This window comes from Ahaetulla prasina, chromosome 1, assembly GCF_028640845.1.
Source record: "Ahaetulla prasina isolate Xishuangbanna chromosome 1, ASM2864084v1, whole genome shotgun sequence".
NCBI classification, from domain to species: domain Eukaryota; kingdom Metazoa; phylum Chordata; class Lepidosauria; order Squamata; family Colubridae; genus Ahaetulla; species Ahaetulla prasina.
The window spans coordinates 308,637,296-308,755,117 of record NC_080539.1 but is presented as its reverse complement, the minus strand read 5'-3'; the positions used below and the strand labels follow the sequence as shown (position 1 = coordinate 308,755,117).

Below are 117,822 nucleotides of genomic sequence, written 5' to 3'. Positions count from 1 at the left end.
ACAAAAGTAAAAATAACAAAAAAGCTTCTTCCAACATGTTAAAAACAAGAAAAAGTCAAGGAAACAATTGGCCCATTGCTGGGAGAAAGTGGCAAGAAGATGACAAGCAACAGGAGAAAGCAGATCTACTTAACTCATATTTTGCATCTGTCTTTACACAAAAGGAAAAACAATCCAACCTATCAAAACAGCACTACAAAAACAGATTAGAAACACAAGTTAAAATAGGGAAGAAAATGGTAAGTGAACACCTGTCTACCCTAGACGAGTTCAAATCACCAGGACCGGATGGATTACACCCCAAGGTTCTGAAGGAACTGGCAGGCGTGATCTCAGAACCACTGAACTATATCTTTCAAAGATCCTGGAGCACAGGGAGCTGCCAGAGGACTGGAAAAGAGCTGATGTAGTTCCCATCTTCAAAAAGGAAAAACAGATCCAGGAAACTACAGACCTATCAGTCTGACCTCAATACCGGGAAGATTCTGGAAAAGATAATCAAGCAACGAATCACCAAACACCTAGAAGCAAACAAAGTAATAACCAAAAGCCAACATGGGTTTGTCAAAACAGATCATGCCAGACTAATCTTATCGCATTCTTTGACAAAAGGACAAATATAAAAAGTGGAAAGAGGGGCAAATAACTAAGGCAGAATATCAGCAAATAGCCGAGCCTGTAAAGATGAAGTGAGGAAAGCTAAGGCTCACAATGAACAAAGGCTAGCGACAAAAGTAAAAATAACAAAAAGCTTCTTCCAACATGTTAAAAACAAGAAAAAGTCAAGGAAACAATTGGCCCATTGCTGGGAGAAAGTGGCAAGAAGATGACAAGCAACAGGAGAAAGCAGATCTACTTAACTCATATTTTGCATCTGTCTTTACACAAAAGGAAAAACAATCCAACCTATCAAAACAGCACTACAAAAACAGATTAGAAACACAAGTTAAAATAGGGAAGAAAATGGTAAGTGAACACCTGTCTACCCTAGACGAGTTCAAATCACCAGGACCGGATGGATTACACCCCAAGGTTCTGAAGGAACTGGCAGGCGTGATCTCAGAACCACTGAACTATATCTTTCAAAGATCCTGGAGCACAGGGAGCTGCCAGAGGACTGGAAAAGAGCTGATGTAGTTCCCATCTTCAAAAAGGAAAAACAGATCCAGGAAACTACAGACCTATCAGTCTGACCTCAATACCGGGAAGATTCTGGAAAAGATAATCAAGCAACGAATCACCAAACACCTAGAAGCAAACAAAGTAATAACCAAAAGCCAACATGGGTTTGTCAAAACAGATCATGCCAGACTAATCTTATCGCATTCTTTGACAAAATGACAAAATTAGTAGACCAGAGGAATGCTGTCGATATAATTTACTTGGACTTCAGTAAAGCATTTGATAAAGTAGACCATAACCTACTACTAGATAAAGTAGAAAATGTGGGTTAGACAGCACCACCACCAGATGGATTCGTAACTGGCTGACCAACCGCACTCAACGTGTAGTCCTCAACGGAACTACATCCACATGGAGGAAGTATGCAGTGGAGTACCCCAAGGCTCTGTTTTAGGCCCAGTACTCTTCAACATCTTCATCAATGACTTGGACGAGGGATAGATGGGGAACTCATCAAATTTGCAGATGACACCAAGCTGGCAGGAATAGCCAACACTCCAGAAGATAGGCTCAAGTTACAGAAAGATCTTGACAGACTTGAACATTGGGCTATCTAACAAAATGAAATTCAACAGTGAAAAAGTAAGGTTCTACATTTAGGCAAAAACAAAATGCACCAGTACCGTATATGTGGTACCTTGCTCAATAGTAGTACCTGTGAGAGGGATCTTGGAGTCCTAGTGGACAACCATTTAGATATGAGCCAGCAGTGTGCAGCAGCTGCTAAAAAAGCCAACACAGTTCTGGGCTGCATAAACAGAGGGATAAAATCAAGATCACGTGAAGTGTTAGTACCACTTTATAATGCCTTGGTAAGGCCACACTTGGAATATTGCATCCAGTTTTGGTCTCCACGATGTAAAAAAGATGTTGAGACTCTGGAAAGAGTGCAGAGAAGAGCAACAAAGATGATTAGAGGACTGGAGGCTAAAACATATGAAGAACGGTTGCAGGAACTGGGTATGTCTAGTTTAATTAAAAGAAGGACTAGGGGAGACATGATAGCTGTGTTCCAATATCTCAGGGGTTGCCACAAAGAAGAGGGAGTCGGGCTGTTCTCCAAAGCACCTGAGGGTAGAACAAGAAGCAATGGGTGGAAACTGATCAAAGAAAGAAGCAACTTAGAACTAAGGAGAAATTTCCTGATAGTTAGAACAATTAATAAGTGGAACGACTTGCCTGCAGAAGTTGTGAATGCTCCAACACTGGAAATTTTTAAGAAAATGTTGGATAACCATCTGACTGAGATGGTGTAGGGTTCCTGCCTAGGCAGGGGGTTGGACTAGAAGGCCTCCAAGGTCCCTTCCAACTCTGTTGTTATGTTATGTTATGTTATTATCTGCATATCTGAGGTTGTTGATATTTCTCCTGGCAATCTTAATTCCAACTTTTGATTCATCTAGCCAAATAGATGACGTAAATAAATTTGGTTCCATTGGTACTGAGATTCAGTGCAGAAAAAGTACTGTAGTTCAAATCTGATATCTAACATTGGTTTTGGAAATGATTGGGAAACTAGGCAGAACACACTTATATCTGCAAACTTCTATCTTGAGTTGTTACAGAGCTGTTTCAAAATAGACATAGAAGAAGGAAGAGGATCCAATGTAGAAGAAATCAGATTTATCTCTGAATGTAAAGGCATCAAGTTTATCTAGTATGAAGTGTGGAAGAAGTTTGTCCATCTTTTAAAGCACAGATGTTGACACCTTTGAAACATGAAGTGAAGCATCCCTGAATAAAATTATCTTTGCCTGCAGCTAAAGGACATCAGAAAGCTCACCAGATGTTCCTTGGCAGCATGCTCCAAAGGGTATAAGAACCACCAAGAAAACCTTCATAGAGTTCTCATCAACTATTCCTCTGAGAATGATCAGGAGAAAGATCTTAAAGCCCAGATAAGCCTGGAAAAGAGAAGAGGACAAAACAGATTTGTTATATGTTATATGTTCTCACAGATTTCAACCTTTGCACTGATAATGGTGATGCTTCTCAAAGTCTACAATGAAATATTTTTGTTCTCTGCAGAACACTGCAGTTTGTCAGCTTTGGAAGCCATATTAGGTCGGAAGCTTCCATGCTGCCACTTTCTCATGTGTGGGAAAGTAGGAGGGGGGATTTAGTAGAGGGGTTGTCTTTAGACATAATAGCATTTTTCCTGTTGGTCAAGGTCAGGCCGATCCTGCATCTGGAGAAGGAGTGGATAGGAGTGCTGTCTCGAGGTGGGACGGATGGTGATTGGAGCATGTGATCGACTGAGGAATGAGGGGATGGTTTTGGGGTTTTTTGATTTACTGAGGGGAAACCCGGACCTCTCAGATTCGGGTTTTCCCAGATGTGCCAGTTTACCTATCCAAGTAAATAGAACTTTGAAAATGCTTGCTTCAGAGTTTTTACTTGGAGTTGGGGTTTTTTTCTGGAACGCTGACACAGTTCTTTGTCAAAAACCCTATTGATTTAGGAGCTCTGCTGAATTCAATTGGACTTACATCTCAGGAGACAGAAATGTGCAGAAGGGTTTTTCAGTTCTTTTAGTTTATTTCCAATAAAAGAATGGGGTACAGGGCAAAAGGCCCAAGGAAGAGATGTCTTTTCTGTGGATGAGTCACAGGAAAAGCTGAAAGAGAGCAGCATGAAGTTCAAGGGTTTTTTTAATGCTATCCTCTGGGGTCTGCGTGTTAATCGAGTAAGTCTTTTCAAAGCCACAGAGGCCATGCTTATCAGGAGAGCTTACCAAATACTCAGCTTTCAGTTAATGTTTAAAAACATAAAAAGCATGCATTAGCAAACACCTGCAGCCTTAAATATTTATTTATTTATTAAACCTGCCTTTCTGCTAATGAAAGTATTATGTGTCTCAAGCATACAAAACGTAGTTTTTGGAAATTACATGTGTCTCTCAAGCATTTACAGCTCTTATATTAATGTATGAAAATTAATGCAATTAATGATGAAATGCAGATGCCATTGAAATGTAAATTTCTTTGAAAAGAAATTAAAAGCTGTACTGGGGAGCAGCTGGCCTTTTTGAATCTCAAGACAGCCTGGTCTTCAAGGGAATCACCTGACCCTTGAAGGCCAATGAAAGAAAAAAGGGGCGGGACTTCTCAAGTTTGTGGTAGGAAGAGTTTTGGAGTTCGGTTGATGAGAAAGTTGGCTAGAATCCTGTATTGAGAAAGTGGCCTCAGGTAAGATGAAAATCATTTAGCTGTAAATACAAGAGTACTCCCAAAATTAGGAAACCTAATGACTCAGAATCTCTATTCAAAGAACAATCTCTATTCCTCAAAGAAAGAATACTTGATGCTTACCTAGGTTTTATATCTCATCCTATCTCATTTCACAAAGCATCCTCCTCCACAGATGTTCGTTTTGGGGCTGGTCAATGAAACAAGTGAACGATCTTATTAAGCCGCATCCATTTCTTAAGAGGTGACCAGTCTCCAGAATTGGGTATCCAAATTGATGGTTACACTTGTCCTAATTCCTGTAAGAATCCCAATAAAAGAGAGGCCCAAACTCTGTTCTGGGCACTCTCATCCTGAGGAAAACCATGTGTTTGACTCTTGCTTCATGAGAGACCGCCACAGGGATAAGTCACATGAAGACAACTTGACGATGCAGGTTTGACAACCCTAGGTGAAGAGAAGATGCTGACTGGGAAGAGGCAGTCTCTCAGACAACCCAGTCCCATGCTATGAAGGACTTTTCAGATTAAATCCTACAATTTGAATTGGATCCAGAAGTAAACTGGCAACCAATGCAGCGCATAGAACAGAGGTGTAACTTGCACTATTCTAGGAGCACACATAACCGGCCCTGCTACTGCATTCCATACTAGCTGAAGCTTTCAGATATTGTTCAATGTCCCATGTACAGTGTATTGCTGTTGTCATGTCCCCCTCCCCCTCCGACGACCGGGTCTGGGAAGTCTGTATCAAGCGTGGCCATGAAGCCTCTGCAGCTTTGCCAAATTCCTTTCAGATTTCTCAGGGCAGGCAGGAATCCAAGGTGTGACTTCAGCAAACCAGATGAGACTTTGCTTGACTCAAAGAATGCCAAAAAGCAGATCCTTTATATAGGCCATGGGGTGTGGTTCCATGACTCAGCACTTATCCAGGCCTGCCCCTCCCTTCCTTCTGTTGACGTTGCCTCTCAGATCTCCGGAAGCGGGGATCCCTCCACTGTGAATTCCCTTCCTCTGGATCTGCTGCCGGCAATTCTAGCACGTGGCTGGCTTCGTGTTCACACGCTGTAGGAGTGAGGTTTGTTTGTTCATTCCTGACATTCTGTCCGGGCATGGTGCCAGGGCTGGGGGCTGGAGGCATGCCAGGCCGTTCCTCTTCATTATCAGACTCTGAATCTGATAGCAGACCCGGCAGGAGGAGGGAGGGGCCCGGCTGAGGAGAGGAGGGAGGACAAGGCACAACAGCTGTAGTCCAAACTGGAGGCCAGTAGGTTATGAGTGAGTGTAAAATGGGCCTGCTGATCCAAGAAAGAGGGCCGCTTGTGCATAAGATGGAGCTATAAAAAGGTCCTCCTAGCAACTCTGCCACCTGCTTATCAAACAGGAGTTGTGAGTCTAGGAGGATCCCCAGATTGGACCCTGGATCTTTTTTTTTACGGCAGTGTAATCCCATCAAACACCAAAGATGCGTTCTCCTAGAACCAGTGGCCTCAAAATCCAGAACAACTCAGTCTTACCAGATTTTAATTGAATCCTGTTGTTCCCCATCCAGTCTCTCACAGCCTCCAATGTGAAAAGACATACATAGCATTTGTTGCAATGTCTTAGGCTGCAAAATTTTAAAGACCACTATTTTCACAAGTGGATGCAAATATTGTTTCTCCCATATAAATTACGCACATTCTGAATCAGCAATGACTCGTATTCCTATAATTAATTCAAAAGTTGTAATGGCAAAACTGGTTAATGTTTGCCGAGTAATTTTCATTTTATTTGAACATTTCTGATTCATATGCATTCCCAGCAATGACAGGAATGGATTGATTTGATGGATACTTTGCCAATCTTTTAGCATACATATTGGTATTTCCTAGTTACCACGTGGGAATAAATACAGCAAATATTATAATGTGCTTGCTAAAAAAAATTAAGGAATAAATGTTCTTTCCAGTCCTAATTCTAATTCTTAAGTGAATTTATATTTAACATTTTGACCTACTAAGTTTTGAAAACTCATTAACGGTAAGTTCTTTTTTCCCTTCTCCTTTGTGCTCATGGTCCTTTTGTTTGTTTTAAAAGGGGGAAATGCTTTTGTATATTTTGAGATCAATTAACTGCATTTGCAATAACCTGTATCCTGAGGGTAATGGGAAATACGACAGCATGAGATATGACAGTTCAGTTCCTCTGCCAACAGCAAAAGTGCCTGACTAAGACTACGTGGTGAAATAGTGCTTACCAATTTGCTATGTAAGTCCAATGTTCTCTTTCCATAGTGACTACAGTCATGTGCTTGCTGTCAATTAATCCAAGCCTTTGTTCCTCAACCGAGGCTATATTTTTACTCTTAGTTATAGAACTTATTTTATTTTGGGAGGGGGGAGTGGTGGAATTCAATTTTTTTTACTACCGGTTCTGTGGGCGTGGCTTGGTGGGCGTGACATGGTTTGGTGGGTGGTGGCTTGGTGGGCATGGCAGGGGAAAGGATACTGCAAAATCCCCATTCCCTCCCCACTCCTGGGGGAAGGATATTGCAAAATCTTCATTCCCACCCTACTCTGGGGCCAGCCAGAGGTGGTATTTGCTGGTTCTCCAATTTACTCAAAATTTCTGCTACCGGTTCTCCAGAACCTGTCAGAACCTGCTAAATAGGACCCCTGAGGGGTGGGTCCTAATAATGTTTCAAATGGAACATATATGCTTTGTTGAAATGGATGGCCTGATTACTTGGAGAAGCTAATGACAAATCTGGAACCAGTCTTTCTCAACTTGAGGACTTTCGTATGTGTTGAGATTTCAGCTCCCAGGATTCTCATCCACTGAGCCCTGTTATCTGGAAATATGGGGACTACAACTGATCGGTTGTCACCTCAAAGAAGGCTGCCTATCAGTTTTGATGGGGGTGAACATTTATTATTATTATTATTATTTATTATTATTATTTATTCGATTTTTATACCGCCCTTCTCCCGAAGGATTCAGGGCGGTGCACAGCCAAAGTAAAACAAACAGTACAATATACAAATTAAAATACGAATTAAAAAACTTATTACATAATTGGCCTAAAAACTTTGAAACATATAAAATTAAAAACCCATTAAAAATTAATAGTAAAATTTAAAACCAATAAAATTTAAGCCAGTAAATTTTAAGCCAATAAAGTTTAGTACAAAATGTCCTCATATTTATGATAGTTGCAGTATCCCAGGGTCATGTGATCACATTTTGTGAACTTCCGACAAGCAAAGCCAATGGGGAAGCCAGATTCACTTAATAAGGATGTTACTAACTTAACAACTGCAGTGATTCATTTAACAAATATGGCAAGAAATGTTGTAAAATAGGGCAAAACGTACTTAACTAATGTCTCACTTAGCAAGAGAAATTTTGGTCTCAATTATTTTGGTCGTAAGTCAAGGACAACTGTACATTTTGTTGAATTCCAAATGCTATCAATCAGTATTCAAGGATGATTTTAACTGCAGTTTAACTCTTCAGGAATAGGATCTCTGTTTACTGGCTTTGCTATTCCCATTCATTTATCTTACAAGTTCTTCTAGCATTCACAATACTTATTGCATTCACAGTTTTCGCCTCCTATTCTTTGAAAGAGAATAGCTTGTTGTCTCTGAAACATGTCCAAGTTAATGTAATAAATTATTAATAAAAAACACTGAGTGCTAATACAAGAAGTATATGGAAACTTTCTTTTCCTTTGCTTTTCCATTTAACTTTCTTCTTTCCTAGATTGTTTATATATTTCAGTAAGACTGGGAAATCATTTCTGAAACCATAGCCATTGACCAATGAGATAAGATTTATTAGCTATATAAGCATATCAGATCTATTTATTTATTTTTTTATCAAATTTTTTATTTCATATTACATATACATATCAATGCATGAACAGTGTGACACCTGGGTGCCATACATTTCAATAGAGATAGAATAATATTATTGATCATAGTTATCATATTCATCCATCTTATATATTTCTAGTAGTAATATACATTTATATCAAATTATAATATTTCATTATTTCATATTTTTTAAACATACATAATACTATTGCAATGATAAGAGGGAGTTTCTAAAGCTCCCTCTTATCATTGCACTTGTCTTATTTTATAAAAATATGTCTAATAATATTCTCCCTTTCTCTTATTTCTGTCTTTTTTTAACTTTTATTCATGTAACCATTATATTAAAAGACGTTCCCTTTGTATTACAATATTAGCCTTCATTATTTCATTGTTCAATATTTAAATACACAATTCTTATACCAATCACAATATTATTTAAACATGCAAATTAATTCTGTTCATATTCTTTACATTCTTCCAATGTAAATGATTCCACTATTAATACACCTGTTTATATTAAAATATGTTCTTTCATCATTTTATTACTCATTATTTTACTTTATTATTCCACTACAAATTATAATATTATTTAAACAAACTCAATAGTACCATTATTTAATTTCTAATTTTCCCATTTTTAATACTTAGTTCTTATTCATATTTCCCATATTTCACTCTTGAAATCTGTTTATATTAAAATACTACCCTTCATTGTTTCATTATTCAATGTTTCAATATACTATTCTAATGCCAATCACAATATTATTTAAACATACAAAATAACTCTATTCATATTCTTTGCTTTCATTCAATCCATATAATTCTAGTATTAATACTCATGTTTATATTAAAATATGTTATTTTCGTTATTTAATTGCTCAATGTTTACCAATCACAATGTTATTTAAACATACTTAGTAATTCCATCATTCAATCTCTAATTTTCCTATTGTTTATTACTTTTGTTTCATCATGCAAAGGTATATGTACAAATTATTCCTCAATCACTTATTGAACACATTCCTATCTCTGTTCTAATTTCTCTTCCTGCCACCATTATAAAAAAAGGAAAGGAAAAAAAAGATTTTTTTCTTTCTTCTTTTTCCCATCCACCTTCTATTCATCATCTCTTGCCTGCATCAATACTTCAATTCTTATTCTTTTTTTAACTTGCCTCCAATATTCTTCTCTGAAATCTTTATCTCTCTCTGTATCTGTCTCTACATCCTGCCTAGTCAATCTAAGTGTTTCTCCCATCCCTACCCTCTTCCACTGTCTAGCTTTGAAATTATCAGCCCAGACCCCCGTCTCCCTTCCCCAAGTATCTTCTTGCTCCTCCTGTTCTGTTTTCAGCAGATCTATTTATTAATAAACAACTCCTGTGGAAGTTCAAGACAATATACATAGGAATTCTAATTTTTATTTGAACAACAGTCCTATAACATAGGTCAGGCAGATATATAATTGGTCCATGGTCACCCAGGGAACTTTCATTACAAACAGATTCAAACTTACATTTTTGCTAACATGACAACCTACCCCAAAAGGCAATTTACTCTCAAAGAGAATAGGTCAGGCAATCTATGATTCAGATGTTAAAGATGTTTCAAAACCCATTTCCATGTTGACAAATACTGCTGGTGCTTACTCAGTGGTGAGTAGTCTGCATGTTTCCAGAGCACAGCTATATTTATCGAGTGAAAATACGTGTATCTCATCTTAATCTCATTCAGACATCTATGGCATCTAATTATAACAATAAATAATATAAAAACAAAATCATAAAATGTCACATAAGTAACATACCCTAGGAAACCAGGATAATCATTAAGAAAAAGCCATGCATAAAGAAACAAGGCTCACAAACATGAAACTTCATTACTGTACACCAGTGGTGGGTTGCTACTGGTTCATCCCGGATCGGGCAAAGAGGTAGCGGCAGTGCCAGGAGGCTCTGCCCACCCGCCCAGACATCTCTGTGCATGTGCAGAAGCAATGCACGTGAGCACCCACGAGCGAACCGGTAGCAACGGGATTTGAATCCCATTACTGCTGTATACTCTCTACATCAGGGGTGTCCAACCCTGGCAACTTGAAGACTTGTGGACTTCAATTCCCAGAATTTGCCATGGTTGGACAGCTCTATTCTAGATCAAGCAAAGCATCTCCTCTTCTGGTAAGCAACCTAGAGGACAACTGACATCGAGAGTAGAGCCAGTCTATCCAATGGGCTTTCATCCCTAGTGAGTTTGCCATGGAACTTACAAATGAAACTTCTGAAGAAGCAACTTCATGAATCTCAGTCTGAGCATGGCCAGACTGAGCATGGCCAGCATGGTCACGGCCATGAGATAAATTGGGGCTCTTCCTGCATGTTGGATTATTTCAATATATTCATGTCATGATTGGAAAAGTATAAGCTATGGTCGAAAACTTCAGGTCTTTCTGAAAAACTGAAAACTTTTTCTTACTTAAATAAGAAAACTGAGTTTGATCCTGTGACTTCTGACGACATTGACAGGTTGTCGGCTAAGCTGAATCCCACCACATGTTTATTGGACCCGTGTCCCTCCTGGTTGGTACTGGCCACACGGGAGGTGACACGAGGCTGGCTCCTGGGAGTTACCAACGCTTCCTTGTTGGGGGGCATTTTCCCCACCACCTTGAAAGAGGCGGTGGTGAGGCCCCTCTTCAAGAAGCCATCCCTGGACCCAGCTGTATTGGTGAACTATTGTCCAGTCTCCAACCTTCGCTTTCTGGCGAAGGTTGTTGAGAGTGTGGTGGCATATCAGCTTCCCCAATACCTGGAGGAATCTGTCTTTCTAGATCCGTTCCAGTCCAGCTTCAGACCTGGCTACAGCACTGAGACGGCTTTGGTCGGGTTGGTGGATGACCTCTGGAGGGCTCGGGACAGGAGATGTTCCTCTGTCCTGGTCCTGCTAGATCTCTCGGCGGCTTTTGATACCATCGACCATGGTATCCTGCTGCGGCAGTTGGAGGGATTGGGGGTGGGGGGCACCGTCTATCGGTGGTTCTCCTCCTATCTCTCTGACCGTTCGCAGACGGTGTTGGCAGGGGGGCAGAGATCGACCTCTAGGTGCCTCACTTGTGGGGTGCCTCAGGGGTCGGTTCTCTCACCTCTCCTGTTCAACATCTACATGAAGCCGCTGGGTGAGGTTATCCATGGCTTTGGGGTGGACTACCATCTGTACGCTGATGATACTCAGCTGTACATTTCCACCCCGAACCACCCCAGCGAAGCTGTCAAGGTGATGGACCGGTGTCTTGAGGCCGTGCGGGTCTGGATGGGGAGGAACAGGCTCCAGCTCAACCCCACCAAGACAGAGTGGCTGTGGGTTCCGGCGTCCCGGTACAGTCAGCTTACGCCTTCGCTGAGTGTTGGGGGTGAAGTTCTGACCCCCAGGGGAAGGGTGCACAACCTGGGCGTTCTCCTGGACGATCGGCTGTTCCTAGAAGAACATCTGACAGCCGTCGCCAGGGGAGCATTTTATCAGGTCTGCCTGATTCGCCAGTTGCGCCCCTTTCTTGACCGGGACTCCTTATGCACGGTCACTCATGCCCTCGTTACCTCTCGCTTGGACTATTGCAATGGTCTCTACATGGGGCTCCTCTTGAAGAGCACTAGGAGGCCCCAGCTAGTCCAGAATGTGGCTGCGCGGGTAATTGAGGGAGCACCACGTTGCTCCCACATAACACCTATCCTGCGTGGCCTGCACTGGCTGCCGGTAGCCTTCCAGGTGCAATTCAAGGTGTTAGTGATCACCTTTAAAGTGCTCCATGGCTTAGGACCGGGTTATCTACAAGACCGCCTTGTGCCACCGATAGCCTCCCAACGACCTGTGCGCTCCCACAGAGTGGGCCTGCTCCGGGTGCCATCATCCAAACAATGTCGGTTGGTGGCCTCCAGGGGGAGAGCCTTCTCTGTGGCAGCACCGGCCCTTTGGAATGAGTTACCTCCGGGGTTCCGCCAACTCCCCGACCTCCGAACCTTCAAGCGGGAATTGAAGACTTTACTATTTAATCGTGCGGGACTAGCCTAAGTGTGTTTTAGTTAATTTGTTTATGATTTTAAATTTTTAAGGGTTTTATATTGGTCTATGACCGTTTTAGTTAATTGGGCCTATTAAATATTTTGTTTTAAATTTGTTTTAAATTTGTGATTTATACTTTGTATATTCTGTGTTTTAATATGGCTGTGAACCACCCTGAGTCCTTCAGGAGAAGGGCAGTATAGAAATTAAATTATAAATAAAATAAATAAATATACACAGGTTAGGCATACATGGTGAGAATGGTTTATAGGTGGCTATATTTAATTATTTGAAGAGTGCTGGTAAAATCTGTGTATTTCTATGACATACAGACTGCTTTGCACTGTGAGAATCTGTGAATGGAGTCTTTGATGTATATGTACTTAATCCCATCTGAAACTCATATCCCCTTTAGGTTTGTTCATATATAAACAACCTCTTTTAAAATAGACATATTGATAATTTATACAAACTTCAGCATGTTTTTTGTGGTAGTATTTTATTTTTATACTTTGTACTACTTTTTTCATTGTTTATTCATAATTATGAAGTCCCAGTTTGTGGTTCGTTTATTTTTCTATCTTAATTATAAATTGCTACTTTTTTATTCAGGGGCTTCAACTTTAATCTTAAACACAGAACTGTGCCTAGGACTTTTCCCCCAAATATAACAAATTCATGCACAACAGAAGCTAAACTGAGAAGCTTTGTTCGAGCACTTTCCTCCTATAGAAAGGGATTTCTTTGTAATAAAAATACTTCAATCTCATTCCCAGGATAGTTTACCAAAAGAATAATTAAACATAAAAGGCAAAAATACAGTAAACTCAAACCGTGGAGTTCTAGAACCAGCATAAAACAGTGGGACTTTTCCTGGCATAAAGACAATACTAAAGCAAAAAAAAAAAAAAACAACAACAGGTGAATATGAGCATGATTACAACTGGAGAAAACACCACCAAGATGATTTGCTGTATCTAATTTAGACGGCAAAGCAGTTGCATTTGCAGGACTTGGAAACACTAATAAGCACAATTGTACTAATTAATCTAAGAAAGACTAAGAAAGTGTCGATCGAAAGGTTGGCAGTTCAGTGGTTCAAATCCTTAGTGCCGCGTAATGGGGGTGAGTTCCTGTTACTTGTCCTAGCTTCTCCAACCTAGCAGTTTGAAAGCATGTAAAAAATGCAAGTAGAAAAATAAGGACCACCTTTGATGGGAAGGTAATAAGTGTTCCGTGCACTTTTGGAGTTTAGTCATGCCAGCCACATGACCACGGAGACATCTTCGGACAGCGCTGGCTCTTCAGCTTTGAAACGGAGATGAGCACTGCTCCCTAGAGTCAGGAACGACTAGCACATATATGTGAGGGGAACCTTTTCTTTTACTTTTACTAATGCTTCTGGGATACCATTCTCCACAAGGTCCATTTGACCTGACTCTGCTATCCTTTAGAAGAGTTTTTTAAAATGTGGCTTTTCAAAGATCCAGAGGTTTGTGGCTTAATGTGTTTGATGCTGAATGGTTTAAATTCTCTTACTTTCATTACTTCTCCAAAGCTCTGGTATTCCTGTATTTGGTTGTAGCTAGACGCATGGGACAGTTTTTGAGGCCTTAGAAAATGGAGATAATTGAACAATTTAAATCACTTTCTTGCATACTCTGTGAATTACTAGGAAGGGCTCACACTCCTAATATTTATCTAACCCTCTTTGTCTCACTCTAACATTTGGACTGAGTTGCCTCTTACTCCTCTGGAATGCACACCCTTCCTCCTGGGAATCCACCTCCTTACTACGGTACATTCCATCATAGACATTGAACAATTGATAGTTAAACAAGATCTTATTTGGTTGGTCATTACTAGAAGATATCTCTGGAGAATATTACTCTGCATAATCCTTCAAATTTGAAGGGAAAAAAGAATTTCAAAATGCGCAGGACCGTGCAAGTAAGCTGCTATTTGTAACTACTTAAAGTAGGGGTCTCCAACCTTGGTCCCTTTAAGACTTGTGGACTTTAACTCCCAGAGTCCCTCAGCCAGCAAAGCTTATGCACGCCCCCCTACAGACCTCTTAGGAATGGGGTGAGGTCCACGGTAGACAGTTTAAGGTTAAAGTTTTACGGGTTCAAGGATGTAACAATAGAGTCAGGTAATGCATTCCAGGCATTGACCACTGTGTCGTATTTTCTGCAATCGAGGTTGGAACGGTTCACCTTGAGTTTGTATCTATTGTTTGCCCGTGTATTATTGTGGCTGAAGCTGAAGTAGTCATTGACAGGTAGGATGTTGTAGCAGACAATTTTGTGTACTACGCTTAGGTTAGAAGCAAATGACCCCTCCTTTCCCTTTCTGTTTCTTGAGATTTATTGCCTAGAGTGAAGGAGGGAGCCAAAGCCTGCTTGTCAGAACATAGTTAGATCCAAACAGAAATCCCCTCTTAATATAAAGAACTGCATTGTTTGCTAAAGCCCCTGGACTCTTAATAAGAAAGGCCTACTAAGTTATGATGTTCAGCATCCTTGCTCCAGACATTTAATATGACAATGATTTAGTAATACAGCCCTTCACAAATCTGAAAAATAACGTGTCTTTCTCCTATTTGTCCATTGGTGAGCTAATAGATAACAAGAAAGGGAATTGAAAGGGGGAAGAAAGGGGGAAAGATTTGAAGCTACTAGGAGATAAATACAGGTAGTCCTCAACATACAACAGTTCGTTTAGTGACCGTTCCAAGTTGCAATGCCACTGAAAAATGTGACTTATGGCTGTTTTTCACAGATACAACCTTTGCAGCATCCCCATGATCACGTGATCAAAATTCAGATGCTTGGCAACTGGTTCATATTTTATGAGCACTGCTGTCTCCCAAGCTCATGTGATCACCTTTTGCGACCTTCTGACAAGCTAATTTGATGGGGAAACCAGATTCACTTAACAACCAGGTTACTTAGCTTATCAACTGCAGTGATTCATTTAACAACTGTAGCAAGAAAGGTCGTACAATGGGGCAAAACTTTTAAAAAAAGTTTCACTTAACAACAGAAATTTTGGGCTCAATTGTGGTCATAAGTTGACGACTACGTGTATGAAAACATTTGAAATGGGCCAGGGGTCTCCAACCTTGGCAACTTTAAGCCTGGCGGACTTCAACTCCCAGAATTCCCCAGCCAGCTTTGCTTAAAGTCTGCCAGGCTTAAAGTTGCCAAGGTTGGAGACCCCTGGAATGGGTCACAAGTCCCAAGTTTCACAGACTCATGCTGCAACCATCAGAATTAGTTGAAGAACATTTTCCAATTCTGAAATAACAATCCTATTCCAAGTTGCACTGGAACATGTGGGTGTTCTCTTTGCAGGGAAATGAATGACCACAGTTTGAGTTTTATGTTACAGGAAACTGCAAAGGTTAGAAGGAAATCCTGATGAGTATTTCTTGCTATATAAAAAGCCTCTTGATTCATCCCCACTGAGAATTTATTTTAGCACATAATGATTCTCAATACATCATCTGAATTCAATGGAATTTAGCTTGTTCTTAATGTCCCAAAAGGAAATGTCACTCGCTATGATTAAAAAAAAAAAAATCTGTATCTAAGAAGAATCCAGCCATTGGAATTCCATTTAGTTTGGCAGAGAAGAACATTCTCAAGTTGCACAATATTGTACAACTTTTCTCTTCCCCTCCCCACTCCCAGCCCCAGTGGACTGGCTGGCCTGCAAACATAAATATGTGAGAATATTCTTCTGTTCTTTTATAGAAAATCCTTTTCATTAGGAATTTCAATGTGGCCTATCAAAGCAACATACTGCTCAGTTTATTATTTCTATCTCTTCTGTCTCCTAGACATTTAACACAGTTGTCCTGGGCAGAGGAAAATGATCAGACTGTTACCGAGTCACAATATGTAAAACAAAATCAAAATTATGTTAAAGTGATGCTTATTATAAGAGTGCTTTTCCTCCCGTGATATTTTTTTTCCTTAGTAATGATACTACTCAGTTTCTACAGGGAGAACAAAATTAAAACTAGCAGTATCCTGTAGAGAGGATGGTCACAGCTCAGTGTCAAGCATGTGCTTTGTATAAGGAGAACATTTTGTTTCAATCGTCACAAAAAATCCCTGCTTCAAACATTTGAGCAAGTGCTGTCAATCACTGAAGATAACAGAATAACAGAGTTGAAAGAGACCTTGGAGGTATTCTAGTCCAACACTCTGCCCAGGCAGGAAACCCTATACTGTTTCAGACAAATGGTTGTCCAATCTCTTCTTGAAAACTTCCAGTGTTGGAGCATTCACAACTTCTGGAGGCAAGTTGTTCCACTGGTTAATTGTTCTAACTGCCAGGAAATTTCTCCTTAGTTCTAAGTTGCTTCTCTCCTTGCTTAGTTTCCACCCATTGTTTCTTCTGTCTTCAGATGCTTTGAAGAGTAGGTTGATCCCCTTTTCTTTGTGGCAACCCCTTAGATATTGGAACCCTGCAGTAGTGGGTTTCAGATTTGGTCACTACTGGTTTGCTCGCGGGCACGGACATGCTCATGTGCGCGTGCAACGCTTCTGTGCATGTGTAGAAGCTTCTGTACATGTGCAGAGACGTCTGGGTGGGTGGGCAGAGCCTCTCACCACCTCCCTACTGGTTCTCCCGATCCTGGGCGAACTGGTAGCAACCCACTGGAACCCTGCAATCATGTCACCCCTAGTCTTTTTTTTTTCATTAAACAAGACATAGCTAATTCTGGCAACCATACTTCTGTTTAAGCCTCCAGTCCCCCAATCATCTTTCTTACTCTCCTCTGCACTCTTTCTAGAGTGCCAACATCTTTTTTACATTGTGACGATCAAAACTGGATGCAGAATTCCAAATGTGTTCTTAACCAAGGCATTATAAAGTGGTATTAACACTTCACATGTTAATAACACTGGATTCAACAGCCCGATGGTTTGATTCAGTAACGTCTTCTGTTCTGATTAGCTAATTTCTTCCTGAATACATACAAATATTTACAGCTGTATTATGCAACAACTTTTCTCTTCCCCTCCCCACTCCCAGCCCCAGTGGACTGGCTGGCCTGCAAACATAAATATGTGAGAATATTCTTCTGTTCTTTTATAGAAAATCCTTTTCATTAGGAATTTCAATGTGGCTTATCAAAGCAACATACTGCTCAGTTTATTATTTCTATCTCTTCTGTCTCCTAGACATTTAACACAGTTGTCCTGGGCAGAGGAAAATGATCAGACTGTTACCGAGTCACAATATGTAAAACAAAATCAAAATTATGTTAAAGTGATGTTTATTATAAGAGTGCTTTTCCTCCCGTGATATTTTTTTTCCTTAGTAATGATACTACTCAGTTTCTACAGGGAGAACAAAATTAAAACTAGCAGTATCCTGTAGAGAGGATGGTCACAGCTCAGTGTCAAGCATGTGCTTTGTATAAGGAGAACATTTTGTTTCAATCGTCACAAAAAATCCCTGCTTCAAACATTTGAGCAAGTGCTGTCAATCACTAAAGATAACAGAATAACAGAGTTGAAAGAGACCTTGGAGGTCTTCTAGTCCAACGCTCTGCCCAGGCAGGAAACCCTATACTGTTTCAGACAAATGGTTGTCCAATCTCTTCTTGAAAACTTCCAGTGTTGGAGCATTCACAACTTCTGGAGGCAAGTTGTTCCACTGGTTAATTGTTCTAACTGCCAGGAAATTTCTCCTTAGTTCTAAGTTGCTTCTCTCCTTGCTTAGTTTCCACCCATTGTTTCTTCTGTCTTCAGATGCTTTGAAGAGTAGGTTGATCCCCTTTTCTTTGTGGCAACCCCTTAGATATTGGAACCCTGCAGTAGTGGGTTTCAGATTTGGTCACTACTGGTTTGCTCATGGCACGGACATGCTCACAGCGCTGCAACGCTTCTGTGCATGTGTAGAAGCTTCTGTACATGTGCAGAGACGTCTGGGTGGGTGGGCAGAGCCTCTCACCACCTCCCTACTGGTTCTCCCGATCCTGGGCGAACTGGTAGCAACCCACTGGAACCCTGCAATCATGTCACCCCTAGTCTTTTTTTTTCATTAAACAAGACATAGCTAATTCTGGCAACCATACTTCTGTTTAAGCCTCCAGTCCCCCAATCATCTTTCTTACTCTCCTCTGCACTCTTTCTAGAGTGCCAACATCTTTTTTACATTGTGACGATCAAAACTGGATGCAGAATTCCAAATGTGTTCTTAACCAAGGCATTATAAAGTGGTATTAACACTTCACATGTTAATAACACTGGATTCAACAGCCCGATGGTTTGATTCAGTAACGTCTTCTGTTCTGATTAGCTAATTTCTTCCTGAATACATACAAATATTTACAGCTGTATTATGCAACAACTTTCTCCAAACTGGATACCATCTAGATGAGTCAGGATTGCAATTCGCAGAATTCCCTGCAGATTTGTGAAAAGCTAGTGCTCAAACACATGCCAGAACCAGATGGAGGAAGTTTCCTCTCCCACAGTTCAGATGAACAACCTTCACTGCCAATAGGAAAACTTGTAGCTGTATCAAGGACTACCTGTATGAGACACAGCTATAAACTTTCCTATTCTTAGGAAATTATGGACTTATGACTACAATTGAGCTCAAAATTTTCTTTGCTACGCAAGACGGTTGTTAAGTGAATTTTGTCCCATTTTATTATCTTTCTTGCCACAGTTGTTAAGTGAATCACTGCAGTTGTTAAGTTAACAACATGACTGTTAAATGACTGTCTTCATTTAATTGATTTTGCTTGTCGGAAGATTGCAAAAGGTGATCACATGACTCTGAGATGTGGCAACCTTCATAAATACATACCAAGCATCCAAATTTTGACCATGCAGAGGGTGCAATGATTGTAAGTGTGAAAAACAGTCATAGCTCACTTTTTTTTTCAGTGCCATTGTAACTTCAAATGGTTACTAAACGAATGGTTGTAAACTGAGAACTACCTGTATTGCAACATACTAAATCTCCTAAGAGCCCTGATGGGAATTGTAATCTAAAAGAATTTTTGGAAGGACAGGGGCTCAAAACTGTCTATCCCTGCACTGAACAGAATGCTGAAAAGAATGCTAATCCCCATGGAAAACCTAGTATCAAAACCAAAATAAACACAATACATTATGTGACCTATGGAGTCTATGGAGATTCTCAGTCATCCGGTTCCTGGTTGTCTCATAGGTTGCCCTTTTCCAAGAGGCAACTGGACTTTCTTGTTTTTCTTTGAAGACATTTTGCTTCTCATCCAAGAAGCTTCTTTAACTCTGACTGGTTGGTGGGAAATGGAAGGATTTATATTCCTTGTAGACAGCTGGTCATTTGCATTCTTTTAGAGAGTTGTTAAGGCCACCTGGAGCTTTAACCCTGTGACCCTGAGGCCATTTGGAGGTTTGTGCCTGTGACCCTGAGGACACAGACAAACCTCCAAGTGGCCTCAATGACTCTCTAAAAGAATACAAATGACCAGCTGTCTGCAAGGAATATAAATCATTCCATTCCCCATCATCTAGTCAGAGGTGAAGAAGCTTCTTGGATGGGAAACTAAACATTTTCAAAGAAAAACAAGAAAGTCCAATTGCCTCTTGAAAAAGCACCTTTGGGACAATACATTATTATATAACAATAATATGAATAATACTTAAAGTGCCACATAATGACCATAATAATAAACCCAAATAAAATAAGAGCAAAACCATCAGAACGTTATAGGAGAGGTTTATGACTGCCCATGCTAAAACAAACATTTTCTTTTGTATCTAATTTTTATATAAGAATTCTTTTCCCCAAGAATAAAAACAATACAAATTTTAAGTTAAAGATAAAATAAATGAGAAAAGTAATTGAAAAGTGATAAAGAAATAAAAATAGATAGAATAGGAGAAAAAAACTAAAGAATAATAAAGAACTGACTTCCAATCTACTTAACAAGAGTTATAAGTACACATATAGTTTACTCTCTCACTCAAAATTTCCTTCTTTCCATGATCTACCCTTTTGAATAATCATATCCATAATCATCAAATCTATAAATCATCAGTTCATTTTTTTTCTTTTTTCAGCAAAAATTCCTTAAGGAAGTTCCAGTCAGTAATAAGGATGGTAATTGGGCAATTAAGAAGAGAAGGATGGAATACCTAAGAAAAGGCTTTGACAGGTTAGTGTACAGAGATATCTCTTTGAATGCAGTCTCACACTTTATCTCTCCTCTATCATCATCATCATCTTTTAACAACCTCATAATCCCTTGTGGGGTGGAGTCTAGGCAATTGAATGAAGCTGGCAGAGTGTTTAATGGCCAGATGCCCTTCTTGTCGCCAATACGGAGTTTGGTTCAGCAGATATATTTTCACAGAGAGAGAAATATCTGCCTCTACCTAGGATCTAACTCACAGCCTCCTGATTGTGAAGCAAGAGCCTCACTGCACCACTCCACTTTACAGGGGTGGGTTCTACTTACCTTTACTACTGGTTTGCAATGGGAGCGCACATGCGCGCTTCTGCGCACACGCAGTTTGCCAAATATGACATCAGGGCGAAGCCTCCCGCCGCTTTTACTACCAGTTCTCAAGAACCAGACAGAACCGGGAGCAACCCACCATTGCTGCTTTACCTCTCCTCTATGCAAATACCAAAACTACACTTTCCTTCCTAACAGCAAATGATGGCCTTAGGATAGTCACCGTTCTACAGAGGACTGAACAAATTTCAAATTGTTTGATTAAATCTACCATTCTTTCCACACACCTCAAACCAACTTTGAGATAAAGTCACTCCATCGTCTATTGCTTTCCTCAGTTTGCAACATCCCACAATTTATAAGAAACCACAATGGATATTATATGGGGGTTTCCTTAAGAAATGCCAATATAAACATGCGATGTTTGGCCCCAGGAATGAATGTAAATCCTCTGAAGCATTTTCAGATTGTGGTTCTGGAAAATTCTTGTTGACAATTCCTTAAAACAGCAAGTCTTGATCTTACAAGGAATTTGCTGACATCACAGATGGGAATTCCAAAAACAATAACAGCAGCACACTTCCCCCCACCCACCCCCACCCCAAAATAAAGGCCGCAATCAACTTTGCAGGAAATTACAAAGCGTGTATCCCGAGTCAAGCCCCACTGGAAAGGGCGTTTCACATAGCTTGCTTCAAACAAAAATATTTTCTTAGCAAAACAGTTTTAAATTTACATCAGTGCTTTTTAAAATTCCCTTTCTCAGGAATCCTCCCCAAGGTTTATTTCCCTGGCAAGCAAGCCTTGCAAATCTGCCACTGTGTTGCAAAGTATGCTGGGTAGACCAGAGTGAATTTACATGGATGTAAGGTAGTCCTCGGCTTACCACAGTTCATTTAATGACCATTCAAAGTTACAATGGCACTGAAAAAAGCGACATGACTGTTTTTCACATTTGTGACCATTGCAGGATCCCCATGATCACATGATCAAAAGTCAGGTGCTTGGCAATGGACTCATATTTATGATGGTTGCAGTGTTCTGAGGTTCTTGTGATCACCTTTTGTGACCTTCTGACAAGCAAAGTCAATGGGGAAGCCAGATTCATTAAACAACCGTCTTACTTACTTAACAACTGCAGTGATTCACTTAACAACTGTGGCGAGAAAGGTCATAAAATGGGGCAAAACTCCCTTATACAAATGTTAGCAACAGAAATTTTGGGCTCAATTATGGTCGTAAGTCGAGGACTACCTGGAGATGTGATGGTACACTTGCATCACTGATATTGTGTGTCTGCACATTTCTGCTCGAGCTTCCTTTAGCTGACAGAAATTACTGATTGGAACAAAATCTGTTTTCTGGTGCTTGGAGTTACTGAAAGTGATGAAACAATTTGGATACATGAAGGATTTAAAAGAGACTGATGAATATGACTTGGAATTCACTTTCAAACTTTATGACCACAGAGAAAACAAAAACATCATGCTTTTCCATTACCACCATAGAACAATTTTGCACAGATGGAACAATTTTTTTTTTTCAGATGGCCAACAGCAGTTTTCCCCACTTCCAAATCTGTTGTTTTCAATTCCTAGAATCCTTAGAAATGGCTGCTGGTTGGCAAAGTCAGAGCTGAAGTCCATATATCTGAAAGTTGCCCAATTTGGGGATCACTAGATGAGAGATTTTGACTCAGAATATGGCCATTCAATTTTAGATTTATTGTTCAACATTTTTCAGAGTTGAAATCGCTTGTCCCAGTTTCAATATCATGATTTGTAAAGTCCAGCCAGCTTGTTTACATGTGATTTACAATCTGTACAGCAGCAGAATGTCGATCTATTTGGCAGGCTGAGACCTGTCATGTATTTGTTCAATTCTTGTCATTTCTAATTTATAAAAGGTTTTCAAGATACTGATTAGGATAAAGACACATGTCTGCAAAACATGGTGCCACCACTTCTAAAAAAGATAATGCTGGAACTAATCGCATTATATAATTTCCAGCTGGTCCTGACTAGTCCACGCTTTAGCCAAGATGCTCATCAAAAAACTGCCCTAGGAACTCTGGCTGAAGCCGTTTGCCTAACTCTATTTCAATTCAATCTCCATTCAAGCTTGGTTAGAGGTCAGAGGCACCTTTGGTTGACTTAAATTATGATATGACAAGGAATTGTAGGCAGTCAGCCATGTTACTCTTTGATAGCCAAAATTAGGAGTTCTGGTAACAGCTTTTCAGACTAACAACTTCAATTAAAAGGCATAAGTTTTCACGAGCTACAACCTCACTTCTCCAGATGCATAACCCATATGAGAAAAGGTACGCATATTTAAGATTAGGAAATCGTCAGAAGCTGGGACATGATGATGCACTTCTTTAAAGCAGTTGTTTCTTCTTTGGCAGTGGTTGTTGTTGTTGTTGTTGTTTATATTTATATACCGCCCTATCTCCCAAAGGACTCAGGGCGGTTTACAGGCATTTAAAAGCAATAAATACAATTCTAAAAACAATTAAAAAACTTATTCAAAAGCCTAATAATTAAAAATATAAAAATTAAAACCCAAGATAAAACCCACAAACTAAAATCTAACTCAGTCCTGCGCAGTTAAATAGGTATGTTTTAAGCTCGCGGCGGAAGGTCCGAAGGTCCGGAAGCTGACGAAGTCCTGGGGGCAGTTCATTCCAGAGGGTGGGAGCCCCCACAGAGAAGGCCCTTCCCCTGGGCGTCGCCAGACGACATTGCCTCGCTGACGGCACCCTGAGGAGTCCCTCTCTGTGAGAGCGCACGGGTCGGTGAGAGGTATTCGGTAGCAGTAGGCGGTCCCGTAGATAACCCGGCCCTATGCCATGGGGTTGCAGAAGATAGTATTAAGAATATTTTGATTAATAAAGTATTTTAGGGACCAGGAAAAATTTCCAACTCTTCTTCAAGAAATCTCATGAGTGGTTAAGGAATCCTCCACCTTAAATTTGATGCTAGTGACCCTGCCAAAAGCTTATGTGTGTTGATGTCAGATTTATTTTGCCGTCTGGAGGAGGAAATTCTTACAAATGAAACCATTCCCAAAAGCAGCAGTTTCAAATTACAATTATATTTTTTCCCTGGCAATGCTGCTATCTCAACTAGTTTCATTAAAAACACCATGAAGTTAGTTTTGTCTTAAGGTGATTCACTGCACATATAATATTTCATTCTCCAGAAAAGCTGTTTAAATATTTCAGTGTCAGAATAATTTCATATTACTCGAGGCTGGGGTGGGCTGCAATTCTACTTGTCCCTCTCTTGAATTATCCCACGTTGAATTGTCCCTTGATGAGTTGTCCCTTGACGAGTTGGCCTGTGGCAAATTGGCCAGAGTGAGTTGTCCAATTCTGTCTGCCAGTAAAGTGACCTGGTCAAAAGAGAACATGGAAGCTCAATGTGAAACTCAGAAATTCTTCACAATATATGGAGTTCAACATCTAGAGACTATACACCAGGCAGAAAGAGGACAGGCAGGGTCTGGTGAGTCTCAAAGCCACTATCCTGGACAAACTCACAGCATTCAGAAGTATTTAAATAAGATGGCACCAAAGATGAATTGCTGAGAGAAATGCCTGAGGCATCAGTAGACTTGATGATCAAATGATGCCAAAGCCCACTGTAACAACATCGCCAAAAAGGCATTGAGGGTTGTAAACCTAATCTTGTGTAGCTTCTTCTCTGGTAATATTACACTACTAACCAGAGCATACAAAATATTTGCTAGACCAATTCTCGCATAAGCTGGTCTGTCTGAAACCCGCACTACATATCAGACATTAATACAATTGAATGTGTCCAGAAATATTTCACAAGAAAAGTCCTCCACTACTCTGCTCACAAAATACCTTATGCCACCAGACTTGAAATTTTGAGCTTAGAAAATTTAGAACTACGCCACCTTCGGTATGACCTAAGCATAGCTCATAAAATCATCAGCTACAATGTCCTATCTGTCAATGACTACTTCAGCTTCAACCACAACAATACAACAATACACGAGCATACAATAGATACAAACTTAAGGTAAACCGCACTAAACTCAATTGCAGAAAATATGACTTCAGCAACAGAGTGGTTAATGCCTGGAATGCACTACCTGACTCTGTGATTTCATCCCCAAATCCCCAAAATTTTAACCTTAGGCTGGCTACTGTTGACCTCACCCCATTCCTAAGTGGTCTGTAAGGGGCGTGCATAAGAGCACCAGCGTGCCTACCGTCCCTGTCCTAATGTTCCCTTTAATTGTATTCATTTTATGTATTCAATTCATGCTTATACTTATATATATTAACTAATACATATTTGATTAATTAAATAAATAAAGTAAGTAAGTAAGTAAATAAGGGTCTTGAGTGGCTCAGACTGCTAAGACAGTCTGTTATTAACAGCAGCTGCTTGCAATTACTGCAGGTTCAAGTTCCACCAGGCCCAAGGTTGACTCAGCCTTCCATCCTTTATAAGGTAGGTAAAATGAGGACGCAGATTGTTGGGGGCAATAAGTTGACTTTGTATATAATATACAAATGGATGAAGACTATTGCTTGACATAGTGTAAGCCGCCTTGAGTCTTCGGAGAAGGGTGGGATATAAATGCAAATTAAAAAAAAAAAGTAAGTAAGTAAGTAGAGTTAAAGCAAAGCAAGACAAGGCTACATGCGATGTACCATTCACAGATAACTGAGATGGCTAACATTAGAAATCCTACAAATGGCTAAAAAGAACTGGATTAAGAAGCACTGAGGCACTAATCATAGCAGTACAAGAATAGGCACTAAGCAACAAATCCACAGAAGGATCTACCACACTAGATGGGATCTGAGATGCTGACTATGTAAAGAGGCCTTATTAACAGTCCACCACATAGTGGTAGGGTTTCAGATGCAGAATGGTACAGCATACACTGCACAGCCCAACCAAGTAGTTGGCATTGTTTATAGGACATTTGCACAATGTACCCTCCCAAGTTCAAATGGGAAATTCCACAGAATGTCATGGACAATAATATGGTTTAAGATCATGTGGGACTTCCAAATCCAGACAGACAGGCAAGTCCTGACCAATAAACCAATCATTTTGGAAGACGATAAGGACCAGCAGGAAGCAATGGTGATGGATGATGTGACAGCAACATCAGGAAAGAGTATGAGAAGCTGGAGAAATACCAGGGCCTGAAGGAGTAACTAGAGAGGGCATACAAAGTAAAGGCCAAAAGTCCCAGTAGTGGCAGGAACATTCAGGCCTATGGTTTCTAAGATGGGAGGGTGGCTCCATTATGTTTCAGGAACAACATCAGAGCTCTGTGTCCCTAGGACCATATAGGATGGACTTTGTAATACTTGCACATATCTAGAACCATATTAGGCCATCAGTCCAAAAGACTGAAATGCTAGGAATGGCAAAGATACTGGGCCAAACCTTCAAACTCCAGGCTCCTGGTAGAGGATCTAGGTTTGAGGGAGATACATACTACACTTAAGAGTGAGAAGGAAATTTTTGTTACATTTACATAGTTACATAATTATTGCCATTCTTTTTGCCTCAAATAGTTTCAGGATAACTAGAGCATTCCTCTGAGCCAATTGTGTTGGCCAGGTATGGGACTCTATGTCCTGATGAATGAAAGAAAACTCCCAAGTAGTTAAACCATTGACTCCCTCCAGGGTTAGGGTTAATTAACAGGTCAATTATGAATGTTAAGTGTTTTATCAAAGATTGGGGAAGATGTTTTTTTTTTTTGTTTACATTTATACCCCGCCCTTCTCCGAAGACTCAGGGCGGCTTACAATGTATAAGGCAATAGTCTCATTCTATTTGTATATTTTTTACAAAGTCAACTTATTGCCCCCCAACAATCTGGGTCCTCATTTTACCTACCTTATAAAGGGTGGAAGGCTGAGTCAACCTTGGGCCGGGCTCGAACCTGCAGTAATTGCAGGCTTTGTGTTCTAATAACAGGCTTCTCTATTGCCTGAGCTATCCCGGCCCCTATTACTAAGATGTAATTTATCACCTTTTTTTCCAATACTGAGCAAGTAATCTAAGAGCTCTTAACATTCCTACTACAGACAGTTACACAATAACCATATTGTCAGCATACAAGAAAACTGAAATGTTTCTACTGGTTAGTTTTGGATGGTGAAAGTTACTTTTATGCAGGTATTATGTAACTCAATTTATGTAAATGTTAGCAGTAATAGAGCAAGAATACATCCTTACTTTACTTCCTGTACTGTAATGATTAACTAAATTAACAGTCCTTGGGGATCACATCTTACCTTCAGGTTGCTATTAATGTACAGTTTATGCATTAATAAAAGTAATTGTTTTTCTACATTGGTAGACTGTAGATTCTTCCACAATACTTTTCTTGATATGGAACAAAGTGCAGATTTGAATCCTACAAATGCTGCACAAAGACACCTTGCAAGACAATTGTGTTGCTACTATTGCTAGTTTTTTACAGTCATTTTTATTTCTGTGTTGCTACCTATTGTGGGTTTTTTTTAAAAAAAATAACTCTGGCAGTGCATTGTTTTACATGTATTGTGCAATGTGCATTGTTGGACTTTATATCCACATATAAGGAACTACTGGTAGATCTGGGGAAAAAAGCCCCACTGAATTAGATTTGGACAGTGCCATAAGTTTATTTTTGGCAGTTCCTAGTTGGTGAGTAATTGCAGGCTCATTAGTTACTTCCATTAAATTGCATACTAAGAGAAGAGTCAGCAGGAAGAATTAGTTTCTCAATGAGTAAGGTGTCCTCACAGTGATCTTCCTCCAACTTAAATAAGAGTTGCTTAGTTCATATTTTACTCTACATATGAATAACATCATTCAGTCTAAGCCATATGTTCACAGGGATAAAACCTGCCTGTCTGTTTTTCATTCTAAATACAGAAAATGATCCAGTCAAGTCTTACTTTAATTAGTTTTCACAGAACTTTTAAATTGATATTTTAACTTTGTATACTTGCTGTTTTTATTTTTGGCTGTACACCGCCCTGAGTCCTTCGGGAGAAGGAAATTTAAATTTAAAAATTTAAATAAATAAATAAATAAATAAATACCGCCATGGTGGTTGGATAATTCAGTGGGTTGAAGTGCAGACCTCTAGACGTTGCCCATATTTGGGAAACATTGTTTTTAAAACACTTATGTGTATAAATCTGTGTTTTACTGTAAAATGAAATGTTTTTAATATAAAAAATCTAAATAGATGAATGGAGAGCATTATTGTTTTTTGTTTTTGCCAGCTGCAATTCTTGTGATCATGAGAGCTAGGGAAAAAGTGATTATTCATGGGAATTGTTGCTATCTTGGTTGTTCTCAGCAAGGGATAGCATTTAATCAATCTTGTCTGGAGATCAGAAGCCAAGCAAAGTTGAGTCAAGTTAACATGGAAGTCCTTAATGGTAGCAATTCGGACTGGAATTTCTGTCACTGAGCAATGCAGTCATAAAGTCATGTGACCATATTGCTTAGTGATGGCCATTCTGGCAGTCTCCAGTTGCTGTTGTTAAGCAAATCATCAAGAGTCATTAAACAATTTCATGCGATCATGATTTCTGACTTCCTGTTACCTTCCTCATTAACTTCGCTTGTAGAAAACTCACAGGGAAGGCTAGAAATTATGGGGATGCCGCAATAGCTGTAAATCTGGACTACTTATGTGACCACAGGAGGACTTCAAGGACAGTGCTGTATTCAGCACTGTCTTTGACAATCAGCTGTGCTGTGCGATCATCATTTTTTTTTACTTTTTTAAAGCATGTTTTTACTACCAGTTCCAGTGAATAGGTAGTAAAAATGCTTTTAAAAAGGTTCCAATTGACAAGCAGCTGTGCCTTTTTTTAATCTTTCTAAAGCATTTTTTTTACTACTGGTTCATCCGAACCGGTAGTTTTTATCACTACCAGTTTGCCCGAACTGGAGCAAACCGGTAGCATTTCACCCCTAGTCGGAATTAGCACTAAGCTGGCAGGAATAACCAACACCCTAGAAGACAAGCTCAGGATCCAAAAATAACTTGACAGACTTGAACAATGGGCCCTATCCAACAAAATTACATTTAATGAGGAGAAAAACAAGGATTTACACTTAGGCAAGAAAAACCAAACGTACAAGTTCAAATGAGGTGAAACTGGACTCAGAAACAGTTAACTGTGAGAGACCTTGAAGTCCTAATGGACAATGACTTAAATATGACTCAGCAGTGTCTGGCAGTAGCCAAAAAAGCTAATACAATCCTTGATTGTATAACAGAGGCATAGAATCAAAATAATGTGATGTATTAGTACCACTTTATAAGTAAGGTCACGCCTTGAATGCTGCATCCGGTTTTGGTCACATTACAAAAAAGATATTGAGACTTTAGAAAAAGTGCAAAGAGGAGCAACAAAAATGATTAAAGGTCTGGAGACTAAAACATATGAAGAACAGTTGAAGGATTTAGTTTTTTCTCTAGTCTAGAGAAAAGAAGGACTAGGGGGGACATGATAGCAGTATTCCAGTATTTGAGAGGTTGCCACAAAGAGGAGGGGGTCAATTTATTTTCCAAAGAACCAGAGGACAGAAAAAGAAACAATGGATGAAAACTAATCAAGGAGAGAAACAATCTGGAATTAAGGAAAAACTTCCTAACAGTGAGAACAATTAACCAGTGGAACAGCTTGCCTTCAGACATTGTGGGTGCTTCATCATTGGAGATTTTTAAGAAGAGACTGGACAGTACTTGTCTAAAATGGTATAGGGTCTCCTGCTTGAGCAGGGGGTAGGGCTAGAAGACCTCTAAGTCCCTTCCAGCTCTATTCTGATTGACTGAAGTTGTCCTATTCCAATCACAGGGTATTTGATTACTGGCAGGACATACATTTTGATGGTGTAGATTTTGTTCTTCCCATTGAGCCGGTTCTTCACGACCTGTCTTATATGTTGGTGGTACTTGGTTGTTGCTGACTGCTTGCCTTCCCACTATGATGCCCATGTGACTGTGGGATACAGAGGTACATGTATGTGTATGTGTGTGCATGCCATATGTATGCCATAAGTATATGGGTTTCAACTGGAGTTTTACACTAATCCGGAATGACAGAAGAATTTTATTTGCTTTAGCTTTTAACCAAAGTAAAGAATATTTTATTGATTTGATGCAAGTCACTCAGAGACTCACCAGAAAATTGCAGCCTACCATTTTTCTACAAAGTCTATGAATATAATATGCATACCTGATACAAATTTGAATCCAATCACTCAGCCTGATACCTGCTGATACAAGTTACAGAAAGGAAAAGGAAATGTGTTTGAATGAGAATAGGCTTGAATTGTTTCATTCTCTTGCTATTCATCTAATTTGTCTCCTAATGCTGGTCCATCAACTTGCCACTGGCCTTAAAGTGAAACTCTGGCCAAGGCATTCCATCTCTCCAGAGAGATTTGATTGGTTTAAAAATTATCTCTTTTTATAACATAGGCAATGATTTGAAGGTTTGTTTCAAGATGGAATGTGGAAGAAGGGCTTCTCAATCATGTTCTTATAACATCTTTCCCTATCTGGTGTTCTTCAAATGTAATGGACTACAGCCTCAATTATCCCTTTCTTCAGGTCTGTGCAGGGGTGAAATGTTCCGCGTTTGGACCGGATCAGCCGATCCGGTAGTGATGGCGGCGGGTGGTTTGGAGAACCTATAGCAAAAATCCCTGCCCAACCCCCGCCCATGCCCAGCTGAGCCATGCAATCATCAAGAGCCTTTTTTTTATTTTTAAAAGCATTTTTTTACAACCCTTGCGGCCAAATAGGTTGTAAAAAATGCTTTTAAAAGGTAAAAAAATGGCTCTGACGATCACCGTTGAGCTGCGCGATCATCAGAGCCTTTTTTTTTACTTTTAAAAGCATTTTTTTACAACCTCTTTGGCTAAATAAAATCGGTAAAGCACCAGGTACAGATGGTTTAACAGCTGTTTATTATAAAAATTTACAAAATGAGATGGTTGAACCACTTAAAGGGTTATTTAATAAAATTCAAATGGGAGGGGATGTTCCCCCTTCATGGAGGACAGCTTTTATTTCATTAATACCGAAGAAAGATCGAGATGGTATTAAAGCAGAGAATTATAGGCCTATATCACTTTTAATACTGATTACAAGATATGTGCCAAGATACTTGCTAATAGCCAGTGATAAATCAAATAATTCATAATGATCAATCAGGATTCATTAAGGATAGGCAGATGAGATATAATGTGAGGCAAATTGTAAATTTACTTGAATATTTGGAATGAAACAACCAAGTTTCAGCGGCACTCTTTTTTTTGGACGCTGAAAAAGCTTTTGACAGATTGGATTGGCAGTTTTTGTTTAAAGTAATAGAAAAAATGCAATTTGGGGATTATTTTATCCATGCAATTAAAGCAATATATCAAAAGCAAACAGCACAAATAATAGTAAATGGTGGGTTAACAGAAACTTTTAAAATTGGGAAAGGGACGAGACAGGGAAGCCCCTTGTCTCCATTACTTTTTATTTTAACTTTAGAAATTCTTTTGAATAAAATACGTTGTTCCGATCGAATAAAGGGAATTAGAATTAAACATCAAGATTATAGATTAAGATCCTTTGCAGATGACTTGGTTGTTACTGTATCTCAACCAATATATTCAGCTACTGGTTTAAAAGAAATAATTGGTCAGTATGGTAAAGTATCTGGATTTAAGGTGAATCAGCAAAAGACAAAGATGATAACTAAAAATATGAATATACAACAAAAAGAAGAGTTAGAAAGAACTACGGGTTTTGAAATCGTTAAAAAGGTTAAATATTTAGGAATATATATTACAGCTTCATATGTCAAATTATACAAAAATAATTATGAGGTATTGTGGCAGAAGGTATGGAAAGAAATGGAGAATTGGAAGAAGTTATAACTATCCTTGCTAGGAAGAATAGCAGCTATAAAAATGAATGTTTTGCCCAGGTTTCTATTTTTGTTTCAAATGATACCGGTACTTAAGAATGATATCAAATTACAGGAATGGCAAAAGGGGGTTAATAATTTTGTATGGATGGGCAAAAAACCAAGAATAAAATTAAAAATAATGCAGGACACAAGAGAAAGGGGTGTGTGTCTTAAAATGCCTAATTTAAAATTTTATTATGAAGCAGTTGTCTTATCATTAATTACTGATTGGATTAATTTAACTGAGGAAAGAGTTTTGAATATAGAAGGTTATGGTTTGTTATATGGGTGGCATGCCTATTTATTATATGATAAGAAAGCTGATAAGACATTTAAAAATAATATAATTAGAAATGCATTATTGAGGGTCTGGAGGAAATATCAATATAAATTAGATGGAAAGATTCCAATATGGGCAATCCCGAGACACATGATAGAAAATATAAATATATATCAAAAGATGGAGGTAGTTACCTATAAAGAACTCCTTTGTATGGAAAAGGGGGAATTACAATTAAAATCCAGAGAAAAGATGGGGGAAGAAGGGAAAAATTATACATGGTTTCAATATGGACAATTACAAGCTAGATGGAAATTAGATCAAAAAATAGGTATTAAGCAAACTGAGGATAATTTGTTAAAACAAATGAGAGATCAAGGTCAACAGCATATTAAGAGGTTGTATAATGTATTAGTAGAAATAGACTCAGAGACTGAATTGGTTAAGGATTGTATGATTAAGTGGGCACAAAATTTTCAGCAACCAATAATGTTGGAAACTTGGGAAAGAATTTGGGTGAGGAATGTTAAATTTACACAAGCGCAAAATATGAGAGAAAATTTTTATAAGATGTTTTATAGATGGCATTTAGACCCCAAAAAGTTGTCATGTATGTATCCTAATGTACAGGCTAAATGTTGGAGATGCGATTGTGAAGATGCCACTTATTACCATATATGGTGGACTGTAAAAAAGTTAAAGCATTTTGGATTAAAGTATGGTGGATTATGCAGAATATTCTGAAAAAGAAGATTAAGTTTTTACTCCACAGTTCTTTCTACTAGGAATAGTTATGGATTGTACAGCTATAGAGACTAAATTGATTTTGAACTTAATAACAGCCGCAAGACTTTTGATTGCTCAATATTGGAAGAAAGAAGAATTACCTACAACTGAAGAATGGTCACTTAAAGTATCAAATCTGGCAGAAATGGCAAAAATTTCGTCTTATTTGAAAGACTATACGCAAGAAAAATATATTTTAGAATGGAAAATGTGGATTGATTATATTCAAAATAAGTATCAGATAAAAAAATATTGAATAGCATATGAGTAAATTTAGGAAATATTTTGTATTACATATATTTTGAAGGAGAGGGGAATTGAGAGTGTGATTATGTGTGGAGTGACTAGAGATTATAATTTAAGATTTATTTTGGATTATGATTGTTAGTTTTGATACCCTGCATTTTGTTCTGGGAAGTTGGGGTGGGGGGTGGGGGTTAAGGGGGAGGGGAACCGGTGGAGGGATGAGGGTAGAGGATGGAGTGATGGTTAATGTACAGGGATTATTGAAGAATTAATGTAGGGCTGGGTCTGCCCAGCTACCATTTTAGAATGGTGGGGAGGGAGAAAGGAGGAGAGAGTAGGAGGTAGGAAAGAGAAGAAGTGGGGGAGAAGAGGGAGAAGAGGAAGGAAGAGGGGTAGAAGAGGGAGAAGGAAGGAATAGGGTGGAGGGAGGAGAGGATGTAGATAAGAGAAGGGGAGGAAGGTCTGGAAAGTAGAAGAAGGTAGAAGAGGGAAGAGAGTTAAAAGGAGGGAGTGGTGACTGGGCAAGCCTGACTAATTGTATATGACTGTACATTGGATGAGTTGTTGGATATGAATGTAAAAATAAAACTTTTTTATAAAAAAAAATGCACAGACATTTCCACCCACATTTTGGTATGGGAAGTGCATCTTATACACCGAACAATATGGTAATTCATTAGGAAGGTTGGCACATTAGGGATATTGTTGCTGAGTTTTCCCCTCCTCCTGTTAAAAATAATTCTATACTGAATGTTTACCTACACAAGAATAAAGATACAGGCATTCCTTTATTTTATTCTTAGTAAAGATAAAAACTTTGGGAAAGTTTGGAAAAATCTTTTAAAGTAGTTATAAGGAAAGTATTTCCAAAATATAATTTACTTAAATTTATGCACCATGGCTTTTTCCAAATATCAATATCAATCTATATTGATTTCAAAAATAATTTTATAGCTAATCTGTTAATTCTAGGTTACAGCAAATGATAGCATTTCCAAAATCAGTTTTATCTTTTAGCATCAATATTATTAAATTGATTTTAATCAGAGTACTGAAAATAATATACTTGTTTAGGGATAAATTAATAATTCAAATTGTTTTTTTAAAAAAAATGTTTTTAGTTTCCATCTAAAGATATGATTCTCTCCAGGGGCATTTTTATCTTAATACAAAAAATATTTTGATCTGGATAAATATTCATAACCAGTTATTTTATCATCTCTTTCATTCAGTAATATAGTAAACATATTCATGACTTCACACATATTAATATATAGAATATTGTAAGTAATGGAAAACAACTCCCATTTGCAGAATAGAAAAGTAATGCTCTATTGCTCTGGCTTGCATTCCAAAAACTATTAAACTAATCAAAGTTCAGAAGCAAAACATATCCATTAATCAATCTTGTGACAAGCCACTTTCTTGTGATAATTCAGTAAATAACACAATATAACATCATACTGTTTGTAACATTCATATACAGTACCTTAGCTTTTTGCTGTAACCTGAAAAATGGCATAGCATCTTTTAAAGTCACTCAAATAATGTCTCTTCATGTGTATTAAAAGTTTGCTTATATATAAAAAGTTCTTATATATACGGATGCATTGCTTTCAGTGAGGGTACCCAGTGTATTCAGTGGATAGATAACTGGAGTTAATTTCTACACAAAAATGTGCAGTATTGTTAACTTTCACAGAAAGTAGAAAAGAACTTCCAAAAACTTGGCACTATTTTTCCAAGATTATATAAATAATAACCACAAGTAAAATTGTTGAAATTTAAGTACATTTCAAAATAATTGAATTTGAAGCCCTCAAGTTTCAACCTTGCAGTTTCAATCCTGTTACAACCACTCGGGAAACATCAGCTTCTATTTAAACTCAAAATATAATTCTGACACAGAGATGCATAGAGCCTGGAACGCTTTCAGAATAGTGTTATGATCACTATTGATCAAACATCACAGCATGATGTTTGAAAGCACTTAAAAGGCTCCCTCCCCCCCCCAATTTTTTTTACTAATATAGAAATGTGAAATAGAATTATATGAGTGTTGAAGTGTCTAGTTGCTGCTCTGTTTTGGTTTCAAGTTACCCTGCAAGGGAATACAGTTCTGGAAAGAAATACAAAGAACATGTTAACAGTAACAGTTGGAAGAGACCTTAGAGGTCATCTAGTCCAACCCCCCTGCTCATGGATTCGAACCGCAGAACTGCCGACCTTTCTGATCAGTGGCTAAGACACTAAGCCACCTACTCAGGCTTGAGCCACCTAGTCAGAAGCATGTGATTCTGGGTTGACCTGGTTTCATGAGCACATGGATTTTTATAGAGTTTCTTCTACAGCTTTTTGTAATTTAGAGGCTTGTTTTGTGTATTTTGTTATTTGATTTTAATTAGTTTGTCTCGGCAATCAGTTGGGGTTTTTAATCTTGTTTAATAAATGTAATTAATCCTAGAATGGATGCTGGCTTCCTTGGGTTTTAATCCTGACTTGAATGGATTACCAAATCTGCTTTTCTAAAAGTTGGTCCCTTAGTTTCTACTTCATTTCATTCATTCATTTATTTGATTTTTATACCGCCCTTCTCCCGAAGGACTCAGGGCGGTGTACAGGCAAATAAAAAACAGATAAGACAATATTTTATAAAATGCAAGATTAAAAAACTTATTATAATTTGCCTAAAAAATTTAAAATATATAGAAATTAAAACCCTGTTTAAAATTAATAATAAAAACTATAAAATCCATAAAATTTAAGCCAGCCCCGCGCGAATAAAAAGATGTGTCTTCAGTTCGCGGCGAAAGGTCCGAAGGTCAGGTATTTGGCGTAAACCCGGGGGAAGTTCGTTCCAGAGTGTGGGAGCCCCCACAGAGAAGGACCTTCCCCTGGGGGCCGCCAGCCGACATTGCTTGGCGGACGGCACCCTGAGAAGTCCCTCTCTGTGAGAGCGTACTTGGGGCAGAGACCTGAGGCTCTGAGTTTCTGTCTTTAGAAACATAAAAATTATATCCCTAAAGTTTATCCTTTTACGAAGGGTTTTCAATTCTTGATGCTAAGGAATGGATCCCATATTCGTTATCTATTTTTGAAATGTCTTTGTATTGTAAAAATAAGATGAAGCAGTATGTTTCTATTTTTTTATTATTTATTTTTGTCACAACAGTACATATAAGCATAAGCATGAAAATAACTATATAATATATAAGCATATCTATAAACATAAGTATGTAATAACTATATTAATTGGATTTAATGAAAGGAAACAATAGGACAGGAACGGTAGACACGTTTGTGCTCTTATGCACAAACTTAAATTTATTATAAAATTATAAATTTATAATTTTATAATTTATATATATATAATGTATTTTATATTTTATATATTTTATATATATTATATATATTTTATATATATATATATATATATATATATATATATATATATATATATATATATATATATATATATATGTCTTGGTTATTTGGGTTTTCTCCGCGTAAAATTGGAAGTGTCTTGATGACGTTTCGACGAAGTCTCATTCGTCATCTTCAGGCTTCAGCTTCGTGCTTCTGGGAGAAATGTGTGATTGCAGCTGTTTCTTCCTTTTTAACTGCTAGTGGGGGTTTGAACTGATTGGGTGGGAGCTTGGCTGTGCTCTGATTGGATGGGGTTTTTTTGTGCTCTGATTGGATGGGGGTGTGTCCTGTTTGGGTGGGGGCTTGGTTGTGCTCAAATTAGTTTGAGTTGCAGGGGGATCTGAGCTGGTGAGCTGCACTGCTGCTGTTTGGCTTCGTGTTCGTGGTCGTGCTACATCTTCGTAGTGGGTGTCAGTCTGCTGCATGAATGGATTGGAGGGGTTTGAAATGGCTAATGTTGCAGCTGCGGTCTGGCTTCTGGTCCTTGGTCGTGCTTCCTGATCAGTGTGGGTTTGGGTGTGCTTTCTGGGAGAAATGTGTGATTGCAGCTGTTTCTTCCTTTTAACTGCTAGTGGGGTTTGAACTGATTGGGTGGGAGCTTGGCTGTGCTCTGATTGGATGGGGTTTTTGTGCTCTGATTGGATGGGGTTTTCTGTGCTCTGATTGGCTGGGGTGTGTCCTGTTTGGGTGGGGGCTTGGTTGTGCTCACTCTAGTGTGTGCTGCAGGGGGATTTGAGCTGGTGAGCTGCACTGCTGCTGTTTGGCTTCGTGTTCGTGGTCGTGCTACATCTTCATAATGGGTGTCAGTCTGCTGCATGAATGGATTGAGGGTTTGAAATGGCTAATGTTGCAGCTGCGGTCTGGCTTCTGGTCCTTGGTCGTGCTTCCTGATCAGTGTGGGTTTGGGTGTGCTTTCTGGGTGGATGTGGTGGTGACATCCTGTGTGGACCTTGTGAGTGTGGGTCTGGTGTCATTCCTTGTGTTAAGGACTCGTTTGTCAGTCAAAAACCTCAGAAAACAAATATATATATGTGGTTTTCTGAGGTTTTCACGGTGTTTGTATATAGGTCTTTGGTTGTTCGGTTTTCTCCGTGTAAGATTGGAAGTGTCTTGATGACGTTTCGACGAAGTCTCATTCGTCATCTTCAGGCTTCAGCTTGCTTCTGGGAGAAATGTGTGATTGCAGCTGTTTCTTCCTTTTAACTGCTAGTGGGGGTTTGAACTGATTGGGTGGGAGCTTGGCTGTGCTCTGATTGGATGGGGTTTTTTTGTGCTCTGATTGGATGGGGGTGTGTCCTGTTTGGGTGGGGGCTTGGTTGTGCTCAAATTAGTTTGAGTTGCAGGGGGATCTGAGCTGGTGAGCTGCACTGCTGCTGTTTGGCTTCGTGTTCGTGGTCGTGCTACATCTTCGTAGTGGGTGTCAGTCTGCTGCATGAATGGATTGGAGGGGTTTGAAATGGCTAATGTTGCAGCTGCGGTCTGGCTTCTGGTCCTTGGTCGTGCTTCCTGATCAGTGTGGGTTTGGGTGTGCTTTCTGGGTGGATGTGTGGTGGTGACATCCTGTGTGGACCTCGTGAGTGTGGGTCTGGTGTCATTCCTTGTGTTAAGGACTCGTTTGTCAATAAGGGCGGGTTTCCAAATGGCTGGTAGGCGGGAGGTATCATCTCGTTTGTTCATGCTGTGTGGGCGTTTTTCTATCTCGATGGCTTCTCTGATTATTCTGTTGTTAAAGTGTTCAGTTTTGGCGATAGTTCTGGTCTTTTTAAAGTCAATATCGTGTCCTGTGGCTTTAAGGTGTTGGACCAGGGAAGAAGTTGGTTCCTCTTTTTTGATTGAGTTCTTGTAATAAGCAAAGACCTACATACAAACACCCGCGAAAACCTCAGAAAACAAATATATATATATGTGGTTTTCTGAGGTTTTCACGGGTGTTTGTATATAGGTCTTTGGTTGTTCGGGTTTTCTCCCGTGTAAGATTGGAAGTGTCTTGGCGACGTTTCGACGAAGTCTCATTCGTCATCTTCAGGCTTCAGCTTCGTGCTTCTGGGAGCAATGTGTGATCGCAGCTGTTTCTTCCTTTTAACTGCTAGTGGGGGTTTGAACTGATTGGGTGGGAGCTTGGCTGTGCTCTGATTGGATGGGGGTTTTTCTGTGCTCTGATTGGATGGGGGTGTGTCCTGTGTTGGTGGGGGCTTGGTTGTGCTCAGTCTAGTCTGTGCTGCAGGGGGATTTGAGCTGGTGAGCTGCATAGCTGTTGTTTGGCTTTGTGGTCGTGCTACATCTTCATAATGGGTGTCAGTCTGCTGCATGAATGGATTGGAGGGGTTTGAAATGGCTAATGTTGCAGCTGCGGTCTGGCTTCTGGTCCTTGGTCGTGCTTCATGATCAGTGTGGGTTTGGGTCTGCTTTCTGGGTGGATGTGCGGTGGTGACATCCTGTGTGGACCTTGTGAGTGTGGGTCTGGTGTCATTCCTCGTGTTAGGGACTCGTTTGTCAGTCAAAAACCTCAGAAAACAAATATTATAATTTTTATATATTTTTATATATTTTTATAAAATATTTATAATAAAATTATAAATTTAATTTATAAATTAAATGTAATTTAGTCTAGATTACATGTTAAATTTAAGGATTATTTGAATCCATATTGATGCTTCTTCTGTTATTTTTGTTTTGTTTTGTTTTTGGTGCCTTTTAAGCCAGCCACTACAGTTGTTGTGACAAGATTTTTGGAAGTGGTTTACTTTTGCCTCCTTTCTAGGGCTGAAACTGTGACCAGCTCAAGGCATTGTGTCAAGGCATTGTGCACAAGTAGAACTCATAGGCTTGTGCCTTAAGCAAGTCTCCAAACTGTTGTTTGATTTATTTTAATTCCTATATATAGTGCTTTTTATATTGTGTAATCAGTAGTGTGTTCTGTAGTGGCTGCTTCTTTTTAAATTTCAACAATAAACATTTTTATTTCTTTTCATGTTCATTTACGTTCAAGTACATTTCAAAAGTAAGAAGAAATGGAGTCTATGGAGATTTTCACTCATCCAGGTCATGGTTGTCCCGAAGCTGCTTTTTCAAGAGGCAACTGGATTTTCTAGTTTTTCTTTGAAGACATTTCGCTTCTCATCCAAGAAGCTTCTTCAACTCTGACTGGTCTTCAAAGAAAAAACAGAAAGTCCAGTTGCCTCTTGAAAAAGGACCTTTGGGACAGTAAGGAGGAATCAAAATGTTTATTGTTTTATTTATTTATTTATTTTGTCACACTGTATATATGAGCGTAAGCATGAAATAACTATACAGTATATAAGTATATATATAAGTATGAGTATGTAATAACTAAATTAATTGAATATAAAGAAAGGAAACAATAGGACAGGAACGGTAGGCACTCTTGTGCTCTTATGCAAGCCCCTTATAGACCTCTTAGGAATGGGATGAGGTCAATAGTTGCTTAACATACTGTAAGTTGCCCTGAGTCTTCGGAGAAGGGCGGGATATAAATGCAAATAAAAAAAAAATAGTTGAGAGTTTTTGGTTGAAGCTTTGGGGATTTTGGGAAGAGACCACAGAGTCAGGTAATGTATTCCAGGCATTAACAACTCTGTTACTTAAGTCATATTTTCTGCAATCAAGATTGGAGTGGTTAATATTAAGCTTAAATCTATTGTGTGCTCGTGTATTGTTGCAATTGAAGCTGAAGTAGTCTTTGACTACTTCAAAATAGGGCTTCCCATCCCTATTTTTGATTCTCTTCTTCCCATGTTTTTGTTTTTGGTGCCTTTACACACAGAAGAGTTTCACATGATGGTTTACAATAAATAGGGGCAAACCATTGTCAGTTCAGCTCAAACAATTCTGAGCTCAAAGCGGATTTACTAGACGCGTCCGATGTTGATCTCAGTCTCTTAACATAAGACGCGAGGCTACAGATCCGATGGCGGCGTTATCGTTACGATTTTTCTTCCTTACCCAGGATTTATCAACTCATCCTGGCTGAGATACTCATGTAGGTTGTGTTCGTATTGGGAAACATCCTTCGCGTAGCCCTGCAATCCGAAGGCTGAAAAGCCAAGCCTGAATCTTTCCAGCCTCCCGGAAGCGAGGCGAAGCCGCTGAATGCCGAGATTGAAGAGGTTTAGCCAACGCAGCCCGGTCCGAAGATGCAGGTTGCCTTTCCGAGCGACCACAAAGACGCGGATCCGCAACCGCGTCCCTCGGACTTCGCCAGAGTCACTTTCAAGCCTCACCGGCCGTCGGACGGAGAGTTGAAACCCGCCGAAGTGAAAGCTGACTGGGAGACCTCGAGAGGTTCCCTTGATCGTTGTCCTGGCTTGAGAAAAGGGCGTGAGTAAGCGAGTACGTCCTTTCACACGATCTTCTCGTCTATGGACTCGGGTGGAAAGCGAAAGATTCGGGGGGGAAAGTTCCTTCTGGCGAAATTCACGGGAGGCGGATTTCCAACAAGGCGAGTTAGATGCTCCGTGGAGCGTTAACCCAGTGAATTTTTATTTATTATTATTATTATTATTTGAGAAAAGCCGGAACAAAGCACCGGACTCCAACAATTTCATGCGTGTTCAAGTGAGACCGGAGGGAAGGAGAGTTCAAGGGGCCGAGGAAACACAGCAACGACGCGAGGAGACACCACCATCCCTCCGACGGCGGTTCGCCAGTGCTCACGGAGTGGTGGACAAAGTACCGGAACCAAAAGGTCTGGCCCACGGAGCTCGACGAGCTCGTTTGAATGCGACACCGGGCTCTTTGTACCGGGAGGCGGGACTGAGAGCGCTGCAGTCGCGGGAATGAAGGCGCTGGCGGTATAGAGCCCAACATGGAGTGTGTGATTCTGGATGCGCTCGAGGCTTTAGGGTGAGATGGAGGAGGGTCCCCAACGCGGGCGGGGTTCTCGCTTGAACGCCGATGGCACGTTCAACCCGGCGGCTAGATAAAAGGAGCTCTCTTGGCGGCGCAGAAAGGAAGGCTCGATCGGGCTGGTTGTAAAGTCCTCGCCTCCATCCAGATCTCCCCGCTCATCGCCTCGGCTCTCCCACCGGAGAATCGAAGCGCCTCGTCGTGTTTCATTTTAAAAGCCCCGGGGATCCCCTTGCACCCATCTCTGCGCGGCCGGAGGGAGGGAGATTGTTCCCGCAGCTTTGTTGGGAGGCGTTTTGTTGTGCGCCTGCCCAAGTAGATGCAAGCATCTCTTCCCCGCCTCTGCGAATCAAAGACTGGTGGAGAAATGTTTTCAACATTCGTTCTCGTGATGAAGGCTCTTCTTTTATGTTCTGGGTTCAGTCCCTTCTCTTCGTGGATGCCCAGAGCTTTAATTTTTCTGTAGTTGCTGCTACAGGCTTGATTGATTGCTAATGTGTGTATACATGGCCTCCGAACATGCCAATGTCTGTATCTGTTCAAATGCAATATTTGCATTTTGCAAATATTTAAATTGCTAAGTCTTGAGAGAAGCGGATATTTTAAAAGAATTAACACATGTGTACTAGACCAGTGGTCACCAACCAGTGGTCTGTGGACCACTGGTGGTCCACGAGAAAATTTTGGTGGTCCGCAGAAAAATTATTTGCATTTTTTATATTGCACTAAATACTATTTATCTTTTAAAAAAAATCATATTAGTGGTCCTCAGGATTTAAAATTATGAATTTAGTGGTCCCTGAGGTCTGAAAGGTTGGTGACCCCTGTACTAGACTATTGTGGAAAATTATTTTTAAAAGTAATATGTGTTTTTACTTATTGATTGATGGTCAGTTGACAGTCTGATCCTAAGGAAATACTAAGGAAATACGGCAGGTTGGTTTCAGTTCAATAACTTCCAAATAATGTGCATTGCAATACATCATAAGAGATCCAGTTTGGAGTAGCGGCTAGGCACTATGCTAGAAACTGGGAGATTGTAAATCCAGTCCTGTTTTAGGCATAAAGCCAGATGGTGACCTTGGGCCAGTCACATACTGTCAGCCCTAGGAAGGATGCAGTGGCAAACCAATTTCAAGAATCTTGCCAAGAAAACTGCAGGGACTAATCCAGCTAGTCACCAGGAGTCAATATTTGAGTGAACATACAGATAAATAAAAATGAATAAATATATCACAACCATATTTTAAACTTTGCTGATTTTGAAAAAGTTAAGTGGGATTGGATCTCATTAGTACTTGGATAGGAAATTCCAGCCCTGTAGACTGTAAAAAAAAATAAAAATCCCAGCAGTTGCTCTATATATGGACTTGTCTGAACCTTGGCCTCCAAGGTCCCTTCCAGCTCTATTCTGATTGATTGGTCTTCAGGATTTAAGTCAAGAGAGACTTCATTTTTCGTAGGCATTAGGATGTGAAACCACATCTTCAGGTTTCTTGTATTTATATCATTCTCTTATGAGAAGTTGTAATAAGACAAAATAAACTTGCTATTGATCCCAAGAGTTGAATATGCATTTGAATATGCATCTCTCTCTCTCTCTCTCTCTCTCTCCCTCCCTCCCTCCCTCCTCTGTGTGATGTATATATTTTGAATTTTGTATTCTCTAGATACAAAGGCCCTCTTCTGGATGAAGATGCTCTTAATAAAGCAGCAGAATGTGGGCTGACTTCCCAAGATTTCTGTGAGCTTTGTGTTTGGCTAAGTTCCAGAATACAGCCATTGTGTAACCTGGAAGAAAGCATCTCCTCAACAGCTGGTATTTCTTACCTGATTTTTATTTGAAACTTTTGGAAATACATGTATGGGAAATAAAGAGTCATAAATTGAAATTAAGCCATTATAATGTTATTACACTCACTTCCATGTTTTAAAATAACTGCAATGGTTGTTTGATATTCAGCTTTACCTTTAACATGACACTGAATTGTTGAACAACCCACTTGTTCTTACAAACAAAATAATGATGGCTTCTTCGTGCAATTCTAGGAGTACTTTTTTATTGTTGCATTTACGTTCTACTGATTTGTAGATTAGTTAGCAACTTTAATTGGTTACATACGTAAATTAGTAGTAAGCCAGGAACCCATAATCCAACAATTCATTCCTATTTTTATAGTTTATTAAGTTATAGTTGCAACTAATATGTCAACTGCAAACCAGTTCCCAACTGATTTAATTAACTAAAAATAAATAATGGTTTATTCCACTAATATGATGTGATCATTATATTTAGCTCAAAGAAATATCAATATGGTTTAATAGGTAATGTGAATCCAATTAATGAGATACCAAGAAGTGAGATGATCACCTTTGTTGCTAACATCTGTAGACTTTTTTTAAGTTCAGTCTTTAACATTTCAAGTACACAAAGGAAAGGATTGTCACTTGATTATTTCCTTGTTGTTCTAAAGACTAAAATGAAGCAGCAACATGGTTGAGTAATTTCCTCCAAATGATTATCAGTTCCAAAATAGGTGATGCCTATCACTGGAACTCTCTGTTATGCAAATATAGTTTATAACTATTTACATTTTAATTATTATTGATATTCTCTAGAAATGCCCTTGTGTGATTCTCTCTAACTTTTTAGCGCTTTTTATGGTTTACAATTTGTGACTCGTTCTTTTCTCAATATTCTTAGAACTGGTCCATGAATTTAAATTACAAGATTTTCTCTTTGTTATCATGAAAGTCGCACTAAATTCAAATTGTATCAGTTATATTTATTTGTCTAGAATACAATCCAGTATAAACAAGATTGCATAAGATTAATATTATTTACGTATTTTTTGTGGATTTACTTTTTTAGAGGATGAAGGTTTAAAGCATATTAATAGGATACACATAAACATACACAAGTTGTACTTTAATACGTTCCATCGCAAATAAAGCAAATAATTCATTACTATCAAAAGGACATAGTTGCAGAACGACGCTTGCTCAAAGCCCTTAAAAAGAGTACTGATTCTGGACTTTTTTTAATAAGTGTGCCTAAAGTGTGCCAACTCAGTAAGCTCAAACTGCCCAAGGAGCTGCTGATCCAGTTCTACAGAGGAATTATTGAGTCTGTCATTTGCACCTCTATAACTGTCTGGTTCGGTTCTGCAACCCAACAAGAAAAACACAGACTTCAGAGGATAATTAGAACTGCAGAAAAAATAATTGCTACCAACTTGCCTTCCATTGAGGACCTGCATACTGCACGAATCAAGAAGAGAGCCGTGAAAATATTTGCAGATCCCTCGCATCCTGGACATAAACTGTTTCAACTCCTACCCTCAAAACGACGCTATAGAGCACTGCACACCAGAACAACTAGACACAAGAACAGTTTTTTCCCGAAGGCCATCACTCTGCTAAACAAATAATTCCCTCAACACTGTCAGACTATTTACTGAATCTGCACTACTATTAATCGTTTCATAGTTCCCATCACCAATCTCTTTCCACTTATGACTGTATGACTATAACTTGTTGCTGGCAATCCTTATGATTTATATTGATATATTGATCATCAATTGTGTTGTAAATGTTGTACCTTGATGAACGTATCTTTTCTTTTATGTACACTGAGAGCATATGCACCAAGACAAATTCCTTGTGTGTCCAATCACACTTGGCCAATAAAATTCTATTCTATTCTATTCTATTCTAAAGATAATGAAGTTGAACATGTCTAATTCTCTCTTAACTTGACTTTTTTTTTAGGTGGTGAAGATGTTGAAAGTTTACAACTAGAAATGAGTGGCTTTTTAAAAGAACTGGCTTGTCCGTATTCCACACTTGTGTCTGGAGAAATTAAAGATCGGTTAAAAAAGAAAGAAGATTGTCTTAAAGTCTTGTGTAAGTTAGTAAGTTCCTTGCTGCAATATTATATCTGCTTGCTTTGTTCCCTGAATTTTTCCAGAAAAGAAAGAACTCTACTTTATCTGAAAGTTGCTTCATAGAAGATATGACACCAAGCATACAGAATAAAGGGACTTAAGATAGGAGATAGTATTTTTGTTTACTTTTTAATTGTCTTATATAGCTGCAATCTCAACAAATGACTGTGAGCAATTCACATTATTAAAAAAGTAAAGAATAATTTAAAAAATATTTCAATACTCAGCAGTTGAGAAAAGAGTAGTGATTAGTACTTAGGATACAGCTGCTTTATACTCTTGTAGGCCTAGATCTGAACCAAGAAACAGCAGGTATGGGGCCAATCTGATCTTGGCACTATGCCAGAAAAGGTTTGTCTTCTGAATCGAGATCTGGAACATACCCATCATGGGTATGTCTGCCTACTATGTTATTAATATTTTATTAGGAGTATGTTCATTCCTATTGCTAAATTCCGCTAAGCAAGAACAGTTTGATTCATGATAACCAAGTGATGGTGGATAAGTGTATTGGTATTAATCCATTAACATTTTTTCTATAAATAATGGTTGCTCTATTATAAAATTTACTTTCAATCTAGTTTTTATTTGTTTCAAGCCTTATTTTTATTTTATTTAGGTTTATATTGATATCCCAATCTTTTTTTTTTTTTTTTTTTTGCTGAAACACAAACACCAAGTTAACATATCTCTTTTTCTTCCTCATTTTATAGTATTTTTAAGCACAGAACTTCAGGCTTTGCAGATATTACAATTTAAACAATATAAAGGTTCTCATTTGGCAAAGAATGATGAAGTTCATCAGGAAATCCAAATGATCTGTGATGCTTTAGGGGTACCAAAATCGTCAGCATCTTCTGAGATTTATTCTCTCCCTGTCTCGCTAAACAATATAGAGTCAAAGGTATAGTATATTTTGTACATTTGAATGCTTTATAATTAGCTTCAATCTAATACAAAACAAAAAATCAAGGAACCACCAAGGAGGAAACCGCACACCCACTAAAATGGCAGGACAAGTTACGGCATATAAACAGGCAGCAAACTACACACACATACACACACAGACACACAGACACAGAGAGAGAGATATGATGTTACCTAGTTAGGCAGTGAAATGTCTCTAAGCAAACAGCCAAGCTTAGAGAGAACCAAGAGCTTTACAATTCAGCCCATATTTATTTATTCATTTAATTTCTATGCTTTCCATCATGCCACAATATATGTATAAAAACAAACAATCTTGTATTGGAATTAAAGTCATTGAATGCAAATCTATAAAACTAGAAAAAGATCTAAGTGGTCAGGCACGTAACTTTTGGAAGGGTATTCCACAACGAGGGTCCCACAGCTAAAAAGGCTTTGTAGCAATTTATCCCACTTTATTTGGTAGAGAAACCCAAAGAAGATGCATAAGGGAGGTGGCATTTAACATGCAACAAGGAAAATATAGAGTTCTTTGGGTGAGCCGGTTACTTATTACTCCATATAATTTCTCCATAATTGGGAAATGGTGGAAGATACTCTCTGGGAAATTATTTATTTCTCCATCCTTGTAAAAAGGGGAGAGAAACAGATAAAAGGCATCTTGTCTGTTTTTGAAAAGAGTGTATTGGCTGCAGTAAATTCACTTGAAATCATTGCAACCAATTTCTGCTGATAGGTGTATTATGATTTAATATTAGATATTAAATCATAATACATTATGATTTAATGTATTAAATTATTAAATTACATTAAGGGACGTGCCAGCGTGCCTACCATCCCTGTCCTAATGTTCCCTTTAATTGTATTCATTTTATGTACTCAATTCATGCTTATATATATTATCTAATATGTACTCAACAAAATAAATAAATATATAGAATATTATATTTTGGAAATCATAAAGGTAAAGAGATGTCTTTTCTACTTTTTTCAGCTTAAGGATGTTTTGTCAAAAGTTCCAAAAGCATACCTGGAGAAACCTCTGCTAAAAACTCCTTTGAATACAAAGCAAATGGTAACTTTTTTAAAAAAAACTTGCATATGTAGTGGACATATTATATGCTTAGGGTTTGTCTGCATTTATTTGAATATAGCAATTTATCTTTATTGATGTTGGATTTGATTGATTGTACCATGAGTCAGTATCGACTCTTAGCAGCCACCCAGAGACAGATTTTCTCAGTGATGTATCCCCATCCTGGTGCTTCACATCTGGTTGGAGTTAAACATAAGTAAATTTCTACAAAAGGATTACTTTAAGTGATTTCTATTTGCTGTAGAAGCAGTTGGAAAAAATCAATGAGGCTCTTCTCACTGAATATGAATGCCGCAGGCGGATGTTAATGAAGCGTTTAGATGTAACTGTACAGTCCTTTGGGTGGTCTGATAGAGCTAAGGTGAGTATGTGCTATTTTTTAAGTTCTTGTTGGTCGAGTAGAATCCTGGTGTGGAAGATGTAAAGACAAGAGTTTTTCTGTTATACAGAAAAAAAGAGAATATCAGTTTTTGGTTTCTCCTTTATTCATATACATTTCAGCAGATGAAGCCCTTGGCCAAATTAGAAGAGGCGTAGAAGCTAAAAAGGGCCTTAGGTGGGAAACCATGAGGGAGCAACAGTGCTGCAAGGTTGACTCTGTAGTTGCAAATCACTCTCAAAGAAGAAATGGCAAACCCACTTCTGTGTTACAGCTAGTGAAAGTGCATGGATCTGTAACCGTAAACTTCCTTGGCTAGAGTATGCCTTCAAAGCAAACATTAAAATTTTTCAGGCAAAAAACAATGTAATCTTGCAATATGTGCAGGTAGTCCTCGACTTACAACAGTTTGCTTAGTGATCGTTCGAAGTTACAACAGCACTGAAAAAAGTGATTTATGACCATTTTTCACCCACGACAGTTGCAGCATCTGCATGGTTATGTGATTTACATTTGGATGTTTGACAACTGACTCACTTTTATGACGATTGCTGAGTCCCAGGTCATGTGATCCCCTTTTGCGACCTTCTAAACAAGTCAATGGGAAAACCAGATTCACTTAGCAACCAGGTTACAAACTTATTAACTGTTAAGTGATTCACTTAACAAATGTGGCAAGAAAAGTTATAAAATGGGGCAAAATCAACTTAACAAATTTCTCAGCACAAATTTTGGGCTCAATTGTGGTTGTAAGTTGAGGACAATCTGTATCGATACTGTAGAATTATTTTGGAGTTTTTTTCCCTGAAAAATTTCAGTATATTTACTGATTTCGAATTATATTAAAAATACTGAATATTAATTCAGTTGCATATTCAATTACTATCACACACTCACCACACACACACATATATCTAATCTTGATTTTGATAAAAGTAATTTCTGCATGAACTCTGGCATCGGAAGATGAAAGCTATGATATCAGATCAATATAAACTTTAACTTTAATTAACTATCTAACCTAGTTTATCTGCATTAAACAATCATAAAAACTGATTGTTTTTTAAACAATCAAGTGTTATTCCTAAGTCTTTTGGTAGCTTTTTCTTTGTCATTAGGAATTTACTTGAAATTAAACTGTAAAGTGGAAGCTAATAATATACATGACATAAATAACTGTAGTACATAGTACAGTAAAGTTAAACTTTCTAATGTCACTTTGTGATAGTTTTTGTAGCTATTCCAAATGTCTATCCATTTTCCTAGGTGAAAACAGATGATATTGCAAGGATTTATCAACCCAAACGTTACGGACTCACTTCTAAATCAACAATTTCAATAGCTCATCTTCTAGCTGCTCGTGAAGATTTGTCAAAGATCACAAGAACAAGCAGTGGATCTACGCGGGAGAAGACTATTTGTGCAATCAATAAGGTATACTTTTCATTAATGCAGCAGCTACTGAACCTTTAAGAATTTGTGCTAGTTCTCAGAAATTTTAATGTTTTTGGTAATTTGTAAAATCTCAGGAATCCCTTGCTCACTGTTGCACTACATAAAATATAGTAATGTATACTTAATATAGATTAGCCAATGACACTCAGTGCCTTTTAGAATCTAAAGAATGGTGTTAACTGTTTTTACTGGTATGAAATTCTTCATAATTGACTATTCAATCATAGATTATTTATACTCTTAGAAAAATGAAGTAATGGGTGAAACCCTAGTGGTTTTAACCACAGAGGTATGAACATACATAAAGAAACACGCTTTCTCTCAATAATTTGAAATTCTAAAGTCAAGGAAATATGGACTTACTGGGCTGTATATGTTTTCTGAACAGGTCTTAATGGGAAGAGTACCAGATCGCGGTGGAAGACCAACAGAAATTGATCCACCACCTCCTGAAATGCCCCCATGGCAGAAGAGACAGGATGGGGGAGGAAGGGGAGGAAGAGGAGGTTGGGGAGGAGATGGTGGACGAGGAAGGGGTGGAGGAAATAGAGGCGGCGGTGGATGGGGTGGGGACAGTGGGTGGGGTGGAGGGGGTGGATGGGGTGGGAGTGGTAGAGGAGGGGGTGGGGGTGGATGGAGGGGAGGGAGTGGATATCAAGGGAGGGGTGATTATAGTGGGAGAGGAGGATATGGTGATTCATATGGTAGAAGAGGAGGTGGCTATAGAAAATACTAACATCTTAATGTTGACTGATATGCATACTCTTGAGAGCAGGGTCTTGGAATACATTATTGCTGCTGGGCAAATGTGATGCTTGAACTGCATTAATCTTCCTTACTGATGAATCCTAGTTGTTCCATTCATTCAAAACCACCTTATACAAAATTAATTTTCACTTCAGGGATGACGTCTGTCTATCCAAGCATATGTACTCACACATTTGTCATTACCAGCAATATATACATGAATGGAAGCAATGACTGGTGGAAAACCTTCAGGTTGCAAATACACAACAACATTGTTATGAACAAGTTTGATGTACAAATTTGATGCTAAACATGCAGGGTATGTGGTGTTTTCTGTGCAGAACCCATCTCTCTCTTAAAAGCGTGTGAAGTGTCCCTAATTATTTTTGGCTTGATTTTTTTAGTTTCTTTGTTTCACATTATTGTTCATCTGTTTTTTTTATTTATTTAACAAGGCTGCTGAAAAAGATACGACCCTGAAATTGATATTTGCCCCATCCAGCCTTTCTGGCATTTGCCCCATCCAACCCTTTCATTGGCAAAATATCAAGCAAAGGAAGAAGCATTGGATTTAGCTTAGTGAAGGTACATGAGGTACTTCAATCAATATAATCTGCTAGGAGATGCACTCAGATCAGCACTGGTGTTCTGTTCAGGCGATAATACTCTAATTTTGTGCCTGAGAACACATAGAATATTTAAAGTTTCATAGAATATATTCTGCATCCTATCTCCACTAAATTTTTCTAAAAGAAAGGCCAAAGCAGGCTTTCTTAAACAAGTGTTTTCTGTAGTTCTTGGTTTGGCCAAAGATTATGGTGCATGTGTCTTTTGAAGTATATAGATCAGCAGAAACAAGAATCTTTTGACTGATTAATGGACCACAATTTTTCCTGATCTGAGTTGACTGCCATGTCTCTTACAATTCTGCCTATTAATTTTTCTTTAGGTTTCAAATTCATTGTTCTCCCGTTCCGATTATGTGTGCTTGTTTTTTAACTTTGACAACTTTAAGAAGTTGGATCTCAAATTCCATGCATACTATGGAATTCTGAGAGTTGATGTCTCTGCATCTTAAAGTTGCCAAGGTTAAGAAATACTGATGTACACTAAGGTATTATTCCAGAAAGTATATAGTATTTTAACTGACAAAAATGAAAAGCAAGACATACTGTTCTCCTGAGCCAAAAGTGAAGAGAGATTATTTTTAAATAGTTAAACCTGTAATTGTTTAACATTTCCTGACCCTCCCAAATCAGAAAACATTTCAAACTGTTAAGGATAATAATAATTTCTGGTAATTGGTTATAATTTTGACAACCTCTAACAATGCAATAAAAATCCAATACCTTTTATATGTTTAAATCTGAATAGTGTATTTTATAGAACGTAATGTTCTTATATAAATAGTTTGTATTAACAGTTATCCAGTGTTGTGTTTCTGTTCATATACATGGAACATCTATTGAAACAAAATTAATAGCTACCTAGAGAACAGTTTAAGTAATAGATCATTTACAATTGTGAACACTGAGAAATAAAATATAATAAAAGTTGTTGCTGCAGCATTCTTACACATTAGTAGAGATGTAATAGAAACTTATTCCTTCAAAAGAATCTTTCGATAAAAATGTTCAAATATCTTTTGCTACTTATATGTATTTCATATACATCTAAAAATATTTAATTTTGGAAGACATGCCCATTTTGCTGATATCAAGGTGGTATTAAGTGGCTAACATATGGTTGGATGTATGTGGCAATCTATGAACAAATGCATTTGAAAAATTGCAGGCTTTCTTAAAATAGCAAATTTTGAAATGGATATTTTTAGAATACTTTTATTAAGATTTGACCACATTCAAATGTAAAATAAATACTTTCAGTTTGGATTGCTTTGCTCACCTCTTGAAAATTGAAGTGCCTATACCTACCTTTGCTGTCATTGAAAATCAGCAGTTCATTTCCTTTTACTGACTGAGCAAAATTTGCAGAGATAATCATTTATTTTGTTAACCATTGGTTATAGAGAAGAGAGAAATATCAACTCAAAACCTAGTAGGGGTTTTACAGAGTGCAGATATGCCTTCATATTATCAGTTGTACAGTGTTTGGCACTTAGGAGAGAGGGAACAGGAGAGAGATGACAGCTTTAGTACTGGATAAGCTAACTTTGTGCTGGAATTCAGCAGATGTCCAGTTTTAATTCTGAATGTGTTTGCATGTTTGCAGCTAGTAGTCAGTAGACATTTCTGATGATTTTTTTTAACTGGCTGATATAAATACTAGCCATCACCACACGGGGGCACCTCCTTTAAGCAACATGCTCTGTTGAGTTAGGAAAATCTTGATGCAATAGTCAACACTAAAGTGACCAGATATAGTTCTACAAGCCATCACTTAACAGGATTTCTTTAATCAATGCAACCATAGTAATTCACACCATCATAGCTACTTAATTTTAATGTAAGGGAAAATTATACTTTTATCATATTCAGATATTTTAAATGACAGTTTTTGTAATAATTCTGTTTATGGGAGGTGAAGTGGACTAAAAAAGTCTTACTGTAGTTTTAAGTTCAGAACACTTGCTATATAACATGACTTGAACTATAGCAGTAAGATTTCACTGCTAGTGGTGGCAAAATTTCTTCATGGAATGTTTATAAATGTATATAATCAGCTTGGGAAGAGGAACTGCAAATGATTACTTAATCGTTTTATTAAGTTTACTAAGAAGTAAATCCTGATTGTCACAATCAACTCCCCATAAGCACAACATGGTTAAGGTAAGTGCAAAAGACAGAACTAGGCTCAGTATATGATATGCTTGGCTTAGTTTGCCAGTTCTCTCTTCCTCAGGATAAATAAATAACTTACATAGAAATGGAGTCACTAATCATCAATAAAATTTCAGTTGTATTGATAAAATACAGTATATTTTAAACTATTCCAATTTTCCTTGAAGAGGCTGACTATAATTGAGTTGGAACATAATTTAGCTAATCAAGCCTTCCTTTAATATCTGTATCTAAATGAAACTGCCAGCTGAGGTCATTCAGTGGCAAGGGGTGGAGTATCGACAGTATGATATTGATGCTAGCCATTAAATCTTTACCTTTAGCCAGGCATATGCTGCTGCTGAGGTGTTGGCCCAGCAGTTGCAGGTTGTGAGAATCTGGGTGGGGAGGAACCAGCTCCAACTCTACTTTAGAAAAAGAGTGGCTTTGGGGCTTTTGCTCCCCAAGGTCTAGCGTGTCATGAGGTTGCATTTCTCTGGACAAAGTCAATGCGCAATTTTGGAATTATAGTTAATTACAAGCTGATGGGAGACAAGGTTTTTTAAAAGATGTGTGTATATCATGGAAATTCTTCCACTACATTCCATATTTGTTAGGCCCTACTTCAATAGATGCCTAACCTAGTACTGGATGCCATGAGATGTAGAAAAAGTTAAAACAGTTGAAAGGGCGAAGAGCTTGATGAGAAAATTGAAAAATAAACCTTTGAGCCAAGGGATCTTTGATGTTTAGCCTTAAATGGTAGAACTTCACAATTGTTGACAATTGAACCATTTACTTTGGCCCTTACACTGGCTGTGTTCAAGCAGAAATCGGACAAGCCGACTTTTAATTGGAATACATCCATTAATCAGAAGGTTGGATTCAGACAGTCCAAAGACCCCTTCCGCACAGAATTCTAATACACTACATATTACTACAAAAATGCATTGTTATCCATGATTATCTAGGGAGAGAAGCACCACTAAGTCATATAAAAATTCATTCTGGAAAATATAAAAGTCTATAAATCTTATCAGTCCATCTTTCCATTTTTCTTGCAGGATGCAAATAAAACTACTCTTTTCTCAGCACGTAACAGAATCACCTTGTGTAGAGATAGTCCTTGAGTTATGACTAGTTGTTTAACAGCCATTTGAAATTATAACAGCCTTCGGAAAGGGTGTTTTACAGTCTCTAAAGCACTTTCAACCCTTATAAAATGTTGCCCCCTGCCGCCTCCCCCCCATGGTCAGAAGCACATTTGGGCACTTGGCAGTTGGCTTGCATTTGTGACCAATTACAATATTCCATGGTCACATAACTGATTTGCAATGCTTTTTCCTGGTTTCTGGCAAAAAATACCCATTCCCTTAAAATGGATTCACTTACCGACCATGTGATTTACTGAAAGACCAATAAAAATGGTAAAAAAAATCATCTCTAGTCACAGGGGTGCCATGACTTAGAATCACAATGATTTATGATCAAAATTATGTTCATAAGTTGACATGAAACATGGTACATATGAAACGTACATATGTGTGTGTGTACACACACAAAAATACTTGGACAGGCTGGGAGGAGAAAAAGGTGATTCAGTGTGAACAGATATACACATCAGAACTGTCAGCTTCCTCTTAAAGAGGTATCCTATGCTGGCTTATACATGACTGCTAAAGGTAAGCAAATATTGGAAAAGAATACAGACAACTATCAAGTGCAATCCAGTGATTTTCATTGCTTCAGTTCACGTTTAGTGTATAACTTCTAGTTTTCAGTTCAACCTTAAAAAAACATGCATTAATCATTTTTATTATACAATAATTTACATTAAATAATCAGTTACCTAACATCAATCGGAGATGTTTCTGAAAAATATTTAAATTACAAAAGCTGCTTATTTAAAGAATCTAACAGATTAAGTTGAGCCTTATAAGGAAATGTACAAATATAATAGTACCATGACATTACTCAAAAAAAGAGTAACTATATATTATACACAAAGTATAAATACCATTTTAGCTGGGGAAATACATTATTACAAAAAATAAATTACATTTGGAACCAGAGCTCTATAACAAAGTTGTAAATAAATAGAACAAAAGTTACATGAAAATCAACAGTTTGCTACACAATATTTTATAGTGTACTACTGATTTGTCAGTTCTAGAATAATTATGGACATGGAACTGTCTTGAGAAGAACTCAAGACAGTTCTATGAAAAGCAGAGCCAATGACTGGCAGTGAAGAGACAGCAACTTAACCAAGCTGTTTGCAATCCCTTTACAGACAAGAACACTTGAGATCACCCACAAGTGTTCCAGACAATTGCGTCTTGTGAGGGGACTACAAGACAGCAGTCACCAGTGGCTTTATAGCTCTGGCAGATGAGGGAATAGCCACCTTGCTCAAATCGTAGTCGGTGCCTTTAAAAGGACACTAGGTTTGCATACTTTTCTTTTGTAATCACCTTCAGAAATTGTAAAGAATGACATGGAAAGTGATGCTATGTTGAACATACAAAAGAACCCAGCTCATTTCTTAACAATTAAAGGGGATGTACAAATAACAAAACAATAAAGTGAGCTAGATAATTTTCCCATTTTGGATTTACAAAAGAGACTTGTTAAAGCTTTGAAGAATTTTGTGACGGGAGAAAAAAAGTGAAAAGAAAGCATGTTCTAGGATAGTGATGGCTAATGCGCATGTGTGCACACACCTATAATTCAATGCGCCCTGCCCCCTGCACACAACCCTCCGTGCTCCCCCCGCTTTTGGCATGCAATGGCACAGTGGGCACGGTAGGCCCATTTTTCACCCTCCCTAGGCTCCAGAAGCTTTCTAGGAGTATGAGGAGGGCAAAAATGGCCTCCCCCACCCCCCCGGGAGGCCCAATGGAGGCCGGAAACAGCCAGTTTCCCGACTTCCAGTGGGCCTGGAAGGCCCGAAAATCAGATGGCTGGCGTGTACATGCACGCTGGAGCTGAGCTAGGGCAATGCTCGTGTGCCCACAAATATGGTTCTGTGTACCACCTGTGGCACACGTGCCATAGGTTTGCCATCATGGTTCTAGGACATTATTTGAAGGGACTAAAGAGCAACATTAGAAGTAAAATGAAGGAATATAAATTTGATCTAGGTTAAAATAGATACATTATCTCTGGTAATCCCTAACTGACTTTTGCTAACACCAGGGCTTAAATGATGGGGTTTCATTTAATTGTTTCTAGATAATAGATAGAATATGGGAAGAAGATAGATATACTTATTTTTTAAGGGTAATATGTTACTAAAATTGTTTATATTTGTGTTGAACAGAGGAGTCATTTCTTTATATATTTTCTTTTTCTTTTTGTATTTTCTTTTTTTTAATTGTATTATTTTTATTGTTGCAATTTTAATTGCAATTTTTAATAAAATTACTATTAAAAAAGAAATGTAGACATGAGACATGAAAATGGCTTTTAGCATCGCTTGTGCTTATCAGGTGGTTCTCGAGTTATGGTCAGAGAGATATACACAAGGGGTGCTCTGCAGGTCGAGGGAGATACGCAGATATTTGTAAGTGGTTGGATTAGCAAAAGTGCAGAGGGGCTGGGAAATCTTGCACACTGGATTTGGCAAGTGAGAATATTTTCTTTCACAATGGTCAAAAAAGAAGTATAGCACACCTTTCACTATGAATCAAATGAATATTGTATTTATAAACATAAATACGTACTGTACATACCCAACATGCCATTTCTTTTTGCTATACCTTTTCAGTGCAAGCTAAATGTCACGCAAAGCACAGAAGTGGTGTGCAAAAAGAGAAAAGAAATCCAATTAAATCAGTTTGCACAGTCATGATTTGCTATAACTCTCCATTCTTTTCTATTCTTGCAAACCATCTTAGTTTCTACGATATTGGTACACATTGAATTTACACATTATTTCTTTTCATTTTGCTCATTTTGCAGTGTATCAATATACTGCATGTACGGCTACTTGACTTATGACTGTAATGGAGTCTGTCCATCATAGTCATAACTAATGATGGTTGTAAAAGGGTTCATCCACATGACTGACCTAATCTTATGAGCTTTTTGTGGCAGCTGTATAGCAACCATTGCGATCATAAAGCAGCCACCATGGTCACTAAACAAATGCTGAGGCTTTTAAGGAAAGCAATGGTTTGCTATAGGCTTTTTTGTGTGTGCTGAAAACATGAAGTAAATGCCAGTTTTCAGCAAAACCATTCTAAAACATGGTCAGGTGATCACAGGATGCTGCAAATATCTGTAAATACGCAGGGAGAGATGGTCATCAGAATTTTGGAACTGAGTAGTTAAGTATTCTCAGGGGAGATAAATTGTACCTTTGAACAGTCAAGTCAGCAATTACCTGTACCTTCCAGCTAGGGGAACAAAAGCAATAGGATTATGGCTAAGTTATGCTTGTAGCACATGACAATAACAGATCAAAACTGACCAGCATTGACTTTACTGTCAGCAGCTTTACTGCTGGTCTACATGGCACAGTAAAAAATGATGCTGCTAATCTGGTTCATTCCTTCTCATTAAAAGGTATTCTATGAAAGCCTGAACTGATTAAAGATTTACAAGCAAAAGGAATCTGGTCTATTGACTACAATAGAAACTTAATCAAAAGCCTTTTTCTGGGGATATTTTTAAAAAAGATATTTTTAAAGCTGGATCATGCAAATTTATAGCCATTTGAAATTGCTCGTTTTGACTTTGTTTTAGAACGTCAGTGCCAAAGTCCAGGTTGAAAATCTTTTCGCATAGTGATGACTCTAGGGTGAAGTGCCAAGAGCATCACAGTTCTGTCAGTTTGGTGTGTGTGTGTGTGTGTGTGTGTGAAAGAAAAGGAGTCCCTGTGGCTTTTACTCTACTACTTGTAGCCATCTTTGGGGTGGGGGGGAAACTCATCTCTGTTTCTTTAAGCTATTGAGCCAGTACTATCTCTAACTATTCTCAGTTATATGGCCAGCATGACATCATGCTTCAGCGCAAAGTGTTTGATGAAACACAGAATGCTGTTATCTTCCCATGAAGTGGTACCTATTTATCTACTTACATTTACATGGAACTGCTAGGCTGGCATGGTTTTGAGCTGAGGCGAGTGACAGCTCACTCTGTCACGCAGTGATAGGACTTGAACTGCTGGAATACAGACTTTCTCCAGTGTCTTTTAAGTCATTGAGCTACCATGACACAGGTTGTGTGTGTGTGTATGCAATGTACATAAAAAACAGATGAAACTTTGATTATACCTTTGTGGCTAGCATCTTTATATTTTTGCCCATATTCTGTGCACCTCTGCCAAGAGGAAGCTTTTGGAACTGCCTATCTGAAATGAGCATCCTTTGAAAGACACCAACTAATTCAAAAAGAATATGGAAACGGCTGTTTTACTCACATGCCCATTCAAGCCGCAACATTTGTGAAGTTAACTTTCAAATAAAAAAACCCTGCCCATTTTCAAGTTTGCATTGCCAAAATTAGCAACAATTAGCCCAAGGTACACATTCCTATTTGATAATGCAGTTTGGTTACTTTGGCAACAGGTGTGTTCCTTGCTCTAAAAATAACAGGAACTTCAAACGTTGTAGTTGCAGTCAAACAGAAGGCAAACTAGTTAAACTGATAGCACAAAATATATACATCCACAAGTACTAATAGCAGTCAAAATATGACAATCGTACTTTAAATTCCTGCCATGCTGCACACATTTAATTGCATTCACTTAAATACACTCAAAAAACGCACTGGCTTTATCCTTTTCCTCGCTATGTCTTTCTTCTAAGCTACAAGCAGTCTCCATGTTCCCTAGTGTCCAGTATGTGATTTCGTTGAATGCTGAGGAATTCAATCTTCTTATGAGCTTGTTTAAGGCGCAGCTTGAGAGCTTCATTCTCTGCAGTCAGAACATTTCTTTCCTAAACAAAAATATACCATCAGAACAGAATGGTTTCTGAATGTTTAGTTTTGTTAGTAGGAACACTTGCCTGAATGGCATGTTTGTTTAAGAATTATGTGACTTGAGCAGTAAATGGAGTGAAAGATACAGTTGTTTGCCCAAGAGGAGAGCAATTACCACAATTGGCTCTGAGAAAAGAGCTTGGTGAACACATGCTTTCATTTGCAAACAGCATCTTCTAAGTAACTGGAAGAAAACATTTTAAGTGATGAATCTTCTGCCTACCTGAGTTTTCCATTCCGCAGGAAAGGAGGAAAGCGGTGATGGTTAATGGCTCTCCATGTAACTCAAGTTGCATGGATTATTAAGCAGATCATGGGGTGCCTCAGAGTTGGGAAAAGACTTGGGAGGCCTGGAGCAGACCCAGATTCATATTGCAGCTGTCAAGCGGCCTGACAGCAGCATCTCCCCAGCCCACATGTAGACTGTCCCAGGTCTCCTCCAGCTCCTGAGGCACCCTCTACTCCACTTCCCACCCCTTGGAGTCCCCTTGGGTCTTGGATCTGCTTCCCTGCCTACCTGGATTCCACACCCTCCTCCCCACCCCACACAAACAAAGAAGTTTGTCTTGCGGCTGCCATTTTGTCCCCACCAGTTTGTGGGTGTGGGGACAAAATGGCAGCCACATTCAGGTTGCTGCCACAAGGCCCAGGTCTGCACAATGGTGATCAGAAGCTTCTGAAGCATTGTGCAGACCCCTCTAAGGCAGCAAAGTGAAGCAGTTTGCCTGGCAGCCGCCATTTTCTCCCTGCCTACAAGCAGACAGAACAAAATCTGTTCTGGCCACATTTGGATCACATCCTGGGGACGCACAATCTGCCCTCCTTCCACAATATGAGGTAGGGGTACCTTCAAAAGGTAAACTTTGTATGCAATGAGCATATCGGAGGCCAAGAGCTGCTGGGTTCTGGGGGGGGGATGTGGGGAGAGAAGTGGAGGGGTGCCACAGCAACCTTGTGGTGGGTCATAAGGGTAAATGAGCACAGGGCTGCTGCATCTGTTGTAACTTTGAAATGGGGTCATATTAGTTTGGAAGCGAACTCTTTAAATGCTTGTTACGTAGCTTGATGACTACCTGTATCAATTTTGGAAATATCCTTTTTAATTCAAATGGCCATTTTAAAACCAGGAGTCTAGCCACAGGATCTTTGCACTTATTTCACTTATTCTTACTCTCATAAAGGGCTGATGGTGAGCCTGAAAATTTCTTTCTATTTAAAAAAAATACTCTTTGTCTGTATACTTCAAACTCAGAGCAACAGAGATTACATGGTTTCCGCAGAGTCTCAATTATTCTGTGCAGTTTTCAAAGCTCTTTCATACCTTTTCTAGTTCTTGATATGTGGGTTTTAGTGTTTGTGGATCTTCCTTCACTTTTTGACTGCAATCCTTATTTTCCCATTTCACATATGCCTTTTTCCGGGCAAGAAGTGGACTTGGACATGGAAACATAGAAGACGGCTGCAGAAAACTACTTTCAGATGATGTTCCAGACTCTCTTTGTAGATTAGACACTTCATTACCGAGCACCATCATTATATCAGTTTGTATACCCTTGTGTACCACAGATGGCTTTAGCCTTACTGAGATTTTCTGGGCTGATGCTCCCATGAGCATAATAGTTCTATCTTTGCTGCCTTCGTTATGTTCAACCACCTCGCCATTAGGAAATGGAAATCCTCCTTCCTCCAGCCCTAATGTGGGGAAAAACATAGAACACAAGCATTGAGCACTGGGGATCATAATGAGTTACACAATATTCTGGTGTGCTCAGTGAAAATAATAAAGGAAATATCTGAAGAGCACTATTTACTGTACTGCATCTTAACTTTATTTCTAGCATCACTATACATTTCATCATGTAATTTGTCCATTATATTAACAATATTGGCCTTACAACTCAATGCTTTCTGGTGAGAAACATTTATATCCTACTAGTGATGGTTTAAGAGTATGCAAGATTTACAACAGAAAAGAATAACGGAATATAATGACATGCTCATAATGATCACTGCTAAATAAAGGGTACTTGTTCAGATCACACATGACGTTAAGCTATGGCTTGTTTTCACCCCCAATTCTTAATGAACAACTGTGGTTAGATAACACATATCATCATATTATCTATGGTTTACAAACAACGACTTGGGTTCACATATGCACATGCTAAAAATCATATTAAATTTGTGAAATCTCCAGGAAGAACTGAAAAATATTCCTGCCTGACACTCCAATTTCCTGCACTGAATTGGATCAGCCCACTCAAAGTTGAATAGGGACCTCAGTCCCAGATCTGTCATTCCAGGCTATGTCTGAGAATTCTGAGAGCAAATGTTTACCCTTATAGAGGATACTTGGGTCAGAAAGTCTGAACTACAGATCAAAGTCTATGTCAGTATAAGGCATCTCCTTCTTTCTGACTATGCTCCATTACTCATTACCAATACTCACTCACAATATTAAGCAAGAATAAAATCTCTTATTTGTAAAGTATCAACTCAAAAAATTCAGCAGTAGCTTTCATTTAACTGTTCTTCAGGTATACTAGACTTCTCCAACCACCCCCAAAACACGACAGAGAATACCAGCCTGGGAAAGGCAGTTCTATAGTCTAGAAAAGGAGTCAAAGTCAAGGTCAGAAAGTAAGTTTGAGGTATCTAAAGAAAAATTGGACACAGAGATAGACAAACGCCTTAAATAGAAATTCCAGTTTGCGTAAAAATGTGCATGAGAATTAGAAGGAACTACTGTCTCATTCATATATATATATATATATAAGTATATGTATATGTATGTGTGTGTGCGTGTGTATATATATATATATATATTTTCTCTGAGGTTTTCGCGGGTGTTTGTATGTAGGTCTTTGGTTATTCGGGTTTTCTCCCGCGTAAAATTGGAAGTGTCTTGGCGACGTTTCGACGAAGTCTCATTCGTCATCTTCAGGCTTCAGCTTCGTGTTTCTGGGAGCAATGTGTGATCGCAGCTGTTTCTTCCTTTTAACTGCTAGTGGGGGTTTGAACTGATTGGGTGGGAGCTTGGCTGTGCTCTGATTGGATGGGTTTTTTTTGTGCTCTGATTGGCTGGGGGGGTGTCCTGTTTGGGTGGGGGCTTCCAATTTTACGCGGGAGAAAACCCGAATAACCAAAGACCTACATATATATATGATATCATCATATATATCATCATATATATCATAAATATCTCCTAATAAAGTGCTAGCAAACTAAGCTGCATGTCCAAAAGGATTTTTCATTAAATCTCCATCAACCCAAATGGTACTATGAATCTCTAAAGTATTTATCTCTGAGTTAGGGTATATGAATAGAATAGGAATAGAATAGGAAATATAAATAGAAATAATAGCAAAGGAATTTGTTTCCGGTGCATAAACTCTCAGTGTACATATAAACAAAAAAGTAATATAATCATAAGATACTAATAGTAGAAGGCAAAAGAAAAGATGAGAAGGACAAGAGTAATATAGTCCTCCTACATGGGTAAATATCTTTAGACACAAGACCGTGCTGTAGAAATGCGATGTTCAGCAGAGTGATGGCATGAGGGAAAAAGCTGTCTTTGTTGTTTTGGTATGCAATGCCTATGGCGGCATCCCAAGGGGAGGAATTGAAACAGTTTGTGTCCAGGATATTTTCTCAGCCCTTTTTCTGGTTCATGCAATATACAGGTCCTCAGTGGAAAGCAGGCTGGTTTCAATGGTTTTTTTCTGCAGTCCTAACTATCTGTGGAAATCTGTACCTATTCTGTTTGGTTGGTATACAAAACCAGACAATTATAGAAGTACAGATGATAGATTCCAAAAATTCATTGTAGAACTGTATCAGCAGCTCATTGGACAGTCTGAGCCTTCTGAGTTGATACAGGAAGAACACATTCTTTATTGTGCCTTTTTAATGATGGTTCTAAAGTTAGATGTTCATTTCAGATCCTGGGAGATTATAGAATATTTTAATTATTATCATTGTCTTTATGCTGAAACATTGAAAGAAGCATCTCCCTGCCCTGTAATATAGTTCTACTTACTGCTTACTTGATTTAGTATTGATAATTAATTGTGTTCGCTTCAAAAACAAAAATATTGCATAGAAAGGGTGATCATCCACTATCCAAGGTTACACATAACATTTGTTTCCTAAGTAGATATGTCTTCTGAAGCCCTGATGAATTTTTGCAGAGTGGATGAAATTTGCTGGTGTATTAAAAATGAAACACCACCATTTTGAAAATCACTACTTATTAACTATTATTATTCTTAAAAAGTTGACAAACTGTTGAGTAACAAATGATACCAGAATGTTTCATTAAACTGAACTTACCATGCATATGCTCTTTAAGTCCCATGGGACAGAGGCTAGATGCAAGAGCTGATGTTGGACTGTTATCCACAGCTGTCATTTTGGGTCTTCTCTTGCATTCAAATACAACTAGATCCTTGCATTGCTTATGACAGTTCATTGCACAATCTTGAAACAAATAAAAACAAAGCCAGCTTACTAGCTTAGTGGTAAAAAATAAAATATTAATTCCACATATTAATTCCTCTTCTATCTCAATTTCTTTCCTACTTCCTTAATTAAACTAGTTAGTTCAATGAAAAGAAGGACTAGAGGTGACATGATAGCAGTGTTCCAGTATCTTAGGGGTTGCTACATGGAAGAGGGAATCAAGCTATTCCCCAAAGCACCTGAGGGCAGTACAAGAAGCAATGGGTGGAAGCTAGTCAAAGAGAGAAGCAACCTAGCACTAAGGAGAAATTTCCTGACAGTTAGAACAATTAATCAATGAAACAATCTGCCTCCAGAAGTTGTGAATGCTCCAACACTAGAAGTTTTTAAGAGAAGATTGAACAACCATTTGTATGAAATGGTATAGGCTTATCCTATCTGGCCAGGGGATTGGACTAGAAGACCACCAAGGTCCCTTCTAACTTTGTGATTCTGTTCTGTTCTTTCCAAATTTTCCAAAGACCAAGGAAACTCTACATGAACTGTAATTCAGGTCTATGTAGGTTTTACCAGAGATAAGCATTTAATGCATTTAAAGTATAGAATGAATTTTAAATATAGAACAATATTATATAGCATTGCTACTTAACTAAAAGTCAAATTACACCTTTTAATAAAATCACCTGCCAGTTAATAATCTAAGATGAACATGAACTGATGTAACAATCTCTGCATATTTTCCTGATGGTTTCTTCCCAGATTTTGCAGTTACCCAGGAAACGAACAAAGCAATGGAGTAATACAGATATAGATAGGGAATTTTTTAGGTTCTAGGTTATTTATGCTAAAAATTCCATTCCTAAAATATTTTAAAATCTGTTATTCAAATGAAAAAGGGGTACCACAATGGACAATTTGCCATCAAAAGATTATTTAACTCAAAGTTATTTACCTTTGCACCTATATCCTTGTTTAATAACACCCCAAAGCTAAAAAAAAAATAAGGAAAAACACATTACAATATTGCATTCAAGTTAAACCATACATTTAAGCTGCATTTCAACTCTTATTTCAAAGTTTAGTTTCATTAAATCATCAAAAATGTAAGCTGTATTGGCTATTTCTATTTCAAAACAGTATTTTTCCTCAATATAAGTAGGTAAAATGCCATGCAGGAAACCAATGAAAGAAGAAAGCCTCTTTCGGAATAACGATACGATACAATGGACGCAACCTAAAATATTCTGATTCTGTATTTTTCTTAGTTAACTATTAACCATTCTCTACAATTTTCATAGCATTTAGACTATTTTAAAATAATTCGGTCTTTATTTTGATTTGTGAACTGCATTTAAAATGATCAAGGGAAGATGCAAGAGTTTCAACTTAATTTATTCAAGTTTAAGAACAGTTAGTTACTGGTCTGTGGATCATTATCAAAATTTAAATAATCATTTTTCCTGACTCACATTAAAGCTACTTTCAGAAAGGAAAGGAATTCAAAAAGCTATTTTTTTGACAAATCTCAATAGTATTAGAATAATACCATTAAATAATCCCTGAGATTAAATGTATTAGAAATGGGTAGCCTTCCATGCCTTCATATTCATGCTCAGAATATGCTAAATAACCAAAAAGAGTTTGCGCTTGTAGTACAGAAGAAAATATATGATTTAACAGGTATAATGAATCATCTGAAGAGACTGCCAGGATTGGAATATAGCAGCAGTGTGAAACTCGTGTTCTCACAGCAGCATCATGTGACATATAGTGACTTTTTCCCCCTTCGCTAAACCAGGCAAGGGCGTGGCCAGCACGTGATGCATCTGGCCCGCAGGCCATGAGTTTGACAGCTCTGCAATATAGCAAATGAAGCATATACTTTTTTCCAAGAACTGAAGCAACAGAAAGGAAGTTATGTAACTCTAATACATACATAGGCTGCATGTATTACAGTTACACTGTATGCATTCCTGTTTAGAAGTCTAAGTGAATGAATTTGGCAATGCTGTAAAAAGCATCTGGATTTTAAATTAGTGGAGGAGGAAATAAAAACTATTGGAATGTATTGTCCCAACCAAGAAGGACAAAACTATCCAGAAGCAAATACCACATCTTTGAAATTTAAGTTGTAGTGAGGGAGGATTTTAATTACCTGCTATCAGTTGGGAGGAAATTCTAGACTTGTCTTTATGACTATTTTCTCCTATATAAGGTTGGGGAAAGCATAAGAGGATTCTTGATTTCATGCTAATCTTTAGGGAGGCTTAGAAAAGAAACTAAAAGGAACAGGTGGAAATCATGTAATTCTGAAGTCCTTACTATTAAGACAAACTAAAACTGAGCATTCTCAAATATTCATTTTGGACTTCAAAAAACAAATATTAATAAACTTAAAGCAATGCTAATAGGATCCCACAGTAGGTGAAGCTAAGAGAAAAAACCTCAAGATGGATGCAAATTTCTAAAGTAGGAGATGTCAAAAGCATAACTGCAAAAAATTCCAGTGAAAAGCACTGTGCAACATCAATGTAGCTATGCAAAAAGATTAGTGAAATTTAGGGGTGGGGAGGATACATACAGAAAATTGAAGCAGGGTGAAATTACAAAGAAATCATATAAACAAAAAACTCTAGAACTGTATCAGGAAAGGGAAAATGCAGAATGCACTGAAGCTAATAAAGAATGCTAATAACAAAAGGGTTTCAGATATGTACATTGGAAAACGAAAGATCAACTGCTTTGTAAAGAATACAAAAGTGTAGCAGGAAACAAAGCAAACATAGAACTATCAAATTCCTTTTTGGTTCAGTAGTCTTCTACAAAATATGTATTCTACTAAGAAACAGTGAAGCACAAAATGAAGGACTAAACTTTGAGGCTGATAGAAACACGATAAGAAATATTGCTTTATTTTGAATGAGTTTAAATCTCTAGGACAAAATGAATCACTTCCTAAAATATTGAAGTAATATTTATGCATTACCTTTGATATATTCTCAAAGAACAAAGAAAGACAAGATGATTGAAAGAATGAAAATCTGATTTTATCTACAAAAAACAAACAGGAGAGAGGAAGAACCAGGAGTCTACAGATCTGGGGCATCAATTTTTGAGAAGATTTTAGAAATGGTAAAAGTATAGGTCTACAAAACATTGCAAAAAATACAAAATGCATTAAATTATCATGGATTTGTTAATATAGCCAGACTAACAAATCTAGCCAGACCTTGTCACTTTTTCGATTAGGTAATTTCCTTCATAATTTGCAGGAATACTATAAGTATATTTTGACTTCAGTAAAGAATTTGTCAAAGTACCTATAATACGCTGATTATTTAAATGTGGAATGGATGGCATGGCAAATTAAATAGCTTGTAAACCACACTCAAAGAATGCTCATCAATGGTTCATCATCAAATAGAAAAAAGATATTAAATGGGGTGCCAGAAGTATCAATCCTAGAATTTTACTCTTTTTTATTATTATTTTGAATGGTGAAGTGAAGTGGAAGACATGCTTATCAAATTTGCAGAATAACAAAAATTGGGGGATAGGTAATATACCACCTGAGAGAAATGAAATGAAAAACAATAATCAAGTAGGTTTGAGAAATACCAGTATACTGTAAGTAACAGAATGAAATTTAACAAATATAATTAATTTCTAAGTTTTTCACTTAGAAAAACCAAAATCAAATGCACAGTTATAATAAGGGAGACAGGGAGGTTTGCTATCTGATGTAGCAAAAATACTTTCAAAATAGGTCTTAGAATAGCAGTTGTTTGAAAAGTGAATGATTTAGTTGCAAAGAAGGCAAAAGATTTGACTATAATAAAGGCAAATTACATTTTAGGTTCCATCAAAAAAAAAAGGCATGATTTTATTCCGCTTTGATCAGACTCCTACCACAACTACTGTATCCAATTCTGGGCACTTTAACAAGGATTCAGACAAATAGAAACAGATTCAGAGAAGGGCATAAGAAACTAAAAAACTATGAAGAGAGCAAAGGAGGTAGATATGTTTAGCTTTGAGTAAACATTATTTTGTGGGATGAGGATATGAAAGCACTCTTCAAATACTTGAAAGGGTATCACATCAAAGAAAGTCATATTTTTCCTGTCTTATTCCAAAGTGCAGGACACGCAATAAAAGATTTAAGTTAAAGGAAGGCAAAGTACTGACTGTTAAATATAATCCTTAAGAATAACAGAGGTTCCACAGTGATAGAACAATTAACAATTAAGTGATGGTGGTTTTGTTAATCTGTTGAAGGGGAGGTTAGGTAGCAACTGGTTGCTTTAATTTGGATTCCTATGCATAGCAAAAGTTAAACCAGATGGCTTAAATGGTTCCTATCAAGTATTATAGTTAAATCTTCTCCTCATAAAGTTATAAGGAACTGCTGCCATAAATTGTAACTGAAGGCAATGAAACAAAAAGTCAACCAGAAATGTCTGGAGATTACTAAGAGTTCTAAGATACAGTATAGTAAGGTTCCTTCGGTAAGAATACAGATGTTTCAATAATAAAATATATTTTTAAAGCTTAAGGACACATGATGCAGCCATTTTATAGAAGGTGAGAAGACCTAGTCATTGCCTTCAAAGGACATCTACTGGTTGACATCTACTATTTATATTCAATACTATTGAATTTCATGATGGAACCATGCCTCCATTAAATCCATTAACAAATTTTTAAATTCTTAGAAATTAATTTTAAATGGGGTTTTTTAGCTTATTATATATTTTACTTCTCAGGCCAATTTTAAAATAAGTTTTTTAACGGCATTTTAAATTTGTATATTGTACCGTCTGTTTTATTCTTGCCTGTACACCGCCCTGAGTCCTTCGGGAGAAGGGCGGTATAGAAATCAAATAAATAAATAAATAAATAAATAAATAAATCAGATCAAGGGTTAATATGGTGTGGCAGCAGCAACTTTTCAGGATTTACATATACTCAGAGAACTCAGAGCTCTACAGCTAAAACTGAATATCTCTGAAATTTGACCTAAAACCTTAATTATGCAAACCATGCACCTCATAATGAAAGTATGGCCCATCCTGATTAACAATAATTAAAGTATTAAAGGCACAAACATGAAATGAAACAAATTCCATAGTAACAAAAAGCTGGAGTTACTACTGCAACTGAACAGTTCCTGATAACAATTTGTTACACACATCATAAGATATAATTTTACTTTTCAAATACCCCATTCCCTAAGCTTACAAATCCAGCACAGTTGTCACAGAATGTCGGCTTTAGGTAAGTGGTCTCCTGGAAATTGTGGGCAAAGCCAAGGCCTAATTTTGAATAGATTGAACTGGCCCTCATGAAATAGGCTGTAATTTCATCTCTGCTAATCAGACCTTCCCTGCAAACAAACAAACAAACAAAAAGGTCAATTGAGGCTTAATGCATCTAAAGCAGAAGGAGTTAACAGTGTCCCCCCCACCTTCATTTCAATTCAGCCACACATTTGCCAGCTCATTTAATATAAAAGCACTAATTCATTTTCACAGCAAAGAATATCTAGAAGTATATGAAACACACAAGCACACACCCTACACAATCCTGCCAAGATCGCAAGGGCTCCTTAATAGTTCTTCAAAACCAGCTTGAGAAGCAGCCTTCACAAAAAATCCTGAACATGCTGTACAATTATCAAAACAAAGAAGCAGGCCGGGGATAATTACCAGCATTGTACCTTCAAATTGCACTATATGAATTCTAAGACTGACTGAGAGAATGAGCATGCTTAAAGGAGAAGGGAAAATGTACACTAGGCATCCTTTAAATATAAAAGCATTTATAACCTCTTGCTCTAAGGTCAGTTATTTGAAACCAAGCATGATAAGCATGCTTTTCACTGACATTATCCAACAACCACACAAAGAGAGTAGACAAGCCTTGTCAACTGGTTAAAAGCTCAAGGAATGATCTTGAAAATCCTATTCTCAGTGAGAATCAAACCTAAGGCTTCAAACAAGGTAAGAATAAGAGGGCAAAATAAGTATGTACAATTCTGTGACATATACAAGTCCAATACCTTCTTTGAATAATGATACACATATAAAGATAATCAGAGAACATTTATTAGTAAATACCTGTCCTTATCCATTATGCAAAAGGAGAAAGGAAAGCTTGCAGCAATCTTCTCAAATTCTTCTTGAGAAATATATCCATCCTGATCATGATCATAATTTTTAAAAACAGACTGCAATGAAATAATAGGAAAATAAGAAAAGCTGTAGTTGAAATAAATCAAATACCATTTGCAGTTCCCTTAATTGACTAGGAAATTGGATTATATTGCCTACATTGTTCCTTCCAGCTCTATGAAATAGCATTTAATATACAAATAGCTATATAAATTTGGAATGTTTATATGGTTTAATTTTAAAATACTTTTTAAATGGTATCATATAATGAAAAAAATCAATTTTTCCCGTTCTCTAAATTCATTAAAAATTATGTGGCATTTAAAAATGTTTCAGTTCTGTAACCCAACAAGATAGACACAGACTTGAGAGGATAATTAGAACTGCAGTAAAAACAATTGCTACCAACCTGCCTTCCATTGAGGACCTGTATACTACATGTCAAAAAGAGGGCTGTGAAAATATTTACAGACCCCTCATATCCTGGACATAAATTGTTTCAACTCCTACCCTTAAAAAAGAGAGCATTGCACATTGGAACAACTAGACACAAGAACAGTTTTTTCCTGAACGCCATCACTCTGCTAAACAAATAATTCCCTCAATACTGTCAAACTATTTACTAAGTCTGCACTACTATTAATTTTCTCATCGTTTCCATCACCCATACAGTCCACTTATGACTGTATGACTGTAACTTTGTTGCTTGTATCCTCACAATTTATATTGATATTGTTTCCTATTTATATTGATATTGATAGTTTATTTGTACCCCATGAATTAAGTATTGTATCTTATGATTCTTGATGAATGTATCTTTTCTTTTATGTACACTGAGAGCATATGCACCAAGACAAATTCCTTGTGCATCCAATCATACTTGGCCAATAAAAATTCTATTCTATTCTATTCTATTCTATTCTATTCTATTCTATTCTATTCTATTCTATTCTATTCTATTCTATTCTATTCCATTCCATTCCATTCCATTCCATTCCATTCCATTCTATTCTATATGTAGTACTTAGCTTCTGCACTTTCTCTATATTTGGTCTACACTTAGTCCTCTACATAATATATAATACACAACATGTAGCTTAGTCAAGTACTTATTTAAAAATTTCAAATACATTTCTTAACTTGGCAAATAATTTAGTTCTAACCTCAAATGGTACAAATGCCTTTTTCTGCAGTGCTATTCCTTCTTTCAATTGTTAAAATTCTGTTTATTTGTATTATTATTTTTACAAACAACTCATGGCAGCAAACGTATCTAACAAACCTTTCCTCATAACAACAACCCTATGAGGTGGGTTAGGCTGTGAGAGAGGAAAAGGCCCAAAGACACCCAGTCGCTTTTATGGCTAAGATGCAACTAGAAACACGAAATACAAATAAATATAAAACTCAAGAGTCTCCTACTTTCTAGTCTGGTGCTTTAACCATTTACTCTCAAAGTTTACGCACCATGATTTTCAAATTACATTTTTCAAAATTCTGTAGCCAGGTCTCAGATTTGCAACCGTGTGGGGAAAAAAGTGTTAATTTAGATTACCCCGAAACTCATTTCTGTGGGTTTGTGTCATGGGAAGCTGCTAGCAGAAATGTTCCTTCACATCAGGAATCACATCAGGAACAAAGGGTTAAACAAGACAACAAACAACATCTTATCATGAAGCTCAATGCTTAGATTTTATTTATTGTAAGTACATAATAGCCTAATTCCCACGGGGATGTTGGTTTATGGATAGGTCATAGCCATATATTTCTTCCCAGCCTCTTTGTTTGAAAAAGTGCTTTTACAGGGGTTTCCAAACAAAGGACTGAAATGAAATAAAGTAAACGAAAAAGAAGTTATTAAGATCTAGAAGCACAGTAGTAGCATAAATATATTTTCTAGTAATATCCTAATGGAAATGGAAATTCTGCAATGAACCCCCATAACCAGTATACCATGAATCAAGACTCAGAAGATTACACAAAACTTTTATAATAAATAAAATAGCATACTTACATCTACCATTCTCTGGACATGCTTACTAATTATCTTTGGATCAGGTTTGGGGGCAATTCCAGATGCCCAATCTGCTACAACTGGTGGTTTACAAGGTGTCAATGGCTAAAAAGGTAAAATGTATTTGGATATTTATTAAGGAAAAGCATTCATAAATGTTTAAAAGCAGTTACATGTTTAGAATATTTCAATATTTAGTATGGTACTTCTAAGCATTAATAAAGTGAAACTGCCAGATAGTTTGGGTAATTCTATGTAGTATTTTTCTCTTACATATTTTATGCAGAATTGCTGAGAGTCGGGTGGTACATAAATTTAATTAATTTCCCATATTATCAACACTTTTAATACTCTGTGTCTGAAAAATCTCAATCCAGAACAACATTGGATAGCATCATTAGCCACTACCATAGAGCAAAATACCTCTTATGAAGCAGATTCTCTTTGAAAAAGGCAAAAAGGGAGATGCAAATTAGTGGATCATAATCTATCCTCTTTTTTCAGCCACTTGTGAAGTCTACACACACCTTTCATTTTTTTAAAAAAATATTGTTTCTCAGGGGGCATATAATTAATGTCACCAGAAATGGAGGCATTACTGGCGAAAAGAACACTTCGAAAGTCACAAAAACAAATTGGGAGTAGCCCAATCCTGTAATACAAAGAAGACACTCAGCTTCATTATTATTTATTATTTAAGACTTTCAGCTTTAGAAGATCTCTTAAGAATATATTTACAACCATCATTCCCTGCTATTATTACTGATGGTGTGAAGTTTGGATTGGCCTTTTCCAAGATACTGCTGATTTTGTGAAAAAGAAACTGTGGGTCAGAAGTTTCAAATTTAGATATTTTGTGATTTGGGGATATTTTGTATTTATGATTCCATTAGCACATGCATCTGTAGTTCTCGTTTTATAGCCCTCACAGACACTTCTGGTCAAGACTGTTGAAAATGATGGCACAGTTAAAGATTATTGTGTAACTACTAAAATATTTCCCTACCAGGGCAATATTTTTAGCTTGTATGTATTATCTCTTCTGATTGTTATACTTAACAAATAAATAATTTTAAAAATGCCTTGAAACTCTACTTTCACATGCCTCTTCCCCTCAAAAAAGTTAAGTGAAGTCTTTGGTCAGTGGAAGGTTTCCTGCTCTAAACAGATTAACATAGTTGGAAGAGACCTTATAGGTCATCTAGTCCAACCCACACACACATACCCACTCAAGCAGGAGACCCTACACCATTTCTGACAAATGGCAGTTAAATCTTTTCTTGAAAGTCTCAAGTGATGAAGCTTCCACAAATTCTGAAGGCAAGCTGTTCCACTGGTTGATTGTTCTCACTGTCAGAAAGTTCCTCCTCATTTCATTTCCTCCTTGGTCAGTTTCCATCCATTATTCCTCAGGTGCCTTGGAAAATAGTTTGACCTCCACTCCTGTCTGTGGAAGCCCCTAAAATATTGGGACACTGCTCATGTCTCCCCTGGTCCTTCTCTTCACTAGACTAGCCATGTCCAGTTCCTGTAATGGTTCTTCATATGTTTTAGTCTCCAGTCCCCTAATCATCTTGGTTGCTTACAGACTGACTGGCTATGAAAAGGTTTTGTTGTTATTGTTGTTGTTGTTGTTGTTGTACTTGGATACTGAATTGCTTTTGCCTGCCTATTAAATTTTGCCCTCAATAGTACATATCTTAGTAGCTAATACTGCTATTACAACATATAAATGTATGTTTGCAATATATAGGTGCATTTGCATTGCACTTATTTAATAATTACTATTATAGTCTATATTAAATTATTATAATTGTTGTTGTAATCCTGTTTTGGAATAAAATTTCTTACTGCAGCCCGGTGACTTCTTGGCTCTCGTGCATATGAAAGTTCATAAATTTCATCTTCTGTATAGTAAAGGTCAAGTGACAACTGAAAATAAATACAAAAACAGTTTTACTTTTAAAATGCCATAGTGTTCTCCAAAAATGTGTTTTTCTGAATCTGAGGTCTGTAATACAGGAAAAATACCTAGATATCATGAGCCTAGACATTACAATCAAAAGATTAACGTATTTTTCTAGCTGATATCAGCAATTGACCTTACTCCGAAAGCAGCATTTATTCAAACTCTACTCTCATTTTAAATATATTTTTTGGGAAACAAAAAATTCTGGAAATTCAAGCAATGACAAAATAATTCAGATCTCTTTTGAGGCAAATCTTAATAGACTACATATGAGGATTTCAGGTTCATGGGAGGTAAACTTTCCAATTCAGTCAAATAACCTCCTGTCAGCAGGGGTAAAATGTAAAATTTGTTAGTACAGGTTCTGTGGGCGTGGCTTGGGGGGGTGTAATGTGACTGGGTGGGCATGGTCAGCTGCTTTTTTTTTTTTACTTTTAAAAGCATTTTTTCTACAACCTCTTCGGCTTAAGACGTTGTAAAAAATGCTTTTAAAAGCCTGTGATGATCAGGCAACTCAGCTGGGATCGCCAGAGGAAAAAAAGCTTTTAAAGGGTTCCGACAATCCCAGCTGAGTTGCCTGATTGCCAGAACTCTTTAAAAGCATTTTTTCTACAACCTCTTCCACCTTTTAAAATGCTTTTAAAAGGTTCTGGCGATCAGGCAACTCAGCTGAAGAGTTGTAGAAAAAATGCTTTTAAAGGGTTCTGACGATTCCAGCTGAGCCGCGCAATCATCAGAAGCCTTTTTTTTTAAACTTTTAAAAGCATTTTTTCAGCCAAAGAAAAAATGCTTTTAAAGGTAAAAAAACAACAACCCTCTGATGATCGCGTGGCTCAACTAGGGCTGGGGGAGGGGGCAGGGATTTTTGCTACCGGTTCTCCGAACTCACCCGCCTCTGAACCAGGAGCATTTCACCCTTGCCTGTCAGGCCTTATTCTGTGACATCTGCTCACATTTACTAGTTGTGATATCAGGAAAGACAACTATATAGTTATCTCCCTTTTCCCTAATTCCAATGTTTTCTAGAAACTATCATAATGAGACAAGAGAGGATCATTAATTAATATATAATTTTCATTGTTTCTACAATCTTCCCCTTTGACTGCTAAGCTGATCCAAAAAGAGGTACTGTATTTTTCAGACTATAAGATGCACTCCCCCCCAAAAAAAAGTGGGTGTAAATGTCTGTGCATCTTATACAGTGAATATTGTAGCAGGAGGAGGGGTTGGTGCGGCATCGATCAGGTGTTCTAGGTGCCCTATTTGTAGCAATTGGTGGCAAACAGGCCATGGCAAACAGGCCACAGCGATGGTGAACGGGCTACAGCGGTGACAAAACAGGCCATGGTGAATGGGCTGCGGTGGTGGCGAATGAGCCACAGAGGCAGAGGCAGAGGCAGATTTTTTTTTCTAGTTTTCCTCCTCTAAAGCTAATGTGTGTCTTATAGTCCGGAGCATCTTATAGTCTGAAAAATACAGTAACTATATGTGTCTGTGAGTGAGTGTGTGAATGAGAGCGAGAGAGAGCGAGGGAGAGAGAGACAGTGGGGGGTAAGGAGGAGGAAAGGACGATTTGAGTCAGTTAAATAAAAGAATAAGATACTATATGTAGTGTAGTCAATTTAAAACTGTAATGGAGTCTGCCCATTACAGTTGTAAGTCATGACAATCATAAAATGGGCTGGTGACATGATTGACTTGACTTTACACATTTTTTATAGTGATTGCTAAGTAAATCCACAGTTGTGAAGTGAACATCATAGTCATTAAGCAAATCAATTGTTCCCCAAAAGCATGGTTTGTTTTTTTTACCAAAAACAAGAAGTTCTGTTTTTTACCAAAACCATAATAAAATGGTCATCGGGATGCTGAAAATCATCATATTGCTAAGTGCCTGAAGTTTGATCACATGATTGTTGGGAGATGGGTATCTGTTGGTACTTTCAATTCAGGTCATAATTAGCCTTAAGGTAGGTCCCTCGTATCTTTGAAGAGTCACTAAGCAACCAAACGTAAGTCCAGGGCTAACTGTACAAATCCTAATGTAAAGTCTCTAATCAATTTCCCCTCCAGGAGCATGATATGATTCCACTCACTATTGTTAAGTTAACAGTTTAACCATAAATGAAGTTTGAATGAAACCAGAAACCTGCCATAGCTGCATTGAAATAGGAATGGGGATGAAGGAGTCAGGAGAGGCTAGACCATTCTCCCCAATCTGTTGAATTCTAGGAGTTCCGGTCACCTGAAGAGTACCAAGCTAGGAAAGGCTAGAGTAATCATAATACTGAAGGTTCAGTCAGCATTATCTCTGGCCTAGTCCAGGAATGTCCTGATTTTATATGTTACTTATTGTCTGGATTCATTTCAATCATTGAATTGAGCTTTAAAAAATATTGACAGTATTTTTAGAGGAGCAATATTAGTAATTAAAATCCTGTTTCATTTTTCACAACAAAGCATTTATATTTATACTCTCACTTAGCTTTACACTAGCTTTATAGAAGATTACAATCAATTAATTCAGAGCAGGTATCATTTTGCTGAAATATAATTAGAAAAATGTTTTTAGGATTAAGGTCTTAGAGCCAATTCAGATCTTAGTACCAGAGTGTTATGCTATCAAAATCTATTTTTAAAGCTTCAAAGCACAAAGGAATTGTACTAATAATTTTGAACCAGCTTCTTGAACCAGAAAGAATGTTCTTTCTGCGCCAACTCAGTAAGCTCAAACTGCCCAAGGAGCTGCTGATCCAATTCTACAGAGGAATTATTGAGTCTATCATTTGCACCTCTATAACTGTCTGGTTCGGTTCTGCAACCCAACAAGAAAAACACAGACTTCAGAGGATAATTAGAACTGCAGAAAAAATAATTGCTACCAACTTGCCTTCCATTGAGGACCTGTATACTGCACGAATCAAGAAGAGGGCCGTGAAAATATTTGCAGATCCCTCGCATCCTGGACATAAACTGTTTCAACTCCTACCCTCAAAACGACGCTATAGAGCACTGCACACCAGAACAACTAGACACAAGAACAGTTTTTCCCAAGGCCATCACTCTGCTAAACAAATAATTCCCTCAACACTGTCAGACTATTTACTGAATCTGCACTACTATTAATCGTTTCATGGTTCCCATCACCAATCTCTTTCCACTTATGACTGTATGACTATAACTTGTTGCTGGCAATCCTTATGATTTATATTGATATATTGATCATCAATTGTGTTGTAAATGTTGTACCTTGATGAACGTATCTTTTCTTTTATGTACACTGAGAGCATATGCACCAAGACAAATTCCCTGTGTGTCCAATCACACTTGGCCAATAAAATTCTATTCTATTCTATTCTATTCTATTCTATTATACTGATCAGCTACATGTGTTCATTATCTGTTATACAGCTACTATCCATTCAACATTCACAGTGAGGGACCACTGACATGGATGTTAAGCAATGTAGTTTAGGACTTCTATAATTCTAAACCTTCAGAAATCCAAAATAAATGAAAGCCATTTCGGGCACTAACTAAAGTATTCTACAGAAATATATGTTACAGTACTAAGCACCTGTAGTAGCAGCTGACTCACAAAGCAGTGGATCTAAAGAGTATGTAGAAAACAAATTAACATTGGGGGTTTTTTTTGGAAATGAAAGGAATTGCTTTCCTATCTGCTAAATATTTCCATTGTATAGAGTTGAGCAGAGACTTTCAAAGTGTCTGAGCTATTTAAAATAGCTCAGGTTGCTTTAACTTTTAAAAAAGTTACAATACATAAAAAACAATATATAATCAATCTATAAATATAGAGACTTACTGTAAGGAGATGGACAAGATCTTTGTTAGCTTCCAGAGGGGGACCTATCTCTTGCAGCTGTATCAATTCATTAACATGATTGTACAAAGAATACAATTTGTGCATATTAACTCTTTTATCTTCCAAGTAATCTGGCATAGCTTCATAAAGTGAAATTAAATCTTTCAGGTGTACTCCAAGAATAGGGATTTTAAAGTTACTGCAGTCATTATAAGCACGTCTGTAATTATCATAGTTCCTACCAGATGAAAGCAATTCAGTCATTTCATTGAATATCTAAAGGCAAACCAACAAAAGCAAATTCAATCAGCTTTGTTCATAATTTGGGATCACTTTAATATAATATAATATAATAAATAAATTATTCTAGCAAGTTTGCAATGGAACACAAGTATAACATCCATGTTTTGATATAATGTGCAGTAATAATTAAGCATAACAGAATAAATTCACAAACTCCCCTCCTTGGACGTAACTGCAAGGAAATGATTAAAAATCTCTGCTTCCAATTTAAATTAACCACTGCTATCATCCATTGAAAGTCAGCCTCACAAATTAGAATTTCAGTCATCAAATTTAAGATTAAACTCACTTATCCAGATTCAGTTAATTTAAAATTTGCAATTCCTCTTTGCAGAGAATCATTATGATATGTTCTGATATTATTAAATTATGGCTTAGAGTTATAGCCATTTGAGACATATATTTAAGCATTTTGCAATCGTATACCAGAACCCTATATGCCAATTTCAGTGGCAAACTTTGACCAGAACAACTTAATCATTATTTCCAAACTGCTCAATAGAATAATAATTTTTAAATATTTATGAAGTTCATCATCTTTATCATGTATTAATCTTTGACAACATATTGGTGAATGGTCTTCAATGGTCTTATAGTTGAAAGATGGTGTATTAATTAAAACTCTGCAAATCATTCACAGGAATGCATAACAAAATGGCAGAGATATTGTTAAACCTGTGGCTCGAAGTGTGAAAAGATACCATCTCAGCATGTGTGCATATATAACAAAGACGCTTCCAGTGGAATTGCCACCAAAATGAAGTAACTTGGTAAGAGTAAACAGTACGTAAACATTTGGAACAGCACATTCAGAAAATTGGGGCTCACTTTGCCCAGTGTCTTTCTAAATTGCTTGCATAGCTTTAGTAGGGATATTTTGTAATAAACAAAAACCAGGAAAAAGCACAACTAACCTTATGGATGTCATGAGGAACATGAGAACTTGTTTCTTTAAGTCTAGAGATGGAACTGTGGCAAAGACCTCCTATCACAGCCATTAATGTGTTGAAATTTTGCAACTGATAAAGTTTCTGTATTAAAAAAAAAAGCCAGTGAAATTATTTGATGAATAATGTAGTATTTTTGATTAATATAATTGAACTGGGTATTATCTCAATAATATTTAAAGGAACTTTTTCCTAATGCAGCTTTAAATACATTTTATTCAAAATTTTGCTCTGTAGTTATCTAACCCACTTGCTCTGAGTTAGAGAAATGCTTTTTTTTTAATGTTGACTTTCCCCCCCATAGGAAACATGATCTGATAAGATAAAAGAAGCAGACCTAGCATCAGTATCTAATATAAACAGACAGATACCAAGCCACATGCTGCAAGAGATTCCTGGCCCCCTCCAGGCATATGTTTATCTTGCCCATTTCCTTTTCCCATATTTCTATGGACAGTGGTACCAACGTTCTTGGCAGCTTTTGTGCATTTCTCACAATACAATACTCAGTATCAATCCATTCAGCCCCTATCCCAACAACGCTGGCAATGTCAGCTAAGCCCATTGAAAAAGGGAAATGACTGATCACTGCAGCACTTCTAAAGACCCCATTTAGCAGCAGGCACTGATAGCCTTGAGGAGCATGCTGGTGATGGTGAATTGAATGTAACACCAATTATTAAATAAAAAAATAAAGACTACAACAAATTGAAAACAATTCATAATAGAGCTGACCTGGGCCACATGAATGAACTTGATGAATACTTCAGCTCGAAGCTGTGGTGTTGGTCTATTTAATACCATTAGTTGTACCCACTGTGAAATACCGTTGCAAAGTGTGATTGAGCGTTCCATTGTCGGATTGTCCTTCACACATCCATTTATGATGTAGTTTTGATAATCTGGAAACTTCAGGTAAAGTAACCATTAATTGACAGATTAAACAAATGTAGTTTTCCATTAAATTATTCTACAGGACTGCAGGTGTCCTCGACTTACAACAGTTTGTTTAATGATCGTTTGAAGTTATAACAGCATTATATCAAGTTATAAAAAATGATTTATGATCATTTTTCACACTTATGATCGTTGTAGCAACCCATGGTCAAATGAACAAAATTCAGATGCTGGGCAACTGACTCATATTTATGATGGTTGCAGTGTCCCGAGGTCACATCATCACTTTTTGTGACCTTCTGATCAGCAAAGTCAACAAATTCACTTAACAACCATATTACTAATTGAATAACTGCAGTGATTCACAACAACTGTGGTGAGAAAAATTGTAAAATGGGGCAAAATTCACTTAACAAATGTCTCGCTTAGCAACAGAAATTTTAGTGGAGAACTGCCTGTACTTAGTTTATGGAAATCGAAACAGGGTTATTAAAATATAATCTGAAGCTAGTTAGCCAGTTTTAAACAACAATAGTCTAGAAAACTGATTAGAAAATCCTGTTAACACTATGTCAATGCTGTAAACCCTTAAAGGTGTTTATGGTAGACAACTACCATATGTTCTACTGCAACATGAATTTTCACATGAAAATTCCTACATTAAGAATCACCATGCTGAAACTTGCTTCAAAAAATCATCTACTAAAATAAGATTCTTGTTTTAGATATCAACTTCTATACAGACAGAGATTTTCCCCTCTATTTTTACATGCAAGATCCACACTGAGGTATATTGTCTCATTTAAAATGTCCTCCCCTGGCTTTTATAACATTTGACACAGTTAAATGGGAATGGGAACCCGAACAAAAGAAAGCAACAGAACATGGACACTACTTTGAAATATGCTCTTCCAAAAGCAAATTCTTATTTATTTTACATCAGTGCATAAAATAGTTCTTTCATTTGTACATAAACAAAATTATCTTAGCATTCATTTATCATCAACTTAGTTATGCAACTGAGTGGCCTGTTCAATGCAATCAAGACTGATTTTTAAAAAAGATAAGGCATTGTTGTTCTTAGCCAACAACCATTAACCTAAATGGAAAAATAGGTTTTCTACAAGCTTAAACATCAATTTTGTAAAAATGGATTGCTGTTTACAAGATGGGGATGTGGCCAACTTCCATGACCATTATATTTTAATTAAGCACATGAGAAAAATCCTGAAACAAGACTTCAAAATAAAAAATACTGATGCATGACTAAGTGATAACCTTTAAAGTTCATTTTTTGAATTGCTAAATTTACATATGAGGAGAAAAGTATACATTGATTCTTTGACCAGGGACTCATTCCACAGTTTTGAAGCAGTTTAACTATACATTTTCAAGCAGAAGATAAGGAGATAAGGAATCAATATTCATAAATGATCTGTCCTTGCTTAGAAACTAATCCTACTCTATTTTTGCTTTCCTGATGAATATTAGTTTTGCTGGGTTAAACTATAAACTAATATGTTGGTTCCCATGGGCTCAATGTGGCCAGTTGCATTTGTTTTGAGCCTGCCAGGCTTCCTGGCTCACCTGATTTTATGTTATTAGCTTTAATCTCAATGGGTTAGTTCTTCCATAAGCACAGGCACTGCAACTGGTAGGATGAGAAGGACCATTGGCTAAGTGGCCAGGCTTCATTGCTAGAAGAAAACCCTTTGACTTATGCAAAATAAGATATATAATTTTTGCTAACCATTCCTACGTAGTCCAATCCTACCCTTCCAGAGATACTGTCCTTCTATATGTAATATGGACCACAGTGAAACAAGAAAAAGATTTGGCAAATTTGGGTATACTGTGCCTTGCATAAGTAGAAGCACTTTTTCTAAGAGCAAACCGGCTATTAGATGTAGTCGTTTACAAATACAATATGTTTCCTACCTTCTTTATTACCAACCATCTATTCCATTTATACCATTTATCACAGTTTAACAAGACTCTCGGCAGCCATATGCATAACATCTAAAACATCCCGTGTGTGTATGTGTGTGTGTGTGTGTGTGTATTCCAAATTAAATCATTAGAAATTTTTAATTAGAAATTAGAAATGGAAGAAAACCAGTCATGCCAAACAATAATTTTAGTTAATTCTACTTAAACACACAGACATAGCAACAGTGTAATTTGTACTAAGAAAGATCTATTTCCAACATTATCTTGAATGATAATCAGGGAGAGGGCCAGTCAAATTTCAAGCAACTAAATTTTAAGGTGCACAAACAATACACACAACTGAAAGGTGCACTTTCTAACTTTGCCCCCGCCTGTTGTTCCCTATATGACTGCATTTATTGAACCACTTTTAATCCAAGACCAAATGGGAAGGAGATACTTCCAACACCTTCAAAGTTTTGATTAACAAATGGACTCTAAAAATAGTGTCTTTTGTTTAGACTCTATATTCTAAACAAGATATTTAAGAAGTGTGCTTGTTAAAAGAAAGCCTTTCCTTATAATTTCCATATCTTCCATAATAAAACTTTGAGTTTATTTGAATTTTAATTATTTTAATTAATTACCTTTGTATTCTATTGAAGATGTGTCAGTTGTACAACAGATCACTGGATACTATTAAGCATGCACCAATTTACACTCATCACAATCTCTTTCCTTGCTCTCAAAAATGGAAAATGAGATGGAAAATGTATTCCGCTTTGGCACCATTACTTCATTACCTTCATCTTCCTATACCGAACTTATCTCACTACATGCATTATTCAAAGGAATGGCATAATTTATGTTATTTATAAATTATAATAAATTATAATTGAAATCGTAAAAATTGACTCACTGATATTCGTCGGAAGGACTTGAATTCAAGATAGGTGAGGTGATCTGACAACTCTTCTGGTTCCAGATGATCAAAGAGCAGTGAAACTTTTCGTTTCTTACTGCTGTTAGATTTTATTCTCTGGGTTATCTTTCTCGACCAATCTCGAGCATTTCTTTACAAAGAAGGAAAAAAGAAAATCAAATTTTACCTGCAAGAATATTTACTAGCATATTCCTTTGTCTCAAAATCATGCAAATAGCAGCAATGAAAAGAAGTGCTGCTATAATATTGAATAACTTCTAGCAAGTCTATCATATATCTCTATAATAGATTAATCTAAAATGGCAAAATTATGTGTACTTGAAAGTTGAGAAGTTTAGAAATTGTTTCTTTTTATCTAATAAGATATCATCAGCTGACTGAATTAGCAGATGAATGTTATACTATTGCTAGAAAATAGATTTGAATTCATAGCATGAATTTCTGCAGTTAGCTAAAATCATACAGTATGTACCTCCTGTGGAGTTTTCTGATTTTATCCATATAGAGGTTGTTTGTATTTTCAACACACGAAAAAATATTTGTCTGTGTGGATTAATATTTATTCATTAAATTGATATGCAACCCCATCTTACTATCCAAGTAACTCTGGATGGCTTACAACACAATTGTAAAAATATACTACTTATTTTAGTAATAAAAGGTATCCCTATTTATACCGGAAACATCCTACAATGTTTTGATTACATGACCAGAACAACTAGACACAAAAACAGTTTTTTCCCGAAGGCCATCACTCTGCTAAACAAATAATTCCATCAACACTGTCAAACTATTTACTGAATCTGCACTACTATTAATCGTCTCATAGTTCCCATCACCAATCTCTTTCCACTTATGACTGTATGACTATAACTTGTTGCTGGCAATCCTTATGATTTATATTGATATATTGACCATCAATTGTGTTGTAAATGTTGTACCTTGATGAACGTATCTTTTTCTTTTATGTACACTGAGAGCATATGCACCAAGACAAATTCCTTGTGTGTCCAATCACACTTGGCCAATAAAATTCTATTCTATTCTATTCTATGCTGCAACAGTTATAAGTTTGAAAAATGGTCATGTTACTTTTTCCAGTGCTATTGTAACATCAAACGGACACTAAATGAATGGTTATAAGTCAAGGACTACCTGTAATTACCACAGATATACAGTACAAACTAAAAAAAAAGGTATGGTTTTAACCACTGCCATTTAATAATATGAAGAAGTCATTTCATACAAAAAAAGCCAACTCCTCCCCCTCCCTCTCTCTGACACACACACACACACACACACACACACACACACACACACACACCTCAATGGCCATATAAATTATTTCTTAGGGATTCTATACTAAGGCATTGACACTCACATTTGAGATGTGTCAATTAGGCGGCAGTGTAACTCCTCACCATTAGCTTTCACCAATTCCTGAAATTCTTCCATAGTATTTGTAAGATTGGTATCGGTTTTAAACATGATCCAAAATTCTCTTACCCAATATCTGTGTACAAAAAAGAAAGAAACTTGCAATTATATACCATACATAATTGTATTTGCAATTATCTACCATATATAATTGTAAATTGTACTTGCAATTATTTACCATATATAATTGTAAAGTGCAGCTCTTTATTTCAAGAAACAATATATTCCAGATTTTCTTCAGAATTTTGGTGTCAATTCTTCCAAAACTGGTAATATACTTGAGAATGTAGTTTTATAGTTAGCTGAAGTATCTCAAACATTGCCACTAAACATCACCTTATGCAGACTGTAGACTTAGAATCTACATTTTCACAAGGGAGAGAGGCTCTTTGTCATGTAGGTATAAAGTGATACTCTGGCCTCTCCCTGCTTGCTGGGTGGAGATTGGAAAAACAGGATTAATATTGTTCTCCAGAACTTCATATTAAAGGTACAATTTCCAGGAAAAAAGAAGGTAAAAGAAAAGAGTGGGTCTTTTTAAAAAAATGTTTGGTGGAAAAAGACATATATAATTTAGCCAGAATTTGTTAGACTGTTTTTTTTAAAATACATTCTGTTTTACTGTTTTTCTGTACAATATTATTTATTTATTTTTCAAATTTATATGACCGCCCATGTCACGGAAACTGACCTTGGGCAGCATACAACAATTCAATAAAACAATAAATATAAAACAATCATTACCCAAAATCATTATATAAAAATTATTAAAATATTAAAAACTATAAAAATGGAACTAAATAAGTAAAGAAAATAATAGAAGGAAGGATGTTAATAATGGAGCCATCTCACAAATTCACAGTCTGTTTTGTCTAATTAAAGCCTTCATCAATTATTCTGGCTGAGCATAAGGATACTATTTGTATTTATACAAATAAGAATATTATCCTATATATTTCATATGTGTGCTTTCTTAAGGCATTTATTTTTTAGTCGCAATGTAATACCTGGCATTTTCACTTTTAGCAGTGTGTTCCTCAAATTCCTTCTTAATTTGTGGTTGCTTTACACTTTTGAGTTCTACTTCTACTTATTTCTGGGAAATATTCCTTTTTGAAGTTAAATATATGACTGTATTTCACTTCCTGAGCATTTTTCTATTTTTATATATATTTAATTTTAAAATGCTATAATTTTAAAAGAATTAACAACTAAAATATGGTTACATATTAGGTTAAGGTTATAACATGACTGCTCTCCATTTCTTACAGTATTTATTTTATGGAGGTTTTCTCAAAATTTATCTCTATCAATTTTCTATCTAGCTCATACCAATTAAGTATGCTTAAAATTATATGCTTAAAATTAATTAAAGCATAATGTGTAGGGCCAAGACTATCAGTATATCCAACTATATGTGCAGAAACAAAAAAACATGAAAGCTGGCTCTGGGATATTCACAAGGATTCACAAACTAACAAATTGTATGTCAGTTAAATATGTAAGTATGTCATTGTAAAAATTTTGCTAATTTGCACAAAAATGTCAAAACACAAACTTGCAAACTGAAACAAAATGATGTACATTACCTGATTTTTGATTTGCGAACTGATGAGATTATGCAAATAATACGAATCGCCACAGATATCTGGGCCATTACATGCAAAAGCTATTGCACTGAGGTCTAGTAAACTGAGAATTTGCAGGTTAATTCTTATAAATAAATGTGCTCTCACCTCACAAGGTAACATATCTTACAGCAGAGCAAAGAATTATTTCCCAAGGCACCCATATATGTAGGTATATGCTAAGGAAAATATGTTAAAACACAAGAAAAATAAGAAATTAAATGCCATATTAACAATGAAAATATACCATTTTAATTAGAACAGAAAATGTTTTTATATTAGGTTATTCTCAAGTATCTGTCAAATGTGAAAGTATATAATTTGCAGTGATTTATATCATTTGCATCATTATATCATTATGCAACTATGCATATTGCATCATTTTCACCATGATATTATTACAAAAATTAAGTAAAGTCTTTCGGAATGCAAATTCCAGAAGAAAAGTATACAAAGGAATTTGAACTATCAAATAAAAAAGAAACACCAATTAAAAATCAGATATTTTGGGGGGGAAATACTGTAATCATAGGGATATATGCCACTGGCACAGCAACTCAGCCTTCTAAGTGTCTGAAGAGCCATAATTCATCAAATGAAACTTAAACATTTTTTTCATTCCTTTTTTTGGCCAGAGATATTGGCTTGAAAAGGTTAAATGGGAGAGGAAGAATACCCACAGGCAAACTCTTCCCACTTCCATCTTCAGACCTAACCGAAAATTTGAAAAAGATCTCAAATCATGTTGCTAAAATTCGGCAATTCTGCCACCAAATTAAATGATACAATAAGGAAGGGTACAATATAGTTCTGATGGTCACATATGAACTCCAAGTGCCTATTTCTGTTTAGTTAAACATGACCAACTTCTCTAATTTAGATGTTTGCATGTTTATTTGGAGTGGGGGTGCCCCTCCAGATAAGTAGTTTTTTTTTAATCTACTCATTTTTTGGCAGATTAGGACCATTTCTCCTTATACTTTAAAAACAACAAGATATACATTCACAATCATGTAAGGAAAATGGAAAAGCTTACAAGAGCCCTACAGCAGACCAGATGACTAAAATCCAGAAATAAAAAAGAAAAGAGTATCAGTGATTCCACAGATATACAGACTGAATCATATCAGGTACATGTAGTGTTAGCTTGCACCAAGCGTTCTCAATATACCTGCTAGGAAAATAAATAGAATAATCAGTCTTCTATTTCTAATTCAGCTGTCTAGGTCATTTTTTTTCCTTTTGCATTTTGATAAATAGAGTTTCCTTGTTATGTAGTCCTAACTAACCCAACATTCATTTTTTTGTAGTTTAAATATATTTTTATTTTGATTGAAAATAGTGTGTATTTAACATCTACTTTAATTTCAAAAGTATGACAAAGGACTAGCTGCTTGATATATTAAAACTCTACATGTGGAATAAGCTGATCAAATATATTACCAGAAAGTTGAAATTAAATAAAGTTTGTGAATAAAATCCACAACAAATTCTGTGGGGCAAATTAATATAAACAGAAACTGAAAACAATACAAACTAGTTTGGCAAATGTAAAAGGAATAGTAACTTTTCATTTTGACAAAATCTGTTTGGAAAATACTTTCCAAGGAGGATACATTTCTAAGTAATACAAGGTTGGGGAGGAGGGAGAAGTAGAAACACAGACATGCAACAATTTGCATACAATATTTTTATGATATGAAAATTTAGTCCATACAGCCATTACTGTTCTTAAAGTTCAGATTTTTCAAAAGCATAGATTGAAATAAGATCAAGAATATTTGAGACCCGATTTATTTAATTAAATATAGAAAAATTATAGAGATTTACATACTATTTCTAATCTAAAGAAAAAATATTTTGTTGGAATATTATTTTCAAATCATTGTAACAGTTTTAGATCAGCAATTAAGGCATTAATTAAAAAAATATAAAAGGATATAGATCTATTAGTTTTCGCAGTATCTCAGAGGAGGAGATGATAAGTCGATGCATGGTTAACATTACTGACAGGAGCTGGTAATTTTTACACAAGTTTCCATCTGCATCTGAAAATATTAAGCAGCTCAGTGTTAGTTGGAATATAAAATGGAGCCAAAATAAAAATGGAATCAAGTATATTTTCTGATGACTGCATAAACCGACTAAGAAATGTTATGGATTTCCTCTATTGCTTTGTGAGATTTTTTTTAACTTTTCAATCTTACCCAAATCTTCAGGAAATTTCTGATCCAAATACCAACCACTTCTGACTCTGCTTAGCTTAAGAAATTAGCCCATATTGTCTGAACGTTGCTTCCTGCTAAGGCAACTCTTTATTAAATATCCCCACTTCTAATTTGTTTTGCTCATGGGTGTATGTGTTTGTGTGCATGCAGTTTCTTTTCTTGGCTAAGGTAGATCTGCAAGAATACACACAATAACTTAGCAAGAATATATTGCGGGAAAAGAAATTGAAAGAATACAAGGACCCCAGGGATCCTGTTAATTAGAGATAAACTAATTATACTGTGTGATTTTTTTTTTAGAAAAAGAAGATATTTATTGGGAGATTGTTTCATAAAATCTAAATTGTATGACAATAAAGAACTATATGTATGCCATGTTTTGAAATCCATGTAATTAACATAACTAGTTAAGAAATAAAGAATAATCAACAACTCTCTGATGAAGGCACTGATGTTACATAGTTGGGTAATGAAACATCTGTAAACAAACAACCAAGCTCAGAAAGCACCAAGAATTCAACCAGCTCAACCCTGAGTTACATATATTATATTCTATTGCGACAACTCTCTTTCAAAAGTGAACTGTGGGCGGTCACAAGGCAGAGAAACCATTCCTTGACTTTTTTATACTCATCCCAGTCATTTATTTTCAAGAATCTCCATTCATATGCTAATCAAATAAACAGCAATCAAATAAACCTTTTAGAAGGGGACATTTGTCACCATAGTTATTATTCACTGAGTTGAACAACCCCTTCAAGAAAATTTAGGTAGTTTCTAAAATTATTTGAAAAAAAACATAACACCTCCTTTCCCACAAAACACCTAAGTACTAAAAAAAGATACACATTTCTTTACAAGATGTATCAACAGGAATACTTTTTTTTAGTATTACCACTAAAAGCAAGACTTACATGTAAGTATTAATGGCCACTTATTACTCTAGTTTGCAGATAAAGAATGCAACTCATATAGTGTTTAAGATAGATTTTTGCTTTGGAGAAAATTGGAAGTTTCTTCAATAGAAATACCAATATAAATGTGACCACTACATGATAGTCTGACTAGGTGGCTCGTGGCTAAGACACTGAGCTTGTCGATCAGTAAGGTTGGCAGTTTGGTGGTTCAAGTCCCTAGTATAGGTCTCCTGTGTGAGCAGGGGGTTGGACTAGATGACCTCCAAGGTCCCTTCCAACTTTCTTACTGTTACTTCTAGTGATAGTTACTGTATTTTTCGGAGTATAAGACACACCTTAGTTTTTGGGGAGGAAAATAAGAAAAAAGCTGATTGGCAGGTGGATCGGCCTCCCAGAATACCCCCAATCAGCTGTTCCCAGAAGTGAAATTTAGCAATAGGTTCCTTGGTTGTGAGTTCTGTGCCTTGCTTTTTTTTCTGCCTCTGAAACTTCTGAAACTCCTCAGAAAAAAACTTTTTTTTCTGCCTCTGAAAGCTTCCGAAACAGCTTCAGAAAAAAAGCCTCTGAAGCTCTGTTGGGACTTTCTTTTCTGAAGCTTTATTTCTGATGCTTTTTTCAACCTCTGAAACCTCCATCTGAGAAGCTGGGCAGGGCTACATTCAGGGTATAAGACGCACCCAAATTTTCACCCTCTTTTTGGGGGAAAAAAGGTGTGTCTTATACTCCGAAAAATACAGTATTCCTCCAGTAAAACAGCTATTAGTATCAAGTGTCCCTCCGACCAGCTCGACTCCCCGCCTAGAACTGTGTTGCGCAGGTCAGCCAGGCACAAGGAATGCCCTGGCTACCTGCGTGACTACGTATGTAAATAGTTGCAAATTATTAGCTAAATGTGTTCTGGGAAGGGAGGGGTGTTATGTATTTGAATTATTGGAGGGAAGTTTGGGCGGGAAAACACACGTTGCTAATTGGCTGGTGCCTCAGTCTATATAAGGAGGACTGTTCTCCTGATTCCTTTGCTGGGTTCTCACAATAAAGTTATGAGATGTTGTCACCAATGACTTGTCTCCTGTCTCCTCATTTTGCAAACTCAACACTGGCGATGAGGATGGGATTGAGGCTGGCAGAGAGACCCGGAAAAAGAGCTGATTAGGAATTAGCTTCGAACCCAGCCAGTTCTAGGGCGGCTACGATAGGAAGAAGCTGAAAATGTCTAACTACATGCTGCCAGCGCCATTTGACCCAGCCAGAGAGAAATGGGGATCATACATGGCTCGATTCGAGTGTTTCCTCGAGGCCAACGATTTCTAGGGCCTCTTGGATAATAGGAAACAGGCATACTTTCTGAGACACTGCGGGCCGGAGGTTTTTGACACTGCTGAGTTGCTATCGGAGCTGACACCCGTCCAGTCAGTGCCCTGGCAAGTTCTGCAAGCAACTCTCCAAGCACACTATGCCTCAGTGTCGTCAAAGTTTGTGCAGAGATATGAGTTTAGCCAGAGGATCCAACGCAAAGGTGAGCCGATCAGTGTTTACATGGCTGCCCTGTGAGTACCGAGCCACACACTGAGGTCTCGGTACCTCAATGACACGCTCCTAGAGCAACTAATTTGTGGAGTGAGAGACATTCGTTTACAGAGGCGACTACTTGCCAAAGCAAATTTAACACTCTATGTTGCTCTGGACGAAGCTCAGGCTCACTGTTCTGTTTCCCTCCCCCAATACTCCCAACAAAGAGTCAGTCAAAGGCCTTCTCTTCTGATTTATTTACATAGATAAATGTCCTGGCCATGTCTACCCACGGGCCTGCCAAGTCTCTGGAGATAACGAGGAAATTATAGATAAGGCCAGAATTACTCACGAATATATTCTTCCCTCCATTGATACAGTTTGCCCACGCAAATTCATTGCTTTGTCCAAGACAAAAAACCAGGAAGTCCCGCCTCCTATTTATAGTCTCTGCAGATGTCACTGCATGACCATCATTCCTTGGCTTTGTCCCAACGCTTCCTCTGCTGTGCGCGCCGGTCACGTCTGCGCAGTCTTGCATCACTCCAAAACTGTTCTTAGGGCGTTGCCAAATCAGAAGAAGGCTCGGGAGAATCAGGCCTTGCCAGCCCCTTCTCCTCCCTTTGGGTGGGTGCCAGGGAGGGAGAGGGCCCAGGAGAAGTAGGCCTTGCCAGGTCTTCTCCCTCACTTTCTGAATCATCCAAGTCCCGGAGTCCGGGTCCAGGAACCTGGGTCACAACACTCACGAACTATCCATCAAAGCTGCCAAGACACTACAGAGACAGACTTTGATGAACAACCTGTTGAAAACAACGCCAGTCCACAGCGAGGAAGCTCAGCCTGAGTGACAGCAAGGTCGAGGAAGAAGTCTTCCGAACTGAAAAGCCAGAACGAAATGACAGAGATGGCTGTGTCAGTTGCGGGGGTGCCCATCAGAGAAAATTTTGCGTTTTAAAGATGTCATCTGTCGTCGGTGTGATAAAAAGGAGCATCTAGTACGCATATACTGAGCCATTCAGCCATGCCGCCAAAAGTCCAGAACAGACTTCAAACCGCCCAATCAGCAGCCATTCCTCCCTAGACTAGCTCCCATTGGTCAAGCCCAAAAGAGTGCGAAGTCAAACCACACCACCGTAAGAATCGGTCAAGCCACTGCCAGCCCAGAGAGAAAAATCTTCACAATTGCCTACATTGAAGGCGTACTGTGTAAGATGGAAGTCAATACCAGATCATCGATCACCATCATGTTCATGGTGGGACAAGATAACCACTGCCATCCCAAGAATTGCAAAGAGTAAGCTTCAGCCACAGAAACTATGAGTCCAAGACTACCAGGGGAACAGAATTCCCAGGAAAGGCATTGCAGTGGTCCAGGTCACTTACGGCCAACATAAGAAGACCTTCCAATCATCATTGTGAAGGGACACCTTCCTAGCCTCCTGGGTCTCAATTGGTTCCGGGCCCTTGGAATGGGAGTCTCCGGAGGCCACATCATCGGGTGCGACTTAAGAGAGGAGCTGCTCTAGGAATTCCAAGACGTCTGCAGAGACAGCCTGGGCAAGTATGTAGGGACCCCTATTTCATTTAATTTAGACCCTGCCATTGCCTCAATACAACTAAAGGCCAGGAGGGTTCTGTTTGCACTAAAACCTAAGATTGACAAGCAGCTAGACAAGCTAGTGAAACAAAGCATACTGGTCCCAGTCAACCACGCAAAATGGGAGACACCCATTGTGACTCCAGTTAAGCCAGACCGATCTGTCCGCATCTGTGCTGACTACAAAGCAACGTTGAACAAAGCCTTACAAAAGAATGCTTACCCTGTCCCAATAGTTCAGCGCCTTCTGCATTCGTTGGGCCCAGGGCAAATATTTGCAAAATTGGATTTGGCATAAGCGTATCAGCAGCTGCCTGTAGACAGTGCCACGGCTGAAGCGCAAACAATAGTCACGCACAGAGGTGTCTTTAAATGCACCAGGCTCCAATTCGGAGTCAGTGTAGCCCCAGGACTGTTCCAAAATCTCATGGAACAATTGTTGCAGAGTCTACCGGTGGTAGTACCCTGTTTTGATGATGTATTGGTGTCAGCAAAGGATATACATGAACTGTGAGAAAAACTGTGAAAGGTGCTGACTATTTTCAGGGCTGCTGGGCTTAAGGTTAAACTCAACAAGTGTCAAATTGGGGTGCCCTCAGTTGAATTTTTGGGATACCAAATCGATGCAGCAGGGATACATCCCAGGAAAGCAAGGTTTGAGCTATCCAGAAAGCTCCCCCTCCCCAAAACAAGACGGAACTCCAAGCCTTTTTAGCACTTTTGAACTTTTATTCTGTATTCTTAAAAAACAAGGCCACTGTGGCTGAGCCTTTCCACAGGCTGCTTGCTAATATGATCCCTTGGACTTGGGGCAAAACCGAGACCACAGCATTCAAAGCTGTCAAACAACTATTGTCTGTGGACAGTCTCCTGATCCAGTATAAAGGAACCTTGCCTTTAGTTCTTGTATGCGATGCCTCCCCTTTTGGAGTAGAGACTGTACTGACCCACAAACTGCCAAACAGAGCTGAGGCTCCCATTGCTTATTTTTCCCGTACTTTATCTGGAGCTGAACGGAACTATAGCCAGTTAGATAGAGAAGCCCTTGCCATCATCTCGGGGATTAAGAAATTTTATGAATATTTATTTCGGAGACATTTTGACATTATTACTGATCATTGCCCCCTTTTGGGATTATTGGCGGGGGACTGCCCCACTCCTGTCGCCCTATCCCCAGATTAACTCGATGGGCCATTTTTCTGGCCTTTTACTCCTACCGTTTGACCCACCAGCCAGGTACGGATTTAGAACATGTGGACACTTTGAGCAGCTGCCCATTGCCAGAATTCGAAGACCCAACTCCGGGCACCCCAGTACTTCTGATTGACTCTTTGGACACTGGTTCGATCACCTCGTCTGAGGTTGCCAGAGCCTCAGCTAAGGACATTATTATAGGACTGTAATTGGCTGGGTGCAGAGGGGGTGGCCCAGCTCGACCGGTGAAGAGTTCAAACAATTCACCACTAAACACTTTGAATTGCAAGGGGAATGTTTGTTGTGGGGAGATAGGGTGGTTGTTCCTTTAAGTCTTCGGTAAAATGTATTGAATTTGTTGCATGTGGGGCATCCCGGTATTGTGCGCATGAAAGGTTTGACACGAAGTTATGTTTGGTGGCCCCAGATGGACAAGGACATTGGTGATTGGGTGGGGTGCTACCAACCATGCAAGGACTCTAGACCGCTACCCCAACAGCCCCCGTGAGAGAGTGGGAAAAGCCACAGTGACCGTGGTCCAGGCTCCACATAGATTTTGCTGGTCCATTTCATGGACAGACATTTTTAATTATAGTGGATGCCTTTTCCAAATGGTTAGAGATAATACTAATGCGATCCACGACTGCTAAGGCAGTAATTAAGGTACTCAGATGGCTATTCGAGACCCACAGATTGCCTGACATCATTGTTTCAGACAACAGTCCACAGTTTACAGCCACCCAATTCAAGGGTTACCTGGCCGAGCTGGGCATCCATCATTCTCTCTCGGCATCATTCCACCCGGCCAGTAATGGCCTTGAAGAATGTTTTGTTAGAAGTGCCAAGGAGGCACTGTCCTGAATAAGCCCAGGGGACTGGCAAGCCAAGATTGACATGTTCTTGGCAGTCCAACATGGGACCCCTTGCACAGCTACCGGCCGCAGCCCTGCAGAGTTATTGATGGGGAGAAGGCTTTGATGCCCCCTGGACCAGCTAAACCCCATCTATTCCCCCAATGGGTTTCAGGCAAGGGGAAATAGGACGAGGGAATTCTCAATAGGCTTCCCAGTATTCATCAGAAATTATGGGGAGGGTCCCCTATGGTTGGCAGGGACAATCCTAGAAATCACAGGGCCAAAATCATACTTGGTTGATATGGGCGATGGGAGGGTCTGGAAAAGACACATCGACCAAATTCGAAACCGATTACAAGCCAAAACAGAAATGCAACAACCAAAACAACCAGGCCCTAACTACCCACTGTTTATACCAGCAGGTAACTGAAGCCCGAATTGGCTGGAAAACTTATCTGGGAGTTGTGAAGTCCAGCGACGCCCTCCAGTCCAACCAGAAGTCAGCGAAGAAAAATCCACCCATAATCTTGGCCTGGAAGGCCAATTGGAGGAGCTGGGAGGAACAGAGAATCCCTCCGACCAGCTTGACTCCCCGCCTAGAACTGAGTTGCGCAGGTCAGCCAGGCACAAGGAATGCCCTGGCTACCTGCGTGACTACGTATGTAAATAGTTGCAAATTATTAGCTAAATGTGTTCTGGGAAGGGAGAGGTGTTATGTATTTGAATTCTTGGAGGGAAGTTTGGGCGGGAAAACACACGTTGCTAATTGGCTGGTGCCTCAGTCTGAACAGTATATAAGAAGGACTGTTCTCCTGATTCCTTTGCTGGGTTCTCACAATAAAGTTAAGAGCTGTTGTCACCAATGACTTGTCTCCTGCCTCCTCATTTTGCAAACTCAACATCAAATAATAAAATATAGCCTCTGTGTGGAGAAACCTTACTGTATGTTAAATAAATCAAGGGAGTCTAACATATTCTTTTACTTTGGATAAAGAGTATTGAACTTAGGCTTGCTTTCTATAACCAATTAATCACCGGGTATATTGGACAATGCATCTCTTAGTTTAATCTATTTCACAAAAACGAAACAACACAATTACATCTTACTCAGTAACTTGGAAGAGATATAAATAATACCAAAGAAAAATCTGTATAATCAACAAAAGTCATCATAAGATATCCTAAATTGATAAGATACAACTGTATTTATATTGTTACTTCAGTTACTTCAATTTGTTGTATAGACCTGCAAAACTAAAAATGCACGAATTGGTTGTAAAGTTACTTTTTCATTATTACTGTAATTATGAATGTTCATTAAACAAGGCAGTGTTAAATGAATACAACTTCACTTGTAAAAGTGCTTTTTCAAGAGGTAACTGGACTTTCTGGTTTCTCAAACCAGAAAGTTCAGCTGCCGCTTGAAAAAAACACCTTTGGGACAACCATGACCTGGATGACTGAAAATCTCCATAACCAACTTCATTTGTAACTTGCAACATCAAGGATAGCTTTAATAAACTTAGAGTTGACAATTAAAAGGATATCAAGCTTTCTAAAAATTCAGATTTTGATTCAAGAGACAAGTTGACAAATTACTTTGACTATGAAGACCTTGAAAGCTGCAAAGATAAAGTGAGCTCCCTTTGAATGGAAAAAAATATTGAGATAGCTAAAAAACTATACTGAGCAATACTTGCTAGATACAAATGATGTATAAATTAATTCCAGACAAAGGAAAAATTGGGCAAGGGGAAAGGAGCAACATGCTCCCTCCTTATGCCAGATGGTTCTGATCTAGACTAATCAGTTCACTCTTACTATATATTATCATCTTTATGAAAACACAACACAAAATCAATTCAATAAAATCTCAGAACACAACAAACAAATAGTACCATCCAAACAATCGGTGTAATATATTAAAACAATATGACCACTATAACAACCAATACAATAACAATTCATTTCAAATAATGCTCGGAGATAAAAATGTCTGTGTAGGGAACGGGGTAAATAGATAATCATTTGAAACAGTGGTTATTAATAAGCAACTAAAGAAGGAAACAACCAGATCTCACACGAACTCACAGAGAAACTAAAAATGTGCCGAAGCCTCTTTAAAAGCCATCACATTTATAAGGAAATATAGGGAGGAACCTGGTTTTAGAGCTGTAGGGCTTTTCCCTGGAGACAGCAATCTTTAGCAAGGATGTGAATGAAGGCTAGAGGAATATAAAGACCAAACAATATTGCAAGGAAAAATAAGAGCAGACAGACATTGAAAAGTCTGTGGGAATGTCCTTGACTAGAGGAATATAAAGACCAAACAATATTGCAAGGAAAAATAAGAGCAGACAGACATTGAAAAGTCTGTGGGAATGTCCTTGACTTAAGTTCATCTTCCTTTGGATAAATATGGTACAATAATAAACAAGTACTGCTGAGATCCCTAGCTCCTATTTATACTATTCAGCAACAGAGGACATTTTGGGAAAGTAGATTATAAGGGTTTCATCTAAGTCTTCATCAAGGTATTTGCAAAGCAGTTGGGAAACATTTGGCAATGAGAAAGAGATGGAGAATGTTTTTTTAAAAAAATATGAAATATATTTAGCATCCAAAACTATTTAATGAATAATAAATCCTTTATTATATCATCAACTATAGTCAAGGTATGAATAATTCCTAATTATAGGATCCAGTTTTATCCATAAATTTTCATGCAGAAGTTACCTATTGTATCCATGGAAACATTAGAACAATATTACCAACATTTTATTTTATTTTTTCATTATTAAAAGTATTACATGGTAATTTGTTTCAATATTCATTTGAACTGAACTCAATCTTAGCAAGTTAGTACCACTATATATCCCGCTGAGTGAGATCCCCACTGAGGATACGATAGAATAGAATTCTATATTCAGGGCTACCTTTGGTTTGTTTTTCTTTGTGCAAGTCCTTCAAGCTTTCTTAGCAAGATTTTTGGAAGTGGCTTACCATTGCCAGCTTCCTAGGGGTGAGTGAGAATGACTGGCCCAAACCACGCAACAAGCTTTATGCTAAAAATGGGACTAGAAAGCATGCATTTCTAGCCTGATGTGTTAACCATTATGCCATACTGGCTCTCTACGCTTGGATACATCCACATAATTTTCCTAGAATGTATGTATTGACTGGGCAATTTATTAACCACTGACAGTATAAAATGTGTCAGACCAGTTTATAAAAGTTTAGCAGACCTCCTTCATCATTAGTTTGACTGCTGAATCACTCTGCAATCAATGATCTATACTAGCTAAGCCAGGGCTGTTCGGATACCAATAAGGAAAATATTGAATTGAAAATAAAAACAGCAAAGGAGAGAGAATGGAAAGAGGAGTAGAGGATAAGATAGGAGGGGAGAAGGGGAGAGAGGAACAGAAGAAAGGGAAAAGGAGAGGAAGAAAAGAAGGGGAACAAAGAGTAGGAGTGAAGGTTAGAGAGGAGGGAAGAAATGAGGAGTGGGGGATAAGAAGGGAAAGTAGAGAAGAGGAAGGAGAGGAGGAAAGAAGCAAAGTAGAAAAGGAAGAAGAGAGGGAAGGGAAAGAGAAGAAGGAAAAGAAGGATTGTTGTAAAACAAGTGAGAAGAAATGGTAGAAGAGCAGCTCCGAATATACAGTATATATAATTATATTTTTTAAAAAAGGTTTTTTCCTTAGGATGATGAATGAATAAATATGAAAGTGTAGAGAGTATATATATATATATATATATATATATATATATATATAAATATATGTAGGTCTTTGGTTGTTCGGGTTTTCTCCCGTGTAAGATTGGAAGTGTCTTGGCGACGTTTCGACGAAGTCTCATTCGTCATCTTCAGGCTTCAGCTTCGTGCTTCTGGGAGCAATGTGTGATCGCAGCTGTTTCTTCCTTTTAACTGCGAAAACCTCAGAAAACAAATATATATATATATATATATATATATATATATATATATATATATATATATATATATATATATATATATATATATATATATATATTTGTTTTCTTTCTAACCAAAGACATATATATATATATATATATATATATATATATATATATATATATATATATATATATATATATATATATATATATATATATAGACGAAGTCTCATTCGTCATCTTCAGGCTTCAGCTTCGTGCTTCTGGGAGCAATATATATATATATGATTAACAATGATAAGAGACTGTACATTTATGTCTATGTGAAATAAAATAAAAAACTTTTTTCAAAAAAAAATGTTCTGTACTAGCTATTTGGTTTAGTATCAACCTTATACTTCAATACCATTATCTATTTTTCATTGTTATTCTTATTACTAGAAGAAATGACATGAGCACTTGAAGCCCTCTCCTATCTTTTAAAAGATGAAGTCTGTTTGATTTCAACAGATTATAATCTCAGGTGAAGGAGATGTATAAGATCTGCAGATGGAGAAATACATACTTGATACCCAATTTAAAAATAGTACTTTATGGATACTCAATAAAATAACATAAAAATTACAAGCTGGTGAACTATGTTTCCAAACAATATTTTGCAGCTAATTTCTTTCCTTGGAAATAGAGTTTTTGGTGGCAAGATGCATAGTCTCTTGCACTAGAGAAGGGGTGTCAAACTCGATTTCATTGAGGGCTGCATCAGGGTTGTGTTTGACCTCGGGGGTGGGCATGGCCAGCTCAACATCACTCGTGTCAGGGGCACCTGTGGTGGACTGAGTGTTCTGCCAGCAAAAACAGGCTTCCGAGTTCCATTTTCGGCTGCGACGGCCCCCTGCAACCCTCTGCCAAGGAAAAGGAACTCAGGAGGGACGCACATAGCCCTCCTGGACTCCATTTTTGCTAGTAGAGGCACCATGGACCAGTCTTTCACTGTTTCCAGGGCAGCTCCATGGGCCAGATCTAAGCACCCATGGGTGGGATCCAGCCTGTGGGCCTTGAATTTGACACCCTTGCACTAGAGGTTCCTCCACTATTTGATTCAATACTGCAACACTTGAAATTGCTCTAGCTATATATTTTAAATGACATTTATTAGACTTCTAAATTGATGTAAAGAAAAAACTCTCATGCTAGTAATCAGGCCTATACCTATTTAACTTCAATAGTGAACAGCACTTTGTATTCTCAAGGTTATTTTGTGGAAAATTCTGTGTTTTATATGGCACTTTCTTAATGAAGGAATTAAAATGTGGATTACAAAATATTCCAATACACAGGTAAAGCCTATATCTGTACCATGCCAATATCTGTCATAATGTTTGTAGTGGTTAATACTGGTACAATGACCTATGGTGGTGATATTTGCAAAACGATGTCACTGTTCTCATTATTAGTTTTTTTTTTTTAATGTAGACTTTTTCATGAAACTTATTTTATCAATGTTACTACCTAGTGGCCATTATATTGCTATTTTTACATATTCAATAAATATCCTACATATGTGTAATTTTGAACTTTGAATATGGTAAGTTAAAGGTAAAGGTTCCCCTCACACGTTTGCTAGTCGTTCCCGACTCTAGGGGGCGGTGCTCATCTTGTTTCTAAGCCGTCGAGCCAGCTGTCTGATGACAATTCTGTGCTCATGTGGCCGGCATGGCTAAATGCCGAAGGTGCGCAGAACGCTGTTACCTTCCCACCAAGGTGGTCTCTATTTTTCTACTTGTATTTTTACATGCTTTCGAACTGCTAGGTTGGCAGAAGCTGGGGCAAGTAACGGGAGCTCACTCCGTTATACGGCGCTAGGGATTCAAACTGCCAACCTTTCTGATCGACAAGCTCAGTGTCTTAGCCACTAAGCCACCACGTCCCACCTTGAATATGGTAGATATAGATAAATATAACCCTATGAATAAAAGGTCTTTTGAGATTCTGCATAATTTTTAAAAGTGGACTTGGAGTCCTGAGAGCAAAAAGTTGAAGAAACACTGATTTTAGCCCAATTCATTCCGAAACTCCCCCATTTAACAGTTTGACATTTCCAGTGCATCACCAATATCAGGTGACAGACAAAAAACTAGGTTTGAATATTATAATTCCATTAAGAATATTCTCAACATCCATTCCAAATCTCAACATCTACTTCATATAGGTAATAAAGAATATTTCATATTAAAGATTCAATAGGATATAACTTTTCTTCTTTTACCACCTATAGACAGACAGAATATATGTGTCCATGCCTGTGTGGGTATACACAAACCCACACACTACACAGACACACACAGACACAAGCCAGGGAACAGAATGGCAAATCCCTTGAAGTCCTTTGTGAAACCATAAAAGATCCATCCATATGAAGATATGCAGAGGATACAATGATGCAATATTAAGGCTGCTAATTAACAAAGCTACACTATCATTCTTTTACAAGAAAAACAATTTACTAAGATAACATTAAGTGTTAAATATTATCCCAATGTGCATTCCACACAAGTTTACTTTTCACTAAAAGTTAGGCTCATTTTTCCTATTAGAAAACAAATTTATGCAATTCATGTGTTCCTGAATCTTTTTAGAATTTTCCAACACTCTTGTTTTCTGGCCTCATTATTAATGAAGTCCTTGGGGGAAAAGATTTAAGAATAATTCTGTAGAAAAGGAACCTAAATAACATTAACAACCTTTTAATATATAAAATAGGATTTCAGTCATAGATTTCCAAACATTAGAATTACAATTTTAATCTCAACAGGTTTCATGATATTATATGATATTAAATACATTTTAAATAAATGGTCCTGTAGCTTATTAACAGTCAGTGAATCTGTCTCTAATTTTGAACTTTTTTAAAAAAATAATTGGCACTGAATTTTAATTTAATTGTTTCTATGGTAAATGTTAATTTATTGATAGCTGCTTTATGATAGTTAAAACACAATCAGCTCTTGTTAACTAAATTAGCATTCTAAGAGATCTAAACAAGTTCTGTATTCCCATAATATGATTAGTTTCCCATTAACTTCATTTCAGTTGCCAAGCAACATTAAGGCTTTTATGCCATTTTTGACAAAATTACAGTACAATGAGCTAAAAGCACAAGATTAATCTCATTTAAACATAGTAATAAGTCTTAGAACTGGGCAATTTGCTGAGAATAGAACCTTAAAGCTACAGTTCAGGGACCAATATTTTAATATACATTAACATTTTAAAAACATAAAAGGACTAAAATAAAAACAAATTTGTTTCAGTTTTTAAGGCACATAGAAAAAACATAAAATATATTAAGTGTCACATAATTTACAGTTACAATTTACCAGAATGTCTATGAACCAAATTAAATTTCAGTAACATACTGTATAGTGGGTGAAACTGGTTGACTTTCACGTTTTCAAATATTTTGGAATCCAACTATATATTACACAGATATATGATTGAGTTCAATGAAGTTGACTGAGTGCATGTGAGATGCCTCAGTTAATTTGGTTTCTGAATATTCATGCTTAATAATTTGATATATAAATAGATAAGTACAGCATGCACTATTTAAAAAGGTGCTATGACCTTATCTGTTCTTGAAATACCAAACATACAGTAAACCTTTTTCTGGGAAGGAAGAAAAGTTTCATATATCATCTCATAAGAATTCTGAGGCTGTGCTTCCGTATTCCACTTCCTGCAAAAACATCACAGGAACCAACTTCAGTATTTATCTGAAAAGGTTAGAAAATTGCTTCAAAATGTCCAACTTTTAAAATAGGAAAGTCATCTTAAATTCAATAACAGTGGAAGATAAGCTTTTTTTATTGTAGGAAAGGAAGATCTAAAACTTGGGACTGTTTCCTTTTGGTTATACAGTATATGGACTCAGTTTGCCGTGGCTTCATGCAGTTTCCATTTCTATAAAAATCCACAATGCTTATAAGCAATTCATAATGCTTTTTTTACAATGAAATTCTATATAATATGTTCTTACATCTTAAAAAAAAAAGCTACTAAGCTGTAAATCTTCTCATTAACCTGTTAATAGTCTATTGTGTTTTCATGCTGCCTGTGAAACAAGGGAAGTTTTCTTTTCTTTCTTCAAAATAGAAATTTAGAAGAATATTGGGACTCTTTAGATATGAAGATAGATATAATTCTTCAGTTAGCATGGAAACCAAGCATTCCTCCCTTCATGCTTAAGGAAAAATCATGGACTATCCTTCTTCCAGTAGGCCATTCTTACTTTTCCCCCAGTTACAAAGTTATTATATAACTTACCATTTGCTAAAAAAGCACTAGAGCAGTAATGCTACATAAGCTTTCATTCACCATGGATATTTGAGTATCTTATCAAAGCATATCATAATTGAGCTATTTAAATAATGTAACTTTGTAAAAAAAAAAATTAAAGTGTGCTGTTAAAAGAACTAGACATTTTCCTCCATGAAAATTGAACTCATAGTTATTAGTACTAGCAACCAAAAGACATTTTGCAACTCATTTTTCACCCCTTAGCAGATGTTTTTTTGAAAAAGTTTTTTTTGCTCATAAACATATCTTAAATGTGCAGTTTCTTATCTAACATACAGGAAGGAGAAGGAGAGGAGGAGAAGAAGAGGAGGAAAGAAGAAAGTAGAAGAGTAGATGGAAGAAGGAAGAAGGAAGAGAAAGAAAAGAGAGGAAAGGGAGAAGAAGGATTGTTGTAAAACAAGGGAGATGAAATGGTAGAAGAGCAACCCCGAATATACCTAAATTGTTTAGGATGAAGATTGTATTAGTATGAAAGTTAAAAGAAAATATGTATGTTAGCTAGATCCCTTAGCAGATTTGTGTACAGGTAGCCCTCAAATTATGATCGTAATGGAGCTTGCCCATCACTGTATATAACTCCTGACAGTTCTTAAATAGGTCAGACATGTGACAGACCTAATTTTTGACCCTTTTTAAGAGTTAAGTAAATCACTGTGATCATCTACCGAATCCATAATTGCTAAACAAACCAATGGCTCACTATGGGCACAGTTTTGCTAAAAACCAGAAGTAAATACAGGTTTTCAACAAAAATGTTGTAAACACAGTCTCATGACCATGGGACACTGCAAACACCTGTAAATGCGGCCCTGTTGCCAAACACCTGAAGTGGAGTCATGTGACCACATAGGAGGCAACCATCAGAACTTTGAGTTGAAAGTGCTCCACAGATAGGTCTGCAGAAGTTTGACCAGTCACTAAATGAATGGTAGTTAGTTGAGGAGACATCAGAAAGGTTATTAATGGAAAGCAACAGTAAGATCTCCTATAAAGAACACAATGGGTATTTATACAACTAAAGTATTGTCTAGTAGCAGGGTCAAGCACAAGTCTAATATAGTAATTATAATTTAATGTAAGTGAAATTTCTATAGTATGTTCAACACATACAGTGTGCTCCTCCAGACAATGTTGGATTGTATTTCCCGTCGTTCCTTAACATCTGAAGAATTACATATTGTCCATTCCTGACATATATTTCTAAACTATGTTCAGATTCTCTCTGAAAAAAACCCCAGCCAGATATAGATTTGTAAATCCATTCAGGAATATAAATGCATGCGCACTGGACTTAAAACTAATTTTAATTCCAAGTGAGAAGTTTATGAACTATCTCTTCCAAAAGTAATCTATCCTACATAATCAGCAATTTATGGTGGTCACATTTTGACCTAAATGGTATTATCTGAGCTTGACATTGTATAATTAATTTAAAATTAGTAAAACAAAATGTATTTGCATAATACTGAATTTAAACTGTGTACCTTTTGAACTGCAAAAACTTCATTGATAGCAATTCCAATATATCAACTACTGACTATTGCTATTATTAATTGAATATGTAGTGTTTTACATTTGAAATATTATAACAGACAAGCCACCAATGTATTACTTATAGTTTCCAAAACTACCACAATTGAAAAACTTCTTTGAAATTTCTCTGTTTTATTATACTCAGTTCTTGTATAGAACTATTGGGAAGTCCCAGCATATTCAACACAATGCACATTCTCCAAACCCATTTCACTCAAGTATATCAATAAATTATAGGTGTTTCATTTCAAAACTCACTTTTTAATGTCTAATGCAAGCTATTCTTGAGCTTTGTAAAACTGAAACAACACAAGAACACTTTTGAAATAATAAAAGCTGAAACACAATATTTGATTATACTGTACTATATAAAGTGATTTAATACACAGTTAATTATTCTTTTTCACAACTAATTTACAGGAACATAATAGATTAATCAACTCAGAAACTCAACCAAATCTATGAATCTTTAAGTTTCCAGTAGCATTTCCCCCATGTCAATTTGGCCAGCAATAGTCTCATGATGCAATCTTCATCATATTTGGAAAAGAACTTCATTTAATTACTAAATAATTAACATTAAATGAGAGACGAGAGCCAGTTTGATCTAGAGATTAAAGCACTAGGCTAAATGCCAGGAGACTGTGAATTCTAGTCCTGCCTTAAGCATGAAACAAGGCTAGGTGACTTTGGACCAGTCACTCTCTCACCCAATTCCTCACGAATTTCCTGAGAAATTCCTTTTCTCAGAATTGTTGTGGGGAAAATAGGAGAAGAAAGGATTAATATATATGCCCATTGCTTTGAGTTACTTATAAAGTAATAAAAGGTGGGATTTTTTTAAAAAAAATCAAATAAGTAAATAATATACATAGAAAGTTTCCCATCAATTCAATTGTTTAACACATCACTAAAAGGGGTATTGTGTTCTTTAGTTCATTTAATTTGTTTAAAGCAGAAGTAGGAATAATATATATTACTTTGATAATTGTGTAAGTATAGATTTAACTTCTTTATTGCACTGTGAATAAAGCATAACCATTACATGAATTAGATATGATACGGAAACAAACAATGGAAAACAAATGTTTTTGGAAATTCCACCAAGTGAATATTTGTTATAAATAAATAATGTACATGCTTTCCTCTGGAATTAAGAAGGTTTGGTGTTAACTGCTAAGCCTATTCACTGCTCTAAATTGTTCACAAGGACAAAAAAGCTATCAAAGTGTATTATTTTACATGCACATGAATGAACTATAATTCAAATGGATTAACTATCTTTACTTGTCGTGATTGTATGTAAGTAGAAGGAATAAACAAAGACAAAAAGCATTATTCACCCGCAACTAGAATAATATACCTTCAGTTATATATTGAACACAAACAAATACAATCTAAAACACATAGCAAATGAAAATGTAAAAATCGATATAGATATTATAAAATCAAAAAACAAAATTCCAGCATTTCTCAATATTTTATTGCATTTATGTGCATTTTATGAACAAAATAAATAGCAATTTATAAACTGATAAACATGGTAAAAAGATTATAAACATTTACAAATCCAACTGAACTGGGAACTAAGCCCCATTCAACCCCCTGGGACATATTCCAAAACATGCCTTGGATTGGCTATATACTGTTATCTCTATTCAAAGTTATTCTGTCAATAAAATAGTATAAACATGAATAATGCATATGGCAACTAAAAGCTTAACAACTGAGTTTTATAAATTATAGTCTTTTTTACAAGGCTAAAATATTGTTTTTATGGTAGAACAAGTACTTTCCTTCAAATTAGCTATCAATTTAGTTGTGAGCTGTTTTAAAAGTGCAAAATAAAAAAAATCCTTATCTAACTGATACTTAGTTCAGTTGTACAAAATACAGTCTACATTTTTTACTTATTCATGTGCCTGTTATTCAGAGCTAGACAGAGATTGCATGGAATAGCACCTGTAATATTTCTGGTGGACTGGTTAATTTTTGCAAAGGCAGCACTTGCATCCTCAATATTGCTAAAACATCCAATGGTTTATACTTGTAAGAGTAATATTAAATGTAAAGTCACAGACAATTATATATCAAACACTACAAAGTAAATTGCTCAAATGCTAAAAAAAAAAAAACCTACTCAAAAATTGTAAAAATGGTTAAAATACAATCAACTCACCAAAAGAATCAATACAGGTATCAATAAGTTCATCAAGGCTGACTCCCTTGCTTAAGTGTCCCAACGACATCATTATGCAGAATTCAGTAGTTTCAGCAAGATCTGGAGATCAGCAGCTGCCTTTGGATCAATGCTGCATTTTTGAAGCGTTCCTAAAGAAAGAACAGGGGGAAAACTCCAGTCACATGATAGAATAACATTTCACAAAAGCCTCTGCAGCAGGTTGAAAAATAAATCAGTTGCCAGGATCACAGGAATTGGGTTACTGAAACAGTCCCCTCCCACTTAGAAAATGCATCAAAGGTTCCCCCTTCTGTGGAAGATATTTCCTTCCATAAATGTACTCATTAGTCCACGTTTTCTAAAGAGCCACATGTGGTTCTTATGGCACACAATGCTCTCTGTTACTATACAACCATCAGTAATCTTTATCCATTTTCTTTAAGTCTTTAAGCAGAAACTATAAGAAAATGAAGCACTGAGTAACCAAAATCATAGCTTCCATATATTAGAATACATACTGTACATTATGCTAAGTCACAGTCCCTTTACCTATGAACAAATTTTTAAAAATCACATTTTGATGTATTTAGATAATATACTAAAGCATAGTGAGCACTGCATACCAGAACAACTAGATACAAGAACAGTTTTTCCCAAACATCATCATTCAGCTAAACAAATAATTCCGTCAACACTGTCAAACTAGTTACTAAGTCTGAATTACTATTAATCTTCTCATCGTTCCTATCACCCATCTCCTCCCACTTATGACTGTATGACTGTAACCTTGTTGCTGGTATCCTTAAGATTTATATTGACTGTTTCGTAATAGGATTTTATTGCTTATTTGTTCCCTATGACTATCATTAAGTGTTGTACCTTATGATTCTTGACGAATGTATCTTTTCTTTTATGTACATCGAGAGCATATGCACCAAGACAAATTCCTTGTGTGTCCAATCACACTTGGCCAATAAAGAATCCTATCCTATCCTATCCTATCCTGTCCTGTCCTATCCTATCCTAATAGCTAAATTCACACAATATGATATGCTAAAACTAAACCAAGCACATTATGATTTAACATACTGTATGAACTAATCATACAGAATCATAGAACTGGAGCAACTTCATTTACAAGTAGCCCTTGATTTATGGCTGTAATAGAGTAGTGCAATTTTGGTCATAAGTTGTAATAGGGCTGTCACATGATCACACCCAATTTTACAACTTTTGCAGTACTCATTAAGCAAACATAGTGGTTGTAAAGCAAATGCATTATATCAGTAAACAAATTCTCTATGGGGCATTTTTTCCAGAAACCGGAAGTAAACAGTTCTCTGAAAAAACATCGTAAGTTGTAGGCACATGACTGTGGGATGCTGCAAATGGCCATAAATGTAGGCTAGTTGCCAAGTGGACAGTGGAATTTCAAATTCAGATCATAAGTTCCTTTTTCAGAATCCATTGTAACTTTGAATAGTTGCTAAGTGAACAGTCATAAGTTATACTGTACTGTAGTTCAACTTTTTGCCATTAAAACAGACCACTGGTATAGAATCCTTGAGAGGTAACCATCAATTTTCTGCTTAAAAGCCTCCAGTTATGAAAAACCCATCTCTATCTGCTTTTTAATAACTCGCACTGTACTACCAACCCCTCTCTTTTAACATCTGATTCTGGATCAGATTTCATGTTTCATATTAAAAGAAAAGATCCAGGTTATCTAAATAAATTAAGCGTGTAAGATATGGGTTGGAATTGTGTGGTCTGAATGCTTTCCAACACTGAATTCTACTTAATACTTCTGCGGAAATACTAGTATAGGTTTCACACAAGCAAAAATTTGGATATCTGACAAAAACTGAAATAGCTTTTGATAAAATATTATTCTGTCTTGCCAATATGGTGTAAGGCAGTCATAAATCATGTAGACATTTACTTATCTTTACTTCCTTATGTATAGTAACTATAAAGATATAGTAAGTCAAATATATGAGCAGGAAGCTCAGGTGAGACTCAGCTTTGTTGGCAAGATTCAGAGTCTAAGAATCTGAATTCTTAGATTCAGATGCCCTTTGAAAGGAAATGAGCTTTCTTGGAGTTTTTTTTTCCAAAATGTTTCTCTTCTGAAAATTTTTTTGGATGAGAAGCAAAATATTTTGAAAGAAAACAAAAACAAAGAGTTGTCTTTTGGAAAAAGCACCTTTGAACAAACATGATCTGGTTAATTGAGACTATCCATAGACATTGTCCTTGATGGGGAAAAATGAAAGTCAATGTTGTCCAAAAAGCCTGGCTTTCTTCACAAATATTGAATAAGGTCCAGATGATCTCCTTATGCAATATGCTTTCATTGTATGCTAAATGTATGCTAAAACCTAAGGGCTCATTTAAACAGGTAGTAAGTAATTGATAACTTACCTCTGTGCAAGACATATGGTTGCAGAGTTATCCTAGGTATTTCAGGAGTGGCATAAGATTTATTCAATTCTGTATTTCTCAGTTTTCGGCAGAAAAATCTAAATGATCTTTCTTTCTATGAACTGAGATGAAGGGAGAACATCTTGATGAAAGGATAAAGAACCCCCACCCAGAAATGTTGGTAAGACATCCTGAATTAGAACTCAACTCTTAGTGACATCCATACAATTTTTTTGGCAATGTCACAGACTTTTTTTTTTTGCTATTGTCTTTTTCAATGATGTTTATGTAAGTTCCTAGAATACCTATATTAATCAATCATCTATTCCAGGTCTGACTGTGTTTAGCTTCTGAGATCAGCAAAAGTCAGCTAGGCCAGGGGTCACCAACCTTTCGGACCTCAGGGACCACTAAATTCATAATTTTAAATCCCGCAGACACTTATATGAATTTTTTAAAAAGATAAATAGTATTTAGTGCAATATAACAAATGCAAATATTTTTTCTGTGGACCACCAAAATTTTCCATGGACCACCACTGGTTGGTGACCGCTGAGCTAGGCCATCTTCTACTGACAAATCTTTGAAAGAAAGGATATTCTAGCAAGATTCTAAACATTCTTTCTAGTTTGTAGCATAATAAATTGAGGAATGCTCATTTTAGTGAGTTCTTATCTGCTTTTTACAAGGACTATTATTATACTGTAGTTTTTACTGCCTTTTGAAATGCTGCTGGTTTACTGTTTATGTCATTTACTATGTACTGTACTTTTAGTAACTTCATTCTATTGTATTTTAGATACATTATTCTGTTTTAATATAGAACCATTACCTAGAAGGCTATTATTAGTTTTCAAAAAATAAGTAATAAATAATTGAGCAAACCACCAGGCACTGATAGGAATTGCTTTTTATTTTATCCTCATGAAAAGTGTAAATTGATTTGATAGAAAGTGATTAGCCCAAAGCTCACAATGCATTTCCAAGAGTATGGATAGACTGAAGTCTGGATTGTCCCAATTCCGGTGTTTGTTTATGCAATAGTAATTACACTAATTTGGAAACTACCATACCAAATATGTAGACAATTTTTTTTAATAAAAGGTAGAGTCAGTCAGTCATCAATTACAGAAAGAGTTGGGATACTAACTGTAGAGGAGAGGAGCTCATAAACTCTACAGAGTTATTTATTACATTGTTTTTGGTGGAAGCCAAGTCAATGTTTATGTTAATGTGCCCTTCTAAGTGGAAAATTTGCACACAAAGAACAACCAAATTTTTAGACACATGCTTAGAAATTCTAGAAGGTTTTGCATGGCTAATTAAGAGAGAGTGTGCAAAAACATCAAAGATAATACACATTAGCCTCTGTTCTAAAATGCTGGGAACTGAGCTTGGTGTATGTGCATCCATGTGTGTTCACAAAGGGTAAATTTAGTAGCATTTCTTCCCCATATTTTGTAAGGTTCAAACAAGTTTCTCCTAAAATCTAAAGCCCCTTAAAAAGCTAGCTTCTCACAGGTAGCTCTGATGTGTCTATCAAGGAAAGCATTTTCTCCATTTTCTACCTTAAACTACTATGGGGGCGGGAGGAACTGAAGAACTCATTGGCAAACATTGCTCAGGGATGTCTTCAAAGCAGGGGTCTCCAACCTTGGTCCCTTTAAGACTTGTGGACTTCAACTCCCAGAGTCCCTCAGCCAGCAAAGCTGGCTGAGGAACTCTGGGAGTTGCAGTCCACAAGTCTTAAAGGGACCAAGGTTGGAGACCCCTGCTTCAAAGGGTCTCAAAAATTCAAAATGACAGATGCAACTCTGTTATTAAAGCTCCACCCCTTTTAACATGCATTGCATAGATAAAAAGGGGTGGTGGGACTTTGATCATCCACCTGCTTCTATGTTTTAATATTGTTGAATCTCTCTTCCCATGACACCTCTGATGCTTCTGTAATATTTCTAGTCTCACATGGGAATTATGGATAGCTTACCCAGACTCCTTCCTCCCTCCCTTTTTCCTGGGAAATAAAAATCTTAACTCCTTAAAAATGAAAAGGAATAAAAACTGGTAAAACACTGCTGTACATGAGCTGACCTGGCAGAGTCACCTGACAAAATATTTCATGCATCATTATAATGAAATAAAGAAAAGGTAGACCTAATATCTGATTAGGTCTGTGCATGTTTATATTGTTAGTTACATTATTGCACATAGATTTCAGAGAACTGCCTAGTTAGAAAAAGAAAGACAATCCCAGCTTAAAAATAGATACCAAATTTTGTCTTCCACTCTATATATCTTTTTAAACCCCTCATTTCAAGCCAAATGTGCTTGATTTCAACCCAATGTCTGTTTAGATGTAAATCCACACAATGAAGGATACATTTTATAGCAGGGGTGTCAAACTTGTGTCGTCAGGGCAGTGTAACATGGGTGTATTGGGATTTTGTTCCCTTTGCTAAACTAGCCATGGGCATGGCCAGCACATGACGCATCTGGCCTGTGGGCCGTGAGTTTGACAGCCCTATTCTATAGGATACAGCAGAGCAGTGTTTTTCATCTCTAGCAATTTTAAAATGTGTGGACCTCAGTTAGCCCTTTCTCCCTCAGGACTAAATTGTCTTGTCACTGTGCTTCTTTCTTCAATATTATGGCTTATTTGTCCTCTGTCTCCTCTACTACTTTTGTTCTCTTCAAAAAGAATATCATAGCCAGTCTGTGGGATTCAGCTCATTAACAAGCCCTTAGGAACCCTTAAACCTACCCTTTCTTGACTCATCTGCCCATTGCTTTCCATCCTCTGAATCTTTACGAATGCAATTTAACATATTACCTGCTTTCCCACAATCATTGCCGTGAGACATTAGCATTTGAACACACTAAACAAGTGGACAAGCACATTATGGGATCCCAGCATAAATGGTTTATGCAAACTTGGATAATTGGTTAACTGAGTAACCCATGATCAAGTTAATAATGGGTACCACTTGCGTTGTGTGAACTGTTACTGGATCATAATTCAACTGGCACAGCCTCTCCTAGAAAAGCAATATTCCTTAATAGAATAGAATAGAATAGAATAGAATAGAATTTTTTATTGGCCAAGTGTGATTGGACACACAAGGAATTTGTCTTGGTGCATATGCTCTCAGTGTACATAAAAGAAAAGATACGTTCATCAAGGTACAACATTTACAACACATTAAAACATTAAGGAAATGTTTTAAAAAGTGATACACAGAAACAATTGTTTCGACATTTCATAAAAAGCATCTACACCTACATTTTAGCACCTTCAAAAATAGAGAAAAATTACCTTAAAAGGGATTACTTTTCCATTAATTATTGAGGAGTCTTTTACATCTCGCTCCCCAAATAACATTCAGAACTTTTAAACCTGTTTTAGAGTGATGAGTACAGAACTTTATTACAGATGTATCTCCATAAATTAGCACAGCCGCGCAGACTTTTTCAGTGGGTTTTTATTGTCCCAGATGTGTTGAGCAACAGCTATTATTGCTTCCTGTCAATACAGCGGTACCAGCTAGTTAACGTCTTGCAGTCCCTAGAATCAGAAAGTCTCCTTTAAAGCAGTTCCAAAGGGACAACCTAACAGTATAAAGCATTTCTTCCCATTTCGTTTTTTTTATTGCACTATTAAAAATTCTACGCTACGAAGCACACTCACTACCACCCGTTCAAAAACAGTGGGAACAGAGAAAGATGAACCTTGCTTGATGACTGCTTGCTCCCGGATCAGAGTTCCCATCAGCTGCCAAACCACCATCTGGTTGTGTTAAAAAGACGCCCCAGTCCCAAAACCATCGCGGGAAGAACCGCGCTGACCAACAACTCACAAAACGACGGGGAGGGAGTGGGGGAAACTTAAGGCAGACAAACTTACCGGCTCCTTGTTCTTTCGTCTCAGCTTCGTTGGCTCGGCCGAAGAACCGCGCCGAGCGTAGCACGTCCGAAGCCAGGATGGACCTGCCGGTGCATTCCTGCCTCTCGCCGTCCGAAGTACAGCCGAAGCGAGGAGAGGCGAGCTCGTAAAGGAGGACCGCCGAGGGGGCGGAACCGAGGAAAACTTTGCAGGCACGAGGAAGTAGCGGAACGGCTCGACCCTGGGCGACGTCTCAGATTTTCCTCGTGCGCGCGGCTCTCCGAAGAGCTCGAGGCGGAAGCGCCCACCACGTGTCTCTGCCGCCTGGCTTTCTTGAGCGTCACCAGGTGCCCCTTTAGCCTGAGAGGCACTCGCGCTCGGCCCGCGAGAAAGAGGGTCGGCTTTGCCTGCCGAGCGGCGAGGCTGCAGCGACGGGGTCTCTGCCTGCCGACTCGGGTTTTTTTTCTTTCCTTTTCCCCAGAGCCATTGTTAGAAGGTGGAAAATAGGAATGCTTGCGGTGATACAGATGTTGGCATACCGGTTCTCCACGTCACGCCTTCTCTCCTCTGAAACAAAAGCAGTACCAAATAATGTTCCCGTTCTTACATATCCGGGGGAGGGGGGGAGCGCTTGTAATGTAATCTTGGAGAAGCCAAGGCCTCAGCCCAGCACACCGTATTTTCCCAAGTTCCTCACCTTTAAACGTTATCTTACTTTATAATGTTGGAAGAAATATCCATCTGGGTTCAGTTCCAAGTGGGGACAAAGACACTGGAAACATGGAGGCTGCTTGGAAAGATGGTTTAATGGTGGTCAGGATCACATGGCTTGAGTTCCTGAACAGAAAGGGCTGAGATCCTGTGTGCTCCCTGGTTTTATGCTTTTTCTGAGCTTTGACCTTTCTGGGGCACAGGAAGAGTATCCTGATTGGTTGTCAGACTCCCAGGGGGTGGGGGTCTTAGCTAGCCTTGCTGGCTGTCTCTCAAGCTTGCTTGAGCCTTGCCATGTGGTGAGTTTCAGTTGTATTGTGTTGCAAATCATGGGGGGATTGAGTGAGCTTGGTTGAAGCCTTAATTGCCCATTGACAAAGGTGGGAGAATGAGTGAGCTTAGCTGAGGCTTTTAATGGCCCATTGACAAAGGTGGGGAGTCAGGAAGTTGCAGGGACCTCCTTTTTCTTTAAAATATGTTTCTCCATTTCTCATCCAGTAAGGTATAATATTCTGCTTTTAAAAATATTTCCTAGAATATTTCATTCTTCTAGGAGGGGGGTGGGTGCTAAATTCCTACAATCCCTACTTTTTTTTTTTTCAAAACGTGAGTTTTGAAACATGCTCTTGGCAAAAATTAAAATTGATCAAATCAGTGGGTGCTTTTAATTTTCCTGATGCAAAGGAAGCCATTGATAGAGACAACAGAAAAAAAGATTCCTTCAGTGGCTCCCAAAAGCTTTCAATCATGAAGGTCTAGCAGCCAGGGGAAAAGTTCTGGTAAGAATTTTACAGTATCCAATTTTCTATGCCAATTAATTTCAGCTGTTAGATATCACTTTCTGAGAGCTTCCAGTCAGGTTTCAAGCAAGCACACATCCCAAAATTTTCACAGCCATGGTTTTCCTTTAAATTACAGGCTGCCCATTTCCAAGGGTTGGTTACTGAACCTGCCCTAGCTCTTACTTTAGTCTATCCAAGATTTTTTCCAGTCCAAATTGAGGTTAATCAGTGTGCAATCCAGGCTTTTCCTTTTCTTTTTTTTTCTTTTTAATTACGCACAATGAGCCCTGGGACTTCTACTCATGAGACCACCAGTGCAATATATCTTGCTTTACTGGGCAACTGGGCAGCATCATTTGTGAGTCATAGTCAGGGCTTGGGTTTTGGATATCACTTTTTCTGCTATCTCTTCAAGAGAGGAATTGCCTGAGGGGATGCCTCCCCATGGAATTAGCAGGGAGATCTGACTCCTTGGGCTTTTAGTGCCACAGAGCAAAAATCAACCTAAAAGTCTTGTGTGGAGGTAAGTGAAGGGAATAGACTAATTCTGAATGGTGTGTCTCTCTGTGTGTGCCTGTGTATGCAGCTACTTTTACAATACAGGCAATACAAACATTTTGGACATATTTCCCTCCCACCAGACAAAAATCTAAAGTGTTCAGAACTTGCTGTGGTAGCCACTCAAATACAATCCTTACATGAGTACTTTAGACTGATTACAATGTAAATGAGACAAGACAGAAAACCTTACAATGAATTTCCACCCTTCCCCATAGTCTTTCCAGTTGTCTTCTGGGAATTGAAAAGAGTCTTTTAGTCTTTACTTATACATCTCAGGGTCCTTTCTTTCATATCTTTTGGGTGGCATGCTTGTTGGTCAGTCAGGTTTGGAAAGGTCTGCTCCAATCTGGTTGCTGTGATGACTTTCAGTGGGGGCTGGATTCAAACTCAATTCCTGACTCCAACAAATGGAAGGTCTCCTCTGGGGGCAGCATCTGGAACCATGTGCTCTGCTTCCACAGTTGCAGAGTCATCTTTTCAGGGCTGAAAGACATTAGAACAGGATCTCCTCCCCACTTTTGTGGGTAATCTTCTCAGGAAAGGCATTGTAACAGGATTAAAAAAGGAGGGGGGTAGATATCTTGCAGGCAGAGTTTGAAAAGAAACAACACATCAATATTGCAGTTACTAAAAGATAATGCAGTTTCAACAAAATGCAGTTTCAACAACTGATGAGAAAGAAAAAACTGGATTCACATGCTTCAGGAACAGGTAAAATCATTTAAACACACAGTAAATGCAAGACTGAATTTTTTTTTTCTCTTGTAAGTGAACTTAAAACGTTTCCTTATAAACTTGAGTTGTTACTTTAAGATAAAGAGGAGGAGAAAAAAGCAGAAATGAAAAGTTCTGTACCCTATTCCCGGTGGCCACACGAAAATAGGGCAAAGGCTTTCTTTCTTTTCTCTCTCTCTCTCTTTTCCCTATTTTATTGCTTCAACCTTTTGTTTTTGTTTTTCCCTAACAATTTAAAATTCTTGTCTCTAGAGATCAGATACATTTTACAGTTACAATTACTTCAAGGGCCCACAAAGACAGACATACACACATAAAAACAAGGAGGACAGAGAGGAAAACAAAACTCTGAGATTTACACACACACTGATCATTCCCGCCATAAATCTCAGTTAAATTAGGAAGGCACAAATCTTAACAGACAGACCACGTGGTTCCATAGAAGACAGAGAAAGAGACAAACAAACAAACAAACAAAACAAAACCCAAACATTCCTATTTATATATTTCCTTTTCTTTTAAGTACCTTTATTTAGCCAAATTTGTTTCCTATTCTCATCTTTATTACACAATTTCCTCAATTTCTTTTTCCGCATACCAGGTAAAACTGGCCGCCTCCGGGCACTCCAGGCCCCAGCAGGTTTTCCAGGGATTTCCTCCACCCTCGAGCTACTGCTTCCCATGTTTCCTCCGATGTGAGGTTTTATTTTTCACTTTGGCTTAGCCGGTGGATCCTCCTACAATTTTCAGAAAAAAGTTCTGGGAAGGACTTGACTCCTTCTGTCAAGTATGGGCACCTTCCTGTTAAGGGAGCTTCAGTTTGGATCAAAAAGGTGATCCCAGAGGACCTACTGCCCTGCCAGTAGGTACGAGCACCTCTTCAACACTGCTTCCTGCTTCCTTTTTAGCATACCAGGCAGTACTGGCAGCCTCCGGGCATCCAGGGCCCCAAGCAGATCTCCTGCTTCCTTTTTTTTTTCTCCTTTTCTCCTTTTTTACTCTCTTAATTGCTTCATTCACACTTACTTTCCTCTCGCTCGGCTTCCGTTCCTAATAAACACAAAGTTCCACGTTTGGCTTCCCCCCCTTGCTTTCTCTATCCTACCGGTCACGGCTCGGTGGAGCTAGCAGTAGGCAGAGGTGCGGCTAGAGGTTGCTCAAAGAGGTGGAATCAGACTGTTTCCTCAGGTGGAATCCCACACACACACTTCCTCCTTCCCTAACAGAAGGTCCTGTGCTCTGGCAAAACCCCCATGCTCTCCAGACTTTTGGTCTTTCTGCGGTTAGGAAATGCACAGAGGATGCAAGATCCAGCTGTGATTGGGAGCAGGGCTCTCTCATTCACACACATGCAGGCATACACATATTTCCCATGCTTTTCCATGCTTAAAATTAAAATTTAGAGGTACTCACCTTCTTTCCAAGCAGTCTTTGAGCTCAACACTCAAAACCCCTTTAAAACCTAGTTCCAAATGGCCAAGGTCCAGGAAAACTTACCCACAGACTCAATGGGTCTGTTGCTAGCAAGGGAGGCTTACCTGGGCCAGGTCCATTGGTTAGGTTAGCTTGGAGTCCCATCTGGGTCGCCAATTGTTGGAAGAAATATCCATCTGGGTTCAGTTCCAAGTGGGGACAAAGACACTGGAAACATGGAGGCTGCTTGGAAAGATGGTTTAATGGTGGTCAGGATCACATGGCTTGAGTTCCTGAACAGAAAGGGGGCCTGAGATCCTGTGTGCTCCCTGGCTTTATGCTTTTTCTGAGCTTTGACCTTTCTGGGGCACAGGAAGAGTATCCTGATTGGTTGTCAGACTCCCGGGGGGTGGGAGTCTTAGCTAGCCTTGCTGGCTGTCTCTCAAGCTTGCTTGAGCCTTGCCATGTGGTGAGTTTCAGTTGTATTGTGTTGCAAATCATGGGGGGATTGAGTGAGCTTGGTTGAAGCCTTAATTGCCCATTGACAAAGGTGGGGAGAATGAGTGAGCTTAGCTGAGGCTTTTAATGGCCCATTGACAAAGGTGGGGGGGAGTCAGGAAGTTGCAGGGAGCTCCTTTGTCTTTAAAATATGTTTCTCCATTTCTCATCCAGGAAGGTATAATATTCTGCTTTTTAAAATATTTCCTAGAATATTTCATTCTTCTAGGAGGGGGGTGGGTGCTAAATTCCTACAATAACGGTGTATTTTTAGCTATTTTTGTTTCTCATTTAGCTCATTCTTCGTTATAAATAAGCGTGCTAGGTTTCAGGAACTTTAGTATAGGCTTTTATTTGGCTTATTAGCTATTTTTAAATATGGTCGTTCAAGTGAGGTAAAATGGTGCAGGCAAAAGATTCTGAATGGGTTTGCACAGCATGGGAAAAAGAAACATCCTGGCATCGGTCTGGGGTCCCTTTTTTTGCATCAGATTTGCTAAACAGCCAAAGATAGAAGAATATGTTTTACAAAAAGATTCTGTAAGCAAAACAAAAATTTTCATCTCCCCTTTAATAAGTTTGCAGCCCTTGAATCACCTGAATGGGACCTTCAAACAGAACTGGAAAAAAAAACAACAACAGCTGCTAGATATTTCAGTACCCCGCCTGCAAGAGCTAAATTAGAATCTGGATTCTCTCTCCATTTCTCACTCTGTTTATAACTTGCTAATTCACCTGCTAACCTCAAGGGACATTAAAAAAAATAAAAGCTTAAAAGTAAGATGCAAAAGCAGACTACAGAAAGACTTCCACCAAAAAATTCAAAGGAGTTTAAACCCAAGCTGTTCTCTCATTATTTCAGCAGCTCTCAGCTATAAAATATGATCTGGAATTCCTGAAAAAAGACTTCTGATGCTTTTGTTAAAAAACATGATACTGGACCTACCACTTCCATTAAGACTGTGCAGAAACCCAGGTTAAGCCATATATTTCTGACATCCCAAAGGTGCTTTTTCAGGAGGCAACTGAACTTTCTTGGGGGTTTTTTGAAGATATTTCACTTCTCATCCAAGAAGCTTCTTTAGCTCTGACTGGATGGTGGGGAATGGAAGGATTTAAGCAAAATGTCCAGTTGCCTGCTGAAAAAGCACTTTTGGGACAACCATGACTGAGAATCTCTTTTCAGCTATGCAATTTGGGATGAACACCCTTTGAATGGTTTCCAGAAAAATTGCAGACTACAGGAACCATTAGCACTACTCGGGTGACCCTGAAGACACAGATAACCCTCCAAGTGCTCCAATAACCCTGTAAAAGGATGCAAGTGACC

General features: G+C 37.6%; 2 protein-coding genes and 1 long non-coding RNA gene across 3 annotated transcripts; 1 reads left to right on the top strand and 2 right to left on the bottom strand.

The window, feature by feature from the left end:
* The first annotated feature begins 41,201 nt into the window (after positions 1 to 41,201).
* FAM98B (family with sequence similarity 98 member B) lies at positions 41,202 to 51,458 on the top strand. The gene is made up of 8 exons (XM_058162149.1): positions 41,202 to 41,348; positions 43,022 to 43,170; positions 45,123 to 45,257; positions 46,012 to 46,202; positions 47,220 to 47,300; positions 47,566 to 47,682; positions 48,967 to 49,134; positions 49,544 to 51,458. The coding sequence occupies exons 1-8, from the start codon at positions 41,311 to 41,313 to the stop codon at positions 49,889 to 49,891; spliced, it is 1,227 nt and encodes a 408-aa protein (XP_058018132.1). The 5' UTR covers positions 41,202 to 41,310; the 3' UTR covers positions 49,892 to 51,458.
* A 161-nt stretch (positions 51,459 to 51,619) lies between these two features.
* On the bottom strand, positions 51,620 to 86,588 carry RASGRP1 (RAS guanyl releasing protein 1). Its single transcript, XM_058162148.1, has 15 exons — positions 86,237 to 86,588; positions 85,309 to 85,379; positions 83,517 to 83,648; positions 82,112 to 82,265; positions 79,102 to 79,275; positions 78,334 to 78,450; positions 77,117 to 77,392; positions 73,173 to 73,253; positions 71,322 to 71,426; positions 69,254 to 69,363; positions 68,376 to 68,520; positions 64,087 to 64,123; positions 63,006 to 63,152; positions 59,992 to 60,362; positions 51,620 to 58,627 (listed from the first exon to the last, which is right to left on the bottom strand). Exons 2-15 carry the CDS (start codon positions 85,362 to 85,364, stop codon positions 58,496 to 58,498), a joined length of 2,037 nt encoding a protein of 678 aa, XP_058018131.1. The 5' UTR covers positions 85,365 to 85,379; positions 86,237 to 86,588; the 3' UTR covers positions 51,620 to 58,495.
* Positions 86,589 to 87,126: 538 nt separating this feature from the next.
* On the bottom strand, positions 87,127 to 112,231 carry LOC131187672 (uncharacterized). The gene is made up of 3 exons (XR_009152592.1): positions 111,814 to 112,231; positions 105,486 to 105,637; positions 87,127 to 87,248 (listed from the first exon to the last, which is right to left on the bottom strand). It is a non-coding gene; the product is annotated as an uncharacterized LOC131187672 (long non-coding RNA).
* Positions 112,232 to 117,822: the final 5,591 nt, after the last annotated feature.

Bases quoted from the DNA above. Each gene is read 5' to 3' on its own strand.
- FAM98B (XM_058162149.1), top strand. From the start codon at position 41,311: ATGGAGTGTGTGATTCTGGATGCGCTCGAGGCTTTAGG. The intron at 41,349-43,021 runs GTGAGATGGAGG...TGTATTCTCTAG, and splicing joins GATGCGCTCGAGGCTTTAGG to ATACAAAGGCCCTCTTCTGG. The intron at 47,301-47,565 runs GTAACTTTTTTA...TATTTGCTGTAG, and splicing joins CTTTGAATACAAAGCAAATG to AAGCAGTTGGAAAAAATCAA.
- RASGRP1 (XM_058162148.1), bottom strand. From the start codon at position 85,364: ATGGGTGCCTTGGGAAATAATTCTTTGCTCTGCTGTAAGATATGTTAC. The intron at 78,451-79,101 runs GTCAGCTCTATT...TTTTTAATACAG, and splicing joins AGTTCATTCATGTGGCCCAG to AAACTTTATCAGTTGCAAAA. The intron at 68,521-69,253 runs GTATTTACTAAT...GTTTGTTTGCAG, and splicing joins TGCATAATGGATAAGGACAG to GGAAGGTCTGATTAGCAGAG.